The sequence below is a fragment of the Balaenoptera ricei genome, chromosome 8, assembly GCF_028023285.1.
Source record: "Balaenoptera ricei isolate mBalRic1 chromosome 8, mBalRic1.hap2, whole genome shotgun sequence".
Lineage (NCBI taxonomy): Eukaryota > Metazoa > Chordata > Mammalia > Artiodactyla > Balaenopteridae > Balaenoptera > Balaenoptera ricei.
Window position 1 is genome coordinate 113,222,253 of NC_082646.1, and position 118,845 is coordinate 113,341,097.

General features: G+C 56.5%; 3 protein-coding genes across 5 annotated transcripts; all 3 read left to right on the forward strand.

The window, feature by feature from the left end:
- The first annotated feature begins 33,631 nt into the window (after positions 1-33,631).
- On the forward strand, positions 33,632-48,383 carry DUSP8 (dual specificity phosphatase 8). Its single transcript, XM_059932346.1, has 7 exons — positions 33,632-33,722; positions 39,715-40,053; positions 41,491-41,629; positions 45,764-45,930; positions 46,494-46,653; positions 46,806-46,929; positions 47,178-48,383. Exons 2-7 carry the CDS (start codon positions 39,823-39,825, stop codon positions 48,220-48,222), a joined length of 1,866 nt encoding a protein of 621 aa, XP_059788329.1. The 5' UTR covers positions 33,632-33,722; positions 39,715-39,822; the 3' UTR covers positions 48,223-48,383.
- An 894-nt stretch (positions 48,384-49,277) lies between these two features.
- Positions 49,278-50,621, forward strand: LOC132370255 (uncharacterized). The gene is given in 4 exon segments (XM_059929980.1): positions 49,278-49,321; positions 49,450-49,656; positions 49,659-49,781; positions 49,783-50,621. Coding segments are annotated over 4 exon segments (801 nt in total). The 3' UTR covers positions 50,210-50,621.
- Positions 50,622-63,193: 12,572 nt separating this feature from the next.
- Positions 63,194-116,906, forward strand: MOB2 (MOB kinase activator 2). 3 transcript variants are annotated; one of them, XM_059932349.1, is made up of 5 exons: positions 63,194-63,300; positions 106,583-106,743; positions 107,486-107,579; positions 115,441-115,565; positions 116,043-116,906. In XM_059932349.1, exons 1-5 carry the CDS (start codon positions 63,284-63,286, stop codon positions 116,360-116,362), a joined length of 717 nt encoding a protein of 238 aa, XP_059788332.1. In that variant the 5' UTR covers positions 63,194-63,283; the 3' UTR covers positions 116,363-116,906. The 3 variants fall into 3 exon arrangements, with proteins under 3 accessions (XP_059788332.1, XP_059788331.1, XP_059788330.1); XM_059932348.1 differs by lacking the exon at positions 63,194-63,300 and adding an exon at positions 89,497-89,699; XM_059932347.1 differs by lacking the exon at positions 63,194-63,300 and adding an exon at positions 99,684-99,897.
- The last annotated feature ends 1,939 nt before the right edge of the window (positions 116,907-118,845 follow it).

A 118,845-nucleotide genomic window follows, 5' to 3' on the forward strand; every position in this document is an offset into this window, starting at 1 on the left:
TCAACAGGATCCAACAGTGTATCAAAATAAAACACACACTGTGACCAACCTGGGTTTATTCCAGGCATGCAAGGATGGTTCCATATCAGGAAATCTAGTCAGACCAGATGGATGTAGAGGTCACCACCTGACCATTTACTAGGAAGCCCTGAGGTAAGGGCACAACCAAACACGGGTGCTGCAGACTGGTTAGTGAACTTCACTGTGTAATCAAGTAAAAGGCTAACTTCATGAGGAGAAAGGTGCATCTCTACCAAGATCATCATGTAATTTGCAGGATCCCTTGTCAGGGCCAGAATCAGAGATAGAGACTGAAAGAAAAGGGAAGGAAAGGAGGGGAATTCTCATGCAAAAGGGAAGATGTCCAGCCAAGGGCAGCCGGGTTGGCGGCCCGAGGAGGAAGGTGGCCAGCAGGAGCTGGTGCCCGAGAGGATTCAGGAGCAGTGACGTCTGGGACTCAGGCTTAAGTCTTCCTTTTCAGTAAAGTAATCCTCTTATGCCCTCTTCAGGGCTTAGAACCATCCCTTCAACAAAGTAGCCTTGTATCAGCAACAACTTGGTGCTTAAAGCTTTTTTTTTTTTTTAAATTTTTATTTATTGATTGATTTATGGCTGCATTGGGTCTTCGTTGCTGTGCACAGGCTTTCTCTAGTTGCAGCGAGTGGAGGCTACTCTTCATTGCAGTGCTCAGGCTTCTCATTGTGGTGGCTTCTCTTGTTGCGGAGCACGGCTCTAGGCATGTGGGTTCAGTAGTTGCGGCACGTGGGCTCAGCAGTTGCGGCACACGGGCTCAGTAGTTGCGGTGTGCAGGCCTAGTTGCTCCACGGCATGTGGACCTTCCCGGACCAGGGTTCGAACCCGTGTCCCCTGAATTGGCAGGCGGATTCTCAATCACTGTGCCACCAGGGAAGCCCCCGCCTTGGTGTTTAGAGAGGAACCTTCTTTCTCTCACGGAGCAAGGCTGAGGAGGGAGACAGACCAGCAGCTGAAAGAAGTACCCTCAGGAGGGAATGGTCTGAGTGGAGAAAGGAAAGAACAGGAACCAGAGGCACTTGTGAGGTTCAGAAATACTCAAGGAGGGGAAGGGATTTTCTTCTAAATACCACGATGGGAACTAGACCATTCTTATTTGGATATTAAAGGAAAGGGTACCCTCAGAAAGCTGACAAAGTCTCGGGTAAAGTGAGGCAAAAATACCGACATACTTATTCATGCCTAGAAATCAACCAAAAAGTCATCTTCAGGTGACAGGATTATGGGCAATCTGTTTTCTTCTCTAGCTTTTATTGTTTCCAGTAAAGACCATGCATGACCTTTAAACTCCACCCATGTAAGATTAACACTGTCAGGGAGAAGCGAGCACAGCAAAGGTAAGAGCCCCTGGGCGGACCATGTCATTCGTAGGTCACCTGAGGTCAGCAGAGAGACCAGGTGACCAGTGCCCTGGGGCTCCTAGGGGAGCCCTGGCAGCCTAGAGCTGAGGTCCTAATTATAGGGGCCAAAACAAAGGGGAAGAGGACAGACAGGAGACAAAGAAAGTGGATGCTCACCTGAGCCAGGAGGAAGGCAAGAGCAAAGGGGAAAACAGGGCTTAGAAAAATAGCATCAACAGTCACAAGGAAGTGACCATGCACCCAGCACCTGCCCTGGCAGGTATATAGAGGCTCCTGGCCCAGGAGGCTCCACACCTGAGCACCTGCCCTCTCTCCCCACCTGCTCCTCTGACCTACTCCACCCTCCACCCACCGGAACCATGGGCTGCTGTGGCTCCAGCTGCTGTGTGCCCGTCTGCCGCTGCAAGCCCGTGCGCTGCTGTGTGCCGGCCTCTTCCTGCTCCAGCTGTGGCAAAAGGGGACCCTGGCTCGTGTGGGGGCTCCAAGGGGGGCTGTGGCTCATGTGGGGGCTCCCAGTCCAGCTGCTGTGTCCCCATTTCCTTCCAGTGCAAGATCTAAAGCTCGGAACCCAGACGTTGGGTGTCTCACTGTTTGGTGAAACCCGTCTTCTTGTGGTTTCCCTGAATCAGCTCCTTTGCACACACCCTCCCTGATACACCCACAACCTTCTACTTCTCACTCGTGTACGTATCTCGCTCCATGGCTCAGCTCTCCCTCTGGGACCTGTCTTCACCCTCCTCACTCAGGAGACGTGTATTTTCTAGTCACTGGAGATGCATCTCCTTAGAATAGGTGCCGCTGACCACCACGATTGGCCTTTCTGACTCATGTGTGTGTCAGTTTCTGCTCTTCCCGGGCCAGCTGAGATCTGCAAGGCCAGGTCCGTGTTCGGAGTGATGGCCAAGGACCCTGTGTCCCACTGGGCCGCGTCCTCTTTCCCTGGAACCCTCCTCTCCCTACAAGCGCTTCCTTCCTTCCTCTGCCTCCAACTTCATCTGTTTATAAAAATAACAACTGACTTTCCCTTGAATAAAACTTCTCCTGCCTCTTACGCCAACTGTGTACTTGGTTTGACTCCTTCCTTGCAGCCTCTTTCATGTGTGGTGATGATTAGCATCTTCCTCGTAAATGTGCTTTGGATCCGTCAACTGTGCTGGGAGATCCAGGCCGGAATGCCCAGCGTGTTCACAAACCGTCCACTGGCTTCTGTCTTTCCAGAGGCCACCAAATATCCTCACCCTCTCTGCTTCCAGGACGAGAGGCTCGGCCCCAGGGGGGTGGCAGTGGGTGCCCGCACAGGAGGTCCCGATGGGCAGACGGTCGTGAGTGCTGACAGCCGTCAGAGCAGGGACTTGGTGTGTGCACCCAGTTGAGTAAGAGATGCCTGGCCTCCTGCCTCCCTCTCCTCCCAGGTCCCAGTACAGGAATGGTGGTCCTTGGAAGGACCCCAGAGCCAGCCACATTCAGGAGGGCAGATGTAAAACACCAGGATCCCCTGCCCATCAAGTCACAGTCCACCTTTTTTTTTTTTATTGAATGAAAGATTCTTTAAATTCTATACAGTGCTTTACAATTTTCAAAAGTTTCACGCATAGGTCAACGGAACAGGATAGAGAGTCCAGAAATAAACCCACGCACCTATGGTCAATTAATCTATGACAAAGGAGGCAAAGATATACAATGGAGAAAAGACAGTCTCTTCAATAAGTGGTCTGGGAAAACTGGACAGCTACATGTAGAAGAATGAAATTAGACCATTCTTTAACATCATATACAAAAATAAACTCAAAATGGATTAAAGACCTACATGAGACTTGATACTATAGAACTCCTAGAGGAAAACATGGGCAGAACACTCTGACATAAATCGCAGCAATATTTTTTGGATCCATCCCCCAAAGTAAAGGAAATAAAAGCAAAAATAAACAAATGGGATCTAATTAAACTTAAAAGCTTTTGCACAGCAAAGGAAACCATTGACAAAATGAAAAGGCAACCTACTGAATGAGAGAAAATATTTGCAAATGATATGACTGATAAGGGGTTCCAAAATATATAAACATATCCAACATATATAACATATATATCCAACATATATAAACAGCTCACACAACTCAACATCAAAAAAACAAACAACGCAATTGAAAAATGGACAGAAGAACTGAATAGACATTTTTCCGAAAAGGAAATGCAGATGGCCAACAGGCACATGAAAAGATGCTCAACATCACTAATCATTAGGGAAATGCAAATAAAAACCACAATGAGATATCATCTCACACCTGTCAGAACGGCTATCATCAGAAAGAACACAAATAACAGATGCTGGTGAGGATGTGGAGAAAAGGGAAGCCTTGTACACTGTTGGTGGGAATGTAAATTGGTGCAGACACTATGGAAAACAGTATAGAGGTTCCTCAAAAAACTAAAAATAGAGCTACCATAAGATCCAGCAATTCTACACTTGGCATATAATCTGAAAGATACAAAAACACTAATTCAAATAGATACATAGCACCCCAATATTCATAGCAGCATTATTGACAATTGCCAAGGTATGGAAGCAACCTAAGTGTCCATCAACAGATGAATGGACAAAGAAGATGATATATTGGGCTGGCCAAAAAGTTCGTTTGAGTTTTTCCATAAGAAAAAGCCAGGGGGCTTCCCTAGTGGCGCAGTGGTTGAGAGTCTGCCTGCCGGTGCAGGGGACACGGGTTCGGGCCCTGGTCTGGGAAGATCCCACATGCCGCGGAGCTGCTGGGCCCGTGAGCCACGGCTGCTGAGCCTGAGCGTCTGGAGCCTGTGCTCTGCAACAAGAGAGGCCGCGATGGTGGGGGGCCCGCGCACCGTGATGAAGAGTGGCCCCCACTCGCCGCAGCTGGAGAAGGCCCTCGCGCAGAGGCGGGGACCCAACACAGCCAAAAATAAAAACATAATAAATGAATAATAAATAAAAAATTTTTAAAAATTAAAAAAATAAAAAAGAAAAAGCCAGTATACACAATGGAATACTACTCCCATCCTGGGGAGAGGGGGCAATATAGGGGTGCAGGAGTGGGAGGTACAAACTATTGGTTGCAAAATGGGTTCAAGGATGTACTGTACAACGTGGGGAATATAGTCAATATTTTGTAATAACTGTATATGGAAAGTAACCTTTAAAATTGTATAAAATATAATATTTAATTTACTTTAATTTTTAAAAAAAGAAAAAGAAAAAAAGTTTCACACAGATGATTTCACATAATCCCTTAATAACCCCTTTTTTTCTCCTACCCTTATCTTGCCTCTCTCCCCTCCCTCTCCCCACTGGTAACCACTAGTTTGTTCTCTATATCTGTGAGTCTGCCTTTTTTGTTTTAGTTACTAGTTTGTTATATTTTTTAGATTCCACATATAAGTGATGTCATATGGTATTTGTCTTTCTCTGACTTATTTCACTGAGCATAATGCCCTCCAAGTCCATCCATGTTGCCGCAAATGGCAAAATTTTGTTCTTTTTTATAACTAACATTCCATTGTATATATACACCATATCTTCTTTATCCATCTATCTGTTGATGGACACGGGTTGTCTCCATACCTTGGCAAGTGTAAATAATGTTGCTGTGGGGGACTTCCCTGGTGGTCCAGTGGCTAAGACTCTGAGCTCCCAATGCAGGGGGCCCAGGTTCAATCCCTGGTTGGGGAACTGGATCCCATATGCTGTAACTAAGAGTTCCCATGCCACAACTAAAGATCCCGCATGCCACAACTAAAAGACCCCCATGCCTCAACTAAAGATCCCACGTGCCGCAACCAAGACCCGGCGCAGCCAAATAATTAAATAAGTATTTTAAAAAAACAAACACAATTGTACACAGTAAACTTACGCAATGTCATATGTCAATTACATTCAATAAAAATAATTTAAAAATAACAATAACGCTGCTGTAAACATTGGGGTGGGTGCATCTTTTTGAATTAGTGTTTTTGCTTCTTTCAGATATATGTCCAGTAGAGGAATTGCTGGGTCGTGTGGTAGTTCTAGTTTTAGTTTTTAGAGGAGCCTCCACACTGTTGTCTCAGTGGCAGAGCCTTTGACTGCACAGTCCACCTTTGATTCAAATACAAAATTAAAATTTTAGAATTTAAACTGAAGAGTGACCAGAAAGTTATAGCACTACTGACAGCGCCACAAGAGACCCATCTCCCCACAGGAAAGACAAGTTCAGTGTGGCACATTTGGGGGAAAATCTGAAGAAAGTAAAATTGTTTTGTGTTGACATGCCATTCTCAGAACAGTTTACATGTTCAAGGTTTTAGAAATTACATCATTTCTGGGGAAGAGGGGACATGAGTTACTCAAGAAAGTTCTCCAATGAAATGAACACTGAATGAAAAGTGAGAGGAAAATACAATAGCCAGAAACATTGGTGAGCAATGAATTCCAGTAAAACATGCAGCAAAATCTAAATAACTGTTGATAATTAGGGGGAGAAATCTAATGTAATTTCGAAGAAAGGAATTCTGAGATAAAGGGGAGATGACGTGAGGGAGAAAAATAATCTAGAAATAAAATCTTAGAATTTTCAACTACATTGAGGAGGTGAGGGGAGGGAATAAAAGAATGCCAGAGGTCTCATCTCACTAGGGAACATGGTCGTTGTTTATCTGATGATGTTTAAAGAAAATGCTGTTTAACATATTTTGGTCAAGAATTCAAATTTGGGGAAAAATAGAATTCAAATAGGGGAATTCTAGAAAGGTGCCATCAGTAGTGGACACATAGTTTTTGTATATTCCTACATCCCCACGTAAAAAAACAGACAAAGCAACTAGACAGGAAAAACAAAAATTCATAGCTGAAATTTATAACACAGTGAGGTGAACCCCAAAGTACAAAATTCCAAGAGCCACAGGTCCTCACGGTATCAGTAGCCATGCAGGAGAAACAAAGGGACAGCTGACAGACCCAAAGACAGGAAACCATCAAAACAACCAACAGGTATTCATCAGAAAAGCACAGCACTGAGCACGTGAAACCACAAGGGTTTTCCTCACTCCAGCGGAGAATGGGAGCAAGGGCCCTCAGCAAGTCCTGACAGGCAAGGGACACAGAGCAGAGAGGCCATAAAACAGACAGAAATGCAGCCTGCTCATGAACAGTGGAAAGAAAGGACACAAGACATGGATGGATGACGTAAATCAGAAATAGAACACTTGAGAAATGAGGTGACAGCACTCAAGGGAAAATTAGAGACTGAAGAAAAAGCATTTTAGAAATAATGACTAAGGGACTTCCCTGGTGGAGCAGTGGTTGAGAATCTGCCTGCCAATGCAGGGGACACAGGTTCGATTCCTGGTCGGGGAACTAAGATCCCACATGCCACGGGGCAACTAAGTCTGCGTGCCACAACTACTGAGCCCATGCACCACAACTATGGAGACCACGCACTCTGGAGCCCACATGCCACAACGAGAGAGAAGCCTGTGCACTGCAACGAAAAGCCTGCACGCTGCAACTAAGACCCAACACAGCCAAAAATAAATAAACATTGAAAAAAAAAAAGAAATAAAGGCTAAAATGAAAGAGACACAAGAGCAAACGAGCACAACAAACTTTAAATGCCAAAAGGCAATGAAGAAAGATATAAAAAGGATTCAAGAGAGAGGGATCGAAAAGAGGAAAAGAAGATCCAACACATAAATAGTAGGGGTCGTTGGAGAAGAAAACCAAAGCTGAGTGTAAAAGTAACTACTATGGGGAGAAAAGAGAATAAGGGAAAAGCACTAATCAACCCAAGGAATGTAAGAGAAGTGAGAAGAATATAGATCAATTGACGCAATATTAAATACAAGATAAGAAGGTGGATTTAAGCCCAAATGTGACAGAAATTACATGAAAAGGAAATGAACAAAATGCACTAGTTTAAATATAAAGATTGCTAGACTTGATTTTTAAAAATCCAAACACATGCAATTTCAAAAGCGACATTTAACCATAAGGATATAGAAAGGTTAAAAATAAAAGGATTGAAAAAGAGATGACAGGCAAAGAAAGCTATATTAATACTCAGCAAAAATGAAATAAAAGCCAAAATGAATTACTAGGGAAAGTTCAATAAACTAAGAGTTCTAACTATTTAAAATCTATGTGTACATAATGACATAGTCTTTTTTTTAAAAGTAAAGCAAAATTTCACAAACTACAGGGTGAAAAAAGATAAAACCATAATCATAGTGGAAGATTTTAGCATTCCTATCTCAGTAATTTATACACAATAAGACAAAAAAATATCAGGCAGATCTGGAGTATCTGAACCTCAAAATTAACAACCTGACCCACCGACTTAGAACACACATGCTTTTTAAGCACACATAGAACATTTTCAAAATTTAACAGGGCTGGCCATAAAGTAAGTCCACAAAATCGCAAAGGGCTGAAGCTGTATGGGGCCCCATCTCCACCGTGGAAATAAACCAGAAGCCAGTGACAGAAAGGCAACTACGAGTTTTCCTAATGGTTAGAAATGAAGAAACAAGCACTTTGATTCAGCATCTTACCGTGGGAAGAGAATGAAAATGAGGTGAAAGCGTCACACGAAAATAGGCAAGTTACATGAGCTATGCAGTGTGGTCCCATTTCGGGGCAGGGCAGAGAAATATATACATCTTCAAACCATTAACCATGGTTACCTCTTCCATTTGGACAAGGTGAGAAGGGAGAAAGCAAGACGTTCGCGCTTTTCTCTGTATGGTTTTCACATTTTACACTGAGTACATGGTTTACCTCTGCAGCTGTAAAGGGCTTGTATCTTTTTTCTGTATGACCCAATTAAAACATGCACCTATAGAGCATCCAAATGCACACATACTTATGCATCGTCTGTGCCGAGAATCGTATGGATCCTAACGATCACTTAATGAATCTCCCTGTTTCCTTATTTAACTTTTTTCTCCTTCCTCATCATCCCATCACCCTCTCCACCAACAGCCACCCAAATTGCGCACGTCTTTTTAATCTGTCTTCCATAGGTTTATATATGTGCATACAGTCATGACAAGTACATAGTATTTTTTCAGCATGTATCTTTATAAAGCTTGTTCTGTTTCTCACTTTTTAAAAGCAAATCTGGGGAGTTCCCTGGGGGTCCAGCGGTTAGAACTCTGCCCTCTCACTGCTGGAGCCTGGGTTCAATCCTGGTCGGGGAACTAAGATCTCACAACTGAGTGGCGCAGCAAAAAAAAGGCAAACCTGGTGTTTTTGAGATTTATTTGTATTGGCACATGAAAACACAGGGTGTGGGGATTTCCCCAGTGGCGCAGTGGTTAAGAATCGCCTGCCAACGCAGGGGCCACGGGTTCAATCCCTGGTCTGGGAAGATCCCACATGCCGCAGAGCAACTAAGCCCGTGAGCCACAACTACTGAGCCCACACGCCACAACTACTGAAGCCTGAGCACCTAGAGCCCTTGCTTCACAAGAAGAGAAGCCACCACAATGAGAAGCCTGTGCACCACAACAAAGACCCAACACAGCCGGAAGGAAGGAAGAAAGAAAGAAAAAAGAAAACACAGGGTGTGATTTCTGGCCACTAAAGAGTGTTCCCCGTTGCATTGGTACCCACATTGCAGGCATCCATCACCCTTTGGGGGGCTCTTTGCAACCACAGAAAAAACCACGATTATCACCCTTGACCTTAGCGTCTGCCTGAGTGCTTCTCAGGGTGTGTACCCGGGAGGAACCCGCCTGTCAGGGGTACGTGAACACTCAGTCTCACTAAATCCCGGCAGGGTGCCCTTGATTGGCACCGTGAGAGTGTTCCCTCTCTCCAACACTAAAGTGGGGTTTTGTTTCAATTTGCTTCACTCTGATTAAAAATGAGGGCCGTATGGTAGTTCTAGTTTTAGTTTTTTAAGGAACCTCCATACTGTTCTCCATAGTGGCTGTATCAATTTACATTCCCACCAACAGTGCAAGAGGGTTCCCTTTTCTCCACACTCTCTCCAGCATTTATTGTTTGTAGATTTTTTGATGATGGCCATTCTGACCGGTGTGAGATGATACCTCATTGTAGTTTTGATTTGCATTTCTCTAATGATTAATGATGTTGAGCATTCTTTCATGTGTTTGTTGGCGATCTGTATATCTTCTTTGGAGAAATGTCTATTTGGGTCTTCTGCCCATTTTTGGATTGGGTTGTTTGTTTTTTTGATATTGAGCTGCATGAGCTGCTTGTATACTTTGGAGATTAATCCTTTGTCAGTTGCTTCATTTGCAAATATTTTCTCCCATTCTGAGGGCTGTCTTTTGGTCTTGTTTATGGTTTCCTTTGCTGTGCAAAAGCTTTTAAGTTTCATTAGGTCCCATTTGTTTATTTTTGTTTTTATTTCCATTTCTCTAGGAGGTGGGTCAAAAAGGATCTTGCTGTGATTTATGTCATAGAGTGTTCTGCCTATGTTTTCCTCTAAGAGTTTGATAGTGTCTGGCCTTACATTTAGGTCTTTAATCCATTTTGAGTTTATTTTTGTGTATGGTGTTAGGGAGTGTTCTAATTTCATACTTTTACATGTACCTGTCCAGTTTTCCCAGCACCACTTATATACAACCCAGCAATCCCACTACTGGGCATATACCCTGAGAAAACCAGAATTCAAAAAGAGTCATGTACCAAAATGTTCATTGCAGCTCTATTTACAATAGCCAGGACATGGAAGCAACCTAAGTGTCCATCAACAGATGAATGGATAAAGAAGATGTGGCACATATATACAATGGAATATTACTCAGCCATAAAAAGAAACAAAATTGAGTTATTTGTAGTGAGGTGGATGGACCTAGAGTCTGTCATGCAGAGTGAAGTAAGTCAGAAAGAGAAAAAGAAATACCGTATGCTAACACATATATATGGAATCTAAGAAAAAAAAAAGGTCATGAAGAACCTAGGGGCAAGACGGGAATAAAGACACAGACCTACGAGAGAATGGACTTGAGAATATGGGGAGGGGGAAGGGTAAGCTTTGACAAAGTGATAGAGTGGCATGGACATATATACACTACCAAACGTAAAATAGATAGCTAGTGGGAAGCAGCCGCATAGCACAGGGAGATCAGCTTGTTGCTTTGTGACCACCTAGAGGGGTGGGATAGGGAGGGTGGGAGGGAGGGAGACGCAAGAGGGAAGAGACATGGGAACATATGTATATGTATAACTGATTCACTTTGTTATAAAGCAGAAACTAACACATCATTGTAAAGCAATTATACTCCAATAAAGATGTTAAAAAAGAAAAAATGAGGGCAAAGATCTCTTCATGTCCTTGAGAGCCACATGTGGGTAGCCCCCCCCCCCGTTCTTTGGCCATTTCCCATTGGGTTTCCTGCTCTTTTCCTGTTGATTTGCAGGGGTTCCCACTACAGTCTAGACATTAACCCTTTAGTGGCTATAAACACAGCAAATATCTTCGCCCAGATATTTAACCATCCTTGGATGCTGTTCTGCGGTGACCTCCACTGAGCTGACATACATCTGTGGTTTTGATGTGGTTAAATCCAGCATTTTCCCAACTATTACTTACGCCCTGGGATCATGTTTAAGAATTCCTTTCCTACCCCGAAGAGGATAGACATGACCTCCGACTTTATCTTCTACTCCTTTTTATGTTTTCCCTTTCACTTTTACATATGCTTTTAGACCTTCAATCCATCTGGATTTAGGGGGTGTGAAGTAAGTATCTAATTTTAACTTCCTGTATGGAGTGAGCCATCGTCCATGTTCAATTTATTAAAAATTAAGGTTCCCAACGCACAGTCTTTTCTGGGCTCCTATTCTGTCCCTTTGTCTATTTATCTGTTTCAGTGCCAGTAGCAAACTATTAGTAACTGAGAGTTTATTGAGTGGCTTAATATCTGCAGAGGGTCCCCTGTTGCCCGTTATTCATAATTGCCTCAGTTATTCATGAACTTTACACATAAGTTTTACATCTATGGAGAAATTCCAAAATTAAATCCTTTTGGGATTTCTACTGGAATTGAACTGAATATATAGAGTAATATGGGGAAATTAACATTTTATAATGTTAACTCTTTCTACCCAAGAACATGGTCTATTTCTCCATTTATTCAGTTCTTCTAGGTTCTTTTAAAAAAAAAAAGATTTTTACAATTTCCCCTTAGAGGTCTCAGGCATTCTTTATAGATTAATTCTTAAGATACATAAGATTTGTTGGTATTTTAAATAATGGCTTACTTTCCATTAGATTCTCTAATTATTTATGGTGAAAAGGAATGCTTTGTTTTTGTTTCTTGATCTGGAAATCTTGAAAACATGAATTTGACTTTGCTACCTGTTGGTTCTTTGAGGTTTTGATATAAATTATCACATTCTCTTCAAGAATATAACGGGGCTTCCCTGGTGGCGCAGTGGTTGAGAATCTGCCTGCCAATGCAGGGGACACGGGTTCGAGCCCTGGTCTGGAAGGATCCCACATGCCGCGGAGCAACTAGGCCCGTGAGCCACAACTACTGAGCCTGCACGTCTGGAGCCTGTGCCCCGCAACAAGAGAGGCCGCAACAGTGAAAGGCCCGCGCACCGCGATGAAGAGTGGCCCCCGCTTGCCACAACTAGAGAAAGCCCTCGCACAGAAACGAAGACCCAACACAGCCAAAAATAAATTTAAAAAATAAATTAAAAAAATAACGATTTTCTCTCCTCCCCATCCTACCTCGACAGCAGCTAGCCCCTTCTTGCTACCAGCCTTCGGGAGAGGGTTTCCAGTTTCTGCCCTGAGTGTTATGTTTGCTGCAAGCTTTCGGTGGACAGGCTTTATCTGGCAACGGAGTCTTCTATTTTCTTAGTTTTCTAAGAGCAGTTATCACAGATATTCGCCTCTGGTCTTTCCAGCCCCCACAGGGACCAGAGTTGCCTTGAGGATCCGGACTCTGGGTTCCCAGCCCTGGTCCAGGCCCGGCAGGTGCCCAGAGTCCCCCGTCCCTTCACTCCCCTCATCTCTGAGACTCCACCGCTCGACCGTGGTCCCCAACATCCTGATCTGTGTGGCTGCTCCGAGCATCAGTGCCTTCAAAATCTGCTCTGGCCACCAGGCAACCAGCCTCCTGTTGGGGCGGGAGGGTCCCCAGGCCACTGCAGGGGACCGATCTGGACAACCTGCATCTCCTGCTCCCACTCCGCCCTCCACAGCCCCCCCTTGGGGAGTCCCCTTCTCCCTACAACCTGGGGTGGGTGGTGGGCAATTAGTAAACGACCCAACAACAAGTGCCCCTCCCCTGCCCCCACCCGGGAGCATCCTTCTCTTCCCGTCTCCTCTCTGCTCAGCTCCACTGGAGTAAGAGACATTCTCCAAGATCAAAATCAAGGAGGAAGTGAAAGCAGACAGGTGACTGAGGTGGCAGCTTCTGCTGAGAGAAGGGCGGTGGGCGGGGGAACAGGCCAAGGTGGCAGTAGCGTGGCCAAACTCAGACCCACCCCAGACGGGGCTGGGCGGGAATAGGGGCTGTTCCCCTGCACAAACCTGGACCTTCACTCGCGGGTGTTAAAAACCAGGCAACAGGCCAGAAATCAAGTTGCTGATGCTACCCCCACGTCACCAAACCGAGACAAGACTTAATTACAGTTTCAGCTTCTCCCAGAAATGGAATCTTAAACCAGTCCATCAGGAATGGGCTGGTCAGCTCTGGTGAGGTCATCTGCCTGACTGACCCCTGCCAGCCCCTAAAGGAAAGTGCCCTCGACACACCCAACCCACTCTTTGCTACTATAACTGCCTTGTCCCACAGCCTTCGGCCTAGAAAAGCCCTTCATTTTGTGCAGCTCCTTGGAGCCCCTATCCGTCTGCTGGAGGGGATACTGCCTGATTTATGAATTGCTGAATAAAGCAAACAAGATCGCTAAAATGTAGCAGAATTTTGTTTTTAATGCAGGGAAAAGGTAGGCCAGAAAAAACCCAAACACCAGCAAAGGCGGCTGACAAAGAAACCGATGTGACTCAGTCTGGCACTTGGGGGGAGCACGGGCCTGCCCTCACGTGGAGTGCACAGCAGTACCCCCTGTGGAGCCCCGGGGCCCCCAGAAGTGGCCCCATGTCGGGAAGTAAGAGAAGGTCTCTCGAGGAATCCACCCCCAGCTCCGGCTTCACAGGACAATTCCCACGGGTTAAGCACAGATGAACGTGCAGTCACAACCCAAAATTAGACACCATAGGAAAAATCAAACCACCTGGGACGGATGTTGTATCAGCCAAAACAACAAGCGGCAGATTTAGAACCCTGGAACCTCTAAGATAGGCGTTCTCAGTTGAAGAATAGAATGTGCTTGAAATATTTCAGCATTAAAAATTGGAAAGGTATCAGAGTAGTTCCAAAAAGACCTGGCATCTTTGGGAAAAGACAAAGTAGAACTTCTGACATTTAAAACTCAGAGTAGCCTTCCGTTAGCTACAGCTGAAGGGGAAGCTGAATCCAGAGAAAATACCCAGAATGTTGCCCCGGAAGCAAAAGATAGTGACTGAGAAAGTCACCTCGGACACACAGGACAGGTCGGCAGGCCCTTAAAGTTTCAACCATGCGACCAGCAATTCCACTCCCGGCATCTACCCAAGAGACATGAAAACACACGTCCACACAAAAACTTGAACGCAAATGTGTAGCGGTATTACCCAAAATAGCCAAAAGATGGAAACAACCCAAATATCCATCAACGGATGGATTCGTAAATATAAGGTGGTCTATCCACATGATGGAATAACATTCAGTGATAAGGAGTGACGTATTGATGAAGTACTGAAACACTGACATATGGAGGAGCCCTAAATACAACGTGCTGAGGGAAAGAAGTCAGTCACAAAAGACCTCATGGTATGTGATTTCATTTATGTGAAATATCCAGAATAGGCAAATCTAGAGACAGAAAGTAGCCTAGGATGGGGGGCTGGGGGCGTAGGGTTGGGGAGTAACAGGGAGTGACTATAATGGGCATGGGATTCTTTTGGGGGAAGATGAAAATGTTCTCAAATTGATTGCGGTGATGGTTGCACGCCATCACCATCGAATTGTGTGATTTTTTTTTTTTTTTTTTTGCCACGCAGCTGGAGGGATCTTAGTTCCCCGACCAGGGATCGAACCCGCACCCTCGGCAGTGAAAGCACAGAGTCCTAACCACTAGGCCACCAGGGAATTCCCTGAATTGTGTGTTTTAAACGGATGAACTGTATGATATGTGAATTTTATGTCATTAAAGCTGGGTTATTTTTTAAGTCACGTGGGGACAGAACAGCAGGTTTGACATTTGTCCAATTAGAGATTAGAGAGGCCAAGGAGAGGCCATTTCCAAAGAGAATCTCCCAAAATGGTGAAAAACAAGAATCCTCAGATTCGTGAAGCACACTGCACATAAAGCAGATTAAACAATCAAACCCTCAGCAAGCTCTTAGCAAAAGCGAACACAGAATGGCAGGTGCCTAGAGAGGAGGGGCAACCAGATGGACCCCAGCAACAGCTGGAAAAACAGTAGGTTGGCGGCTTTAAAGCACTGAGAAAAATAACTGCCAACCTGGAATTTTGTCCCCAGTGAAAACAGTATCCAAGAGTGAGGGGGAAAATCCAGCCACTTTCATGGAAAATGGAATCTGCTAAGAGATGCTCGGTGAGGGAGCTTGCGGAGGATGGCTTTCGGGAAGGAGGAAGGACTCAGGTGCACGAAAGAATGGTGAACAGAGCTGCTGGCAAACACGCGGGTGAGTTTCATCAAACACTGACTGTAAAAACAAACAAAAATGAGCCCAGAGGCAACAGGAAAACAGATGGCGCTCAGACACTGGACGCACACCCACGCAGGACGGGAGGGGGAGCAGGGGCGAAGTTTCCTGAGTTCCTGCACTGCTCTTGGAGGCTGGTAGAAGGCCAATCGCATTTAGACGACGTGTTGTTTAAAATACGTAGGGAGGGGCCTGCCCCAGTGCAGGGGGCGTGGGTTCGAGCCCTGGTCAGGGAGCTAAGATCCCATGGGCCTCGAGCCCCCAAAACCAAAGCATAAAACAGAAGCAATACTGTAACAAATTCAATACAGACTTTTTAAATGGTCCACATCAAAAAAAAATAATCTTTAAGAACCAAGTAGGTATGAAATGAATAGGGTTGTCAGTAACACAGGGAATACGGTAAACAACTTCTAAGTCAATTGAGGCAAAAAAAAAAAAAATCTTTAAAAACTAAGTAGGGGGCTTCCCTGGTGGCGCAGTGGTTAAGAATCCGCCTGCCAACGCAGGAGACACGGGTTTGAGCCCTGGTCTGGGAGGATCCCACATGCCGCGGAGCAGCTAAGCCCGTGCGCCACAACTACCAAGCCTGCGCTCTAGAGCCCGCGAGCCACAACTACTGAGCCCGCATGCCACAGCTACTGAAGCCCGTGCGCCTAGAGCCCGTGCTCTGCAACAAGAGAAGCCACTGCTGTGAGAGGCCTGCGCACCACAATGAAGAGTAGCCCCCGCTCAGCGCAACTAGAGAAAGCCTGCGTGCAGCAGCAAAGACCCAATGCAGCCAAAAATAAATAAATTTATATATAAAAAAAGTAGGTATGAAATGAATAGGGTTGTCAGTAACACAGGGAATACCGTAAACAACTTCTAAGTCAATCAAGGTAAAAAAAAAAAAAATCTTTAAAACCCCATACACACAAGGAGAAGTGAAAGAAAGCATAAAAATAGGACAGTTAAGTGCAAAGAATGTAGGAACAAATGTAAATATGTCAGAAATCACACCAATCCACATGGATTCAGCTCATGGGTTAAAGGACACAAGCCCCTGAATACGGGAGCTTTCCAAGTAGCTTTACACTAGTCACAAGAGACACGCTTAAAACGTAAGAACACAGAAAGGTGGAAAGAAACTGGATGGGAGAAGGTACGCCAGCCAGAATCAGCAGAACTCTAACTTCGTGGGTACCTACTAACAGGGCCTCCAATTCTACCAGGGGGAAAACTGGGAGAATCACAAGCAGAAATTTAAAACTCCAGAATCAAGTGGGAGGTTTTCAACACACTTTTTTTAGTCATTGATAATCAAGCAAGCAAAGAGTTACTTAAGGATGCAGAATATTTACAACACCATAGGTTGATGTAAAGGATTTATTGAGCCTGGAGAACACAGCGGGTTCTTAAACACGTTTGGGCCTTTTAGGAAACATTCCCACGTGCCCGCCGAGGGCATTCCCACAAAGACCAGATGGCCGGGACCCTGCGCTCTGGCCACCTCACATATTCAGCAGAAATCAGCCTGTGGCATCAGCCACAAAACCCTGGTCATTAGGAACATTTCGACCATTTCTAGATAATGCATGGGCCAAAGAGAAAATCAAAAGAGAAATTAAAAAATAGTTAGAACTGACTAATAATGAAAATAGTATGTATCAAAACTCGGGTTATGTAACTAAAACTTTATTTTAAAATAATGGGGGCTTCCCTGGTGGCACAGTGGTTAAGAATCTGCCTGCCAATGCAGGGGACACGGGTTTGAGCCCTGGTCCGGGAAGATCCCACATGCCGCGGGGCAACTAAGCCCGTGCACCACAACTACTGAGCCTGTGCTCTAGAGCCCGTGCTCCACAACAAGAGAAACCACTGCAATGAGAAGCCCACGCACCGCAATGAAGAGTAGCCCCTACTCGCCGCAACTAGAGAAAAAAATAAGAAATGGCACAACTACAGACCAAGCAGTTATCAAACATAGGAGGCATCTATGAAAAAGTGCATGCCAATAAATTTCAAAAACTTGGATTAAGTGACAATTTCATCTTAAGAAGAAATAGACATGGGCCGGGGATGTCCCAGTCACATAAATCACATGAGTGAAACTTCGCCCTCCGTATGCTCACACGAGACCTACATTACTTCACAAACAGTTTCTACCAAATGACCAAGGGATGAATAATGCCTAACGTAACAAACTTTTCCAGCAAGTAGAAGATGTGGGACGTGCCCATCCCCTGAGGCCAGTGTGAGCCCGACACCAAAAGAGGGCAGGGGCGTGGGGAGAAATGAAAACCACTCAGCAGGCTTATTTATGAACTAGACATAAAACTATGTTAGCAGAGCCAATCCAATAATAACAGACTGTGAAAGTTGTAATAATGCTCAGGAACACAAGGACTATTTACATTTTAAATCAATGATAAAATTCACCATATTAACCAAAGGAGAAACCTATCTAATGATTTCAACGGCTACAGAAAGATTCAGTAACATTCACCGAAGATAAAGGGAAAATCATTGGACTAAAAGGAACCTCCCTTAATCTGACAAAATTTTCTCCAAAAGTTCACAACAAACATTTCATCTAATGGTGAAATATTAGAAGCATTACCCTGAATTTATGTGAGCCAGATGACATTGCAGCCCAGGGGGAAGACCTGTGATATTGGGCAGGGCAGTTACCCACTTGGAAAAAATAAGAAAATGGAATCCCTACTTCAAAAAACATCCAAAATTTAATTCCAGGTAGATTTTTAAAACTCCAATCTTTCAAACATATATATATATATTTATGGAATTACTATTATTAACGATCTTGGGGAAGGATTTTCTGAATAAGAAACAAAAATATAAACCCTAAAGAAAGAGACAAATACATTTTACTACATTCAAATTTTAAAACTTCAGGGACTACCCTGTTGGTCCTGTGGTTAAGACTCCGCACTCCTAATGCAGGAGAACTGGGTTTGATCCCTGGTCAGGGAACTAGATCCCACGTGCATGCCACAACTAAGGACCCCACGAGCTACAACTAAGGAGACGGGTCAATCAAATAAATTAATTAATTAAAAAAAATTTTTTTTTAAACTTGGTACACCAGAAATCGCCAGAAGGGGGAAAAGAGTAAAAAGAAAAGCCACAGGCTAGAAAAAGATCATTGCAAAGCATGTTATTGATTGGAATTCAGAAAATGCAAAGAACTTCAGGTATCAATCAAAATAATAAGCAGCCCGGGCTTCCCTGGTGGCGCAGTGGTTGAGAATCTGCCTGCCAATGCAGGGGACACGGGTTTGAGCCCTGGTCTGGGAGGATCCCACATGCCGCAGAGCAGATGGGCCCGTGAGCCACAGTTACTGAGCCTGCGCGTCTGGAGCCTGTGCTCCGCAATAAGAGGCTGTGACAGTGAGAGGCCCGCGCACCGCTATGAAGAGTGGCCCCCGCTTGCCACAGCTGGAGAAAACCCTCGCACAGAAATGAAGACCCAGCACAGCCATAAATAAATAAATAAATAAATAAATAAATAAATAAATAAATAAATAATAAGCAGCCCAATTATAAGTGGGCGAAGGCTATGAGGAGGAAATTAACAGAAGAGATTCTGTGCAGCCTCGCAAGTAACCAGGACAACGCGAGATTAAACCACAATAACACACCGTTTCATCAGCGGAGCATGTATTTAAGTTGACAACGACAAGTCTGGGTGAGGGTGTGGAGAACCAGACTCTCATACAGAGTTGGCTGGGACCGGGCTTTGGAGGACCGCCTGGCAATACCTGCTTAGGGTCCAGGCAGCTGCAGGATCTCACTCCTACCTGCAGGGAAGCTTTGGGCAAGAAAAGGGCAGCACTGTTTGGAATAGCGACAAAAATAACAAAATGTCCATCAACAGGTAAAAGGGATTAAGTCAATGGTTGTAACTCTAGCAATGGATAAATAGACCTGTGTGCATCACCTATATTATTATCTATACCCTTTGTAGAGCTAAAATACATCATTTTTTAATCAGTGAGTCTCAGACCCTCGGGGGGGTCTCCCTCAAGTCTGGACACAGGTTCCACAAGGGGGCTGGGTCCCAATGAGTGACCAGTAACAGCTAATGACACATGGACCTTATCTCAGGAGCTGATATCCAGAGGAAAACAAGAAGAAAGTCCTAAACACGGCACAAACAGGAACCAGGAAGTGAGCAGGTGCCCAGATCTCACCTGGCCCTGACCAGGTGAGATAGATAGATAGATAGATAGATATAAAGGCTCCTAACCCAGGAGGCTCCACACCCAAGCACCTGCCCTCTCTCTCTCCCCACCTGCTCCTCTGACCTACTCCACCCTCCACCCACCAGAACCATGGGCTGCTGTGGCTCCAGCTGCGGCGTGCCCGTCTGCTGCTGCAAGCCCGTGCGCTGCTGTGTGCCAGCCTCTTCCTGCTCCAGCAAAGGGGGCTGTGGCTCCTGCGGGGGCTCCCAATCCAGCTGCTGTGTCCCCGTTTGCTGCCAATGCAAGATCTGACTTTCAGTGTTCACAGGCCACAGCCAGCGCCATCCCTGGTCAGGAGTCATGGGTTCCAGCGCAGCCATCATCTGCCTTTTCCCGACACCCCCTGAGCCAGACTCTCCTTCCCCACCCTGCTTCCCTGTTTCCCATCCTCCTCCCTTACCAAGTGTGAACATTTCTCTTTGACCTCCTGCCAAGAAATGCTATGGGCATGCGTGTCCGAGAATGACTTCCAGAGCCCCCCTCCCAGCATCTGGAGACTTTCCCCGGACACCTGCAGCAACGGTTCGTCCCAAGCCCCGCCCAGCTGCACCTGCTCCGGTGAGGACATCTGAGCGGATGGCACAGGCTTTCCTCAGCTCTGCTCGTTCTGGGTCACTAGTTGCTCAAATCTCTCTGTCCTTTAAGCATCTAATAAAGCCACTAGCCCCAGGACCCCATTGCTGTGTTGGTCTATTTGTCGGCTTATAGCCCTCCCGTGGGGTGGGAGGTGGTACGCATCCGAATTACACCTGTGGCCACACTCATTCTTGGACCAGCTAAGAGCCCACCTGTCCAAGCTTCCCAGAGTGTCCTTGGCAGCTGCCGATCTGCTCTCCATCTCCCAAACACCTTGTGTGTGTTTTCTGCAGCCAACTAGCTGAGCAGCCTTGAGCAAGTCATGGTCCCTCCCAGAGCCTCAGTGTCCGCACCTGTAAAATGGGCTGCTAACAGCACCTTCCTTGTAGGAAATGCTCTGTGAATGGTAAAGCGGCCACGTGAGGTGGGACTCGCTGTGATGGTCGGCGAGCACGTTCCACACACACCCCTGGCTCAGTGCTGAGCTGAGTATTGTCTTCACTGAAGCAGCCAGACCAAAATGAAACCGTCTCTAAGTGCTTCCTACGTGGATGTGGCACTGGGCTAAGCACTTTACATATGCACCTCATGAATGCTCACAGCAGCCCCAACTTGCTGATGTGAGATGACCCATCCCCTAATCCTGATGAAAACCAAAGCACACCCACTCCCTCCACTCAAGCCATTCCAGACCAGCTGGGCACCTGCCCCGCTCACCCAGACCCTCATGATGTGAGTAATAAACCCCATCCCTGCCTTCCTGGTGTCACCAGTCCTGATAGCTGAGCCGATTTGGGGCAGAGGGTTGATCCCACCCTCTACGGGACAACCGCAGACAGTAACACCTTCTCTGTGTTCCCCACTTGCAGAGCTGTGGAGCCAGGATCGAAAACCACGCAGTCTGGTGCTGAACCCACACTCTTAGCCTCTGAAATGTGACGGTTTGTGATGGGGTATTAAAAACCAGGAGAGCAAAGTTTCTGCTTCCAAAGGGGATGTAACATTTATGGAAGGTCAACAATCCCTGATGGTCCAGTGGTTAAGAAGCTGCCTTCCAATGTAGGGGACTCGGCTTTGATCCCTGGTTGGGAAACTAAGATCCTACGTGCTGCTGGGCAACTAAGCCTGTGCGCCACAACTACTGAGCCTGCACACTCTGAATCCTGCACACCACAACTAGAGAGAAGCCCAGGCACCACAGCGAAGATCCCATGTGCCACAACTAAGACCTGACACAGCCAAATAAATAAATAAACAAACAATCCCATTGTGGCAACTAGAAAAGGCCAATTACAAACCCATAGGTTAAAAGACATTAGTAAATTTTATACAGCCACTGTGGAGTACAATACGGAGGTTCCTTAAAAAACTAAAAATAGAGTTACCATATGATCCAGCAATCCCACTCCTGGGCATATATCCGGAAGAAACCACAATTCAAAAAGATACATGCACCCCGGTGTTCACAGCAGCACTATTTACAATAGCCAGGACATGGAAGCAACCTAAATGTCCATTGACAGAGGAATGGATAAAGAAGATGTGGTATATATACAATGGAATATTACTCAGCCATACAAAAGAATGAAATTATGCCATTTGCAGCAACATGGATGGACCTAGTTATCATACTAAGTGAAGTAAGTCAGGCAGAGAAAGACAAATATCATATGATATCACCTACATGTGGAACCTAAAAAAAAAAGCGATACAAGTGAACTTATTTACAAAACAGAAACAGACTCAGAGACTTTGAAAACAAACTCATGGTTACCAAAGGGTAAAGGGTGGGGGAGGGATAAATTAGGAGTTTGGGATTGACATATACACACTACTATATATAAAATAGATAATCAACAAGGACATACTGTATAGCACAGGGAACTCTACTCAGTATTCTGTAATAACCTATATGGGAAAAGAATCTGAAAAAGAATAGATATATGTATATGTATAACAGAATCACTTTTCTGTACACCTGAAACTAACACAACACTGTAAAGCAACTGTACTCTAATATAAAATAATTAAGTTTTAAAAATTTTCAAAGATATTAGTAAATTTTATGTGTGTTTTACCACCATTTATTTATTTATTTACTCATTTACTTATATTTTTAAAGTGTGTGTAAATAAATATACAGGGGTGTGTGTGTGTGTGTATATATATATATATATATATATATATATATATATATATATACACATGACATCAGAGAATTGTGGAAGCAATGAGGTCCAGATGAAAAAAAATCTAGAAAGGGAAAGCTCTTCCGAGATAAACTGAGCATCGACTGCTGTGTTTTCTTCCTTTGGGGAATTAGCCAGTTCTGGCTGTGGGCTGGTCATTAGGCATGACCCAGAAGGAGGGACTCTACCGGGAGAAAGAAAAACCAGCAGAGCTGTTGGCAATCACAAAAGCTGGTGAAGCAAAATGAGACATTTGCTAATTTCTAGGGCTGCAAGAGAAGCTACAAAGCTAAATCTGAGGCTTCTACAGGCAAAGTGAAATCTCTATAGCTTCTTGGCACAATGTCCTTGTAGGGGAAAGGTGTCCACCTCACACAAGGCATATCTGCCCCTTAAGACATTTTCCAAAGTTCAAAACTGCATGAACAGAAAATTAAGAGCTAGGCTTAAAATATTTGAGGAGAACTGAATTCCCCACAGCCTTGCAGCACTGAGGAGACAGAGACTAGCCAGGCTCTTAACCAAAACCCCAGGAGCGCCACACCTCCTGCACCTTAGTGCAATAATTCCAAATCCAGCCCAACCTCTAACTGGATTGAAGTGTCCAGCTTCTCGTCCTACCTGCATAGAAGAGAAAAGGTCAAGTGCCCCCTGTTAGAAGACATCAGCTAGACTTTCTGTAGCCCTCTTATACAAATATCTGGAGTACGATAAAAAAAGTACTAGATATGGCAAGTACCAGGAAAAGGTGATCAATAACAACAAAGAGGAAAACTAACAATAGAAGCAGATCCATAGATAATCTATACACTGCAGTTAGCAAACAGGACTTTAAAAAAGAGCTATTAATATGTTAGAAGAAATAAAGGAAAAAATAAGCCAAAGGGATGAAAAGATGGACTTTTTCAACAGAGTTAGACTATACTTTTAAATGTTTAATGGACAGACATTCTAATAGTGAAAAATGCAGTATCTGAAATACCTAAAATTTATGACTCATTGGACAAGTTTAACAACAGAAAACAAGTTTAGAGAACACAAAGAAATATACATAGAAAATACGGTAATTGAAACACAGGAAGAAAAAATGTTGAAAATAAAAATAGAATGGAACATGAGAAATGCACAACATAGTTTAAAACATATTTCTGGACTCCCAGAAAGAGAAGCGAGGAATAATGGAACAAGGGCTATGTTGAAGAGATAATAGTATAATATATTTCCATACTTAGTGAAAACCATGAGCCTACATATTCAAGAGGCTCAGCAAACTCATAGCAGAGTAAATAAATAGAAAATCACATAGAGGCATACCACAGGAAAACTTTCAAACACCAAAGATGAAGAGAAAATTATAAATGTAACAGGAGAAAAAGGACACATTACCTTTGAAGGAATAATCATAAAAATGATAACTGACTTTTAAACAGAAATGATGGCATCCAGGGGACTTCCCTGGTGGTCCAGTGGTTAGGACTCCGCGTTTCCACTGCAGGGGGCACAGGTTCGATCCCTGGTCAGGAAACTAAGATTCCACATGCAATGTGGCGTGGCCAAAAAAAAAAAAAAAATGAAACTACCAACTTGGAACTTTATACCTAATGAAAGTAACCTTCAAAATGTAAGTGGAGGGCTTCCCTGGTGGCGCAGTGGTTGAGAATCCGCCTGCCAATGCAGGGGACATGGGTTCGAGCCCTGGTCTGGGAAGATCCCACATGCCGCGGAGCAACTAGGCCCGTGAGCCACAATTACTGAGCCTGCGCGTCTGGAGCCTGTGCTCCGCAACAAGAGAGGCCGCGATAGTGAGAGGCCCGCGCACCGCGATGAAGAGTGGCCCCTGCTCGCCGCAACTAGAGAAAGCCCTCGCACAGAAACGAAGACCCAACACAGTCAAAAATAAATAAATAAATAAATACTTTTAAAAAAAATGTAAGTGGAATACAGTTGTTTTCAGCTGAAACGTTATCACCAAAAGACCTACACGACAAGAAACACTAAAGTTCTTTGGACTGAAGGAAAATAACTCCGTGTGGGAATATGGAGCATCAGGGATGAGTAAAGAACACTGGAAAGGGTAAATATGTTGGTAAGTACAAAAGAAAATTAACTGTTTTAAACAATACATTAATGTCCTGTAAGATTTTTAACATTTGCAGAAGTAAAATATAGGAGGATAAATGGAATTAAAGAGTTGTGAGGTCATTGCCTTGTTCAGGAAGTTATGAGACTTCAAGAATGTAAAATTTAATCTCTAGGATAACCATTAAAGAATAATACATGAACATATAACTCAAAAGCTAATAGAAGAGATAAAGTTAATGAAAAATATTTGATGAATCCAAAAGAAGGCAAGAAAGAAGAAATAAAGGAACAGAGAAGAAATGAAAGAAATAAAAACAGCAATTTAGGGCTTCCCTGATGGTGCAGTGTTTAAGAATGTGCCTGCCAATGCAGGGGACACTGGTTTGAGCCCTGGTCCGGGAAGATCCCACACGCCGCGGGGCAACTAAGCCCATGTGCCACAACTACTGAGCCTGCACTCTAGAGCCCATGAGCCACAACTACTGAGCCCATGTGCCACAGCTACGGAAGCCCACACGCCTGGAACCCGTGCTCCACAACAAGAGAAGCCACCGCAATGAGAAGCCCACACACCACAGTGAAGAGTAGCCCCTGCTCACCACAACTAGAGGAAGCCCACGCACAGAAACAACACGCACAGAAACAAAGACCCAACACAGCCAAAAATAAATAAATTTTTTTAAAAACAGCAACTTAAGTCCAACAATATCAGCAATTACAGCAAACACAAATAATCTAAACACTCCAATAAAAGTCAAATGTCAGATTGGAAAATTAAAAGAAAACTCAACTACATGCTATTTACAAAAGGCACACTTTAAATATTGGGACCCAGAAAGGTAGAAAGTGAAAAGATGGGAAAAGGATATACCATGTAAACACTAATTTTATAGAAAGCTAATGTAGCTATATTAATACCAAACAAGGTAGACCTTAAGATAAAACTATTACCAGAGATAACAAAGAACATTTCATGAGGCTACAAGAGTCAATGAGACCAAAAAGAAAACAATCCTAAATGTCTATGAACCAAATAACAGAGCTTCAAAATATATGAAGCAAATGTCGACAAAACTAAAAGAAGAAATATACAAATCCACAAATAGGATTGAGAATTTTAATTTTTATATCTCAGTAATTTTAATTTTTATATCTCAGTAAAATTAAAATTTTTAATTTTTATATTTCAGATACAATAAGGAGATAAAGCAAATCAGTAAGGATATAGGCGATCTGAACAATGTGATTAGCCAACTTGACCTAATTGACATCTACTGAAATGTTACAGAGTATGTTCTTTGACAGAGGGGAATCAAACACGTACTCAATAAGAGAAAGATATCTTTTTTCAATCCCCAAATGTTTGAAAATTAAATCACAGACTTCAAAATAACCCATAAGCATAAGAAATCACAGTGGAAATTAGAAGATATTTTGGACAGCAGTGCTTAAGTGCTTAAACAGTGCTTAAGGAAAAATCTGTAGCTCAAAACACATGTTTTACAAAAGAAGAGGAGGTGAAAATCAACTATATAAACTTCCATCTCAAGAAGCTGGAAAAAGAAAAGCAGACTGAATGTGAAATAAAGTAGAAGAAAGGAGATAATAAAAGTAGGAGCATAAATCAATGAAATTGAAATCAGATGTAAAATAGAGAAAATTAACATAGTCAAATGTTTGCTCTTCATAAAGATGAACAAAATGTACAGGGAATTCCCTGGCGGTCCAGTGATTAGGACTCCACGCTTTCACTGCTGAGGGCCTGGGTGCAATCCCTGCTCAGGGAACTAAGATCCCACAAGCCATGGGGCACAGCCAAAAAAAAAAAAAAAACACAACAAACAAACTAAAAAACCAACAACAACAAAAAACAAAATTTACACACCACCAGCAATACTGATCAAAAAAATAGAGAAAAAGATAAATTACAAATAACAGAAATAAAAAGGTGACATCACTACATATCCTACACCCAATAAAAACATAATAACTAGGTATGAGAACAAATTTACATGAATAATTTCAAAATTTAGATGAAATAGGCAAATTCCTTGAAAAACACAATTTTATCACAACTGACATGAGAAGAAATAGAAAGTGTGAATAGTCCTATATCTGTTAAAGAAAATGAATCTGTAACTGAAAATCTTCCCATGAAGAAAGCAGAAGGCCAACGTCTTCAACAGTGAATACTTCCAGATACTTAAGGAAGATATCATGCCAACTGTGGTAGACAGAATAATGGACACCCAAAGATGTTCACATTCTACTCCTCAGAGCCAGTGAATATATTACCTTACATGGCAAAAGAAACTTTGCAGATATGACTTAGTTCAGGACCTTGAAATGAGGAGATTGCCCTGGGTTATCAAGGTGGGCCCACTGTGTTTATCAGGGTCCTAGTGAGCACAAGGGAGAGTCTTAGGAGAACTGGTCTGTATCCTGACTATGATGATGGTACACGAACCTACACATGTGTTAAAATTCAAGAGTCAATTTTGTCGAGGATGTTGAGAAATTGGAACCCTCATGAACTGCTGTTGGGAATATAAAATGGTGCACCGGGACTTCCCTGGTGGTCCAGTGGTAAAGAATCTGCTTTACAATGCGGGGGATGGAGGTTCGGTCCCTGGTCCAGGGAGCTAAGATCCCACATGCCACGGGGCAACTAAGCCCTCACACCACAACACTGAGCCCACATGCCTCAACTAGAGAGCCCGCGTGCCACAAACTATAGAGCCCACGCACCCTGGAGCCTGCATGCCACAACCAGAGAGAAGCCCACGCGCCACAACGAAAGATCCTGCATGCTGCAACGAAGATCCCACAAGCCACAACTAAGACCCAACGCAGCCAAAAATTAAATAAATAAATAAATAAATAAATAAATAAATAAATAAAACAAAATGGTGCACCTGCTGTGAAAAACAGTTTATTGGTTCCTCAAAAGTTAAACACAGAATTGTCATATGATCCAGCAATCCCACTTCTGGGTATATCCCCCAAATAATTCAAAGCAGGATCTCAAATAAATACTTACACACCCATGTCGATAGAAGCATTATTCACAGTAGCCAAAAGGTAGAAACAACCCAAGTGTCCATCGACGGATGAATGGATACACAATGTGGTCCATCCATACAATGGAATATTAGTCAGTCATAAGAAGGAAGGAGGGACGTCCCTGGTGGTCCAGTGGTAAAGAATCCGCCTTCCAATGCAGGGGACTCGGGTTCAATCCCTGGTCCGGGAACTAAGATCCCACATGCCACGGAACAACTAAGCCCGTGTGCCACAACTAGAGAGCCCGTGTGCCGCAAAGTACAGAGCCCATGCACCCTGGAGCCCACATGCCACAACCAGAGAGAAGCCCACGCACCGCAACAAAAGATCCCACATGCTGTAACAAAGATCCCGTGAGCCACAACTAAGACCCAACAGAGCCAAAAATTAAAATTAATTAATTAATTAATTTAATTAAATTTAAAAAAGAAGGAATGAAATTCTGACACATGTTACCACAGGGTAATCTTGAAAACATTATTTTAAGGGAAATAAGCCAGTCATAAAAGTACAAATCTGTGGTATAGCACAGGGGACTACATTCAATATCTTGTAATAACCTATAATGGAAAATAATCTGAATAATTATATATATATATATATATATATACACATATATATAACTGAATCACTTTGCTGTACACCTGAAACTAACACAATATTGTAAATCAACTATAGTTCAATTTAAAAATAAATAGTTTCTTAAAGGACAAATCCGTACAATCCCACTTACATGAGGTCCCTAGAGGAGTCAAATCCATAGAGAGAGAAAGCAGGATGGTGGGGGCCAGGGGCTGGGGGAGGGCAGGGGAGTGAGTGTTTAATGGGGACAGAGTGTCAGTTTGGGAGGATGAACAAGTTCTGGGGATGATGGTGGTGATGGTTGCACAACAATGTGAACGTGCTTCATGCCATCAAATTGTGCATTTAGACATGGTCAAGATGGTAAGTTTTACGTTACGTGTATTTTACCACAATAAAAAGTCAACAAAAAAGTCAATTTTATGGCACAATGATTGTAACCATTAACTAAAATGATGCAAAAAAGAAAAGCAAAAAATCAAATGTGAGGGCTTCCGTGGTGGCGCAGTGGTTAAGAATCTGCCTGCCAATGCAGGGGACACGGGTTCGAGCCCTGGTCCAGGAAGATCCCACATGCTGCGGAGCAACTAAGCCCGTGTGCCACAACTACTGAGCCTGCGCTCTAGAGCCTGCCAGCCACCACTACTGAGCCCGCCTGCCACAACTACTGAGGCTGTGCGCCTATAGCCTGTGTTCCGCAACAAGAGAAGCCACTGCAACGAGAAGCCCGTGCACTGCAACGAAGAGCAGCCCCCGCTCGCCACAACTAGAGAAAGCCCGCGCGCAGCAACGAAGACCTAACGCAGCCAAAAATAAATAAATAAAATTTTTTACAAAATCAAATGTGCCTATGAATCTCCCAGAGTTGTTAAAACACAGATTCTGGCTCAGCAGGCTTGGGGTGGGCGCTGAGAGTCTGCGCTTCAACAGGCTCACAGGTGATGCTGACACAGCTGGTCCGGGATGACTATGAGTTACGAGTTAGGTGGCGCTAGGAGATATCTACTAGAATGTTCCTCGCAGCACTGCTCCATGTAGGAAAACAAGCCAAACATTGACAGAGGAAATCTATTCATCAACGGAAACCTGCACAACAGCTACAATGGATGGACGAGGCTCATCTGCATCAACAAAGATGAACAGACTGCAACATGAAAAAAAGCAAACTGAAAGAGAACAGTTACTATGATTCTTATATGTAAATATTTTAAAGCACACAAGATAATACCATGTGGTGTACATGGGACTTAAACATGCAGCAAAATGATACTTATATGTAAATATTTTAAGGCACACAAGATAATACCATATGGTGTACATGGGACTTAAACATGAAGCAAAATGATAAAGACAGAGCCAGGAAGACACTTGCCATCATGAGTGGAGGCCGTCTCTGGACAGAGGGGCAGGAGAGGTCCAGGGAGCCCACGGGGGTCTGCACTGTTGCTTTCTAATCTGAAGCAAAATGGGAAAATGCTGACATGTTTGGGTCTCGGAGTTAGGTGTTTGTTATATCATTCTCTGTATTTATTTGTACATTCTAAAAATGTCATAAGACACTAGAAAAGAAAATAATCTGAAATGTGTTAGTAAAAGCATAAGAAGGAGGACTTCCCTGGTGGTCCAGTGGTTAAGACTCCTCACTTCCGCTGCAGGGTCACCGGTTGGATCCGTGGTCAGGGAACTAAGATCCTGAAGACCCTGAGGAGCGGCGAGAAAAAAAAAAAAAAAAAAGCATATAGAAGGATGCTGCTTCACTGCACTGCTTTTAATAGCCAAGGTATGGAAAGAATCTAATGCATAAAAATGGAGAATTGGTTCAGGTATCACCGCACACCTACAAAATACAATACCACAGACATTTACAATCAGGTTGTGGGAAGCGGGAACGTGGATGAGCCTCAAAAGTATTGCCTTGAGTGAAAAAAGCCAGACACAAAAGAATACACAGCTCCTGTCTCCGTGTCTATGAAGTTCAAGAACAGGCAGCATTAACTGATGGGGATCTTCAGGAGGTCAGGGGAGAACGGGCTGGGAAGGGTCGCGAGGGAACTTTCTATGACTTGTTACGCCACGGATACAGGTATACTTATTTGCTGAAACACTGAGTTGGGAGTCAGCAGGAAAAAAGGAACCCCGCTTTTCCTTTGCCCGGAAAGAAACTTTAAGAAATGCCCGGGAGGGCGCGGTCCCGCGGCGAGGCGGGCGCAGGCGGCCGGCAGGGGGCGCGCACGGACCGCGCGGACGGCCGCGCTCGCACCTGCCGGCCGGGGGCGCGGGTCCCTCGGGGGCTGCGGGCTGCGAGCGCGCAGGGCAGGCCCAGCCGGACCCGAGCCCTCGCGGCCGCGGCTCCTCCCCGGCCCCGTGCGGGGCCCTGCTCCACCCTGGGGACCCTGAGGCGGCGGCCGCGATCACCTGCCCGGCTTGGACTTTGAGCCGCCTGGCGCGGCGGCCCCAGCCGGAGGCCGGGCCCCGCTGGGGAGACGTAACCCCCGCGAGGCGTTCCTGCCCCTCCACAGCCGCGCCCCGCGGAGATGCTGGCGTCCCCGCGCTGACCTGGGCGGGTCTGGGGGCGTGAGTGGCAGGGACCACCGCCCAGGCAAGGCGCCTAGACCGCTGGCCCTCCGCCTGGGTGGAGTGGGGGAGTGGGGGGGTGGGGGGGTGGCGAAGGGGGAAGGGATAGAGTCTAGCCCCGGCCTGCAGAGAACCCAGGGCCAGAGCTGGTGGCCTTGGAAGTCACTGTCTTCTCCAGAGTGGGTACCACTGCCCCATCGTTTTGCACGAGAAATGACCCTTAGGATTATAAAATAATCCTGGCCTGGGAATTCCCTGGGGTCCAGTGGTTAGGACTCCGTGCTTTCACTGCCGAGGATGCAGGTTCAATCCCTGGTCGGGGGAACTAAGATCCCGCAAGACTCGAGGTGAAGCCAAAAAAATGAAATGAAATGAAATGAAATAATCCTGGCCCAAACACACTCCCCTGGCCAAGCACAGGAGGGGGAAGCTGCAGGCCACCGCCACCCTCCCAGAAGGGGCACTAGGACACCATCCCCTTCCCTCAATTTACTGCTGCCTGCTCAGGCCTAGAGCCAGAAGCTGCCCCCGGGGCCACGTGCAGGTGCTAACCGCATCTGGGCCGGGAAGAATAGCAGCCCACCTGGGCGGTCCTCCTTTCTCCTCTCCCCTGTGCTCATCCTGGGCCTGTCCCGGGAGCAAGCCGAGTGGGGCACCCTCCCACCCCAGGCAACAGTGCCTCTATTCTCCCACTCCTGCGGGCCCCAGGGCCTTTGGGGGTCTGTCCATGCTTCCCCAAGGGCCTCAGTTACCGGCTCAGGCCACCAGGCCAGCTGGGGAGCTGAGCCTGAATCCTCCTACCCCCTCCCAGGACCCAGCCTCCTCCACTTTTCAGACATGGAGTGAGCCCAAAGGTAGCAAGGCCACCGCCACACCCCACACTCCATCGCGGACCTGACCTGGCTGTGCATGGGGGCTGGGCATCTCCCTGAGCTCAGGTTCCACCTCCAGCCAGGGCTTCTCCCCTAGGCAGCACCTTCCTCCTTTGGGGCCTACCTGGGGCAGGGAGAGAGGAAGGACCTGATCCCAGCCCCAGCCCCAAAGAGCCCCGGAGTTACCAGTGCTTCCTTCCGGGACAGCCCCACCCCCACCTCCACCCCCCCCTCCACCCCCCACGGATGTTTGTTATTCCTAAGTGCTGGCTCTGAGCCAGGAAAACACTCTTTCCGCCCCCCACACACACCCCATGTACTCAGAGCTACCTGGGCACTCCTCAGGCTTGCAAGGGAGGGGCCCCAAGCACTTACTAAGCACCTACTGTGTGCAAAGCTCTGAGGCCGGATATCCGGAGAACTGAGCATGGGAAAGCCGAGAGGCCCTCCAGAGCCCGACCCATCCCCCTCCTGCTGCCCTCCCCCAGTCCCACTCAGAGCTCTGGGGTCCTGAGTGCCCACCTGTCCCGGGAGGGTGCAGGAAGCAGTCCCCTGCAACGTTTTTTGTGAACCTTCATTCAAACAGCCTCTCAGATCCCTCCCTCCATGGGAAGGGGCTGCACTCCCCGGGGGCCAAAGCCTCTCTTGGAGCCCTGGGGTGGCCCCCCGGGGACCTGCCATGGCTGGGGGTTCCAGGCTGGAGGAGGAACTGCCCTCAGTCTCCACCCGGCAGCCCTGGGGGAGGAGTTTTAGGAATGCTTAGGCCGTCCGGTCACATCTTCCCCCCAAAATAATTACCTTCAAAGACTCCCAGGGCTCCTTGGCTCCCTGGGCAGGGGTCTTTTCCCCTTTCCCAGAGCTAAGCCCCCAGTGCCCGACACAGGAGCTCAGTACACATTTGGCCCATCATAGATGCATGACAGCACGACCCTTCTGCCTCACCCCCTCCCCCTCAGCTGCTCTGGCACCCGGTGGAGAGAAAAGGCCTTTCCAGCCTGGGGTGGTCCCTGCTGCACCAGGGCACGTACTTGGCCTCCAGTCACTGCTGGCATGTCCCATCTTGGGGTGACCTCCCGGACGCCCACCGGCTCCAGGGTGTTTCCGCTCGACACTTGCCCAAGGTGTAATTACCTATGTTTGTTCCCGCTCTGGACAACCAGCGTCCAAGCGTCCAGTGGTTGTGTTCCAACCGCGGTCGGCTAGGGGCGGACCCTCAACTGCCTTTACGGAGCGGTGGGGGGCACACGGTCAGGGCGGGTCCCCTAGAGCGCTGCTTAGGGGCCACTTTTCACTGGAAGCGACAAAGGCTGGAGGTCATCGGTGGGTCTGGGGGAACAGCGCTGCACTGGGGACCGCCCCCCACGCACACCACAGTTCATGAGACGTGTGACCTGAGGCAAACCTTCTCGCCTCTGAGCTTCTCATTTCCTCCCAAGTAAAATGCAGACCCAGGTTCCCACCTCCAGGGGTCGTGGGGAGGGGAAGCGCGGATGCCGCAGGTAAAGCGCCGCGCAGGGCCGGGCTCGCAGTGCGCGCTCGTGCCGGGCCCCGGGCTAGCGAAGGCTCTCCCCGCGGCAGGCCCCGCACGAACAAAGGCTGCGGGGAGAGGAGGGGGCGCCAGCTCCGGCCAGGCCGGCGGGGAGAGGACCCTTGTTCTCGGGACCCGGACAACTGGACCCTCCGCGGGTGTGTGTGCGACGAGTCTGAGGGTCTCCGGGTGGGGCCGAGGGCTGGGACTGGGAGGGCTTCCTGGAGGTGGGGTCCCGGCGCGGGATCGGACACCGCGCGGCCCCTTTAAGAGCCGGTGCCGGGGTGAAGGGTGAGGGCAGAGGGCGCCGGGCGGCGGCGGTGAGCCTGGCCCCCCGCCCCCTGCCGCCGCCGCCGCCGCCTTTAATCTGCACCCGAAGCCCGGGCTCCGGCTGACGTCACCTGCCCCCGAGCCGTGCACGCTGATTGGCTGCAGGTGACGTCAGGGGCTTTTTTCGCTCGGCATGACCTCATCCCCGCCGGCGGCCCCGCCCTCCGCCCCGGGCCTGTCACTCGCATCTGAGCGCGGCGGCCGAGCCGGCTCCGCGGCCCCCCCCGCCGGACGCCGGAGCCCGAGCCCGAGCCCGAGCCCGAGCCGCACCGGCCGCGCCCGCCGAGCCGCGGGGTGGGATGCGCGCCGCGAGCGCGCGTGCCCGCCCGCAGTGCGCGCGCCCGGGCCCGTGCGAGCGCTCCCCGCGGCGGCGGCGGCGACGGCGGCGGCGGCGACGCGGCCCGCGCGCTCCCCCGGCCCCTGCCCCGGCTGCGCGGGCCCCCGCCGGGCCCATGGGCTGCGCGGCCGAGCGGGCGCTCTGAGCGCGGCGCGGGTCCCCGGGGCGGCCCGGAGGCGAGCGTGAACGAGGTGAGCGGGGGCGCCGGGCGGGGGGCGCGGGGACGCGCGAGGCGCCGGCGGGGTGGGGGTTAACCGGCGCGCGGCCGAAGCGCCCGGCCCGGCCGGGTGGGCGCCGCGTAGGGAGCGCTCGGGGGGCTGCGCCGGGCGGGCACCCGGGTGGAGAAGACGGCCTGGAGGTGAGCGGCGCCGGCCCGCGGGGCGCTGGCCCCCAACCCGGCTTGCGGGGACACCGCTGACCGGGCCGATAAGTCCTTCCCCCGCCTACTGCGGCGCCCAGCGGACCCCGGCCCGGCCCACACCCGGCCACTGCTTCGCCACCTTTCTCCGCGCAATTCCTTCTTTTTTTGGTGGGGGAGGGGCATGAATTAAGGACGAGGAGGACCATTGCGATCCAGCGTGGATCTGTCCGAGCCTCTGCGCAAGCCCCAAACGCCCCCGGACGGCCCCCTACTGGGGCCAGACTTGGAGAAGATCGTCCTTTCCCGGGCCGGGCTGGAAGATGCGGAGGGCTGGGCCATAGGAGCGGAGGGTCTTGGGCCGGTGGGAGCCTCAGGACAGGGCTCGTTCCGCGTCCGGCAGGGAGGGACTAAAGATCCATCTCCCCGGTCTGGCCAAGCTACCATGGGCTCCCCCACCTCGGGGTGCTCAGCTGGCCTCTGCGGAATAAAGGCCATCCGCCAGCCTGCTGCAGACGCGGCGGGTGCTGGGGGAGGGGCTGGCACTGCCAGGCTGAGTGCAGCCATTCTCGTTCAGCCTATGCGCCCACCTTGGGGTGGGGGGTATGTAGTAGTCTGGCCTGCAGGGGAGGGGGCAACAGTGGGCCCAGCCCCCACCAGGTCATCCCTTCTGGGAGAATTTGCCTTCTAATTTGCTGCTACAAAAATGCACTGGCTTCTGCAAAGTGGAGCGCTGGGGCCTGGGCTCCGCAGTAATGGGGGGGCGGTGGGGCGGTTCCATAGGATGGAGGAGAGAGGTGACAGGATCTAGTGTGGCGTCTGCAGTTTTCTTGTGCAGCTTGTTGCGGGGGGGGTGCTGGAGGCCAGGGGAGCGGTGTTCTTCCTGCCCTGTGCCCCTGCTCCTGGGGGTCTGTGGAGGTCTGAGGGTCTGTGCACTCCCCGTCATCTCCCTGAGACCTTCTTGCTCCCAGGGCAGCCCCGGGAGTGAGTGTAGCATCCAGCGCCCCGTCCTGCTCAGGGAGGACAGATGTCCCATGTGTTCGCTCCTCAGATGGTTGATAAGCACCTGCCAAAGATGGCCAGATCATGTGACCAGGAGCTGGGAGTTCATCTTGAAGTCTGACTGGAACACCTCCTGCTGTAGTCAGCCTAGGGCCCCGGGAGGAGTTGCTGGGCAGGTTCTGGTCCCCTGCTGCCCGCAGCCCTCGGGAAGGCTCCTGGGCCCCAGAGGCTGCCTTGGGGAAGAGCAGGTTCCATGCACAAAGATGCAGAAAGATGCCTAAAGTCACCTTCTGCTCCAGGACCCTTCCCAGCATCACCTCTCTTCTCAGGCTGAGACTGACCTTGGGGCCCAGAAGTTTCAACCAGGCAGAGAGCTCAAGGGACCATGGGCCGGGGGTGGAGGAAGCCAGAGGGTGTCTGCACATCTCCTAGATGTGCAGCTCGTAGGGAAAGGAGAGGAAGGGGCCAAACCCACAGCAAGAGTGACGTGGGTCAGACTCTGACCATCGGGACTGTATAGGCTGAGGCCGCCTCTGCCTGAAGCCCTCGGGACGATGAGCGGTAGATGCTGGCCCAGGTATTTAACATGGCGGGGGGGTGGGAAAGGTGACCAGCAGAAGTTTTGCAGATCAGTGGGGCTAAAACAAGCCAGGCAGGAACAGAGGAAACCTAGATTCGTAGGGTCCCGAGCCTGCCTTTCCAAGGACCCACATGCCATGCGAAGCCCTCCTATCCCAGTTCAGCCCCGATCCCCGGGAACTGAGCGGGTAGGGCCTCCACCCCACTGTCTCCCAAGTGCATAGCCTCCCCAGGCCAGGCTGGCTCTGCTTGGCCTTGCCAAGCCCAACCGGGACAGGTGAAGGCCAGCTTGGGTCCTGTGCCACTCACCCCAGAGAGCTGAGGGGGAGCAGAGAGCAGGGGCGAGAACATCTGGTAACATAAAGGGTCAAGCGAGCTGACCTGGTGTGTGCACGTGGGCCCCCTGCCGCCGGGAGGTCACCCCCTACCAGTCTCTCTCCTGGCCTTCTGAGTGTAGCAGTTTCTGCCTCCAAACCTTCCCCTGGGTCAGAGTGAGCTGGACACCCAGCATCTCGGGTCCGTCCACCGTCAGCTCCTCCTGACGCCTGCCTATGTGACCAGGCTCTGCACGGGTTGGAGATACACTGTGAGCGAGAGCTGCAGTCTCTGTTCGCCCGTCTCGGGGGTCGTGGATCCCTAGAGGCTGAGCGCAAAGTGCTCTGGTGAAGGTGCCCTTAATTGGGAGCTTCCTGGTCACGCGTGTGCTCAGGGACATGGATGTGGCGCGTGGAGGATGTGGGAGCCCGTGTGAGGACATGCTCTAGCTGCACCTGGGGTTCGGGCACCCTGGGATCTCGGGGCATTCAGCACACAGAATGTGAGGACGCACGCGTCCAGTGACCACATGAATGTGCACACGCATTGTCGTGTGAGTAATTGCACACAGAGCTGGGGTGGACTGGGGGAATGGGGTAAGTACCAGGCCCTGAGCTCAGCCAGGGTGCCGAGGGGCGTCTCCAGCCTGTATGCAGCACAGGGGCCAGGCAGCGCTGTGTCTATGTACCTGGCCTCAGGGAGCCCGGGTACTGCCTGTGACCTCCTAGGCCATGCCCAGCCAGGGCAGGGAGGGGAGGGACCTCCTTCTGCTGTTGGACTAGGAACTGCTGTCTCCTTGGCCCTGGGCCCTCTGATAGGGGTGTGTGGGGCTGTGCCTCCCTCCCACCTGACCCAGGCTCTGGGCACCTGACCCAGGCTCTGGGTGCTCTCCCCCCAGCGAAGGGGTCTCAGCTGAGCCTGGGGTGGTTCTTAAAAGCGGGGAGGCCCAAGCCCCTACCATGTCTGTTGCCTCTGTGCCCACCTGGCCTATTCTCGCCCCACTGCTCTGATCAAGGCTGCCCTGAGCATCTCCACCTCTCCCGCCCTGCTGCCCAGCTCTGGGCCCTGACCCGTGTGTTGCACCTCGGGAGGTGAGGTGAAGGGTCTACCCCCCAGGAGCTCCAGGTCCAAGGAGGCCCTGTGGGTGCGGGTGCCCACCCAGGATGCCAGCTTGGTGTAGGTCTCTCGAAGGAGGGGTGCTCTGGCCAGACCTTGGTCTTTCAGAGAAGGCCTCCCAGGGGTGGGAGGGAGTGAGCCTGTGCATGTGGCTGCTGGAAGGTGAGGAAGGTTAGGACCGGGTGGAGCAGGATGGAGAGGGGCTGGCCTGGCTGGGGGTGGTCCAGGCCCAGCTACTGGGCACCTGCAGGGTGGAGAGGGGGTGGGAGCTTGCGAACAAGGAGGGGACCTGGCTCTGCAGAGCGAGCTGCTCCGTGCTGCTGCCGCAGGAGCAGCGGTTGCCTGGCACCTCTGCTGTTGCCATGGCGACGACGGAGGTGCCAACTTGCTAATGAGTCCCCCTCGGCTGCAAATAACAATACTACACTGGTTAATAGGGCCGAGCCGGAGGGTTCCTTGGGAGGCGGCTGCCGGGCGGGGACCAGGTACCGGGCCTGGGATCAAGCTGCCCACCCCTCCAGCCCTGCCCCCACCCTCCTCCCTGGGTCTCCAACCTCTCCTCCCTGGGTCTCCTCCAGCCTCCTTTCCCATCTGTGGGGTGGGCAACTCTCCACGTCCCTCCAGTCATTTAAGGACCAGAGGGCAGGAGGCGCGCAGGCTGGCCACGGGGAGAGCGAAGTCCTCTCCCCCTCCCTCCCCCTCCCTTGTCCCTGCACCAAAGTTCCATTTGGCTTCTGCTGTTTTCGGTGGGAGGTAGCCCACCCCCACCTAACCCATGAGGATAGGACTCTCTGGCCCACGGTGTCCCCAGCCCACTGCATCCCTGTCAGGGTCCTGGGCCTCTGAACTGGGCTCTGGTCCCACATCAAAGGGCGGGAAGCTCTGCCCAGGCCTGCCGGAGCAGCGTGTAAAAGGGGACCTGGTGGCCATGGCCTGTCACGCCCTTGATAAGATTCAGGTTAGAACTCAGGAAAAGCGTCTCGGAACAGCTCAGACAGGAATCGAATGGAGGACCCCTTGGCACACAGGCAGGGACCCCCTTAATATGCAGGCCCTTTGGCTGTTGAACTTGCTTGGCGTGGCCTTCAGGAGGGCAGCAGCCCCAGCTGCACCCCCAGGCCTTGCCCCGCAGTTGAGGAGCTGGAGCGCCTGAGGAATGGGGTGTCTGTGAACGGGATCCCAAGGTCCCGGCACTGTCCAGGGCCATCCTGGCAACCCCCTTGTCAGCAGCTCCGGTGGCCCAGCCTGGGGCTGCCCACACCAGGTGGGCCCGGTCCCCACCTGCCTTGCACCTCTGTGACCTCCGCCATCCCCCTCCCCAGCCTGGGAGCTCGCCCGAGGGGGTGGTCCAGAGATGGTGGCAGCTGTCCCCAGTGTCATCAGCGCTGTTTGAAAGGTGACGAGTGTCCTCAGGTGCCGCACCCCAACGCTCTCTGCAGCTGCAGGCTGGGGGCTTGCCGAGGGGGTTCCCTCTCTGTGGCCCCTGGAGGGAGCATCTGTCTCCCGGCCTCCCCCACCCCCAAGCTGGCTGGGGCTGTGGCAGAGGGAAGACCCTGAGTGAATGGCAGCCGTGGAGGCCCCGGGTTCTGTCCAGTCTCATTAATCGGGTTGATCCCACCCCTTCCCTGAGCCTCAGTTTCCGCAGTTTTAAAGCAAACTCATCGTCCTGAGGCTGCATGCCTCCGGGGGGCGCTCTGAGGCTTGGGGGTGCCTAGAGAAAGGCCAGTCCTGGCAGGTGACAGGGAAGATGGGTCTGGCAGGTAGGACGGGGGTGGCAGAGGCTTGGCACCAAATTGTAGGAGGGGCCTTCCGCCCAGGCTCTGGAGCCCCCATGTGCCCACCCACCTCCTACTCCCTCTGGGCACCCCTGAGCCGAGAGTCCTACATGTGGGTCACCCACACTGACCTTTGTCCTCGGGTGCCCCCCACCACACCCCATCCTTGGACCTACTGGTCCCCAAAAGGGGCCCCCTAGACCCCCGGCCACTGCTGTGCCTGGGGTGTCCTGCTGTACTGTCACCCCTGCAGGAGAAGGACGCTGGCCCACGGCATGCCTAAACCTTGGCCTGCAGAACTGGGGTGCAGAACTCCACTCCTGAGGCCCCTCCAGCGCCCCGCCCGGCCTCTGCCTCCATCAGCTTGTGGAGGCAGCCCCTCCCCCACCCACCCATCCAGATTATCAGCTTATGGAGCGATTGGGCTGTGCGGGGTGGAGACGGAGGGTGTGCCAGGGATGGGAGGGCTTGGCAGTGGGGGAGGGTGGGGGCATGTTCTGGACCCTGCCTTGCCAGGGGTGCTGGGAATTGGGAAGATGTGGAGGCCGGACTGGGGAGAGGTCTGCATCCCAGGGGTGGGATGACAGGAGATGCAGGGGCAGAATGAGGTGTTCTGGAATGAGTGAGGGTCCGTGGACCCAAGGGCCCAGGGGAGGGACTCTCAGGCATCGTCCTGCCTTTCCAGCCCAGCCTGAGCCCCGAGGCCCTTCCCTCTGTGAGCCCCCACTTGCCTTGCCGTGTCCCGCTGAGAGGCTGGCACCGTGACCCGGAGGGTGCAGGACTGGACGGGCCACTCCCGATCACCCTTCCATGGGTCACAGACTCCCAAGTCGAGACCAGAGGGGTCAGGGAGCTCAACCTGCACAGAGGAGCCAGAGGGAGGGAGGGCCCCATGGGCACACGTCAGGCCCAAACGCTCCGGTGCCCTTGGATCAGTGCCACCAGCAGCCCCTTGAGGCCGGCCCCGTCGACGCCCACCCCCGCTGACGCCCACCCCCGGGGCCTGCAGCGCCGCTCACCGTCCGCCTGTCCCCGCAGGTCTGGCGCCATGCCCGGGCACTCGGAGCCCTAGGCCACACCCGGGCAGTGGGAGCAGCCCCCGCTCACTCCCGGGCTCACCCCCTCCCCACTGCCCACTGCCACGCCATGGCCGGGGACCGGCTCCCTCGGAAGGTGATGGATGCCAAGAAACTGGCCAGCCTGCTGCGGGGTGGGCCCGGGGGCCCCCTGGTCATTGACAGCCGCTCCTTCGTGGAGTACAACAGCTGGCACGTGCTCAGCTCTGTCAACATCTGCTGCTCCAAGCTGGTGAAGCGGCGCCTGCAGCAGGGCAAGGTGACCATCGCCGAGCTGATCCAGCCCACCTCGCGCAGCCAGGTACCGCCGCGCGCCCACCCGTCCTCTCCAGGGCCCTCCGGGGGCCTGCGCTGGGGCAGCTCCCCTTCCTCTGCCTTCCAACCTAAACTGGGCTCCTAAGGGTTGGAACGTGAGCCGTCTAGAGCAGTTCCCGGCTCCCTCTTAGGGCTACAAGAAGGCCCCTCCCCCCAGGGAGGCCCTCCGGCCGACAGGTTCAACACCCGTCCCCCCTTCCTTCCCTCCCAGAGCCACTGACCCCGCCTGGGTCCCCACTCGGCCTGCACTCTGATGGCTGTGAGGACTCGGAAGAGGACAGGACTGGTGGCCGAGGGTCTCACGCAGACAGCTCATGTCCCCAGCCCCCGTTCTTTCCCCTCTGGAGTCTTGAGGACCAGGAATTCTCTCTGTGGCCCCCAAGAATGTCTCAGGTCACCTGCAGAGAACAATCCTGTCTCTATTCCCAAGGAGTGTTGAGTCCGCACTGGGGAGGGACCGGGACCGCTGGGCCGTGACCTGGGAAGGCAGTGGCACCTCCAGTGGGGGAGGGGTGGCCCACCAGGCAGCCCAGAGCCTGAGGGAGGGGTCTTGGTCTCAGGCCCTGCCCCGTGCAGAGCTGGGATGTGAGAGGACCCAGATGGGAGTCCCCCCACCCCAAGGGCAGAACCGGCTCCCTGTGGCTCCAGTGAGGGGAATCCAGTGATTAATAACCCCTAGCGAGGACTCCCGGCCAGAACGCTCTCCCATTGGCTGCCGGTGACATCATCTGGCCCAGTGTTGGCAGCTCAGCTGGCTTAAGGGCTGAGTGTGCTTGGGGGGCGGGGGCATCAGCTGCCATCTGAGCAAGAGCTGCTCCACATCTGGGCCCCGGTGGCACCCGAGGGGCGGGGGCAGGTGGAACCCCCGCTTCCTGCTGCTGCTGCCTGGATCACTGGGGGGAGGGGTCTTGCTGCAGCCCTCAGTTTCCCCATCACGGGCTGGGGAGGGGAGGAGAGCCCAGACCCAAAAGCCCCCTCCCCCTTAAGAACCCCCGAAGTGTGCCTCCCGGATCCCTGAGGAAGAGTTGATTTCCCTCAGCCTCCCTGTGCTCCTGCCATCTGGCCACCTGTGTGCACCTCCCGGGAGCCCCACTGCCTTCCCCTTGTCTCCTCCACACGGGCCTGGCCCACAGTGTCTGTTACCTTCACTCGCGTGAGTGCGCGCACCGGGCTCGGCCGCGTCGGGGATGCGTGTCCCCCTGGCCCTCCCTGCTCCGAGGGTCTGCCCGTGTGGCTGTGGGCATTTAGGCATTTACACCTGTCCAGGTGTGAACTGTGGCTGGGTGCCTGCCCCCACTCCCCTTGAGGCACCCAAGCGGCCGCCCCTCCCTTCCATCGCCTGACCAGCAGCAGCAGTGGCAGCAGGGGATGGGGCAGCTGGCAGGTGCCCGGCCACCCTGACCTCTGCCCTCTCGGCCCCCAGGTGGAGGCCACGGAGCCGCAGGACGTGGTGGTCTATGACCAGAGCACAAGGGACGCCAGCGTGCTGGCCGCAGACAGCTTCCTCTCCATCCTGCTCAGCAAGCTGGACGGCTGCTTCGACAGCGTGGCCATCCTCACAGGTGCGTCTGGAGGCCTTTCTTCCCCCGCTGGCAGCTTGGCGGGGGCGGGGGTGGGGGGGGTGTGTCTCAGGAGTCATGTTCTGGGTCTGCCTCTGCTCTCCTCTCTAAGCCCCGAGACCAGCATGTGCTGGGGCAGTGGGGGCCCAGTGGGGACGAATCTCCGTAGCTCTGGAGTTCTCGGGGGCTCCAGGGACCCCTCCTCTGGGCCGCCACACTTCAGAGCCCCCTCCAGCACAGGCCCATCCCCACCACCAGCAGGTGAAGAGGTGGACAGGAGGGAACCCCCGACACAGGCCTGGGGCAGGGGAGATGGGGGAGCAGTCTAGGCAAAGACCTGGTCTGCCTTGGAAACCACCCCCACCCTGCCCCCCCCCACACACACACACGGCACTGAGCCAGAACTTGTCCCACACAGGGGGGTCCCCTGAACACTCCAGCTGGCACAGGTGGCCTCGCAACAGCCTACTTGATCGTGACTGCTGTCTGGTGGGTGAGTGGAAGTCCCCACAGGGCTTCCCATTCCCCAGAAGCAGCCTGGCCAGCCCCGCATACACACACGCACACACACGCACGCACGCACGCAGGCTGCACTGTGGTTCTTACCGACTCCTTCCTCCTGTAGGCAGTGGCTAACATCTGCAGAATCCACCCTCTGCCCACGTGGCCCAGGGCCTGTCCCAGGGGCATGTGGCCTCACTGCCTGGGTGCCCCTGGCCTCTGGTTGCCCAGGGCCATAGCAGACGGGGGGGGGGGACCCACGCTGGCGTCACCCCCACCCCCACACAGCTGGTGGGATGCTTCTGTTCATTCGGCACACCTGCCCTGAGCATCTACTGAGCACAGACGGGGGTGGTGGTCGGTGAGCACCAGGCTGGCCCTCATGTGCGGGGAGAGGGGCTGCAGGCGGGCTCCATCAGCTGCAGGAGCCGGGCAGCTCTGGGCAGACCTCTCAGAGGAGGAGCTGCACGCCTGCGTGCTGCCGTCTACGCATGCGTCGTGTCTGGGACGGAGGGCTCTGCGTGCCCGGCTCTGCGAGGTCAGAGGGTGTCTGCATCTGGCTGTGTGTGTGTGTGTGTGTGTGAGCTCTGGGAACCAGAAGCCACAGAACTGCAGACCCTCTGATTTAGCCACTGCCACTGGGCTCAGTTTGGGGACCAAGCAGTGGGGGAGTTTTACAGGGGTCCTGGGCAGAACGGGAACCCTCCCAGGGCCCAGATGGGAGCCCCTCTGTGTGTGTATGTGTGTGTGGACGCACGTGTGCCCTAGCCAGAAGTGACAACCAGAGGCCCTTCTGGGAGTCTGAGAAGAGGGTCCTGGAGCAGCGCCCTCCCTTTCCCCTGGGCTGTCCAGGGAAAGCCCAGAGCCTCTCATGGTCTGTCTCCCTGGGGGGCTGGGGGGTCACCTGGGACCCAGCTGTGCCCCGCCTGGCTCACTCAGCCTCAGCAAGCACTGCCTCACCCTGCAGGGTTAGAGTATTCGCTCCCATTTCTCTGAGGGCCAAGCCAGGAAGCAGCCATGACCCCCCACCATATGAGGAAGGCTCATAGTGACACCAAATCAGGACCCAGACTTGGGGACAGCCTCCTGGCCTGGCCCACAGTGCCCACCTGAACCAGTGAGAACGGCAGGGCAAGGCTGAGGGGGTTAGAGGGATGCTGCCCGCCCACAAAGGGGAAGTGAGTCTCTTCCCGGGGGTCACCAGCACAGGCGGTGGGGCTCCGCAGAGGCCGGAAGGGAGGACCAGACCCCCTCCGTGGGTGGGGCACAGCCAGAGAGAAGGCATCTCCAGGACATCGAGGTTTGCTGGAGAGGGCGGTGGGGGCGGGCCGTGCCGGGGTCCAGAACCAGCTGCCGTGACCGCTGCCGCGCCCCTCCCCCCACAGCTGCTCCGCTGGTGACGTCCGGTGGGGGCGGGCATGGGAAAGGGAGCCTGGCCCTTTAAGCGGCGGGCGGTCCTGCCCAAGCCGGCTGCGCCCCGGTGTCCGTCCCTGCGGAATGCGGGCTGGTGATGTCGCCGCAGGCAGCTCAGCCCGCGCGCGCCGCCCTCGGACCCTGGCCGGAGACGGCGGCGGGAGCGGCCCCTGCGCGGAGGGTGGGTGCGGCCCCAGCCCGGGACCGCGGCGGGGCGGTGGGGGCTCCCGGGCGCGCCACCCCGGTCCGAGCGGGAGCGAGTGGTGGGAGAGGCGGGTGGGGCCGGGAGTCCTCCCAGGACGTGCGCTTTTGTGCGGGTTCGGGGTTTCATTGTGCAGCCTGGGAGCTGCGTGTGGCTTCCCCTGACCTGCGAGGCAGAGAGAGCAGGGGGTTAGGGGGGGATCCCTCCGGAAGGAAGGTGCCCTGGAGGGCCCTCGGCGAGGCCCTGAGAGTGCGGGCTGGGGTGGGGATGGGGGACCTGCAGAGGGTCCAGGGCTGCTGGCAGCCTCCCTTGTCACCCATCCCCAGAACCTGGGGTGGCCCTGGAATCGCGGAAGGACTGGAGTCTCAGGCGCTGCCAGACCTGGTGTCTACAGGGGCTTTGTAGGGGGCACCCCAAGCTGCCTGGCTCTGCCTGGAGGGGGTTCCTGGGAGCTCCAGGAATTGCAGCGAAGGCTGGCAGGTCTCTGCACCTGCCCTGAGACTCTCTTTAGGTGGGAGGTTCCTGATAGAATTCCCCCAACCCCATACTTGTCTGTCTTCGCCGCTGAGAGCGCAGAGAGTAGGGGAACCGCGGCAGAGAAGAGTCTTCGGAGAGACGGTGCAGACCCTGCCCGTCCCCGGTGGGCGCTGTCCTCCAGCAGGAGTATCCCAGGGGCCCCTGGCTCTGGACTGTGCGGTGGGGCCCACCCCGGCACCCAGCTCAGCCCAGCCTCCCCCGCTGGGGACCTGAGAGCCACGGCGTTGTCCCGCCGACAGTCACCTGCTTCTCCCTGTCCAGCCAGCAGGTTTCTGAGGAAGGGGCCCCTTTCCCTCCAAGGCTGATACCTCCACGCCCCTAGCCTGGAGGTCCCCCACCTCTGTGGCCCCCCAAGGTCTAGCCTTTGTTGGGGGCACAGGGAGCGCACACGGCGGGCATTCTGGTTGGGCACCGAGCTGGACCGGGGCGAAGGCTGAGGCCACCAGGCATCTCTGTCCTCCGGAATCAGCCAGGTCTCTGGGACCAGCTGCGTCTGTGGGGCAGGGCAGGAAAGCACAGGGCCCCCACCTGGCTCCCCTGCCTCCTCCGCGGGATGGGGTAGGCCTTGGCCCAGTTGTTTCTTGGTCATCTTCCCTGAGCCTCACAACAGTGCCTGAGGCGCGCAGGACCAGGACGCTGAGGCCCGCGGTCACTCGCAGAGTCAGACGTGTGCCCGTTGGTCCCCCTCAGCCCTTTCTGGCCAGCGGAGGGTCTCCCTCCACCAATCTGTGGCCCAGCGCACACGTGCGGGAAAGGCGGCAGGACACATGCCAGCCACGTGTATAGCGCGTGGCCTGCGCGCGCTCCAGGTCCCCAGGGTTCCCAGCTCTCAGCCCAGCCTCTGCTCCTCCGTAGTCCCCTGCTGGGTGGAATGGAGCCGTAACCTGAGCGCAAATGCCCCTGCTGGCTGTGCCAGCTCCAGTGGGTGATGTCATGCCCAGTGTGGGGGGGCGGGGTGGCCCTCAGAAACCCTTGCCTCCCGGTCCTGGCATCCAAGCCTGGCCCGGGGCTCCCGGCCAATTGGAGGCAGGGAGGGATTGCATCAGCCCAGGGGGAGAGGCAGGAAGGCCCAGCCTGGCCCAGGCCACGGTGTGAAGGGGCTGGTGATACCCCCGCAGGAAGACCCCCGTGGCCTGTGAGCCCGCCCCTCTGTGGGCCCTGCGTGTGCAGGGCCCATCATTTCTACGGGCCCCGACTTTTATGGGCATCACAGCGGCGTCCTCAGCGAGGCCAGCCCCTGATTAGCGTGAGGAGGAATTAGCGCAGGGGCAGGTGATGTAAATGTGCCGGCCCACGCCCCCGAGACTGGCCTTCCAGTACCAGCACCGAGACCAGGTGCTCAGGCCAGAGGCTCGCCGGCCAGCACCAGCTCGGGCTGGGCGTCCGGGTGGGTGCGGCTGAGCCGCGCTGGTGGGTGGGTGGCCTGGCTCTCCTGCCCCAGCCGGCCCAACCCCCAACACGTGTCTCCTCTGCTCCTCCTGCAGGGGGCTTTGCCACCTTCTCCTCCTGCTTCCCCGGCCTCTGTGAGGGCAAGCCTGCTGCCCTGCTGCCCATGAGCCTCTCCCAGCCCTGCCTGCCCGTGCCCAGCGTGGGCCTGACCCGCATCCTGCCTCACCTCTACCTGGGCTCCCAGAAGGATGTCCTGAACAAGGTGCGTGCACAGCCGGAGCCCGAAGCAGCTCCTAGGCTGGTCTGGCGGAGTGACGGATGCACACAGGTGTGGGGGAAGCACGGGTTGGGGGCGCGGGAGGACCCAAGGGGGCCTGGCAGGACCAGAGAAGGGCTCGGGCAGGGCCTGGCCAGGCTGGGTGGAGAGGCAACTCCCTGCCCCTTTGGCAGTGCAGCCCACATGCCAAACTGCTGATGTCACTGGGCCCCTGGCCAGCCCTGAAAGAACCCCGTGTTTTAAAAATGGTGACGAGGGAAGAGGGTAAAGCCACCGCCCAGGCAGCCCAGCCGTAAAATTCCTGGGAGCCTACGGCAGGCGGCAGCCCGTAGGTGGGGCTCTCAGGGGCCGCCAGCCTCCTCATCCCCCCGCCCCGTTCCCCGACTCTCCCCTCCTCCCCGCGTGGGGCCTGCAGGCTCCTCAGTGGGAACAGGGGCGGCTCCTGAGCCCAGGGCTCCAGAAGCCAGGCTCCCACCACGAGAGCATCCCAGCTTTCGGGCCTCCTGCCCGGCTGCACCCCCTTCCAACCTGTTCTCCCGCCCTCCCAGGATCTGATGACCCAAAACGGAATAAGCTACGTCCTCAACGCCAGCAACTCCTGCCCCAAACCTGACTTCATCTGTGAGAGCCGCTTCCTGCGCATTCCCATCAACGACAACTACTGTGAAAAGCTGCTGCCCTGGCTGGACAAGTCCATCGAGTTCATCGGTGAGGTGGACAGCACCCTCCTGCCCAGTCCCGGGGGGAGGGCCGGAAGCAGGGGGCCAGGAGGGCAGAAGTGCTGTGTCCCAGGGGTCCTGAACCTGGGGTCAGGGAAGGACTGTGCAGCCCCAGCCCTCACCTGGTCCCCCTGCCCCCAGATAAAGCCAAGCTGTCCAGCTGCCAAGTCATCGTCCACTGTCTGGCCGGCATCTCCCGCTCCGCTACCATCGCCATCGCTTACATCATGAAGACCATGGGCATGTCCTCCGATGACGCCTACAGGTAGCCCCTCCTTCCCTCCTGGGCCTGGTCCCTCCCCTCTCTACCACTAGCCACTGGATGGGCCCAGCAGTGAAGGGCACCCACCTTTGGCTGCCCCAGCTGCGGAGGGGGACCTGAGCCTAGCCCTGGCACACTTGGGTCTGCACATCAGCTGTGTGCCCCAGAGTGGGCAGTGGGGGCAGGGGAGAGTCAGGTGGGCAGCCTGGCCTGGCAGGAGCCCCGGCCCCATTGAGCGGCTCTCACCCCAGGTTCGTGAAGGACCGTCGCCCGTCCATTTCGCCCAACTTCAATTTCCTGGGCCAGCTGCTGGAGTACGAACGCAGCCTGAAGCTGCTGGCCGCCCTGCAGGGCGACGGGGCGTCCCACCCTGGGACCCCGGAGCCCCTCCCGGGCCCTGCCGCCCCACTGCCGCCGCTGCCACCACCTACCTCAGAGAGTGCTGCCACCGGGAGCGCAGCGGCCACCGCCACCAGGGAGGGCGCACAGATGGGGGGTGGGGAGACCCTCACCCCCGCCCCCGCCCCGGCCACCAGCGCGCTGCAGCAGGGCCTGCGTGGCCTGCACCTCTCCTCTGACCGCCTCCAGGACACCAACCGCCTCAAGCGCTCCTTCTCGCTGGACATCAAGGCGGCCTACGCGCCGAGCCGGCAGCCCGACGACCCCGGGCCCCCCGACCCCGGGGAGGCCTCCAAACTCTGCAAACTGGACAGCCCATCGGGGGGCGTGCTGAGCCTGCCCTCCCCCAGCCCCGACAGCCCGGACGCGGCGCCCGAGCCACGCCCCCGGCTCCGCCGGCGGCCCCGGCCCCTCGCCGGCTCCCCGGCGCCCGGCCTCGGCCTGAACTTCGGTGACGCCGCCCGGCAGACTCCGCGGCTCGGCCTCTCGGCCCTGTCGGCGCCCGGGCTGCCCGGCCCTAGCCAGCCGGCCGGCCCTGGCGGCTGGGCGCCACCGCTCGACTCCCCGGGCACGCCGTCCCCCGACGGGCCCTGGTGCTGCAGCCCCGAGGGCGCGCAAGGCGCAGGCGGCGCGCGGTTCGCACCCTTCGGCCGGGCCAGCGGGCCGGGCGCGGGAGGCGGCGACCTGCGGCGGCGGGAGACGGCGAGGCCCGAGGCCCGGGACGCGAGGACCGGCTGGCCCGACGAGCCGGCCCCGGAGACGCAGTTCAAGCGCCGCAGCTGCCAGATGGAGTTTGAGGAGGGCATGGTGGAGGGGCGCGCGCGCGGCGAGGAGCGGGCCGCCCTGGGCAAGCAGGCCAGCTTCTCGGGCAGCGCGGAGGTCATCGAGGTGTCCTGACCGCAGCCGGGAGCGGCCCCTCCGCGGGGACCCGGCGCCCCCAGCCCTTCCGCTGCCCTCGGCTGGGCCCGCTATAAATACATATTATATATAATGCAATGAAAGGTAAATGGTTTTACTGCGATTTTTATCGAGAAGTAAATATTTCAATTTTTTATTTATTTAAGCTGTTCATTCTGGCAATGATTTGGCAACAGTGCGGGCGGTCCTCGGAGCTCTATTTTTACTGTCTGGTATTTAAACTGAAACCCACGTTTCTAAGCAATATGAGGCCACCTTCAGTTGCAAGCTGGGGTGCCAGGCCTGGGGTTCCCTCCTCCCCCCTCCCCCAGGAAACACTGCTGACCGTTGCAAAGAGGCTGCTGAGCTTTCGTGCACTTTTTACATAAGGGGTAAAAAAGATAAAAAAAACCTTTGCCACAAACTGAGCCGCAGAACCTCCCTGCCCCTCCCCCCCACCATGACCTCCTCTCCTGCCTCTTCCTTCTCCACTGCTCCTTTCTGGGCCCTTCACCAAAGCCATAGGTGGGAGGAGGTGTCCCGGGAGCTGAGGAGGCACCGCCAGCCCCCTGCCAGCTCAAGGCGCCAGGTCTCGGTGCCATAGCGGGCACCCCCACCGCCCGTGCCCCCGGGCCTGTTGCCTGGCAGGTGTCGGGGGCCCAGGGTGTTCAGAGGACTGGGGTCTGGAAGAGGGGAGGAGCACGGTGAAGGGGGCTCCCGGGTGTCAGGTGACATGGGTCCACAGGGCAGGGACTGGAGGTGGAACGCCCCCACCCCTGCCCGAGCCTGGGTCCAGTTTCACGGGGTCAGGGGAGGCTGCTGCCCTCTCCTCCGCTTTGGGGGTGCCCCCTAGCACCAGCTGCCAGTGGGAGGGCCAGCAGGAGGGGGAGCTTGGCCCCTGGGGGTGGCAGGCAGGAGGAGCTGGGCCGCCAGTGCTGGCTCCACTGATCAGAGGGGGCAGACAGATTTAGGGGCTTGTTCTGCAGGTGGAGGTCCCTCCGGGAGGAGTGGCTGGCTCGCAGAGGGAGGGGGCAGTCAGCGCCTGGCAGACCCTTATGCCTCCGGGGGCAGGGCCTCAGCTTGGGAGGGCCGCCTCCACGTAAAGATCCCTGATGTGAGCAGATGCAGGTGTCCCCCACGTCTGCCCAACCTCCACAGGGACCTCGGAGGAGAGAGACCCCTGTACCCCCCTCTCCTCTCCTCTGAAGCCTCCCCGGTATCTTCAAGGTGACATGCCAGTCCCTACTCCCAGGTGGCTTTTTGGCCCAGGTGGGCCAGCCTGGGGGTGAGGGCAGGAGAAAAGCCCCAGCTACCCCTCCTCGGTCAGTGGGACCCAAGGCTTTTGGAGGCAGGAGTGGGTGTCCCCCAACCTTCAGATGTCCTAGAGTGTCCAGGAGTGGGGGCTGGTCACCTTGAGGAGAGGCCAGGGGCTTGGCAGAAGGGGTGGCCTGGGCAGGACTGAGTCCTCAGGCTGGTATTGGTGGGGGGGGGGGGTGCGTGCCTGCCCCCAGCTGCCCTCTGGCTGTTTCTTCTATTTGTTCTTCTTTTGACCCCCGCCTTATGTCCCGTCATCCCACCTTTGAACAAAAGTTCTGTTCCTCTTCCCTCCGTCCCCACCCCGTCCCCCAAGAACATAAGCTATCATTGTTGTATTTGCAATCTATGGACTAGAGGTTTAACTATTTATTACTATTGGTTAATTATTATTATTATTATTGATTATGTAAATTTGCCTCCTGTCTGTCTATCGCGTTGTGTTTCTGAGGTGACCCCGGGCGTGGAAGATGCACTGGTCCCCCCTCCGCGCCCTACCCCTAAGCTGTCCAGGAGACAGTGCTCAGGGCCACTGGTTGGGCCCCACCACCCTGGGGGCAGGTCCCACGGCCCGTTCTCCCCTCCCTCCGTCCTTGTCCAGGGCTGCAGAGCCCTGTGGCTTCTGTCCTGGGGCGCGTGGAGGGTGTTGCTCTTGAGACACTGGTCGAAGTGAGCAGCTGTGATGAGAGAAGGTCCTGTCTCGGCCGCCCCTGCCCCCCGTGCTGGCGGCACTGGGCAGCGGGCAAGAGCCCCTCCCTGGTCACTTCCACCCACTGTCCCAGGCGGGGAGCGGGCAGGGCCCCAGCCCTCTCCAAGTCTCTCTTGGCCCTCCCACCCCTCCTGCCGGCCCAGCGCCCTGGCATCAGGGGTCCCCCAGAATGGACCCGGCCCCCTCCTATTATTTGCTGGAAAGTCCAGCGGAGGAGAGGTGGCAGGTCCCCCCGCATGGCTCCCGGTCCCTCTGGACTGGGCCGCCCCACCTCAGAGCCCCTTCCCCAGCGCGGACACTCTCTGATTCCTGTCCTGTCCCCTTCTTTTGTATTTGGAAACGACGTGTTGTAATAAATCCTGAGATGGATGTTTTCTCCACGCCTCTGGCTGCCTCCTTCTTTGGGCTGGTGGGCGGTGGTGTAGAGGGGCTTCCTGGGGCCAGGAGGCTGGGGTTTGGGGCCTGGAGAGTCAGACTGCCCCCGACTCACTGCTCAGAGCCCCGAACCCAGAACCCAGTGGGCCTGCTGTGGGGAAGGGGCAGGTGTAGGATGTAGAACAGCTTTTTCTGCTGTTTCAGGCTACTGACAATTTAAATAACTTAGAGCTGTATAAAATGGAAACTCAGTTTTGCCCCTCAGCTGCCCCCACCCCACTCTCCAAAAATAACCACCGGGAATAGTTGCACACCTCCCTGCAGACCTCCGTGTGTGTGCATGCGTGAGCAGCGTGTGGGTACACGCATGTACGTACCGCACAACAGCTTGTCCTTCCCAACAGAAATGGGGGTCTAGCTCTACAGAGTGTCTGCAACTGGCTTTTACGCTATCGTTTAAATTACTTATTGAAGGTTCAAGGCCCAAAGGCACACAAGGGTAGCTGGTGGGAAGTACTGATGTGTGTCCCCAGCCACCGGGTTCCTCTCCCTGGCGCCAGCGCCCCCCTGCAGGCCTCCCCACCTCACTGCCGGGGCCGCAGAGACTGCAGTGTGGCACTGCGGCGGGGCTGAGGTTCCCCGGCCCACGCGTGTTTACAGCTGCAGCCCTGAGCATCCGTGCGGTGCTCTCATGGGACACATTTTAGACCTGACTCCTCTGGGCCACTCCAAAGTTTGCCCGGCCGTTACCATAACAACGGCTCTGCCGTGCTGAGCGCTTGCTCTGTGCCAGGCACCACTCTCAGAATCGCCTGGGACCCTCACCTCCCAAGTCTCTGGGCAGCCTCCCCAGCAGGTCTGTGCCCTGGGCCCCAGGGTCCTCTGGCTAATGCAGTGCAAGCTCCCCGCAGGGGGTCTGACCCTTCTCGGAGGTTTGGGCTGCTTATCCTGGGGACCCTCCCCCTTTGCAAGCAGGCAGGAAGCCCAAACCAGTGACACCAGCCAGACCTGTGTCTGTGCATATGTGTGTGACCACACACACGTGTTATATGAGCACACGTGCATGTGTGTGAGCACACACACGCGTGTGCGGTAAATGTGTGTTTCAAGAAGCAAGAGAAAGTGAAAGGGCCAGGCCGGGAGGGCCAGGGCTGCGGAGGAGGGAGGGTCCTTGAAGCCTGCATCCGCAGACCTCAAAGAGGCCGAAAGCTCGAAACATTGACTGCCTCTCGGGCAACGCTATTTTTAGCTCGAGAACATCTATTTATAACTCTGGCAGCCCCCTGGAGTCAATGAAAGGAGGACTGGAAAAAGCTGACGGCCGTTTGGAGCAGCACCTAACTCTGAGGGAGGTGGGGTACCCAGCAGGGGCCCTGGGGCCAGTGGAAGACTCCGAATCCCCCAGGCTCCCAGGGGTCAACTTGCCCAAGCGCTGAACAAGGCAGGTAGTGAGGCTAGATCTGGACCCTGGGGGCCGGCCTCCCCCCCTGCTCTCGACCACCACAGTCTGGTCCCCACCACACCAGGTCTCCTAGATGCTAGGCACCCCTGCTTCTGCCTCTGTGTCTCCCCCCTAGGCCAAGAGCTTTAGGCACTTGATGGGTTTGGGATGGGGCGGGTAGATGGGTGGCATGGGATTGTCTGCGGTTGGTCTCAGCCTACTGACAGCGATGCCATGCGCTAGGGATGCCCGCGGCCCCTGCTTGGGCCTGTCCTACCTGTAGACGCCCCCACAAGTAGGACACACATTTGATGGCACACATCACAGCAACGACCATCAGGGAACTTTGAATAAACAAGGTTAACTACCGGGCCTGAAGGTACACAGTACGCCCGGGGTCACACAGAGAGGTCACCGGTAGAGAGAGATAGAGTGTGGGCCTGGGGTTCTGCTTGTATTGGGGTCGAGTGGGGGGTGCCTAGGGTTTCGTGGGTTCACTCTTTACTGCTGAATTAAGACATGAGTGGGAATTAAGGGAAGGGAAACACGGGGTCACACAAGGGGTCAGTTATCTAGGTCACCCAGGGCTTTCTGCATGGGGACCCTCATGGGTGAGGCGGCCTGGCTCTTTAGCTGTGTAGTTGGCATTGTGTTTATTCCACATGGGTGTCTTTGAAATGAATGCCTCAACAATCAAACGCTTAGTGTCAGGCACTAACTTTACAATCAAAAAAGCTAATTATCAGGCATTTACACTACAGGCGTGGGTGGATGGGTGAGTGGGTAGATAAATGAGTGGGTAGGTGAGTGGATGGGAGGGAGAGTGGATGGATGGATGGATGGATGGATGGATGGGTGATTAAGGAGTGGATGGGTGAATAGGGGTATATGAATGGGTGGGTAGGGGGTAGAGGGATGGGTAAATGGGAGGAAGGCAGGGAGGGAGGGAAAGAAGGTGGGTGAGTAGTAACCTCCTATCACACACCTAGTGCGCCTCTACTAGTCGGCCATGTATTAAAGCTGTGTGCTTACCTCCATCCTCCCACTGGACCACAGACATCCTGTCCTTGCTAAAGAAGGTGCCCAGTGAACGTTCAATGAATAAACCATAAACTACCAGTCTCGGAGCTGCACACCACTGTAGAGACTCAGTCAACCCTCTTCAAGGCCCAAGGAGGGGAACCAACTTCTCCAATGTCCCCCAGAGGGTCAGGGTCAGCCTCAGTGGCCCCTCAGGCCCCTTCTAGCTCAGACCCTGCTTCTGTGGGTGGACCTGTCGAGGCACTCCTGAGGCTCAGAACTGATGGGGCTCAGAGCAGGGCAAGAGCGAATAGGGCCGGTTCTCAGGAAGGCTGTGGGTGGTGGTTTGGCCTCCGGAGGCCAAGCTGTATGTGGAGAGGCTGGGGCATGTGTAGGGAGAGGGCAGAGGTGGGACTGTGCCCTGCTGGGAAGCTGACCACCTCTGGCCAAGGGATGGGAAGGGAGGCACGGCTCTGCGTGGCTCTGGACGGCAGGTAGGCTGGGGGTGGGGTTCATCTCTTCTGCAGAAAAGTGGTCCATCCTGAGCAGGGGAGAGGCCCTCTGCCATCCAGGAGAAGCCATGGAGCCTTCGAGGTCTGAAGAATGGAAATGGGGAGTTGGTGTCCCGTTCTCCCAGAAAGGGAGGGGGCTGGGGGCTGGGCAGACAATTGGGGGTGGGGCTGACTCCCAGCAGGGCTTCTTGTGGGTGCCTAGCCCACCCAGTCAGTGGGGGCTCATCAGGCTGAGCCCCCGGAGAAACCTCATCATTTTTGGCAGGGGCAGGGGTGTCGAGACTAGTAAAAGGCAGTCCCAGGACCTGCTTCTGGCCCAGGGGTTGGGGGTCTCCAGACATGGGGTCTTTTTGAAGGAGTGGTGGGGCCCTGATTATGTGATGATGGCTTTAGAAAGGGAGAAGGGGTCGGGGGCAAGAAGGAAGTGGCTCCCCCTGAGGACGGGACCAAAGCTGGTCTTGGGCAGAAGGGAGGGAAAGAGGCTGCCAGAGGCGGCCAGTTCCCAGAGCAAGAGCTGGGGAGGGGGGCGGGAAGGACAAATGAACCCCCACCCCCACCCCAAAGACAGAAAAGCTGCGGGTCAGGGTAACGCCAGGGCCAGGCTTGGCCAATTCTAGGCAGGTCCCTGGGGGAGCTCCCTCCAGCCTTTCAAATCCGAGCCAGCTTTCAAACTTCCCGGCCTGGGGAACTGTGGGGGGGAAGGGCTGGGGAGGGGGAGGCCTCCGGGAGGCTGCGGCAGGTGGACCTCGGTTTCTCAGTCTCTGTGCAAACACCACGTGTGAGACCAGAGCTGCGAAGGCCTTTCCTCAGGGCAGCCCAGCAGGGCAACTCTGGGAACAGAGGGAAAGCTGCCCCTTTCCCCGTCCCTGCCTTGAATTAAGCGGGGTACCCCGCCCACCCGCCGCAGCACGTGCGCTCCCGGGACTCCTCGCCGGCGCCCCAGCCCCAACCAGGGCGCTCTCCCAGCTTGCACACCTGGGGCCTCCGCGGGGGCCCAGCAGGGCAGGTGACTGTCCGGGATGGCGGTGTTGGCACCATGGGCATCCGGGCGGGCGGAAGCCAGACTCAGCCTGACGCAATTGGCGGACGTAGCTATAAATAGCCAAGGAGAGCTTGAAATAGAAGTGGGGGGAAGGGAGAGGGTGGGTGGTGAGGGGCCGGAGTCCTGGAGAGCGGCGGGAGGAGAAAGGGCCTGAGCGCCAGACACCAAGGGAGGAAACAAAGCCCCATTTTAGAGCGCGCCCGTCCAGTGGGTGTTCACACCCGGAAACATTTGGGGAAGCAGGGTGAAGTCCAGTCAGACCAATGCCCACGTTGGCGGGGGAGGGCGGGGTGGGGGGTCTGGGACAGGATGGCGACCAGTGCCGGCCACAGCTCACAGCCTGGCTCTCGGCCTTCGGCTCCCAGGTGACCTGAGGGCAGAGCCGCCCCTCCTCCCGATGTCTCCCAGGACCGGCAGAAATGAGATTTCGCTCCTTTGCTCCTTCCCCAGTCAAGCCCCTGGCGCTGGAGACCCCTCAAATACCCCCCCACACACACTCCACAGGGACCCGGCATCAAGGGAAACTAGGCCTGGCAGGAAGGAGGCTCCGCCCCCTGCACCTTTACCTGCACCGTCTACCAGAAGCTCCCTGGCTCACCTGCCCCAGGACACGCTGCAGCTTACGGGGGTCCCACGTATCTCGGGCTCTGGACATCTAGGCCAATACTGGGCAACCACAGGCCTGCAGGACTAAGACCCCACGTGGGCCCAGAGGTGAAAGAGAGAACCCCAGGGCTCCCTCCCTGAGTATCTACCCTCCAACCCCCGCCCCTGCAAGTGATTTGAGACGTAGTTTCAGACCTCACTCTCTCTGCGGTTCCCCCACCCAGGCGCCAATCCCCCTGCTCCTGGCCTCTGCTGGTGGTCTGCCGTGGGGAGCTGGGCGGCAGGCGTTAGGGCAGATCAAGAACAAGGGGATGGCGCGGGAGCAGATAAGGCCCTTCCCCGTGAGTCAACCCTAACAGGAAACTCCAGGAAGGGCAGGATTTGGGGTCGAAGGACGGGGTGGGGGAGGGTACGGTCGGGGGCCTCACCTCACCCAGCCAGTGGCTGGCTGCCCTGCTCCTCCCCGAGGGGAAGGATGCGGCTGCACCGCCAGTGGGGGGACCGTGGGCGCGGTCCCACCGGCAAGGGCGGGGCTGTCCCGCTGGGCGGTGACGTCAGCCCAGGTGTAGGGGCGCCCAGAGCCTCTTGGCTGGGGCGGGAGCAGCCGGCCTCTGGGCCCTCCGGAAGCGCCCCCATCACACTCCGGCCCCTGGGGTCCCCCTCCTGGGAGCCCAGACCCCACCCTACCGGCGCGCACAGCCGGGCCAGCCCCGGGCTCCAGGACCGGGAGGCTGGGTGTGGTGGGTGCGCCGCGGGCTCGCGCTGAGCTCACGCCGGGAAGGCCGCGCCCACTCCCGGACGCCGCCAGCCGGGCCCGCCACAGCGTCCTTCATCCTCAAAGCGCCGGGGCCCCTGGGCTCCCACCCCTCCGCGCGGCCCGGGCCGCGAGTGGAGGGGGGCGCGGTGAGCACCTGCTTCGCGCCAAGCCCGAGGGCATCGCGCCCCCGCCCCCGGTCCGGCCCCAGGTGGGCAAACACCTGCCGGGCGGGGACGAGGCGAGCGCCCTTCCCGGCGTCCCGGGCCGAGCCACACGAGAGTAGGCCTGCCCGCTCAGGGGGCGCGCCGTGAGCTCCTCTCCGGCCTCGGGCTCCCACCCCGCGCTCCCGGAGCCGGGAGAGCAGCCCGGCAGCGCCACCTGCTGCCCGCGGCCGGTTCGCGGGCCGGGACCCCCAGCCTCCGCACATCCCGGGGGCCCTGCAGGCTGGGAGGAAAGCGTGGCTTGGGAGTTCGGGTCTTCAGCGGTCTCCAGCGCCACGGCACCCTGCCCCACCCTCCTTCTGAGGCCTTGCCCTTGGCCCATCTGCAGCCTCAACTGCCCACAGCCTCCACCTGCTCCGGGCCTCCCAGCCCCACCGCCACACCCTCAGAGACACATCTGCAGTCAACAGCCACAGCTGTGTCTCCAGCCAGATTTCATCCTTGGCCTTCAGACCCGGAAAGGCCCAGATGCTGGGTGCCACCTACAGTCTAGCTGGCATCTCGGCTCCCTCCACCGCCCCTTGCCCACACCCCCTCACCTCCCTTCCCCGCCCTCACCCCACGGCCCTCCAGTAAGCAGCACTGGCTGTGGCTCTCGACTCTCTCACTGCAGCCCCACTCGCTGCACCCCTCATCTGGATGGTGACGCCCGCGTCCAGGCCTCCAGTCTCCGGTCTCCTCCATCGGCCCCACGCGCACTCGCCTCCACTGAGCGGCCTACAAAGCACCCTCCTTCTGCCCGTCCTTCTCTCTCCCTGGAAGGTGCCCCTGCCCTGGTCTGCAAATGAGCTCCATGCTCGTCCATGGCTCCCCCAGTCTTAGGTGCAGGGCCTCACTCAAATCCCCCCCATTGCTGAGCAGATATACACACTTGTCCCCCTCCGTTGGGGGTCTGCCTCTGCCCCCACTGCCCATCAGGGCCTGGCACTGAGAGTCCCTGGTCTCTGCCTTCATCTTCACGTGACATTCTCCCGTGTGTGTGTCTGTGTCCAAATATCCCGCTTATAAGGACACCAGTCATATTGGACTAGGGCCCACCCTCATGACCTTATCTTAACTAATTTCATTTGGGAAGACCCTATTTCCAAGTAAGGTCACACTCCGGGGCACTGGGGGTCAGGACTTTGACGTATCATTTTGGGCGGGACACAGTGCAGCCCATGGCGCGGGCGTCAGCAGGTAGACGCGCACACTTCAGGACGACCAGGAAGCCCCTCAGACCTTGCTCACGGCACTGCTCAGCAACTGCTCTGGGAACAAGGCTTTATGGCCGCAGAGCCGGCCTCCCCTGCTGACTAACTGGGGTCTTCACAGACCAGGGCAGGCACCAGGTTGATCAGGAAAAGCCACTAGGGGCCGTCTGGTCCAGGGCTCCTCATCCGGCTTGCCATTCAGGATCCCCTTCGAATACAGATCCCTGGGCCCCACCCAGACCTACAGAGTCAGACCCTAAGGAGGGGACAGGGCCCAGGCATCTGTATTCCCGAAGTTTCTCCAGGGAGCCTGCGGCGCCTGCAGACTAGGAGATCTAGCATTTGGAGACCCCCGATCTTGTAGCCCCCTCCCATTGGATGGAGAAGGGTGAGCCAAAGCTGGCTCACAGCAGGGCCGGGAGGAGGGCCCAGTCTCCTGGCTCTTTCCTGGGCCTGGTCCTTTCACTGCTACCAGCCAGGGGCCATGGCTTAGGGGTCCTTAGCCTGTCCTGCCCCAGCCAACCCAGGGACTCGAGCTGGGGAAGGCTGGATGGAACAGGGCAGAGGCTGGGGGGGAGGGGAGAGGCCAGGGGTCGCTGGCATTAAGCATTAGCACGGCCCCTGGCCAGTGGTAAGTGCCCGGGAAGTAATCCCAGGTGACAGTGATTCCTGGTGTCTCTGTGGATACCTGGCCCTGAGCACCAGTGCCCACCCCCTCAGGGCCTAAGCCAAATGCCCCACAGAGGGGGCAGGGGGAGGGGCACTGGAGCCTGAAGCTCTCCCAAGGCAGCTCGGCCCTCCTGCCACTGCCAGACAGAAGGGCCGCTGAGCGGGCTGCTCCCACGGGTGACCTCCTCCGCCGTTCTCAAGTCCCAGGGAGGAGAGCCCCTCTGTGAGGCAGAATGTAGTGGGAAGACGGTGGGCTTAGGAACAGATGGTTCTGGAATCCCAGCTCTCCACTTGCTCACTGGGGGACCTTGGACAAGTTCCTGTCCCTCTAGGAGCCCTGGTCTCCTTCCTGCAATCACTGCCCAGGAGGGCGTGAGGCTGAAGTGAAGAAGCGTGAGTAGGGCAGCCAGCCTGGCAGCGCGGGTCTGCAGGAGGGCATTCTCTGCAGCATTGGCTGAAGGCTTGGAAGGGCCGATGCCTTGGGAGGGGAGCGAGGAGACTGGGAGCCACCGACCTGGCAGCTCCCAGGGGATTGGCTTTCTGAGGTGCCTTCCCCAAAGCAGACCCCCCAGGCTTCTCTGAGACAAGCAATGCTGACCGTCTGCACCATGAGGCTGGCCCTCTCTGCTGCCCTGGTGCTGCTGTCGCTCACCCGCAGCCTCACTGGGGACAGTCCCACACACGAGAACCAGCTCAGGAGGCGAGAGGGAGCCACTGTTCTCCAGCCCCCGAGGTGTAGGAGGAAGGGTATCCTTCTGGCCAGGCAGCCCGGCACCGGGAAGGATGCTCTGAACCTCCGACTGGCCACGTCCCCCACTGGCTGTCGGACACAAGGGAAGGCAGCCGGAGGCGGGCCCTCTGCCCACAGTATGGGCGGTGAGTGGGCCATGGGATGGACAGACAGTGTCAGGCCAGAGACAGTGAAAGAGAAGGAGGACCCAGCAGGGCTCGGCTTGTGCCCGGGGTCACTGTTGAGAGTCAGCTTTCTCCGCGAAGACTTGTCATGTGGTCACTGTTACCCTGGAAGCCTCATCCTCTGCCCCACAATGGAGGACAACTGCCTCTGGAGGATTCCTGCAGGTCCTGCCTTCAGGGGGTCCCCAGTCTACAGCAAAGCATAATTGGGAAAACCAAGCCCCTCGTTTCCCTGCCCAGGAACTCCCTGCTGGCACACAGCTCCAGGCGCCCCTCTGGGCAGAATCTGGGCAGAAGGCAAGCGGCTGGTGGAAAGGACAAGGTTGAGGGTTGGCGTCTGCATCAGTGTCCTGTGGCTGCTCTAACAAAGGACCACAAACTGAGTGGCCTACGACAACAGAAGTTTGTTGTCTCACCGTTCTGGAGGCCGGAAACCAAAATCTTTGGAGTCAGTGGGGCTGGTTCCTTCTGAGGGCTTTGAGGGAAGGCTCTGGCCCACGCCTCTCCTTGGCCTGTGTCTCTTCACACCATCTTCCCTCTGTGATCAAATCGCCCCTTTTTATAAGGACACTGTTGGACTAGGTGCCCACGCTATTCCATTACGACCTTATCTTAACTAATTCAATCTGCAATTTCTCCATTTCCAAATAAGGTCCCATTCTGAGGTACTGGGGGGTTATGACTTCAACATACCTCTTTTGAGGGGTTAGGGGGGCACAATTCAACCTGTAACACCCAGAACTCCTTGTCCCCATCGTTGGCGTCATCATTCTCCAGAGTGCTTACCAATGCCTAAAGTATTATACGTCTTGATTTTTTTCATTGACTGTGTCCTCCCACTGGTCTGTAAGCTCTAAGGGGGTTACTTCTTGTCCGTCTTGTCTGCCGTTGCATTCCGAGCACCTACGGAGGGCCTGGCACATGTTTGGCACGCAATACTTATTTGCCAAGTGGATGGATGAATGGAAAGAAGGGCTAAGTGGAAAACCCTGCAGTTCCACCTCCCTGCCAAAGTAGTAGACCACAAGCAGAACTGAATCTCCAGAGAAGTCACAGAGGTTGGTGCCACCACCAGAGAACTGCAAGGTGCAGAGGTCCTGTCACGTTCCAGTTTCACTCACACGTGTTGTCTGTGCAGGAGATGGAGGCCTGTCGGTGACTGACAGTGGGTTATTGCAAGTTTAAGGCCATGATGATTCCAGCTACAGCTGTCCTTCCAGATGTGCTATCCTTCCTGGAGCCAGTCAGTACAACAGTCCCCACCCTACCCCCACACACCAAGAGTACCAGGGGCAGTGAGCTGTCCTCTGCCAGGGTTAGGGGTGCACCTCCACCATCGCACTGCAGGGTCACATCAGCGCTTACGCCCTCCACCATGGTTTTGTCCACGCAGAGTCTGATTATGTCAGGATGCCACACCGTTCCATCATATGGACGATGTCCCGTTGATAGGCTGCAGAGCCCAGGACTTAGTGACATTCTAGACACTAAAATAACACACATGGTTGCCAAAGGGATAGATACCATGAAAATGTAGGAACTTGCCACACCTAGGTGAAAATTTGGAGGTTCAGTAATCTGGGAATGTCAAGACATCCCCTCCAAAGTGAAGGACACCTTGAGCACCTCAACAATAGGAAGAACACACACATTTTGATGGATATATCAATCAGACAATTGTCTTTATCTTCAAGTAACAGAAACTGGAAAGAACAGCGACTTGAGATTTTTTCAATTAAAGAAGTCCAGAGGTAGGAAGTTCAGGACTGCTGTGGAGGTTCCAGAGTTTCAGCAGGAACTCAAATTCTTTCCATATTTCTGCTCTGCCATCATTAGCGTGCCTCATGGCCCCAGGTGGCTGCAGAAGCTCTAGCCGTCATTTTCCTATTATTGGCAGGAACTAGGAGACTGGGCCAGGTTGGGGTGGGGAGGAAAGACAAAAAGGATTTCCTGGAAGCCACCCAACAACTTCCACTTCCATCTCATTGGCCACCCTGTCTACATGGGAAGCCGGGAAAAAGAAGGAGGAGGAGGAAGAGAAGGAAGGGAGAAGAAAAGGATATGAACATTGGGCAGATAACTTATCATCTCTGATCAGTGCCCATTGAGTGTGCTATTCTTATCTAGTTGGCAAGAGACCTGAGGGTTTGCCAGTTTTGAATGTGCTCCAAACTGAGGAGAAGATTTAGCTGAGGCTGCAGTACAAGCAGTTCTACCAGTTGGCACTTATGACTCAATGGATCCAGTGGTGCTTGGTGGGGATTGTGGAGCTCTAGTGGGTGAACGAGATAGGAGGGCCCCAGGGTCTTGGAGCAAAGCCACATCCTCTTACGAAATAAATCATGCTTCTTTGAGATGCGAGTTTTGACTTGCCACTGGGCTCCACTTCAGACCGTACATAAGACCACGGGACATCTCATGACTATGTGATCTGAATGGCCCATTATGGACTGGGTGACACAAAGCCATAAAGTGGGGTGTACCCAGCAGTAAACCACCATCGGGGGAAGGGGGATGGACCTTCAGCACAGGTAAGTAGCCTGAGCAGGGGGGTTCACACTCCCAATACGCTGAGTCATAGCTCCCTGCTTCCCCATCTTCAGCCTACACCTGTGACCTTATGAAGTTTCTTAGGGCACTATTATTCCCATTCCACTAATAAAGAACCTGAGTCACAGGGACATTAAACAACTTCTCCAAGTCACCCAGCCAGTAAGTGGAAGAGCAGGGACCCGAAGCCCAGACTACCGCGGGGACGTGGGATGGGGGGGTGGGAGGGCGGGTAGCGGGGCAAGAAGATGGATGCAACCTGGGGGGTGGCCCGAAGCTCGGGTAACAGTTTAGGAAAGATTACAGCAGCCGGATGCAGGCAGGGTCCCCAGGGGCTCATATTCCTCGGGAAGGATGGTCTGGGTCACTGTCCTAGGTAGAGATGCAACCTGCAGAGTGGCCGGCCACAGGCAAAGTCCTAACTATCTACCCTGGCCACTTGTGCAGCTGTGGAGACGAAGGCCCTGGCCCGTATCTGCGGGCTTTTCCTCCCTGAGATGGGACATGCGACAGGACTTCCCCTCGTCCCTCTGTCTTTCCTCATTATTCCATCTCAGGTGGCTGGTGGTCAAGTGTGCAATTTTCCCCCACAAGCTTCATGATCAGCAAGGCACCAGAGGGAGAGAGGCAACCTCCGCCCAGCTGGCAGCAGCTGATGAGACTCAGGTGGGGCCGTAGGGTGGGGCGGGACCAGGGCCAAGGGCAGCGGCACTGGGCGAGGGGGGGGTGGACGCAGCGTGTCATCCGTCCCAAGCGTCCCATGTGTCCCAAGCACCGTCTCCTCCATTCTTGATCTCAGCCAGCGGCTTCCACCACCGATGTGGTCCCTGGACAGGCGCCCGTCCCTCCGGGCATCTGCCCTGTAGGGCAGTCAAAGCCCAGCGCCTGCCCCAGGCTCTCTCCTTCCTTGGGGAAGGAGCCGCCCCACAGACCTCTGTTTGTCTCGTTGACTGTCCCCGCGTCCAGGGCCCCATGGCTGCCAGGAGGCTGGATGGAGGGGTGTCACCTGCTGGTCTCCGCCGCCGGGACGGGCAGAGAGTGGGGCTCAGGTCACGGGAGAGGCCGCTGGGATGCGAGGGCGCGGGGCTCAGAGGGTCTCGCTCCCCTGGCCGAGCCGGGAGCGCCCAACACCGTGCAGGTCCTGTCCCCGAAAACTTCCCCTGCTGCCAGCTGACGGCTCAGCCTGACGTGAGAAGCTTCCTGAGCCTGGAGAGAAGCCAGTGGCCGAGGGGACCCGAGGAGGGGGGAGGGGCTGCGGCGTTCTGGCGACATGGGGCGGCCAGGGCGTAGGGGGCAGTATGGGGAGCAGGGGGACAGCGAGATGGGAGGGGACATCCCGGACGTGGGGAGACATCCCGGGTGTGAGGGGACATCCCGGGGTGTGAGGGGACAGTGAGGTGTGAGGGGACAGCGGGGTGTGAGGGGACATCCCGGGGTGTGAGGGGACAGCGGCGTGTGGGGGGACATCCCGGGGTGTCAGGGGACATCCCGGGGTGTCAGGGGACATCCCCGCGCAGGCTCCAGGCGGTGGTGGGGGTGGGGGACGGGCAGGGCTGTAGGGGCGGTAGGGGCGGCCCGGACTACATTTCCCAGCAGGCGGCGCGCTGCGCATCACTTCCGGCGGCGCCCGCGGCGCGCGTGTGGGAGTGAGCGAGCGAGTGTTTACTTCCGGCCGCCGCCGCCGCAAGCTAAGGGCCGAGAGAGTCGGGCGGCGGGCGCGGCGGTCCCCGCGTAGCCATGGACTGGCTCATGGGGTGAGTCGGGCGGCGGGGTGGCGGGGCTGGCGGGCCGGGCCGCGGGAGGGGCTGCGGGGCGCGCCGCGGGCGGCACCGGTCAAGGGCGTCGGGCCGGGCGGCGCGGGCCGGGCCGGCGAGGGGCGTCCCCGGGTTGGGCGCGGGACCGGGGCTCCCCGGAGCGGGGTCGGGGCCGGGCCGGGAGTGGGGCCGCGTCCGGCCTGCAGTCGGCGCCCGCGCGGAGCGTCGCGTCCCGGGAGCCGGCCCCGGGCAGGCGGCCACACCTCGCCGCTGGGTGTCGGGCGGCGAGGGAGGTCGGACGGAGGCTGCTCTCGCCGGTCGCCGCGGCGAACTTGCTTCGGGAAGAGATAACTTTGACGCCGGCAGAGAACAGCCCCTTAAAAAACGAGGGAAAGGAAGCAAAACAACCCAACTCTGCCAACGTCCGCCGGGGCGAGGTCGGCGGGGCCGGGGTGCGATCGGCGTCTCCGCGGGCGGCCGCCGCAGGGCGGGGTAGGAAGGAAGCATCAGCACCGGAGCCTGGGCTGGGCTCTCCCTCTCGTCGGCGTGTGTGTTGGGCTTGCTGGAAGTTAGATAAACGTATAAAACGTCACGTCGTCTTCAACAAGTTATTCTACCTAAAGCCATCGCTTTTTTCTTTTCTTTTTTTCTTTCTTTCTTTTTTTTTTTTTTTACTTTTTGAGGATCGAAAAGGGCTGGCACTTTTCACCCAGTAGCGTGGTCCTCCATCCGATCTGTGCCCAGGTCTGGTTTGTATAGCACCCTTCTGGAGTTAGGTTAGTTACTCCGGGAGCTTGGGGTGGGAGTGAGGGAGTGGTTGCTGTGTCCTTGGCCTCGACCGGTGGAAGGGCTTGTCTACACACTGAAGTCCGGGAAGGGAGGTGAAAGGTCCGATGTACGTTTCGTGTCAGTGTCTGTCAGGCCCTTTCGCGGTGTAGGCAGAGTGGAGGGTGCTGCCGGCATAATCAGGGACATGAATGAGACCCGTCCTTCCCGGCAGGTTGGGTGGAGTTTAGTGAAGGGGGAGACCAGGGGGAGACCAGACAGCGTGAAGGATGAATAAAGAGGCCAAAGAGTTGCTGAGTGTGACGGGGTAGACCTGGAGCCAGAGCGCAGGGTTCAGGGCGGCATGTGGGTGATGCAGGCGGCCAGCCGCGGGGCAGGGCCGCTCACTTGGCTTCTTGCCGTCCCAGCCCCACTGCTTGTTAGCTGTGTGACTCTAGGTGGTTACTTCTTCTCCAGACCTGCTTTTAAAAAGTCATCTGTAAAGTGGAAATCATGGTCCTTGGAGCGTGGTGTTGTGGAGGGGTCCACTAAAGCGTTTACCACAGTGCCTGGCATTGGGGGATGTTGGTTACTGTTAGTAAGGAGAGATGTTTGTAGGAGGCCTTCGTAACCCACGGGCACCAAGAGTTGAGGGCAGACAGCTGTGTTTGCTTTATTTTGAACCATAGATGCTTGCTTTCTGTGTTTATCAGGAGGGATAGCTTTGGCGGCTACCTGGCCTCCCGTGAGTCGGTTTCGGGGGAGTAGGCTATTGATTGGCTGAGTTGAATTAACAGGGTCGGAGGGACCAGCCCGATCAGCTGGGTTGCCGAGGGGGCAGCTGATTGTATTTTGTCTGTGTGTGGTTATTATGTGCTCATGTCTATAAGAAGCAGGTACTCTGTGCCTGGAAACTGACCAGCAGTCAGTTTTTTTAACTGCCTGAGGTCTGTGCTTTATGGACTTTATTGTCATCATTGTGAACAACCAGAAATTTACCACAGCTAGGCTTAGAAGGGTCTGATTCTCGAGGCGCTTGTCAGGACTGTCTGGGTAAGATCAGCGGAGCACTTACCTCCCCGTGGCGGGGAGGCTGGGCGCAGTGTTGGAGGAAGACAGCTTTGAACGGGACGGGCTCGGAGCTGCTGCTTCTGTGGTCTCTGGGGAGGGAAGGAGCATTCGCTGCCGACTGGCTGTAAGGTAGGCCGTTCTGAAAGGGAACTAGAGATCTCCAAAGAAGGGTTAGGATGGAGTTTGCTTATCTTCGTGCATGTGTTTTTAAACTTGGTGGATTGCATATCAGACTTGGTGAAGCATGAATTCTTTAACATTTCCTTAACTATGAACACCCCCCCCTTAAAAAAAAAAAAGTGGAATAATCTCAGTAGTCAAGTTCTGATCTTCTCGAGAGCGTGTTTCCAGGGTGGTGTCTGAGGATGCTAGAGCTGGGAGGGCCCGGGTGTCCCTCTGTCCCTCCCACAAGTTTACTGAGCATCTGCTGTGAAGTATGAGGATGCAGAGGCCTGGACTTCACAGCTGCAGAGGGAGTGAGCAGCAGAGACCCCAGCTCTCCCCCTCTGGTCCACCTGCCACTCCACCGGGCCCCTCGTGTGAGGAGAGCCCGCCGGCGGCGCGTGAAGGGCCTGGCTCCTGCCAGACGCCCTTTACATGCTTAGTGCTGGGACTTCAGTTAATCCTTTAGCCAGGTTTCAGCCTGGAAGAACTGAGGAAATGTGTGATTTTTTTACTGTTTCTTGATATTTTTATTAATTCCCATCATTCAGTGTCAACCGGTTTGTCTGGAATAGAGTTCTCATGTTTTTATTGTTTTTTGTTCTTTTTAAAAGAAGTTTCTTTGCATTTGTTCATCACGGGGGACAAAGTATGGACTCAGCTGTAGTGGCAAACGGTGCGCCCTCCTCCTCCTCTTCTCACCACTGTCATGACCAGAAGAGCGGTTTACAGATGTTCGAGTGAAACCACACCTTCCCTGTCACTGAAAGGGCCTTGCTGAGTAATGCTGGCAGCCTTATCTTCAGCTCTCCCTGCCGTGTGTGAGGAAAGGGAGGCCTGCAGGAAACCTGCTTGGGGAAGCTAGAAAGAAAGCCAGCACGTTACAGCTTGTTGCTGGACTTTGCTGGGGCTCATTTGCAGGAGAGTTTTGCGATGGGCAGCTCGTATCCGTCTTACTGTACGTTTCCTCTGCTTGGCATTGAGCACCAAGGTGCGTGGTAATTTTTTTCCTCTCTTTTTACAAACGTAACTTCTAACTTGAAAAGGGCTGTGCTTCTTGTGTAGGTCACCTCTGGGGTCCTTGGCTCTACCCATTCTGGACAGCAGCTGACAGGGTGGCACCCTTGCCCAGAGCAGAAGCTGCATGAGCTGGGGCAGCGAGGGAGCCAGCCGCAGAGCGTGGTAGTTTGGGGAGAACTTTTGTCCTGTCCTCAACTGGCAGTGGCAGGCATCTGTGAGCGGACGATAGGCGTGCGGTTTACATTTTACCCGACAAAGCTGGGTCCAGAAGCTTCCCAGCGAGCATCTGGGAATATAGAAGAGGAAACGCACTTCCTCCGCTTCTGACTGGTGGGGGCCTACGGGGTGAAGTTTGCAGGGACCTGCCCGCCCGCGCCCTCTAGCCCAGCCCGCACCCTGCGAGCCCTTTGCTGGGGCCGCTGGGGCCTTGATGTCAGCACCTCCTTTCCTCCCTGGGGGCAGATTGAGGTGGGGTGAGGCGCAGGGTAGGGCTTCCTGGCTCTGGCCAGAGGAGACAGGCCTCCTGGCCTGGCGATTCACTCCGCAGGGCGGTGGAGTTGGCGCTCTTGGGCAGTGCCCAGGGTGTGCTACGCGGTCGGGGGTTTTCGGGCCTGATGGGTCTGCCGGCAGGAATCTTGCGCTCAGGTGAAGGGGATCCAGCCCCGTGGATGCCACCTCTGCGGGCATTTGAACCGGGTGTTGATGACTTTCCCTTGGCACTTGGCCTCTGGGGAGGGCATCGCAGTGGCTGGCAGTCAAATCCCATATGAGGGCACCCAGGCTGAGCTTGCTCGATTCTCTAGGGTTTTGGGGTTTTTTTTAACAGCTTCGTTGAGGTATAATTTACCTACCATAAAGTTTACTTGCTTTAAGTGTACAATTAAGTAATTTTTAGCAAAACTACAGAGTTGTGTGACCATCACCACAGTTTAGTTTGAGAATGTTGCCCTCACCCCCGAAAGAAACCTCGTGTTCAGTGGCTCCCCGTTCCCTCCCTGACCCTAGGCAGTCACTGATTTACTTTCCATCTCTACAGATTTGCCTATTCTGGGCATTTCGTATGGAAATGGAATGGAGTCACAACACGTGGTCTTCTGTGACCAGTTCACTTAGCTTAATGTCGTGAAAGTTCATCGGTGGTGTTGCTGGTGTCAGCTGTCCTTTCTGTTGCCAAATGATATTCCACGGTGTGGAGATACGCATGTGTTGCCTCTCCACTGACACCTGGATTGTTCCTGCGTTTTGCTGATCCTGAAAGATGCTGCTGTGACCCAGCCTCTTCTAGCCGTGAGCCGGACCACTTCCTGCCGGGGGGCCTCCAGTCCCGACTGCGTCCACCGTCTGTCCTGGGCCAGACCCCGAGCTCAGGATCAGAGTGTCCCCGACGGAGAAGACACTCTGTGCTCTGTCAGGCTGGTGCAGGAGGAGCAAATGATGCGGGGCGGCAGAGGACAGGCCAGGAGGGCGGCTTGGGAGGGTGCATAGGAGTTTTCCAAGTAGAAAGGAGGAAAGGTCACAGCCCAGGAAGGAGGAACGGCATGTGCAAAGGCATAGAGGCACGAGCAGAAAAACTGCGGCCAGTGGGCCCTGGAACCTGTGGTTGCAGGGGCACGTGCAGGAGCAGCTGCTTTCCAGGCAGGCGGTCACTGTGGCCTGGGTGTGTGGCAGTGCTTGCCTGGGGCTAGGGTGCGTTCAGATCCCTTTAAAGAGGGCCACGGTCACACGCAGCCCTTGCAGAACGAGCCCCACTTGCCTGGACGCTCTTGGCAACGTGTCATTTCTCATTTGTCCTCCTGCTTGGGGTGTCTGCAGGGAACCCTTGCGCAGGTGTCCCCGGGGACCCGCCGGAGCACCGCAGGGAGGCTCTGCGGGGTGGGCAGGGCCTGGGGCAGCCGCAGTGCCCTGTTCCAGCCTCTGTCCTGGCTTCTCAGCCCCAGGCGTCACTGTCTGCTGGGCTCACCGAGGCCTCTCCTCAGGATGCTGGGAAAGCCGGGCGGCGCTGGGGCGCTGGCTGCCGGACTTGTTGTCCAGAGCTCATGGTGGCCTGGGAGGGGTTCGCCCGAGTGGGTGCTGCAGGCTGCCTCTGTGGGGATGCCTGTGTCGATGTTCTCGCTGTCCCAGCCTCTCCCACATTGTCCTTGCTGTGGTCCTGGAAACTTAGACGCACCCAAGTGCACGTCCTTGATTTTGTCGGGGGCGGGTCTGCATGGCCTGGGAGGGAAGCCGAGCCCAGGTATAGGTGTGCTCGGCGGGGCACCCTCTGTGCCTGTGTTGGGCGTGTCGGCCCCACAGGCTGGTCTGGGAGCTGGTCTCAGTGCCCAACGGTGACTTCTGCGCGTGTCCCTTGCCAGCAGTGGCCGTGTCCGGAAGAGGCGGTGGCGCGGGCTGTTCCCAGCTGACTTGGCTGGAGGGCCTGCCGCTCTTTGTCTTCCTCGTGTTTGTTTTTCTTTCTGCACAGGATTTCTGCCGGCCCGGGTACCCCCGGCGGTGTGCAGGGCTGTTCTGTGGGACGGAGCCTGGGGACAGGGGACTAGGAACAGTTGGAACCGGAGGAGAGAATGCGGATGCTTACGGAGAAGACGAGGAGGTCGTTGGTGGGTGACTGGGCCACGTGTGACTCGTGGTCCTGTTTGAGCAGAGCCGTGTGGCTTTGGGCCGTGGTCACGTTCTCCTCGTCGCCTGGTTTTCTCCTCTTTGAAGAAGTTTCCTTTGCCGGTGGGAAAGAGCTGCTGTGCACGGTCACCTGCGGTGGAATGTGCGTGTGTCCTCCCTGCAGCGGTTTGCACGTGTGTCCCGGGGATGCTGCCGCACGGAGGCGCGGAGCTCCCACGGAGGGATCCAGGCCACGCTGGGAAGCAGGGTGGAATCCGGCGGGTGGGTGCTCGAGAGCCGTTTTAGCAGGGCTTCTGGAGCGTCTTTGAAAAGGTGCCATTTGAGCTAAGACCTGGGGAGGTGAGAGATGGGAACGGGGCTCGGGGGCTGGATGGTTTGGGGTTTGAATCCCGACTACAGCTTCACGAGTCATCCTGTTTTACCTCCCCAAGCCTCAGTTTCATTGTCTGTGAAATGGGCGTAGTAGTATCCTTCCCAGCTGGTGGTGGTGGGATTTTGTGAGGTGTCCACCGTGGAGAAGGCCCTCTGTCCCCTCAGAGTGAGGTGGGGCTTACCTGGCAAGGTGGCGCCTGCATGAAAAGTGAGTGCAAGGGCTCCGCACCTTGCGGCCCCCAGGCCACCTTGTCACTAGGGGCCACCTTGTCACTATCACCTCTGCCCTGCCCCTTGGAGTGCTGCTTTGGTGAGGACCCAGCCCTGTGTCCCGATGCACGGCTGTCCTCAGCCCCGCAGCCCAGGCTTCTGCAGTAGGTCTGGCTCTCGGGGTGACTCGGGCGGAAGGCGAGGGGTCAGGGGCTTGGCGCCCTGGAGGCCGCTTGATCCCATTCCCTGCCGATGGCGCCTTCCATCTGTGACCTGCCCGCTCCCGGTCCCCTGGTCGTGCCACACCCACCTTCCCCTGCCAGATGCCAGGGCTGAGTGCCGCTCTGGCACTGATCCCGGGGTGGCGGGAAGGGCGCGGCCTGAGCTGGCTCACCCGGTCCGCTCTCCCGCCCCCCAGGTGCTGCGGGAGCTCCCCGGCCACCCCTCGCGCCTCCCCTCCTGCCGGGATGGCGGAGCTCGATATGGAAGGTGCTGTGGCGGCCTGCTGTCGGTCCACGCCTTCCGCACTGAGAGTCTGTCCTGGGCTGCCAGAGGGCCATGTGCAGAGGGCGCGGGCCTGGCCTGCCAGGCTGGCCCTCCAGCAGCTCTGTCCTCCTCAGATCCCGCACTCGGATCCCCGCGTTGGTGCGGTCCAGCTCTGGTCGTGACAGGCCCCTTTGGCCTGTTCTCCGGGTTCCTCAGGACTGAGGGTTGCACAGGGGGCATAGAGGAAGCGGTTATCACCTGTCCCAGCTGCTCATTAGTGAGACGCTTCCAAAACAAATAGGCCTCTGGGCGGTGGCAGTTTTTATTCCACGGGGTGGGGCTGCCTCCCTCTTCCTGCCAGACTGCAGGCTGATGGGAGCCTCAGACCCCCGGGCAGAGCCTCTTCCTGCAGGCTTCTCAGAAGTGATGCTGGGCCCTATCTCCCACGGGGAGGGCGTTCTCGGGGCGCACCTGGGGCTGCAGAGGAGGCCTCCGCGCTGGGTTCTCCAGCTGAGTGTGGGCTCCTGCTTCCCTACTTCCAGGCTGGCTCAGCAGGTGTCACGGCCCGAGCAGGTCCTCAGCGTGGCCCGGGGGACACCCTCGGGGAGGAAGAGTGTCTGGAGGTGTGGGGCTGCGCCCGCTCTGACCCTCACCGCCTCAGCCAAGGCTTCTGAGTGGAAGGAAAATGTGGAAACCTTACGACAGGGGCTTCGGAGTGGCCGGCTGCTCCCACAGGATGGGGCTCGCCGCGCCTCCAGAGCGCTCACCGCCCGCTCAGAGACCTTCGTGCTTTTCGGTGGTTTGGGTCAGGCCTCTGCTCCGGGCAGCTCTCCCGTCGGGCCCTTTCTCTGCACCCCTGTGGGCTGCTTAACCCGGCTTGGCTTCCCTGGCTGCTCATCAAAACAGACCCGTGACTTGTTTACAAGGACTCTTCTGATTCAACGTTGGAGACGCCGGCCCAGGGGCCCCCGGGCAGGGAGGGGGGCGGAGGTGCCGGGAGGTGATGTTTACTGAGTGGGGTCCCCCCAGCCCAGCAGGCAGACGGGAGACAGCCGGGCGCCCCCACCGCTGCAGCTTTATCTCGGCGGGGCCTTCCTAACAGCTGCTGGGGGCTGGGAGCGGAGGCGTGGGGAGTGGGGTGGGCAGGAGGACCCAGCTCGTGGCCTTCATGAGGTCCCTCACCCCGCCACCCGAGCCCCGTAGGAGTGGGAGGGAGCCAGTTCCCTTGCTGTGGCGAGTGGAGGGCATTGTTGCACACGATGCAGAGGCCCCTGACACAGGCTGGGGGGCCGCCAGTGAGGACAGGTGAGGTTGGCGTCTTTGTATGTCCCCGTGTGCATTAGTGCTGGTTGGGACCAGGAGGAGAGGTGGGCGTAGGTGAGCACTCAGCCCCTGCCCTCTGCTGGCCTCGGCGGGCGCGGAGAAGACGGCGCTCTCGGGGTGTCGTCAGCCCGCTGGAAACCGAGTCTCTGGCTGCTCAGAGAGGGGGACCTGAGGCGTTGAGTTCTCTTCTCAGACTGTTTCCTGTGGCCCCGCGTTGATGCCGCGAAGGGACCCAGAGACACTGAGCCTGGCGGCACCGAGTTGCTTTCCTCGCCTACCGGGCCGCGCCTGTGAAGGGCCAGTGCCGACTCGTGCCCACTTTTGGCTCCAGGGCCTGGCGTGTTGGCAGCTCGGGACCCCCCGTTGCCCTCCCCGCGAGCGGGCTGCCTGCCAGTGGGTCTCCGCCTGGAGCGGTCTCGCCTTCCAGGGGCGCTGGGCAAGGCCTGGAGGTGCGGTGGGGCGTTGCTGCCGGCCCCTGGTGGGTGGGGGCCAGGGACGCCCTCGGCATCCTGCAGTGCGGGTGCGGAAGGCTGCTGGTTGGTCTGCGTCTCCTCGCGGGAGGGCCGGAGCGGGAGCCGCGCGTGTGCGCGGGCCGGGCGTGCTTCCATAGTGCATCCTCGGCCCGCTCTTGGCCCAGTGGTCTAGCTTCTCGTGACTGGGGTGAGTTCTTTCTACTTTAACGGTGTTAAATCCCAGGTATTAAGATGACAGAACTTGTTCTTAAGGAGACAGCTAAGAGCAGAGAGAGGAACTGGGAGGTGCTAGAACCCAGTCGGGGGGCTGTCTCACCGCCCCTCCCGGCTAGCTGTGCTTCCCTTGGGCGTGCGTTCTGCTGGCAGATGAGGGGACAGTGGTTGCGGCTGTGCTGGGAACCCGACCAGGGAACCCAGACGGGTCAGGGCTGTCTGTGCACCAGGAGGCCCAAGGGAGCGGTGGGACAGCGAGTTGCATGTGCGTGTGTCTGGGCCAAGAGAGCCCTGGGACCTGTGTGTGCGCCTCTGGGCTGCGGCCTGGGCAGGGCCGTAGGGACAGACCAGAGCTTGTGCACCCTGCCCTTTTCCTTCCTGGCTGCGTGTGAGCCCACACACGTGCGCACACACACACAAGCATGGGGACTGTGCGCGCCATTTAGTTGATTCTGTCGGGAAAGAAATTCCATCCGTGCTGCCATCACGAAGTGTTCAGGAGGCCCTTGCTGGTCGGGGCCGCGTGTGGTTCCGAGGCCGTGGAGGAGATGGCAGGCGGGGGGCGCAGGGGTGACGCGGAGAGCCTGGACCAGTGTCGTCCTCCAGGGAGCCCAGGCGAGCTTGGGACGCCCCCAGGCCCCTCTTGGGAGCTCCGCACGGCAGGAGGTCAGGGCTGAGCCGTCCCGAGTGAGTGAGCAGCCTCAGCCTGGCCTCCGCCGACCCTGCAGAACACTCACCCTCACCGCTCTCTTCCCGTCCCACTGCCCTTGTTCTCCCTTAGCTGTTGAAGGTGATGAATGAACAGAAAAGGAGTCAAAAGAAGAAAATCCAGGCCTTGGATCACCCCCTGGGCTGCCCTGCCTTTCACTGCTCCCCGGAGGGCTGGCGTCCTCTCAGAGGAACTTCTTGCTGAGCGTGTGGGGCGGGTCATGCTTGGTGACTTTCCTTCCGTGTCCTGGGTGAGCTGCGTGGCATCCGGGGCCGGAGGGGCTTCAGCGGGTGGGCAGGGCTGAGCCTACCCATCTTCCTGAGAATCACCGACACGGGGTGTGCCCCGGGGACCGCTGGGGCCACGGCTTTTTCGCAGGACAGGGCTCGCTCCCTGCCACGAGAGGAGTGCTTTCTGTTGGCCGAGGGTCCTGTGCCCTGCTCGCCCGACGAAACGTGGGGCAGGTGCTTCCCTTTTGGGGTGTTCATCTTCTCTCCCAGACCCACAGGTAGCCTCGCTCCCTTGGCACGGGAGCAGGCAGGCAGGCACCAGGCACCCCGAGCCCGCCTGTGGGCAGCTGGCCGTGGGGCATCAGCCCTGCAGGGTCCGGTCCCAGGAGGGGGCGCCGGCGAGGAGGGCTGAACGCCCGCTCCGCGTGCCGTCTGCAGGTCAGGTGATCTTGGGGTCACGATTGCTTTCCGAGCCCGGGCACCCGGATCAGGGGAGGGGGCTCCCACCCCTGCCCTGCAGACTGGTTTTGGCTGGGGCGAGTTTTCTGGGAGGCGCCTCCTGTGTGGCAGGTGTCCTTGTGACCACGGTCAGGTTTACTAGCTTCAGGGACGCAGACGTGCTCACGCCCCACAGAGCGTTAAAAGCACCGAGGGCACGCGCTGGTGGTCTCGCGGGTCGCACCCGTCGTCACGCAGGCTGTCCCTGCTGCCTCCCTGCCCAGCGTGCCTCTGAAGCAGGGCGTCGGATTGGGTCCGGGTTGCCACCTGCAGCGGACCCTGGGTCTCGGGGTGCTGTTTGCAGAGCGCTGCACCGCCCCACATCCGCTCTGCGCTGTCCGAGTGAGACCCAGGCGCTTCTCTGGACGTGGGCACTGCAGCAGGGACTGAGAAATGTCTTGTGATAAAAACCCTTGTTTTCTAGTACATTCTCGTGTTCCTGCTGGAATGCTTCCTACCTTTTTGGCTGGAGAAGTGCTGGGCTCAGCTGAGTTCTGTCAAGAGCTGCCGGCGTTTATAATTCATGTAAAAATAAATGTGTCCTCTTGTCATGACCTTGCTGGCTTTTGTGCAGTTCCTCCCAGGCCAGTCTAGTGTAGCCGGGTTTTAAGGATGCGTGATTGTCAGCCCCACGAGGCAGGAACGATCCGTACATCCTTGCTTGTGTGAAGCCGTGGTGGGGTTGGTGGGAGCTGTGCTTCCTCTTGGGGTGCTTTGTGCTCCGTATCGTTTTTTCTTGTGTGTCACCTCCTCATGGGACTTGTGGTTGTAGGTGGGAGCGTTGGTGGTTTGCCGGCCCCTAAGTCTGAACTGTCACCAGGATGGCAGTGGGGCCTGTTGTTCATGGCAGATGTCCCCTCTCTCCTGAGATGCCTCCATGCCAGGGTGCAGCGCCGCCACCCTGATGGTGGACCCTGTGCCCCTGGGGGCGTCAGTGGAGCTCATGTCCCACTCACGCAAGATCCAGGGCCTGCCCAGACACCAAGCTGGAGTCCCTCCCTGCCTCGCCCCACTGGGGCCCTGCGTGACCGTCCACACAGCACGGGGTTGGGGGGACGTGCACAGGGCCGACCTGGAGGCAGGTCTGTGCCCCCCGGAAGCCCTCCCTTCTCTGCTCTGCTCGGGGGCCGGGGCGATTCCAGTTTACCTCCCAGCTGGAGCCCTCCCCGGGCTGCACGTGTGCTCCGTGGGACCTGCGTGGTCTTTTTCTGGATGGAGCAGCTCCGCTGTGTGCCGGGGGCGTGGGGTTGGAGTGGCAGGGGCCTGAGGGGTCTGCTCTCGGCATCCGCCCTGCCTCGGGTCCACCTCCTCCTGCATCAGCACAGGCAAGACCCGTGGGGACAGGGCTGGCCGAGGGCCGGTGTTGGTGGCGGTGCACGTGGTGGTCAGAGACACTGCCTCTGCCATCTCACAGACTGGCCTCCGGTCCCCCGTCCACCACCAGCTGTGTGACCTCGGCTGCTGTGTCAGGTCTCCAAGCCTCAGGTGCTCCCCATGTGTGGGGGCCTTGGCACCTCGCTGGCGGGCGGCGGTGTCCTGGTGTCTGTTCCTGTCGTGCCTGCCGCGGTGACTGGGTGGTGGGAACAGGCAGCACTGTGAGGGACGTGGTGGCCGCGTCTCCACGGTGCCCTTGCCCTGCGTCTGTCCACGGTGGGGGTATGTCAGGGCTGGGCACACAGCTGTGCTTGCGCGGCGTCCGTGGACCTTCAGGAATCAGCGCCTGTGGTGCTACAGGGGGGCGATGACGGTGCTGGGCTTGGGCTGGCTGTCCCCAGGGGAGGGAGGGAGGCCACGGGACTGGACGGTGGGGAGGGGGTGTAGTGAGGGAGCTGCCCCGCCCTGTGACTCTTCCCAGAGCCGGGAAACTGGGGGACCACAGGTCTGGTCTTTGAGTCGGCTCTGATAGTTCAGGTGTAGGATCAGGGCACTGCACCTGCAGATGTCCCCAGCTTTCTGCTGATTCGCTGTAATTGGGGTCACAGGATCCTCCTGGTCACACAGCAGATGGGAGAGCACTGGTAATCGCGGGCCCCTGCTGGCCTCCGGGAGCGGGGTGTACCTGCCAGGAGCAGTTCACAGGCAGCACCGCACTGCGCTTTTCCACCTCTTATCTCTTTCCCAGAAGTCCGGGTCACTTGGTTTCTAACAAAAACAATAAAATGTCCCCTAAAATGACGTTTGGAGGGTCTGGGGTGGAGACTGCACTCTTTGGCCTGTGTGCCTGGGCCTAGAGCTTGACTGCTCACACCCCCCACGGTCCTAGTCGCAGGGCCTGATTCAGAAGCCAGTTGTGGGTGGTGTGACCACATCAGGGTCACGACTTCACTGGGCTCCCTCCAGGCAGGCCCATGGTTCCCTGGGCTGACCCAGCTCCAGAGCCACAGGCTCTTATAGACCCGGGCACCCGTGGGTGGAGTTGGGGAGCGTGTCTTTGTCTTTGGCTCAGATCTTCCGCAAACCACCAGAGTACTGACCATGTTGTACTCCTGCTTAAAAGACCCTCTGGACCTCCTTGCCTAAGGGATGAAGTCCCCATTTCCTTCCATCCCTGACCCCCAACCCATGGGTGCCCGTGGCACTGCAGCCTGGTCAGGCCTCTGATGTATCCTCTTCAGCCAAGACCCCTGGCCTGTGCTCACACTGTCTCCTTGGCCTGGAGAGCCTCCCGTCTGCCTGTCTGACTCCTGTGTGGCTTTCTGGCCATGGGCTCCTAGAACATTTGACCTCGAGCTTCAGGGCCCGGTCACAAATGGGGGCAAGGATGGAGCTTCCCAGCTATCTTCTTAAAGATACTTGCCCTCTCTGTTAGAAAGAGAAATTAAGAAAATGATCCCATTTGCAATAACATCAAAAAGAATAAAATATTTATGAATAAACTAAGCAGGTGAAAGATCTGTATGCTGAAAACTATAAGACATTGATGAAAGAAATTGAAGAAGACATAAAAGATACTCTATGTTCATGGATTGGAAGAATTAATATTGTTGAAATGTCCATACTACTCAAAGCAGTCTACAGGTTCGGTGTAATCACCATCAAAATTCCAATGGCATTTTTCACAGAAATATAAAAAATAATTCTAAAATTTGTATGGAACTGCAAAGGACCCCAAAGCAATCTTGAGAGAGAAGAACAAAATTGGAGGAATCACTGTCAGTTATTTCAAACTATATTATAAAGCTACAGTAATCAAAACAGTATGGTATTGGCATAAAAACAGACATAAAGATCAATGGAACAGAAGGCAGAGCCCAGAAATGAACCCATGTGTATATGGTCAACTAATTTACAACAAAGGAGCCAAGAATATACAGTGGGGAGAGGACAGTGTCTTTAATAAACGGTACCGGGAAAACTTGACATCCACATTGAAAAGAATTAAACTGGACCACTTTCTTATGCCACACACAAAAATGAACTCAAAATGGATTAAAGATTTGAACATAAGACCTGAAACCATAAAACTTATAGAACAAAACATAGGCATTATGTTGACATTGGTCTTGGTGATGATTTTTTTTGCATCTGACACCAAAAGTAAAGGCAACGAAAGCAAAAATAAACAAGTGGGACTACATTAAACTAAAACCATCTGCACGGCAAAGGAGACCATCAACAAATGAAAAGACAGCCTAGGGAATAGGAGAAAATATTGGCAAATCACACATGTGATAAGAAGTTAATATCCAAAATATGCAAGGAGCTAAAATGTAAAAAAGACCTAAATAGACATTTCTCCAAAGAAGATACACCGATGGCCAAGAGGTATATGAAAAGATGCTCAACATCACCAGTCACCAGGAAAATGCAAATCAAAACCACAAAGCGATACCACCTCACAGCTGTCAGAATGGCCATCATCAGAAAGAGTTGGCGTGGATGTAGAGAGAGGGGAAGCCTCGTGCACTGCTGGTGGGAGTGTAAATTGGTGCAGCCACTGTGGAAAACAGCATGGAGGCTCCTCAAGAAACTAAAAATGGAATTACTGTATGATGCATCAGTCTCATTTCTGGGAATATATCTGAAGGAAATCATTACCTTGAAGAGATTTCTGTACTTTCACATGCCTTGCAGCACTATTCACAATTGCCAAGGTATGGAAATAACCTAAGTGTCCATCGATGGATGAATGGATAAAGAAAACATGGTACGTGTGTATGTATATATAGATCCCTCAAGAGGAAAAAGGCCGGCCGCCCGGGGACGCGTAGCGCACAAGTCACTGACAGAAGGCACATCCAGACCCTGTCAGATCACAGAGAAACGGGCAAGAGGCTCCGCGAACGGACACCTCACAGGAGAGGACACGCTCTTGCCTTGATCAGAGGAAGGAGCCCGGCCACGCTGCTCAGCGCCATGGGCGAGGGCCTCCCCAGGGCTCAGGGTCGCCTGTCTGCTGACTTCACGTAAGTGGACAACCAGACCTACGTAAACAGTCTTTCCTTTTAACCCTTTTACACTTAGTGTGCACACGTTTAGGTTCCACCCTTTCCGAGCTGTGGGCCGAAGCCCCACTCACGTTGAGGCACACGTGCACCTTCAGCTCCTGAGGCGCCGGGCGGTGTGGACAGAAGGGGGAGAACACGGTGCCAGGAGAAGCCCGGCCACTGCCTCTGGGGCCAGAGGCAGAGAAGCTGCAAAACAAGAGGGGCCCCAGATAAACGTCGGCTGAGTGACTGGCATGGCCCACGTCTCTTACTGAAGGATTTTGAAAGCAGCCTTTGTTAATGAAAATCAGTAAGATCCTTCCTTTTCATCTCTGCTGATTCTGGAGTATTTAGGTTGAAGTTGTTTAAAAAAGAATGCCCACTCTCCCTGCTCCTGTCTGCAGGCTCTGGCCTTGCTCCGTGTCGCTGGTCGGTCATATCAGAGCCCCTTTGCCTGATTGTGAGGTCGGGGATGCCAGCATCCACTGGGATTTCTGGACAGGCTTTGCTCCAGTGAGTGTCCTTTTCCATCAGACCTCATGTGAACACCTGGGCTCTGGTGGCCCTCCCGATAGAAATCTGCTCTGAGTCATGGTGGGGCCCACACTAGTGCCCGTGGCGTCCCCCTCACAGATTTCCAGAATGTGCTGGGCCCCACTTGTAGCTTCTCCCTCTGTTCCGTGTCCAGTGTCTTCTTGGTTCCGTGTCCAGTGTCTTCTCCACTCCTCCACCGGGGTGGCTGGAGGCCGCCCAGAAAGGCCCCCTGTCCCCGGTCTCCTGTGCTACCGCAGTGTTCTGGCCTCCCTCCAGCCTCTGTTCCTTCTGTCGGCTCCCCTTGCTGGCCATCCCTTTGGAGGCAGGGCAGTGAGGTCTTGGGTCTGTGAACCAGGGTCTCCTGTGGCTGGCCTGGGGGGGGCGTGCCCGGTGCCACATGCATCTTGGCCCCCTCTGCTGGCGTCTCCTAGCCTCTTGCTAGCATCCCAGAGAGGCGGCGGGGCCCTTCCTGCGTGCCAGCCTGCCCATGGCTAGAGTGCCCGGCAAGACAGGTCTGCCTGGCCGTCTGCCCTGGAGGCGCCCCCGCGAGGCGCCTTGGGGGGCGGGTAGCTGGACGCCCAGCACGAGGTTCCTGGGTCACGTGTTAGAGGGGATCCCGCGGCTGCCTTCTTTGTGTATCCTGTGTGGCTGTGAGGACCCAGCACTGCAGAGCTTCTTGTGAGCCACTGGGGTCTGAGGGCATGAAAGCAGCCACCTTGTAAAGGGGACCGTGGCATGTAGTGGGCACCATGGCAGCTCAGGACACTGCGACCTTGCCCCCTCTCACTCGCTCGTCCACCCTGGGTAACTGGGGATTCTGGGGAGAGGGAAACAAACCCTTAGCCCCATCAGAGCTGACGGACAGATGAGCAAGGCCCCATGGGACAGCTGACCACTTCCTCTTGCACTCCAAGCATCCTCTGGGCCCGCAGAGGGCCCATTCTCACACGTGGCCCATTGTCTGCCCACAGAGGTGATGGGAGAGAGGCGATGCCAGGCTCTCACAGTGGCCACAGGCAGGCCGGGAGCTTGGTCTAGAAGACATCTGACACAGACCTCTCTGTGCTGGCCAGGAAACCTCCCTTCTCAGAGCTCACAGTCTTTGTGTGGTCCCCACTCGCCTCCAAGGTCAGAGCTGGGCACTCACTTTTGTTTACTTTGTGTCTCATTTTCTCCTCATTGGGTGAGACGAAGAGAACAGGTGTGAGCCTTCACCTTTCTGAGGTGTAGACGCACTGATGAAGGCTGCGTGCCAGCGTTGGGCGGCCTGGAGTACAGGGCTCTGGCCACAGACTTTTTTTTTTTTTTTAATTATTTATTAATTTTGGCTGCGTTGGGTCTTCGTTGCTGTGTGCAGGCTTTCTCTAGTTGCGGCGAGCGGGGGCTACTCTTCATTGTGGTGCACGGGCTTCTCATTGCGGTGGCTTCTCTTGTTGCGGAGCACGGGCTCTAGGCGCGTGGGCTTCCGTAGTTGCAGCACGTGGGCTCAGCAGCTACGGCGCAAGGGCTCAGTAGTTGTGGTGCACGGGCTTAGTTGCTCTGTGGCATGTGGGATCTTCCCGGACCAGGGCTCGAACCCGTGTCCCCTGCATTGGCAGGAGGATTCTTAACCACTGCGCCACCAGGGAAGTCCCTAGCCACAGACTTCTACAAAGAGACACTTTCTCCTGGCAGCTGTTTGGTTACCCCTCGTTAATATGTGAAAATCAGGATAAATGCTTGATTCTTCCCCTCTACTTACCAGCTTTCAAAATTAAAGAGTTGATTCCTTAGCGTCTTCAAAGTGACCAAGAGGGTTTAAAGTATATCTTTTAAAAAGAATTCATGGATTAAAACAGTCTTGGTCTTTGAGTCCATTGCAGCTCTGATCCTCGCTGATGGTTACTTTGCCCTGTCTGTGGCCCCTGGGAGCTTATTCAAGCTGGTTCCAAGTCTTGTGACAGTGACCCTAATGGCCTCGGGCAGTGTCGCTGCTCTCTGCTGTGACAGCGAGGCCCAGACCTGGAATCCACCTTTTTCTCCAAGGAGCCCTGGTTTCTTGTAGTGGGAAATGGTTTTTAGAGACCACATTCCAGGTGTCGGGGTGCCCACTGCTTTGGGATGGCCATTGTTTCTAGGACCTTTCGGTGAACAGACCACGTGCAGAGAGACTGAAGGCACTTTGGAGTCACGCCAGCCCTCCTCATTCCACTGCAGGGCCCGGGGCTTCAGGAAATCTGGCCCGTTCTGTAGCCGTCTCTCCCCATGCCGAGGGTCCAGGTGCTCAGTCACCGACGCAACTTCCCACTTGATTCATCCACGTCCGTGCGGGGGACTCTCCTACCGACACCAGCACCGCCCCCAACAGTGTGGTGCTGAAAGCAGGTGTGGGGAGGCAGGTTTGCGTGCCCCTCGGTTGTGCCCCTTGCTTGTGTCTGGGTGTCCACGGTCGCTAGGGTGGGTTTCTCTCCAGGAGGTACTACTAACCGATTATACCATTACACAGTTAGGTTCCTCTGCTGTCACTCTGAGACTTTGTAATTCTGATTTATGATCATGGTGGTTCTCTCCTGGCTTTTTAAATTTTCCTCATTTTTTAAACAATTTTGGAATTGTAGGTGACAGTTTCTATCTTCAGGAGTAGATCTTTCTGGCATGCTTTCCTGGTATAGAGGCTGTTCTTTTAATTCTTATGTATTCATTCCCTGTGTCCTCTTTTAATAACTTTGAATCAGATTCACCCATCACCCTTCTCTGTTGATCTCTTTTTAAGTTGAATGAGTTTTCATGTGTGTGTGTGTGTGTGTGTGTGTGTGTGTGTGTGTGTGTGTGTGTTGGTGGGGGGCCTACACTAGCTTTTTTAGTTTTGTGCTCTAGAGGTCCCACTTCTGTTGTCTTCAGGAGTGACAAAGTTTGGCTGGGCTTGCCTCTGGGGAGTGAGGGGCGGACTCGGAGTGACTGTCCTTTGTGGGGTCACCACTGGTCATAACACCCTCGGCCAGTCATCTGTTACTCTGTACACTGAGATGTGAGGAAGCAAACATGGTGTGTTTGCCCCGCAATTTCCTCTGTACTCGTGTTTCAGCGTCAGCTCTTCGAGGACGTCAGCAGGAGGCGGTGCCTTCTCTGCCCATGAAGGAAGGCGCAGCGGGGGGACCGGCCTCTCGGAGCCGGAGCCGCACAGGTGTCCCCTGCTGCCCCCTCACTTCTCAGCCTCCTCCTTGCTCCTCATGAACAGCAGTCTCGTTTCCCGCCTGCTTGCTCTGCTCGGGGCAGCCGTGGTAGCAAAGCTTCCTGACCTGATGGGGGGCCCTGGGTCTGGGGCATCAGGATTTTGATCACCTGTGTGGGAAGGGCCTGCCGGGTTTGGTTATCAGGAGGGATTCAGATCCAGGGAAACCAGGAGTGGGGAACCTGGCTTGGAGCAGAAAGAGCAGCTGCCCGAGGCGCCCATGTCCAGGTGCAGAGCGCAGAGCTGCCAACCCCAGGCTCGAAGCTGAGCCGAGGCTCCTGAAGGAAAGGACGGGAAGGAACCGGGACGAGGCAGCAGGGTCCTGGGCCTCGGACGGGCCCACTCCCTGAGCTCATGGCGCTGGAGCCCCACGGTTTCTCTCATCAACCTGTCTTGATCGTCTTGACTCTTAATTGCCAAAACCCACTGGATCCGGAGAATTGCAAGCATGAGACACGCTATCACAACGTCGCGCTGGAGGCTTGCAACAGACACAGGAAGGGAGCCCTCGGGTGCCCCGACGGCAAGGCGGCTAGGAGTCGGGGGTGTTGGAGTGTCAGTTCTGTAACAGGTGTTTGGGGAGGGCTTTTACTCGTCAAGTGAAGCTTCGAATAACTGTCTGCAGCAGAACCTGAAAAGCAGCTCTAAAAATAGCAGCCTTCATTTAAAGTTCACGGCCAGCCTGTAAAATCACTGATTCATTGAACATACTTAAGTGCTTCGCGTTGGCGGGCATTTTCCGTCGGCTGTTTTCAGGCCCAGTTCTGCTTTTCTTGCAGCGGTCTGTCTCCTCAGCACTGCTGCACACCTGGTACCTGCAGCACTTTCCTGGACCTGGACCAGACTCTCAAGCAGAGATGTTTCAGTTGTTTCCAAACTGTGTAACGTGTGCTCCTGTGGGTGTGTAGGAAGGACCCTCCGGCAGACACCTCAGCAGGCAGGCTTGCCCAGGCCCTGTGCCTCATATGGACCGGAGGGCCAGAGACAGCCACTGTCTGTTCCAGAACAGTCTTTTGTCCAATTGTGATCATGGCCCAGAGTAAGAAATTCATTTTGCAACATGACCTAGAATGCACTGTGTGCGTGTGCACGGGGTGTGCGCGGGGTGTGCGCGGGGTGTGCGCGGGGTGTGCGCGGGGTGTGTGGGCTGTGCCCCTGCCGTGTACGCTGGGCACCTCCTCTTGGGAGGGGTGCCAGGTTAGCGCTCTGTGCCACGCGACTGCTCCGGGCGGAGCTGAGACGCAGCCCGACCTGGCCTTGGAGCCAGTGTGGTTGGGAGGGGCGTGAGCCAAGCGCAGCCCTACCCGGGCTTGGGGTCCCTGGGGGCCTGGGCCCCTTGAGGCGCTGGGACCTGGGCCTTCCTCCGCAGTCCCTGGTTGCTGCTGTGGGGAGTGAAGGGGCTGGGGCCGGGGCACCTGCTGCTCCAGGGTAGCCCCTCCCACCGGCCTCAGCTCCGTGTGGGCCCCACGTCCCCCTGCTCTCTCTCTCTGCCCCTCCCGGGCCTGGCTCCGGCTTCCCAAACCCCCTTCAGAGCTTACCGTGGAGCTCAGGCGGGCCCGGTGCTCTTGCCTGTCCCTCCCTCTGCTCTGGGAGACCCAGAGTGATGAGGATTTGGTGACGCATCAGAATCAAGACCCCTTGAGAGAACGAGGTTCCCAGGTCATTTGTGCAGGTGTGATTCTCTGTCAGGAACATCAAGTCTCAATGAATGAAAAAAGGCTTTTTCCAAATAGGAAGAGTCCCGTCTCACATCCCTCCTCAGGTCCGAGCCTTCCCGAGCGTTTGTGGCTTCTGTTGGGGAGCTGAGGGGTCTCAGGGGGGCTTCTGTGCAGGTCCTCCCTGCCCCGGTGCTGCCATCTGCGTGGATGTCTGGCCCGCAGGTCCTGGCGGCCCCAGTGGCTGCGGTGCCAGGGCAGCCCTTCTTCCCCCCAGCCCTGCCGAGGACGCAGTGGTGTGGAGAGGGGTGGGCGAGAGGGCGGATTGAGCAGCAGGAGGGGTGAATCTATATTCTGGCTCTTAAACCTGCTGTGGGTCCCGTGCACCACCACCCCCTGCCCGAGTCCCGTGTCACACGTGTGAGTGTCACATAGTTTACCTGAGGTGGTTGTTTCCTGTGTGCTGGTTATAAACAGTGTTGTGGGCCCATCTCTCTTTGCTACTTGTTTTGTAGGAAGCCCGTTGGGGGCCCTCCCTTGATGCTACATCTTGTCGCACACTTTGTTACCGGCTGCCTGCTGGGTGGCCCAGGCCCTGCCCTGGCTGGCGCGGTCTGTCGTTTATGGTCCTCCATTCGATGGGTGAAGTGTCAGTCCACTCTCGCCGTGTTTCTTCTTAGTGGGGCGGAGCCTATTCTGATGTCTTTTATTGCCTTGTATGAGCTTCCCTCTGTGAACTGCTCGGCACAGTCTCGGGATGCTGTTCGGGTTCGCGTGCTGTGCTCGCTGCTGGGAAAGGGATTTCTTCTTGCCCTTGCTTCCCACGCAGAGGGACTTCCCTCCGGTGCCAGGAGCTGGGGCCACGCTCAGATGGAGTAAGACCTCGGAAGCAGCTGGGCTTGGCGCCTTCTCTTTGCACAGCAGGGAGATTTCACTTTTCTACCCGCAGACATGCTTGCCGGGGCTCTTCTTTCTCTCACCCCGTCAGTTCCGTTCATTCGGAAAATGCTCCCTCCCATCGTGTGCCCGAGGCTCCCGTGCTCTCCTGGCCAGGCCCGGGGTGTCCAGGAGCCAGTCGGCCTCCGGCCCGAGCCCCGCGCTCTGCGAGTGGGGACGCGCTGGACTGGTGGGCAGCTGCCATTTCACAGACGGAAGGAGGCACAGAGTCGGGCAGCTGCCCCGTCCCGAGGCCGGGAAGTGACGGCCCCCTCTCTGCTCGGAGCCCACCGAGCCTGCCCTCGAGGCCTCTGGGCTGTGTCTAGGGGCCCCCAGGAGGCGGACCGACCCACCTCGCGGCCCTGGGCTCTCTCTCCAACACAGGCTCTGGGCCGGGGGTGGGGGTGGGGGGCGGGGGGGGGCGCGTGGAGCGCTTTGCGGGACTTGCAGCAGGAGAGAGGGAGGCTCCGCAGGTTGAAAGCGCCGCTTTTTCTCCTCGCGTGTGGCTCCTGCGTCCACCAGGGGGCGCGCTGGGCGCGCCGGAGGCCACCAGCGGGGCCTGGGGCCCGGGGCGGGGCTTGCGGCCACCGGCCACCGGGAGAGAGGAGAGGCGCGAGCTGGAGCGCGCGGGCGCTGAGTGGTCCCTCCTGCTGCGGGCCGCCCCTCACGTCCGCGCGGGCTGCTGGCTGCTGCCGGTCCGCCGGGTGGCCCGTATCATACGGTGGACCGGCAGCGGCCGGTGGGCTTGGCTGGAACAGCCCAATCGTCTGGGAAGGTGGGAGCCGTGGGCGGACGCCGGGCCTGCACGTGATTCCCACTCCCACCTGCGCGGGGGCAGGGGGCGCCCGGTCTCATCCCCTCCGACGCTGGGCGGCCTCAGTGTCTCAATCTCTGAGTGTCTGGAAGGTGAAACAGGTGATTTGTTGTCTCAGGCGGTCCACTGCCGGCCTGTTCATTTTACCCTGCTTCCCGCTTCCCCGCCCCATGCTGGGATTTTGTCTGAGGGATTCTAGGCAGCCTGTGACCGCTCCGTCTGGTGGCACCCGTCAGGGTGACGGACCTCAGGGGAATGTGTCCAGTTTGTGCCCGTGTTTGGTTCCCTGCTTAGCTCTGAGCTCTGGGGAGGCCCAGCTCCGGGCCCACCACCACTGTCTGGCCGTAATAGGTGCCAGTGTTTGAGCACCTTTCTAAGGGGCCGCCAAGAGGAGGGTCTGCATTTTGCGGCTCGCTGACCTTGAGTGAAGTGTTTACTTCTCAGGGTCCTCATGGAAACAGCAACCCCACGCAGAGCCTACTGTCCACTTGGCCGTTCTGCCATGACGGCCTGAGGCCTGGGACAGGGGCCCTGCCAGGATCAGGGACTCTGTGTGTGGCCCCAGCAGCGGGTGGGACCTCTCTGAGACACACAGGCCTTCTCCAAGGGGTGTCAGAATCTCGAGAGAGGATAGGGTGTGGCTGGTGGCAGTGCGGTCCCACAAACGCGAGGTGCCGTGTGCACCGGGGCTCGCCAGGGGCCCCCCTTTCTGAGCAGGCCTCCCACGTGCCGCGCCCTCTCTGTGCAGGCAGGAGCCTGGGTTAGCAGCCTTGGCCGGGCTCCGGGTGGAGAGTCCAGTGGGTGACAGATGTGACCTTTGTCCTTGATCTCTGGGCACATTTCCACGGAGACAGTGGTGTCTGTTTGGAAGCCTTGGGCTGGGACTTGGGTTATATCCCATGGCCTTGGACAGGGTGCAACTCACCCTCAGGGTTGGGTCAAGGGGTTTTCTGACTCCCTGGCATTGGAAGGTGGGGGATGAAGGGAGGGGGTATCCTGAGGTGCTGCCTGGGGCAGGGGGTTGGGCAGGGGCTGAGCTGTACCGGGAGGCTGTCTAGACGAGGCCAGCCAGCCCCGCAGGCAGGGCAGGGCCTGCCTCTGTGAATCTGGCTGAGCTGGGTGGGAAGCCCTGTCCACACACGGGCACAGGAGGTGTGGGCATCAATTGGTAGCCGAGTGTGGGGGCCGTCAGGAAGGGGAGAGCCCTGGGGGCCCTTGACGGAAGGGGAGCCAGGGGCCCCCCGCCAGTATCCTGTGTCGCACTTGGCCCTGATGCCTAAGTAGACTGGACTGGACTTGTGTGTGGAACCTACCCCCCGCCCAGGCCCACTGGAATGAGAGCTGAGGGTTCTGGAAAGGCAGAGACCCACGAGAGCAAAGGTGGGAGACAGACGGCAGACAGAGGAGGAAGTTGGAAAGCTGGTGAGCAAGTGGAACGCAGGCTTGAGGAAGCTGAAACCTGAGCGAGCTGGGAAGTTTCTCCTGAGGAACCTCAGGATGGCTTCCGGATTTGTGGGACCTCGGCGCCTCCGAAGGAGCCGGTTGGAGGTCTGGAGGTGTGCAGGAGAAGCAGCTAGACACCCTGCTCCCTCCCAGATACCTTGAATCTGAGGATTACTGTCTGGAGAACATGAGTCCCAGGACTGCACCAGGGCCGCCATCATGCAGATTAAGCCTCGAGGACATCCCGCAGCCGCGATGGTGAGGTTCCCCAACCCAATCTTGGACCCCAGGACCTGGCAACTGCAGTCCACTCTCCAGGCAGAAGAATGCCTGGAGTCTGACCCTCCCAAGAGAAAAGACCTCCAGACACTGACAGTGGAGGGGCCGACGGACATCCCCCGTGCTGCCTGCTGTAGGGAGGCACATGGTCCCCCAGTGACATGCCCTGAGTGCCGCCCGCGCACTCAGAAATGTCAGGGAACTCTTCTGTGCCACCTTCACGTATGAGTGGGTGGCCAGGGCCACCAGGTGTTTTGTGGAACGTGTGAACAGGAACGGCAGAGACCAAAACCAAAAGAGAAAGAGGGAGCAGACTCTGAACAACCAAGTAAAATGGGGCTGTCATTAGTTTCCTCAGAGACTTACAGACCATGGAGAACCCCGGCAGGTAAGAACTGACTGGTACAAAGAAGGAACATCCAGAGAATTAAAAAGAACGCTTGCAGGTCAGAGGTGCGATAGCAAATTAAAAACCTGATAAAGGGATAGGAGATAAAATTTGGGTGTATTTCACAGCAAGTAGAACAAAAAGTCAGGTATGGACACCAGGAGTGCAAGAGTAAAGACATCAGAGCATCAGTGCAGCGGGCTCTGCGGCCACAAGGGAATTCCAGAAAGAGCAGGAAGCAGAAAGAGGGAATTTTAAGCAACTCAAAAATTTTCCAGAATCACAGGAAGTGAGTTCACCCCGTGCCCCACACAGTGAATGCTCCCTGTTCCCACAGCAGGGAACACGGTTGTGACATTTCAGAGCACAAGGGATAAAGAAAGGATTTCAGAAGCTTCCAGAGAGAGGAACAAAACAAAACAAACCAGGAATCTGAACAAAATTCCAACCCGGAAACTAAAAAATAATCTTCAAGAGACTGTCAGAAAAGGACTTGCAACATGGACTTCATTTCACATCAGCCAAACCATTAATCCTGTGTGAGGATAGTATAAAACTTGCATGTAAATTCTGAAAAAAATATTGCATCTCATCAGCCCCCTTTCAGGAAACTTCTGAGGAGACCCAGTGCCGAAGGGAGAGGAAGGGAGTCTTCGGCCGTGGTGGGGGCAGCAGCCCTGCAGAGGGCTGGGGGGCCGCCTGGTTAGAGCTGGGCACCTCCGGGGGTGCAGGGAGGGGCTGCAGCTGAAGACCCCCGGCTGAGACTTTCATTCTGGGCTCCCCGTCAGGAAACCACTCAGAAAGTACTGAGGGTGGTTCATGTTACTTCTGAGGCGTTGCATCCAATCGTATGTCTTGTTTGGGGCCTCTCCTTATACAGATCTCCCTCAACTTACCATGGGAATTACATCCTGACAAACCCATCCTAAGTTGAAAATATTGAAAGTTGAAAATGCATTCACTACGCCTAACCTCCTCGCCTACCTTAAATGTGCTCAGGACACACAAATTAGCTTATAGTTGGGCCAAATCATCTCACACAAAGCCTGTCGTATAATAAAGTGTTGAATGTCTCTTGTAATTGATTGAATACTGTACTGAAAGTGAAAAACAGATGGTTGTGTGGGTCCAGAATGGTTGCGGGTCAGGTTCACCCTTGTGATTGCGGGCTGACTGGGGGCTGCACTACTGCCCCGTGTCACTGCCGGGAAAAGGTCAAAATGCCAAATTCCAAGTACGGTTTCTACTGAACGTGTTTTGCCTTTGCACTGTCATAAAGTCAAAAAAATCACAACTCGAACCATAAGTCAGGGATGCCTGTATTCTTAATTTTCCTAATTAATAATTCCTGGCTTCAGTTTTGAGACACGCCACATTAAACCTAACGCTGTGCGGTTGGCGTGTCGTGCCCGGGGCGGCTGTCAGCTCTCAGACACGCGTGTCCACGTTGCTCCCCCAGCATCTTTCCATCCTTCCTCATTCTACGTGCAGTGCTTACTTTTTAAAGACGTTTTTTGGGAAAAGGCATGACCAGTGGAGGGAAGTTCACCCATAATCCTGTATTTCATCGTGAAGTGAGTTCTGATAACGTCAGTCACCTGGACCCTGGGCGCAGGCAACCACCTTTGTGTTCACCTGGCGGGCGCAGGTCACAGGCTGGACATCCTCTAGGCCTGTCTTGGTAGCGATCAGCCCCGCCCTTGTCTCCAAAGTTACGGGATTGCATTGGAAAAGCGTGTGTGTGTGTGTGTGTGAGTGATATGAGTGGTGTTGAGGTGTAATTTACGTTCCACAGCGTCCTCCGAGTTGAAGTGCGCCCCTCGATGAGGATGGATTCTCGTGAGCAATGGCGTTCCCTTCGAGGCACCGCCTCCCCATGCCCTCCTGCCGCTCCCCTGCTTTCTGGACTAGTTCTGCCTCTGGTCTGTGGTTACCGGCAGCCGTGCAGCAGTTCCTTCTCTTGATTGCAGAGCAGAGTCTGTTGTGTGGCGGGGCCAGCTTGCAGTGGTGGGCGCTGCCGTCTGGACCCCTGTCCCGCGAGCGCCTCTTCCCTGCGGCTCCTCTGGCCTGAGCGCTGCCCTCCTGCCAGCCGGGCCTCCCCTGGAGGAATCTGAAGCCTGGGCTGCCGCATATCTCGCTCTGGGTTTCCTCTGACTTTCTGACACTCCCACGTCGTCGGATGCCTTCCCTCTAATTTAAAGAAAACAGATCTCCAGTCGGAGGCGAATATGCCATGGGGGCTGCTTGACTGCCGGCCGCCCTTTGACCTTGTTGAGCCGGGTGTCCAGAGGAAGAGTCTCCGCCTTCTCCTGCGTGACCGGCTGCATCCCCTTGTGTCTCCCATATAAAGCCCCCAGGGACAGGCCCTCCCCAGGCCTGATGGCCACAGTGGGAAGTGGACAACGCAGGACACCAGCCCGGCAGGGTGGCCGGAGCTCTTCGGTGATCGTTGACCCTCACGGCCTTGAGTGCCGTGCCCCAGGCGCGGCGAGGTTTGTAGGTGCCGCGAAGCTGCTCGGCTGGCTCAGCGCATCTTACACGCACGTGGGGCGTGTGGACACCTTCAGGTCCGCAGCTCTGACAGTTGCCGCGAGTTCTTCCTGGACCCCTGACGGGTGGCGTTCCTGGCGGTGGTGAGGGGACAGCCTGGGGCCCGCGGGTGGGGGGCCGTGGGCAGGAACTCATTCTCCGCCCCCACTGGGCTCCTTGGCCTGACCTCTCTTGGGGTCTTTCCCTCTCTGGAAACTTCCCTACCGCCCTTCCCTGTGCAGTGGACCTCTTCCATTTCTCTCTGACGTTTTTCTCAGGAAAGGCTGTTTCTTGATTGGATTTTAGTGTTTTGGGTGGGGGGAGGTTCCCAGTGTTGGTGCTGGAGTGCCCGCGGGGACAGGCCTGTGCGGGGACAGGCGCAGGCGGCTCCCGTCTGTGTGCGCTCCGAGCCTCCTTCCTGTGGACTGAGCCTGGGCTAAATCTTGCCTCCGAGCCTTTTATACCAGCGGGGAGGGCGGGGCGACTTGGCAGGACCCACCTCCCCCTTTATCACCCTTTTCTTAGGCGGCCTGGGCTCCGTGCCCGCTTGGCTTGTGGAGACTGGGTGGCGGGGGGCAGCAGTGTCCGAGTCCCTGGCCACGAGCTGGCCTCTCTGTGGGCGTGGAGCGCACTGGGGAGCGCTGCTCCTGGTGCCCCCAGGCCCTCGCTGGTCACCACCTGGCTCGGCATCTGCTCGTCTGGCAGCCAGCGCTGCAGGGGTCAGACGTGGCTACTGCGTGGTCTGGGCGCCCCTGTGGTCGGTGGTGGCCAGGGGCCCAGCAGACCCACTAGGCTCCACCAGCCACTCCCACTGGGTGGCATTTGGCTGGACTTGAACCTGAAATGCCACCATGACGTGTGGGGCATTTCTCCGCCTTGTAACTTTGTGCTGCTCTCCTGGCCCTGAGCCCGGCAGGGGTGCAGCCTGCCTCCCCCACTCCCTTTCCAGGCGCTCTTCCTGCCTGGCCTCCGCCCTGCTCCAGCTTCTGGGCGTTTCCACGCTCACCCTGGCAGCCGGGCTCCAGGCGGCACTTGACCGCCACCCTGACCCCACAGGGTGCTGTGCAGGGGTGTTGGACAGGGGTGTGAGGGATGTAGGGTGAGCCCTGGAGGGCGATGGGCCGGAGCCCGGCCCTGTTCTCCCCCAGCCCCAGCAGCCCTGGCCGCGCTCAGGCTTGGAAGCAGCGAGCCCGGCAGGGGCTTTCTCACACCAAAGCACCCCTTTCTCCTCTCTGGTGTGAGGTGTGTTGGCAGCTTCCTGGGAGCGGTGGTGGATTCGGGGCTTCCTCCTCCAGCTGCCTCCTCTGCTGAGAGGGCTGGGAGAGAGGCGGGGGTCCGGCCCTTGCAAGTCGGACTCACCCACCTGCCTCCTGAGCAGCTGCCTGGGCTGCTTGTGACGAGCCGCCGAGGGCCCTGCGTGCTGCCGGGGCAGCTGAGCTTTAGCCAAGCATAGAAATAAGCTTCCTTCCCTTCCAGAGGTGCCTGTCCCCTCGGGGCAGGGGGGTGGTGTTAAGAGCAGAGGGTCTGGAGCAGGTAGCCTGTGTCAGATCTGGACTTTGTCTCGGCTGTGCCTCCGTTTCCTCCACTGCAAGACGTCAGGGGACGTCAGGGTTCAAGTGAGTGAACACTGGGAGGTCATCGGAGCACTCGGGGAGGCCACAGGAGTGGAGTTGGGGCACCGAGGCCCAGGAGTTGGGATTCCAAGCGGTCAGTTCCTGTCTGTCGTCGCCGGCGCACGTGCACGGGGCCCCCGGGCCAGCGCGGTCTCGGGAAGCAGAGCGAGGCTCTTGGCACCCGGCTCGGGATGGAGCAGGTCCTCTCGCGAGCGGGGGGGAGGCGGGGAGAGGGCCTCAGCCCGCTGTGGGAGGGGCTTCTCCTTCCTCCTCTGTCCCCTGGGTGGTGTGGGGTGGGGACCTCTGGCCTCAGGAGGCAGTTTCTGTCCCTGCACCAGAGGCTGTCACTGCAGAACCCCCCCCCACCCCAGGCCCACCTTCCACTCCTGCCTCTCCCACCACTGCCGCGTGTATCCTGAGTGCTCTTCCCTTGGTCTCAAGCTGGTTTCTTTGAGTGGAACTCTAGTTTTTCTCTCTGAGATCCAGCGTGGTTACCCCATGGAGTGGTGACCCCGCGGAGTGGCGACGCCATGGGGTAGCATTGGCTGCGACATTGGCAAGGCGTCCCAGCACTTCTGACTGAAGTCACAGAAGCACCTTTATCAGTCACTCCCGGGACCTTTCCATTCATGAGAATAGTGACTTTACCCCAGCAGTTTTCCCATACTCCAGGGCACGAGCTGGCCCGGCTGTTTGGGGCATCTGGATGTGGCCCCAGTGTGGGTGGGTGGCAGTGGGGGATGGGCTCAGGAGCCTGCAGGGGGAGGGGCGGATGCTGTCGGTGGGCCGGTGCGCTCCTGGTGCTGAGGAGAGAGACGGGGTAGGCCCGTGAGAAGGTAGCCTCTGTGTGGCCATTTCAGTCCCCTAAAACCTTTGCCTACTTTTTCATTTTTGAAAACATAGACGAAGCTATTTGTTACCGTGAAATGGATCAGTCCTACGAAAAGGAGTTGAGAAAGTGGTAGTCAACCTTGTAAGTGCCATCCAGTGTAGAAATAAGACATCCCATCACAGTTGTCTTCTTTTTCTTTCCTATATTTTTAAAGTGAATCGTTCATTGCAACATAACACATGCAGAGAAAGCACGACTCCAAGTGCACGTGTGTGCGCGGGTTTCAGGTTAGCGCACCACGCCCTGCCCATGTCACAGGACCGGAAAGGAGGCGGCACACAGAGGCCCTGCGACCCTCCTGTCCCCTCCTGACGTCTGGCACCTGGTTGCCCTTGGGTGTTCTGTGAGTGGAATCCCGTGCCAGTGACCCTGTGGGCAGTGGCTTCTCTCACTCTCCGCAGGCCTGCGGGACTCACCGCTGGTGCGCCAGCAGGAGTTCCTGCTCTCTTGTTGGTGTGTGGTGTGTTTGCCTCTGGTCAGCTTTTACGGAGGTGTAATTTACATTCCACTGCATCTAAAGCGTAAGCTTTGTTGAATTTCAACAGAAGTGCGTAGCCTATGACCACCCGCAGGGACAGTATAGAACACTGGACGTCCCCTCAACACACCCTTGGGCCTTGGCAACCACTGACCTGCCGCCTGCCTTCTGTTCCAGCTAAAATCTATCTAGAGGGATCCCCGAGTGTCTGGCGTGTGGGGTCCCCCCTTCTGAGCCTGCTGCCTTGAGGCTCTCCCAGGTTCCTGTGTGTAGCTGCACCTTCTTCCTTTTGTGGCTGAGAATTGGTCTCTTTCGCAGATAAGACGGTTGGCTCAGCCGGCACCAGCGGAGGCCATTTCTGCTGTTTCCCACGTGTTTGCAGATCATGAATTGCACTGCTGTGGACACTGACGGTGTCTTCGCGTGCCCGACGCCTTCGTCCTTCCTGCAGAAAGGAGAGTTGCTGGGTCGCTGGGGAAGGGCGTGTGTGGCTCTGGAAGACGTTCGCCCTGTCCTCTCCATCCCCTCCAGCGGCTCCGGTTTCTCCACATCCAGCTCAGCCCTTTTTAGCCTCCATGGTCTGACTTCGGCTGTCCTGGTGGGTGTGGGGTGTAGCTTCTCTGGGGAAATGTCTATTACAGTCTCTTGCCCATTTTTCAGTTGTTGCGTTTTCAGAGTGCTTTGTCTGTTGGGGACAGAAGTCCTGTATCAGTGCGTGATTTGCAGACCTCCTCTCCCAGTCTGGCTTGTCTTTTCATTTCCTTACTAGTGTCTCTTGGGGCACAAACATTGTTACTGTTGACGATTGTTACTGTCCCCATCACCTTCCGTGGACTGTGCCCTTGGCGACTTGCTCTGTTACGTGCAAGGACTGAGCTTTAGTTCCCGCCGCTTCCGAACAGAATTCCCAGTTTGGCACGTGGCCCTTTCTGCATGTCTGGGGCTGGCTTCCTGGAAGGGTCAAGGGCAGGCAGGCAGGGTGCCTGGGTGGACGTGAGCACCTGAGTCTGTGTCTGCGTCCTTTACAGGAGCTCATGCGTGTAAAAGAGGTGCAGCTGGGAGGGCGAGGAGAGACGCATTCTGACACCAGCCACGTACCTGTGAAGGAGTGGGAGGGCCGTGGCCCCCGGCGGCATGAGCTTGTTCACAGTGCCGTCAGAGGCCGGCGGGGCAAGCCTGGGGTGGTGGGGAGGGGCACTGGGAGGGCCAGGGGAGGAAGGGTGGGAAGAAAGGGCACCATTGCCCGGCAGCTGTACTCACACACAACTCACACGTGTGCTCATAAACACGCACATACACTCACAACACAGACTTACCCACATAGATGCACATACCTCACACATACGCTTGTACGTACGCGCACACACTCAGAGCACACACTCGCATAGACAGTTCACACATTCATACACATTCGTGAACATTCGCATATACACACATATATACACGACTCACACACATACAAATACTCACATACATACACACACACCACTTTTTTTTGTTTTTAAAAATCCTAGTTCTTCCCCCAATTTTTTTTTTTAAATAAATCTATTTATTTATTTATTTTTGGCTGCACTGGGTCTTCGTTGCTGTGCGCGGGCTTTCTCTAGTTGCGGCGAGCGGGGGCTACTCTTCATTGCGGTGTGCGGGCTTCTCATTGCCGGGACTTCTCTTGTTGCGGAGCACGAGCTCTAGGTGCGTGGGCTTCAGTAGTTGTGGCACACAGGCTTAGTTGCTCCACGGCCTGTGGGATTTCCCGGACCAGGGCTCGAACCTGTGTCCCCTGCATTGGCAGGCGGATTCTTAACCACAGCACCACCAGGGACGTCCCCAGGGTACCTTTTGTCTCAGATATTTTAGTTTCCATATCTACAAGTTCAATTTAGATATTCAAAAAAAAAAAAAAACTTTTTTAAAAAAAAATCTCCTTATAACATGTCCAGTGTTTCTCTAGTCTCTGAAACAGATGGGATACAGTCACAGTGACTTTTTAACACCATTGTCTTCTAACTGTGTCACTGAGCCATCTTGGAGTCGTTTTTGATCCATTGATTTGATTCCTAGTAATGGACTGTTTTCCTCCTTTCCTGAGGTTGGTGACTTCTGTTTGGATGCAAGGCCTTGTGAGCTTTGCCTTGTTTGGTGCTGGATATTTTTGTGTGTCTGTGTTCCTTGGACTCAGTTGGAAACGATTGAGTCTTTTCAGTTCTTGTGTTTGTTCTGTGTTGGTGGGATTATGGCGATGTTTCATTTCAGGCCGGTTTTTCTCACCACTGACACAGAACCTCTGGAGGTCTCCACCTGGTGCCACTCTGGCTGGTGGGGAAGGAACTCTTCTTGGGCCCGTGCGAACCTTGAGGAGGGTCCTGCAGATCCTTCTGGGTGGCTTGTCCCTCCCGCAGCAGTTCCTTGTACATGTGCCCTGTCCGGAGCTCAGCCGGGGACCCCACGGGGCCCCTCAGCACGTCTGCCGAGTTCTCTATGCAGCTCTTTCCGCTTACTGTCCTGTCCCCCTGGCGCGCTGCCCCCTGACCTCTGGCTGGCCTCTCAGACTCCCCGCTGAGATGCCTCAACTGGGATCCCTCGGGGCCCTCCTGGGTCCCCTCTCCACCGTGCCGATCCATCCAGCCGGCCACTGCAGCGTCCCCTCGCCGGTTCCCGTCTTGCAGGGATCACCACGCTCTGTTGCCTGACGTCCAGTGTCTTGAAAACTGTCATACATTTGTCCAGTGTCCTGTTGTTTGAAGCAGGAGGTAAAAGCCGGTCCTCATTACTCCCTCTCGACCGGGAGTAGACGTCCCAACTGGCAGTTTGAAGGGCTTTCTGGTTTAAAAGGTGAACTTGCTGACAGTCACCGCGCAGGCTACAACGTGGATGAACCTTGGGGACATTATGCTCAGTGAGATAAGCCAGAAACAAAAGGACAAATCCTGTCTGATTCCACTCACGTGAGGTCCCTAGAGAGGTCGCATCCATAGAGACAGGAAGTAGACGGTGGGTGCCCAGGGCTGGGGGAGGGGAGGGGAGTGAATATTTAATGGGGACAGAGTGTCCGTTTGGGAAGCTGGAGAAGTTCTGGAGGTGGATGGGGGTGATAGTTGCACAGCAGTGAATATACTTTCTGCCCCTGAACCGTGCCCCTAAAAATGGTTGCGATAGTAAATTTTATGTCGTGTGTTTTGCTACGATAAAAAGAGTATTTAGAAATGTTTGTTTTTTCAAGCAGCTGCCTTTGTGAAGCCCTCAGTCCCGCCGTCTTTTGGCTGTTGTCTCTTGGTTCCCTCACAGGAGCAGTGTTGAAATTAGCTGGAAACCCCTGCCGCTCCCCTTCCTCTTGCATCTTCTGAGTTACGTCGTGTCTGGTGCGCCCGTCATGCAGTGTTGGCTCTCCAGGTAGGATGTGCTTGGTGCTCACACCGCCCTCAGCACGTGTCCTTAGAGCGTCGCGCGTGTCGGGTCCGCCTGGAGAGCTTCTTCACCCGCATCCCGGCTTTTCTGCAGAGTTTCCGGTCAGCCGGGCTGGTGAGCCTGAGAACTGGCATTTCTGACAGGCTCCCAGGTGCTGCTGGTGCTGCTGGACCAGGAGCAGGTTGAGAAGCAGCCGTGTAGCTGTGTGGAGGCGTCGTGGGCGCGGGAGCTGCACACTCCTCGCCGAGTGTCTGCCGCCTGCACGGCACCGGGGATGCTGGGGCAGGACGGTTCTTTGTGTGGGGCCTCCGCCCACAAGACCCCAGGAGCACCCCTCACTGGGAGGACTTCAGACATTCTTACACATGCTTTTTCAGAACACAGAGGAGGAAATACTACCTAACTAATTCAGTGAGGCTGAAACGAGACAAGAACCTAACAAGGAAAAGGACAGTTGCCGAGCACTGTCCTCCGCGAGCACAGATGTCGAACTCCCTAAGAAAGTATCAGCAAAACGAACCCGGCAATATATAAAAAGAATAACAGCTCATAACCCAGAGGGGGTCTTCTCCCAGCAATCTAAGCTTAGCTGACCTTTGAAAATCAGTCAGTATAATTCACCACATTCACAGAATAAAGGAGAAAAAAAATCTCAATTAGATGTAGAAACCGTGCATGGCAAAATATTCACGTAAACAATCAGCAAACCAGGAATAGAAGGGAATGTTCTCAAGTGGTAAAGGGCACCCGGAAAAAATCTAGAGCTCATATCAAATGTTCAGTTGAAAGACTAGATGAACATCCTGCCCTGCGATCAGGAGCCAGGCAAGGATGCTGTCTCACTACTTCTGTTCAGCACCGCGCTGCTGGTCTCAGCTGCGCCACGAGGCAGAGAAAAGAGAGAGAGAGAGAGAAGAAGAAAAAGAAATAAAAGGTATAGATATTGGAAAGGAAGAGGTAGTCTTTTGGGAAATAACAGGGCCATATGTACTTATAAAATTACAGGAAACTGCGAAAAGCCTGCTAGAGCTAAAGAAAAAAGGTAAATTTAGCAACATCTCAGGATACGGGATACAAGCTGCTTGGGCTCACAGCTCCTGTAACTGTACTCCAACCTGTGGCCCTCAGCTCAGTGGTTGGCCAAAGGCTTCATGGCCCTCTGTCTACATTTCTAGAGCCCCTCCTCTGGGAAGCCCCGTCCCTCTGCTTCCCTGCCCTGCGCACGTCAGCAGCCCCAGCTTCTGTTCTTGCATCCGCAGCGGCTGAGACTTTGGGGTTTGCGCAGGCTTTGCCCTCCTGCACCACGGTTTCCAGCGGGCACCATCCTGCGCATTGTCCAGCGTCTGAAACCAGTTGCTTGTATGTTGTACCCAGTTTGAGGTTGTTGATTGTGGAAGTCAAGTCTAGCATCGGTTATTCCATCGGGGAAATGGAAAGCTTTTCATTTCTTTTTCATTAAAAAAATCCCCCTTCCCATCTTCTGTTTCCCATGGCACTGCCTTGCTGTTTCTTCTAGTCTAGACTTCATTTCAGGAACTTTCATTTGTGGTTCTTACTCTGAGTTCTTTAGTCTCTCTTTTCAAATCTTTCTTTAGATCACTTTATTTCTGAGGTTTTCAAATTCTAATTTATTGAGGTACAGTTTTCATCTGTTTTGTGTGTGTCTTTTTGGAGTGTTTTAGTTATTACTCTTCCTTATTCTTCTCTCTTTTCATTGGACTCAACCTTATAGCTTTTCCCACTTGCTCTGAAGTGCACCAAATTTTCCTGCACCTTCAACCAGGGTTCTGGGCCTGATGGCTTTGCTGCCCTTCACAGCACGGGAGCCTCCTCTTCTGTGGTTTCACAAAGCCACTCAGAACCTGCAGGTGTATCACCATCAGTGGGGGAGGTCGGATCAGAGGTGGAGGCGTCAGGATGAACTCGTGTCTGGCTTAATGCGGTTGCAGTGTACACCTGAGTGGGGGTGTAAACGTACAGACTGGCACGTACACCCGTCTCCTTGCTCTGTCAGCTGAGAGGGTCTAGGAAAGTGACATCCCAGCAGCAGTGGGACGACCAGGTCAGTTCTCGGTCTTTATTTTTATTTATTCATTTTATTTTTTATTTTTATTTTTTAAAATTCATTTATTTTTGGCTGTGTTGGGTCTTCATTGCTGTGCATGGGCTTTTTGTAGTTGCGGCGAGCGGGGGCTACTCTTCGTTGCGGTGCATGGGCTTCTCATTGCAGTGGCTTCTCTTTGTTGCAGAGCATGGGCTCTAGGCGCGCGGGCTTCAGTAGTTGTGGCGAGCGGGCTCAGTAGTTGTGGCTTGTGGGCTCTAGCGTGCAGGCTCAGTAGTTGTGGCGCATGGGCTTAGTTGCTCCGCGGCACGTAGGATCTTCCTGGACCAGGGCTCGAACCCATGGTCCCCTGCATTGGCAGATGGATTCTTAACCACTGCACCACCAGGGAAGTCCCAGGTCTCGGTCTTTAATTTTCTCCAATAGAGGGGCCCAGGGCTCCTTGAAGAAGTGGCGGGTGTGGGCCCGGGGCTCCTTGAAGAAGTGGCGGGTGTGGGCCCGGGGCTCCTTGAAGAAGTGGCGGGTGTGGGCCCGGGGCTCCTTGAAGAAGTGGCGGGTGTGGGCCCGGGGCAGGGGATATAACACGATGAGCCTAGAGGCACCTTGTGCTCAGTTACTCCAACTGCCCGGAGGCTGTGTCCTCCCAACCCAGGGCCTCCCAGCCTCACTCGCTCACTGGGTGAGCGCGGTGCCCGGGTTCCTGCCCTGGTCCTCAGTGCAGCCGGGGCTCTGTCGGCGTCCCCAGCTTTGCCCGGGCGGTCAGCCTGCCCCACTGCACGTCAGGTAGTCCTCTTGGTGGCTTTGGAGTTGCCACCGCACAGAGCTGGCCTGAGCCTGGACGGATGGTTGGCCGGGCCCTCTATGGGACACGGCCTCGGGGACAGAGGGCCGGGCTGAGGCCGGGGTGCTGTGCTGCCGCTGGACGGGGCCTCTGGACGAGCGTGGCCGTGCTGCCGCCATCGGCAGCAAGCTGTCCCCGTGGTCAGCCGGAGATGAGGGCTGCGCAGAGCGTCGTCCTCTTTCACGCGTTTGCTTCTTCAGTCCCTGGTGGTCTCCTGTGTGTGGCCCGGCTGTAAAGAAGGCCTCGGCCACGCAGCTTCCTGTGCCCCCTCGGGAGGCCTCTGGCGTGTCCGCTGGGGTCTACCGCCCACTGCCTTCTGCCAGCTCGGCTCCTGCTCCGGGCGCCCCGGCCTTGTCTTCCCAAGGCTGTGGATGCAGACGCCACGCGCCCGCGTCTGCGCTCTGCAGGTGCACGGCCAGCGTCTCCCTGCAGCCCGGCCGGGGCGCCCGCCCAGCCCGCCTGCTCAGAGAGCTTTCCCGGCCACATCGCAAGGGCGCTCGTGCCACGGCGGGGCCTCACTGACGGGTCCTCTCTGTGGGCTATGCCTGTCCCCTCGGCAGCGGCCTCGCCCCACGCTGCGCCCGCACGGCGCCACTTTGAAAAGGCGACTGAGACACTCCCTCGTGTAACCAGACTTGGCCGGCCTCCGCCTGTAAAAGGAGCAGCTGTTTGTCCCTGCCCGGCCAGAGCCCGTCTTCCTCCCCCGCTGTCCTCATTGGCTGGCGTGGCTGGCTCCGAGTCAGGGCTGCTCAGGGCGGCTCGGAGGGCAGGGCGGCGGGGAACAGCGCCGGTGCCGGGGCTCCCACTTCCCCAGCCTGCTTCCGCGCGGCCCACCATGCTGGGAGACCACAGCGGCGTCCCCACAGACCGGGCTCTGCTCAGCCAGCCCCCGAAGACCGGGCTCAGCTGCAAGATGGTGCTTCAAGCAGTCGGCAAAGTGCTCAGGTGAACGTGGCAGGGGCGGCGGGGCTGTGTGACTGTCCCTAGTCCCTGCCCCAGGGCTCAGTCTGGGGAGGAGTGGCCGTAGTTGTCCTCTGGGTCAAGTTGCCGTGGTGTGCAGACCCCTCCGGTGGGACTGGGGGGCTGATGGGCCCGGGGCAGACACGGCCCCACCTGTGGATGCCTGGGAAGCAGCTGGACACGGTCAGAACTTTGTTTGGAGTGAGGTTCTCCCTAGAGTCCTGCGCTTCCTGCTGTTTGAAGGGGGGGTGGCGGTGTGCCCTGAAAGGGGAGTGTTTGGCCCAGAGGGTCTGGGCAAGAACAGGGGGCGCCCATGACTGGTGTCCGTCTTTCTGATGAACCACGTCTCAGACCGCAGCAGGCCTGCCTCCTGCCCTCCCGCGCCTGCTGGACAGAGCCTTTGCCGCCCCCGGTGTCTGGCCTCTGGTCCCCGGGCAGGATGACCAGTCTGTCCACCAGTGGCCTTATCTAGAGAACTTCCCTGGGCCTTGTCTGCTGTAGGGGCGTTACCAGAAAAGCAGGTTCTGACCTCTTTTCTCACCTTTTTTTCTGACCTGCTGCAGCAGAGCCTCCGGTGTCCCACATGAGGGGTTTGGAGAGACTCCAGCGCCTCTTCTGTCTCAGGGTGGAAGCGTCTGTTTCAGGCATTCGGGAGAGCATGGGGGCCGGGGAGCAGGCCTTCACAGTGGTCAGGTCTGTTCTGTGCTGCGGGCCTGGGGGGCCCGGCTCAGCCCAGCGGGGAGGGGAGGGGAGGGGGCCCAGGATAGGCTCCTGGCTGCCCCTCCTCACCCAGGATAGGCTCCTGGCTGCCCCTCCTCACCCAGGATGTGTCACAGTTCAGACTGAAATCACGTTTCCTGCAATGTAATAATCTTGTATTTGCCTGTAATTTGGGTGGGTCGGAACTTTTAAGTGAAAGTATCTTTTGCTTTTCTAATCCTGTCTTTAATTGCAACCAAGCTAAGCAGGCCGCTTGGTCAGGGTCTGGGGTGAGGGCCAAGTGTGGCTGGTGGTGGGACCAGCAGTGAGCTCTATGACCTGTGTCTCCGGCTTCCTATGGTCTGCACCCTCCTCTCCCACAGGGGCCGCCCCCTGCCACCCAGGGAGGACTAACGGGGAGTCTGCCCTGCGATGTAAAGGTGTGGGGCAAGGTGGCAGTGCCCCGACCAGGTCGTTGGTTCAGATCAGGAACGGTGACGTCCCCACAGCGAGTGGGGGCCGGCGCGTGCCTGTGTGCACATGGCGTGGTGGGAGGGGCCCGGACGCCGAGACGGGCTCCACCGAGGACAGGAAGGCAGGGCCAGCCCTCTGAGCTGTCTGCGAGAAGGAGGCCAAGGCCGCCCCCCTGGGGGATCCGAGAAGACTTCCAGTGAAGGTGGCGGTCCAGCCAGGTGTTAGAAGAGGAGCAGCTTATTAGCGCATGGGTAGAGGAGGATGCGGGCTCTGAGCAGAGTGGCCGCCTCGTGGCTGCAGTTCTGGATGCAGCAGTGCCCCGAGCACCTGATGTGCGTGGACGGTGGGTCTCGGGTGTCTGCAGCCCTCGCTCTGTCTGCCCCGGTGGCTTCCCTCTCAATGGGTCTCTTATTTTGTAGGGGACACACGGCTTGTGAAAGTGTGCTTTGTTTGGGTGCTGACTGCCAGGCTGTTAAACCGAGAAATGACCTGCGCGTCTCTCTCCACAGCCTCGTGCAGCCCGTGGGGATTTGACAGGGGTTCCGTGGGGGTCTTCCCAGCCCTCGGCCTCCGAGTTTGTGCTCTGGGAAGGGGCCGGTCACCAGGGCCAGTGAGGACCGGTGAGAACATGGTCCAGGTCGGGGGGGTGGTCTCTAAGTGTCAGAGTGCAGTTTTCCCAGTCCCACTGCATAGAACTTGGGGTCTTGGGAAGATGGGCATCCCTGTCTGTGGGCTCCTCCTTTCTAAGACCACCTACGGCACCGCCCAGTGTTCCATGGGGCCTTCCTGTGGGACCTGCCCAGCATCTGTGTTTTACGCTGAGTCCACGTTCACGCGTCTGCAGGAGCCTCATAACCCCGCTCCCCACCCCAGACCTTCGACCCCCTCTGTCCCGCAAGGCTGACTCCAGGCCGCCCCACCTCCAGGCTTGCCCACCCTCCTTCAGGCCTCCAGGCTCCCTTGACTTCCTGCAGGTGCCCCCTGCCGAATCTGCCCTGCATTCCCCTCCTGGTGAGAACCTTGGCCGCTCTGGCATCTGTGCCAGCATCTGGGGAGCACTGTGGGCCAGGCGCTGGCTGGGGGCGCTGGGGGGAGGACAGCAGGGTGGGCGGGGCTGAGGAGAGAGGGAAGCCGCCCCCACCTGCCCGTCTCATCCCCCGATCCAGTGCCACCTCACTGGGTGCAGCCAAGCTGGCTCTGTGCCTGGAGACCACCAGCCCCTTGCCCAGCACCAATGATGCCTGGAGGATTCATTTGTCTGTAAAACCTGGAAGCTGCTTGCTGCTCCCTGGAGGGCAGGACTGTGCCAGCCAAGGCGTCCTTGTGGTGGCCCCCAGGGGTGGCCGTGCCTGGGGTCTGGGGTCTGGGCCAGCCGAGTTGCCTTTGGATGGAGACAGTGAACTGAGCTCGTGGCGGGGGCCTTCGGCGTTCGGTGGGTTCCCTCGGCCGCCGCCCACCCCAGCACTCGGGGCTGTGTGCAGGCGGGGCCCGCGGCACATCCACGTTCCTCGGGCTGGACCCCTCCCACACGCTCCAGCCGTCTCACCCGGCGGGCTGGGCTGCACGGCCGTCTGTGTCTGTGCCCGAGTCACACCGAGCAGCCACCGCGGGGCCATCCCAGGGGACTGAGTGACCTTGGGCGGGGTCTTGTAGACAGGAATGTGCCAGGCCAGGCACATTGGCAGAGGGACCCAGTTGGGTCCATGCCTCGGGTGTGGGGACCCTGCCCCCCTGCAGTAAAGGCCTCAGGAGCAGGGGAGGCTGAGGGGTGAGGCTGGGTGGGCGTCCACTGGGGAGACCGTCAGAAGGTGTTTCCTGCGGAGCCGCAGCCCCTCCCAGGTGTTTGGCGTCGGCTGGGTGGGACTCGGCCTCGGATCCCACAGTAAGACGGGGTGTTCTCCGCGTGTGCCCACAGCCGCGTTCTTTCTCCCAGGAGGGCGCGGCGGACCCTGGGTGGGCTGAGGCCTGGCGTCCACTCTCCTGCCCGCGGCCCAGGGGTTCCACAGTTGTCCCTCCGCACCAGGGCCATGCCCAGCCTTCCCTTCCGCGGATTTGTGGGAGCCCCAGCTGGAAAGGGGGTGCCTGGGCCTAGGCTGGACAGGGCCCGTTTAGGAGCCTGGTGCCTCTGGGCGGAGAGTCCCGTCCTCTCTGCCGACGCGGCCTCAGGGACCGAGGATGGGTGCCGCCGCTATGTCACGCAGCAGCCTGTCCCACTTCCAAGGTCACCATGTGTCGTCTGAAACCCTGTGCTCTAAGGGGCCGAGCGTCTTGGCTAGGAGCCTTCACCTCTCTAAAAAGGACAGGACTTGGGGTGGTGGCACTCAGGTGTGGCAGGCCCTTCCACGTCCCCAGACTCGCCCCAGGCCGGCTTGTCCTTCAGTCCTGCCACCACCTGGTCAGTGGCCGTCGTCTCCTGGTGGAGGGTGTGAAGGGAGACTCGAGGACGGTGCAGAGAGGTCCGGGCCGGCCGACCTGGCAGGAGAGCCGTTCCCAGCCGTGCTGGGTCTGGGGACCCCAGGCCGGCGCTGGGTGATGAGGCAGGGCCTGGGGGCCCCGGGGTGCTCCTGCCTGTTGGTTGTAGGAGGGCAGGTGCGGACGGAGAATTGAGGGGGGGCGAGGAGGTGGAGGCCTCTGACCACACAGATCACGGCCCAGAGCCCCCGACGCCTGTCTCACGGAGCAGAAACCCGGGTCCTCCTGGGGCTGCCTCCCCCGCCGCTCTGAGAACCAAACACGGAGGGTGCCCTCAGCCAGAGGGGCTCTCGGTCTCCCTGGAAGTGACGTGTGGGCACGAGGACACCACACCCTCAGCACAGCGGCACCCCCGCGCAGCCCTGTGCCCGAGGCCCCGTGACACCCCTCCGTGACGGCCGCTTCCTGCTGCCGCTCTGCCCGTGGTCGCTCGTGTAAAGGCCGCCCGGCCACTGTTGCTGCCGTGTGTGCCCTGAGCACGGGGCGAGGAGGCGGGTCGGGCAGTGGCTTCACAGCCCAGGCCCCCGCTCATCCCACCCTCGCGTGTGGTGGCGGCAGCCTCCACGCCCAGACACTGAGGCTCCGAGTGGGGGCTGGCCTGGGCCAGGTGTGCACTGCGGCGGGGGACGGGCAGGTACACGCTTGCAGCACAGGCGAGGGGGTCGGTTAAGCCTGGCCGGGCTCATAGCTGGGAATGTGCCCAGCAGATGGACACTGAGGGGTGACCGGAGCAGAAGTTGGCTTGGGGTTGGAGGTGCATCCCGTGTGCTTGGGGCTGTGGACATGGGGACCTTCCAGGCGAGCGCGGGCTTTCTGACGGCTGGCGCCTGACTCAGCAGCACAGGCCCAGGGTCAGGAAAGCACCCCACCCACCCCTCTCCGGGGAGCCCAGGGCGCCCTCCGCCCCTCTCGGGCCCTGTCCCCCTCTGTGTACACTGGGGGAGGCTGCAGAGGCCCGTGCCCACACTCGTCCCCAGTGAACAGCCCCACCTGCCCCCCGTGGGGACCCTCGGAGTGCCCCCTGCTTGTGGTTGTGTTCGTGCAGTGTTCACACCCGCACTCCAGCTCCAGCCCACCCGGGCCCGTCCGCAGGACACTGTGGCCCTTGCCCAGCACTAGCCACTGCCGGCGCTGCACCCGGAGGCCAAGCACACATTGCCTTTTAAGGCAAAGATCTGCTGTGAGAAGCTGAAGGGAAAACATTTCCCTGGCATTCAGGGAGCATTTTTCCTTCCTGTTTCTCTTAAATAAACCACTAGCAACTTTTCAAAACAGAAGGGAAAAAAACGGCAAGGTCAGGAGCTGCAGACCTTTCATCCTGTGTGACACCCCCCGCGCCGCCAAATGTGGGCCTCAGCGGGGCTGGCGGGGGCGGGAGGGACACAGAGCCCTTGGGACGGAGGACGGCAGTGTCTAGTTCGCGCCCCGTGCGGGGCCCGCGGTGTGTTTTCACCCAGGCCCCGGAGGCAGCGACGGGAGCGCCTCTCTTTCTGCGGGCGCTGGAGACCACGGGGGTATGAGCTGGTAGGACCCAGCCGCGAGCCGCAGCCCCCGGGCCCAGATCCTCGGCCCGCCCACCCTCCCCTGCAAGGCACCGTCCCTCCGGCCTGTGGCTGCCCCTTGGGGTGGGAGGCCGCACTGGGCTGTGTGCCTGCCCTCGGTCTCCCTCGATCATCCTCTGTCCCAGGGGATCCCTCCTTGAGAGTCTACAGCCGAAAGTGGCCTCTTCTGGTCAGTGAGACTCAGGACGGTTTGACTGATTTGCAGTTTGTTTTCTGGAAGTCGTGATGTCTGCCACTAAAGATTTCAGTCATTCAAGTAAAAGAAGCAAGAGACTAATCCGTGCTCTTAGGGGTTTTTTCCTTCAGTTTTTCAACCCACGCCAGCCCAAGAACCCAGTCTTAACCTTGAAACGTCGTGGGCCTACAGGTGCAGGAGAGGGCAGCTTGCTCCGCACTGGCCGACGTGGGGCGGCGGCGCCCGGAAGGCAGCCCCTCGGCACACCACTCACTTCACCCAGCTCGGGCTCCGGCCTGTGGCAGATGCGGTGACTCGGGCTAACGTCCCGGCTGCAGGCTCTGGGCCACTCTGTTGGGCAGTTTTCCTCCTTAGGGGATGTGCCATCTCCTTGGCCTGCCTGGGCCGCACACACCATGGCCCCGGCTCCGGCCGTGGGGGCAGCTGGAGGGAGGCTGGTTCTGGGGCCGCCGCCTTCTCTGCCGAGGTGGGGCCGGGGCTCCCTCAGCCCCAAAGAGCTTTGGTTCACGGGTTAGGTACTGACGCTCCCTGTAGGAGAACAAAGACGTTGCAAAAATACGTATTCGTGCATGTAAAAATAGCCATAACAGGCCCATTCTGTGTTATATAACAGCATATTTTTAATGGAAAAGAACTATTTTCCTGACCAAGAAAAATTTTAGTGAAAAGTGGCCATTTCGTGACATCTCTAACATCTGCTCACGCCTACTCCCGTCTCTGCCTGGAACCTGCACCGTGCACTTGGGAGAGAGCGCGGGCCAGCGGGCAGGTGTCAGGCGGGTGAGCCGTGACCTCGTGATGACAGGAGGCCTCAGTGGGGTGGCCTGGGGCGTCGGCATGCAGTGGGTGCTCAGTAAGGGCGGGCTGCTGGGTCACCTGCGCAGCAGGGCGCACGGCGGGACTCTGCGCGGAGGCTCAGGGCCCGGCCGAGTGGTGCGCAGCCCTGTGTCCCTGCAGCGGGACCCCAGGCCCAGGTGGGGGCCAGGAGGGCTGCAGGGCCGCGGTGTCACATGTGGCGGCTGAGCCGGCTGGTGTGGCCGCCACCCCACCCTTCGGTGGTCCCGGAGCTCCCTGCCCGCCCTGGGTTCCAGGTTTGGGCCCCTGACGGCGGCAGGGGAGGGCACGGGCGCAGGACAGCTTCCTCCCACGCCTGGGCCCATGGGAGCTGAAACCCCCGAGGCGTCCCCCGGCACTGCTCGTCTCCCGGGCCGGCCCACGGCCTCCACGCCTGCACCTGCCGTGACCCCGCGCTCCCTTCTCTCCGCAGGAAGTCCAAAGCCAAGCCCAACGGGAAGAAGCCCGTCGCCGAGGAGAAGAAGGTGTACCTGGAGCCGGAGTACACCAAGTCCAGGATCACCGACTTCGGGTTCAAGGAGCTGGTGGTGCTGCCCCGGGAGATCGACCTCAATGAGTGGCTGGCCAGCAACAGTGCGTGGGGGCGGGCCGGCAGGGCCGGGAGGGCAGCCCCCCTCCTTTCCCCCAGGACCCCCCAGAGCTGGTGCTCAGCGCCCCCCCCCACCTGCGTCGGCTGGAAGCCGAGGCCCGGGGTGGCCAGCCCTCCCGGGCACTCAGGGTCCCCTCAGATGCGGGGACTCAGTGCGGGTCCTGGTCGCACCGGGGGACAGGACACCAGGGCCAGGGGGCACCGTGGGACGGGAGCGTGGCTGCAAGGCCGGCGGTGCTGTGGTGGCGGGAAGGCCATGGCCTGTGGGAGGGGTGGCGGACTCACCCCCGCCTGCCGGACAGGCTCCGGGTTCGTGGGATGCCCCACGCAGGGCACGGCGCCAGCTCTCCTCCCGAGAGCGGTAGGCTTTGTGGCCGTGAGCTGGTGCTGCCGCCTGCCTTAGCGGTGTCCCTGATCAGCTGGTGACCGTAGAGCAGGGTGTGAGCAAGGGGCCGGGGTGGGAGGGTTGCTGCCCCGCCCCTCGTGGAGGGGACTCCGTCTCAGGCCTCGGGCGCCCTGCCCAGCTCAGCACCGTCTGGTCCGTGCCGCCCGCTCCCGAGGACGGTGCTGCGCTGGGGCCACGGTCTTTGGTCTGAGAGAAGCACCAGCCCCCCCAGGAGGGTCCCGAGGAGAGAGGCTCTGGTCCGCCTGGGCCTGCAGGACGCTGGAGACGCAGAGTGGCTCCACGGTGTGGTCCTCACGCCCGGCCTTTCTCTTCCCTTCCAGCCACGACGTTCTTCCACCACGTCAACCTCCAGTACAGCACCATCTCAGAGTTCTGCACGGGGGAGGCGTGCCAGACGATGGCCGTGTGCAACACGTGAGTCGCTGCCTGGTGCGGCCCTGCCCCGGGGGCTCGGGCAGGCTGTGGCCGTGGCCCCGGCCGCTGCACTCCTGTCTTCTCAGACCCCACGCTCGCGGCCTCCGCTCGAGGTCTCCCAGTGGCTCAGGGCCTCCCTCAGCAGGGTCCTCGCCAGGCTGCACCTCCTGTGCTCACGGGCCCAGGGCCTGGCAGGGCGACGGGAAGCAGAGCCCTGCGGAGGTTGGGACCCCGGCGGCGTGGGTCCCTCCGGGGCACAGGTGCTGGGAGCCGGCCAGGGGCTGACAGGACGCGTTCCTGGGGGCAAGGACGTTTCCGCAGGACGTGCCCGCTGGGCTTCCTGAGACAGCATGGTGTGTGTTTCTCTGCTGTGGCTCCCGGCCCCACCGGCTGATGGCTCTAACTCAGAGCTCCTGCTCTGCGTGGAGGCCCTACTGCACCCCACCCGCTGCCGGTCCGTGGGGCTGGGACGCCTTGGCGCCTTCCCGTGAGGTGACGTCCTGCAGGCCTGGTGCAGGCTGCTCTCTTCTGGAAGCACGTGCCGTTCGTTTCCTCAGTAAGCAGGCATCCCTGAGGGGCTCCAGGGTACCCCACTGCCTCTGTGGCAGCTCTTGGAGGCCACGTGGATAGGAGAGCCACCACGTGGCCCTGGGCTTGCCACCGGCCCAAGTAGCAGAAGCCACAGAAGAGGCCACAGGCAGGAGGCCAGGTCTGCAGGGGCTCAGCCCGGGCAGGGTGTGGCACGGGGGCACAGAAGCTCCTTTCTGACATCTCCTCTGCAGGCCGGGGGCTGATAGGAGCACATGTGAGCAGCGGGCCTCCACTAGTGGACACGTCAGTGCTGCCGTCCTGAGTTCACCCTGCCCGTAGGCTGTGGGCAGACCCAGCTCAGGCCGAGACACGTGGGCCCTCCTCTTGCTGAGAGGCCACCCAAAGCCTCAGCACAGGCAGAGGGTAGAGTTCCCCCGCCCTTCAGAGGGCACAAGTGCAGAAGACAGCTGCTCTTCACTCCCTACTCACCCAGCGAGAGCCACTGATGGTATGCTCAGGTGTCACGTGTGTCCCCAGATAGCCACAGCCAGGCGTGGCCCAGGGAGGATGGGGCAGTGTTGGGTGGGCAGTGCTGGGAGCAGGCTTGAGGTGAGCTTGGGGCAGGAGAACATGAGCATGGGACATCAGCGCTGTAGAGCAGACATGGCCACAGCAGCTGCAAGTGGGCAAGGGCAGCACTGCAGAGCCATGTGTGTGGCATGCTTGGAGGACGTTTGCCAGCTGTGTGCCTGACCAGGCGGCGTCACAGGTGGCCTATGGGCTGGCGAGTGGGAAAGCCGGGGCCCCTCCATGGCGCCACATGCCCTTCCAGTATCGATGTGTTTGAGAAGAGGCTCCTTGAAAGAGCATAGGATTTGGTGTCAGGCAGACGTGTGTCTAGATGCTGGCTCTGCCATGTAAAACTTGGAGATCTGGGGATTTTGAGAATTCTACTGTTCATTCTTCTCACCTGTAACCTACTTTGTAGAGTTTTTGTAAATTTATATGAATTGATATGCATATAAATGCCTTCGTAGGAATCATTTGAGATCAAGGAATGGAAACACATGAATTAGTTTAATAGAAAAAGGGAGTCTGTCAGGGTCCACAGAGCCACTGCTCTCCCGGGACCATCCAGTCCTCCCAGAGCCGGGAGTGGGGCCAAGGCCCAGGCTGGAGGCCCTTCTCCGCCCTGCTGGTGCCTGAAGGACAGAAACCTAAGGGTAATGTTGGCATCCCAAAAGAAGAGGAGAAAGGGCCATGCCGAAAACATATTTGAAGAAATATGGCCGAAAACATATTTGAAGAAACATGGCTGAAAACTTACCAAATTTGGTCAAGACACAAACCTACAGATTCAGGAAGCTTAATGAACTCCGAGCAGGCTAAACCCGATGAATCCACCACAAACACGTAACCAAACAGCTGAAGAGAACACACACCTTAAGAGCATCAGAGCCAGCAGCACTGCACCCATGGGGATGTGGTGCCGGTGGCTGTGGCTCTCCTTCCCCCCGGGGGCCAGGAGGAGGTTCCATAACATCGTTCAGGTGCTGAAAGGAAAGAGCGGTCCCCCCGGGAGTTCCGCGTCATGCTCCTCAAGAGTGAGGGCAAAATAGAGACATTTCTCAGAGGAAGGGAGACTACAAGGGTTCACTCGCAGCCAGCAGAGCTGCGCAGGGAGCTCTTCACACAGGAAGGAAGTGGTGCTAGAAGGGACCGCGGGACAGCAGGATTCGGGGAGAGCAAGAGACGGGAGATGTGATAGGCCGCTCCACTCTTCTTCAGCTCTTTAAAGCGTGTCTGGTGGGTGAGCAAAACCCATCACCCTGTCTGATGGGTCTTCAGCGTGTGTGGATGGAACACTGAGACAGTAGTAGTGTCCTGGGGCAGGCAGAGAGCCCTGTGTGCTGGTCGGCTCTGTGATTCCGCTTGTGGAGGTGATACTTGGCTCCAGGTACAGCACGGAAAGGTCATATGCATTTTATAATCCTTTGAGCAATCTCTTAAAAAAGTTACATAAGTGGCATAGTCAAAATCATAATAGATAAACTAAAAGGAAATACTAAAAATAACACAAAAGAAGGCAGGAAATATAAGGAGTGAAAAACAAAGGGAACAAATAGTAAATGATGGTAAACTTAAATTCAGACAGATCAGTAATTACAGTGAATGTCAATGGTGTGAACATGCCAGTGACAAGACAGATCATAAGAATGGATTTCAGTGTATACAAGAAATTCACTTTTTTTTTTTTGCCATGCCACGTGGCATGTGGGGTCTTAGTTCCCCGACCAGGGGTTCAAACCTGCGCCCTCTGCAGTGGAAGCGTGGAGTCTTAACCACTGGACTGCCAGGGAAGTCCCAAGAAATTCACTTTAAATGCAATGACATTGGTAGGTTAAAAGTGAAAGAATGGGAAAAGATATACCAACAAAGATATACCAAATCAGAAGAAAACTAAAGTGGCTATGTTAATACCAAAGTAAACTTCAGAGCAAAAAATAACTAGGGATAAAGAAGAAGATTGCGTTATTTACAAAAGAGTCAATTCATCAAGAAGTACTGACCTTGAATGTGTATGTACCAAACAACAGAGCTTTTACACAAAGCAAATGGACAGAACCAAAGGGAGAAACAGACAAAATCACATTATGGTTGGAGATTTCAACATTCCTCTCTTGGTAATAGACGGACCTAGTAGGCAGAAAGTCAGCAAGAATCTGGAACTAAATAACACCATCAGCCAACTGGACTGAATTGATATTTACACAACACTCCACCCTCGGCAGTAAAATGCACATCCCTTTCAAGTGCACTGGGATTATTCTTCAAAATAGTGTAGATCATATCCTGGCTCACAAAACAGACCTTAGCGAACTTTAAAGAATCAGAGTCATACAGAGCAAGTTTTCTGACCATAATTACATTAGAAATCAATAACAGGAAAATGTCCAAACATTTAGAAATTAACATACTTTTAATTTTTTTTTTATTTATTATTTTTGGCTGTGTTGTGTCTTCGTTTCTGTGCGAGGGCTTTCTCTAGTTGCGGCGAGTGGGGGCCACTCTTCATCGCGGTGCGCAGGCCTCTCACTGTCACGGCCTCTCTTGTTGCGGAGCACAGTCTCCAGATGTGCAGGCTCAGTAGTTGTGGCTCATGGGTCTAGTTGCATGTGGGATCTTCCCAGACCAGGGCTCGAACCCGTGTCCCCTGCATTGGCAGGCAGATTCTCAACCACTGCGCCACCAGGGAAGCCCCCAGAAATTAACATACTTTTAAATAATCCATGGGTCAGAGAGGAAGTCTCAAGGAAATTAGAAAATGTTTTAAACTGAACACAAACGAGAATGCAACATACCTGAACTTGTGGGGTGCAGCTAAAGCAAGGCTTAGAGGAATGTTTATAGGATTAAACCACTTGTTTTAGAAGAAGAAAGATCTCAATACAATCTAAGCTTCCATATTAAGAACCTAGAAAAAAGAAGAGCAAAAAAAAATAAACCCCTAAATTGAGCAGAAGGAAAGAAATGGTAAAATAAGAACAGAAATCACCGACATTGATTTCTGAAAACAGTTGGGAAAAATTAATGAAACCAGAAGCTGACTCCTTGAAAGGATTGGTAAAATTGAGAAACCTTTAGTAAAACTAACAAAGATAAAGAGAGAAAAGGTACAGATTATCAATATAAGGAATGAAAGGGGAAATAATGATAAACCCAGGAGATAATAAAAGGATAATAAAGAAACATCACAAATATCTCTGCATACATTAAATTTGACAGTTTAGATTAAATGGACCAATTCCTTGGAAAGCACAAAATATCACAATTTACCCAAGATGGGTAATGAAGTAAGGCAAGAAAAAGAAATAACAGTCTTTCAAATTGGAGAAGAAGAAAATAAAACTGTATTTGCATACAACATGATTGTCTATGTAGGAAAAAAAAAAAAAACCCAAGGATTCTAGCAAAAAGTCGAATGAATAAATTTAGCAAGGTCAGCACACAAAGATCAATCATAGTTTGTATACTGGCAGTGTACAATTGAAACACGAAATTGATAAAATTATATCACTTACAGTAGCTCCAAACACAATGAAATACTTAGGTACAGATCTAAGGAAACATGCACAGGATCTTTATGCTGGAAACTACAAAACGCTGATGAATGGAATCAAAGACTGTCGTGAATGGAGAGACGTACTGTGTTCATGGATGGGAAGACTCAACACACCAGAAGTGTAAATTCACTTATTGCAATTTCAGTTAACATCCTAGCAGAGTTTTTATTGATATAAACAAGCTGATTCTAAAATTTATATGGAATAGCAAAGTCACTGGAATAGCTACAATGATTTTGAAAAAAGAACAGTCAAGTTGGAAGAGTCCCACAGCCTATTTTTAAGATTTACTGTAAAACTGTGGTAATCAGGACAGCATGGTGGTGGTGAAGGAAGAGACACAGAGATCAGTGCAACAGAATAGAGTCCAGAAATGGACCCCCACAAATGTGGCCCCTTGATGTTTGACAGAGATGCAAAAGGAATTCAATGGAGAAAGGACAGACTTTTCAACCAGAGCTGTTGGAAAAACCAGTCATCTGCATGTCCTCTTCTGCCAGAATTAACTTGAAGTGAATTCTAAATCTAAATATAAAACATGAAACTTTTAGAAGAAAACGCAGGAGGAAACCTTCATGATAGTGTTAGGCGAAGAGTTCTTGGTCGTGACACGAGCCGCAGTCCATAGGCGAGAAAGAATCCGTAAACTCGGCTTCATGAAAATTTAGAACTTTTGCTCTGAGAAAGACACTGTTAGGAGAAAGGGAAGACAGACTAAAGAATAATCCCATGTCCGAGAAAGGACTAGTGGGCGGAATGGATAAAGAGCCCTCACAGATGATCAGTAAGAAAATCTGGTCACGAGTGGAGAAAGGACTTGGACAGATCATGGAAGAGGACCCAAGCAGGGCAGATGAGCACCTGCGAGGCTCTGCCTCATGAGCTGGTGGAGAAATATGAATTCAGACCACGCTGCAGGAGCGCCTGATAAAACGCACCGGGTGCCGGCGAGGATGGAGGGGGTCCCGGCGGGATGGCCGCTCCGAGAACGTGTTGATGGTTTCTCAGGACACAAGGCGTTCACCTACCGTGGGCCCAGCTGTCCCACTCCTGGGCGTCCACCCTAGAGAAACGAGAACTAGTGCTCATACAAACACCTGCCCGGGAGGGTTTTAACAGCCTGACCCATAATTGCCCCAAACAGGAGGCCACACAGGTGTCCTTCGGCAGGTGAATGTCTGGACAGACTGGCGCGTCCACAAGGTGTCCATCTCAGTGGCATGGATCGCAGAGCCCAGCTCAGGACATCGCGTGGCGTTCCTGAGGACATGTCACTAGTGTGCTGGGGACTGACCAGCAGGCCAGGGGCCAGGGTGGGAGCTGTGCCCCGTTGTGGGTCCTCTATTTGGGTTAAAATACATAAGACTGCACGCCAAAACCAGTCAGCTTTACTGTGTGACAGTTCAAAAATAAAATGAAAACGAAAAAGAGGAACGTTGAAAGCAGAGTGTTCCAGCTGTCACGCAGGCGGGGCAACTACAGTGCCCCTAAGGAGCTGGTCTCTCCGGGCCTGACATCATGAAAACGTTTCCCATTTTCTAGCTCCGGCGGTTTTTTCTGACTGTGGCACGCGTGGCCAGGCGCATCCAGCACCAAGCAGGGGTGGGGAATCGCTGGGGCAGGTGTCTGACCTCTGTCTGGGGCCCCTCCCGAGCTGGTCCTGGGACCCCAGGGGCTGTTGTGAGGAGAGGGACGATTCATTTGTCTTTTCACTGAGCACGTCCTCGGATGGTGCCGATGTCCGGGCAGGGGAAGGGCGGCCAGCAGGGCCACCCTGTGGTGGGGAGGGCTCTGGATCCTTGCTGGGGGCCGGCAGGGAGCTCAAAGCTGGGGCTTTGTCTGACCAGCTCGGGGGCCTTGTGGGGCAGCCTGGGAGCAGGCGTGGCAGGGAGGGCTCTGCTGAGGTGGCACTGCAGGTGTAGGGCGGGGCCTGATACCCAGGGGCAGTCAGGGCTGTGTCCCCTTGTCCACTGAAGGCTGGCCTTTTTCCTGGTGGCCTGTCCATCTGTGTGTGGGCTGTTTTCCCTGTCCTGCAGCCTGACCCCCACCCAGCCCTGCCAGGGGCGCAGATACGCTAACCGGTCCTGGGGGCGGGGAGGAGCCTTGGTTCCTGCCAGAGGGAGTGGGGGGCGGGGCTCGGCGGGCGGCGGAGCTGCCTTGAGGTCACGTGGGCGGGGCGTGCCTTTTTATTTCGGCTGGAGTCAGGCTGGCCACGAGAGATGGGGACCCTGCTGTCCCGACGACAGGCCTGGCAAGGTGGTGGGGGTGGGTGAGCCCACGTGGCTGTCACCCAGGGGTGCTTGGTGAGCTCAGGAAATCAGGGCAGGGTGCTCAGAGCCAGCCTGGGGTGCTGGCCTGGGATAAGGTGGGATGGTGAGGTGTTGGGGGAACTGGTCTAAGCCAGTTCTGAAGCCAAGTCAAGTCAGCTAAATGGGGGCGGGGATGCCGGGCGGAGGTCTCCGGGAAGCCGTCTGGCTGGGGCAGGGGTGTGGCCGGGGTGGCGGCTAGGCCACGGAAGGGGGTGCTCTGGTCACTCGCTCGCTCACTGACAGATGCAGCCTGTGTCCCCCCAGCCCCGCTATGGGCTCCGAGGGTGCAGCTCTTGGCGAGCCAGCCTGCAGGTACGGGGCCTGCTGCTGGGAAGACTGCAGCCCTTGGTAGGAGGGCTGCTGGTGGCTGCAGGGGGAGCCCACCAGGGGTTTGTGTTTGTGCTGCTGGAGGATAGGCCATGTTTTCATGAGCTAGGAGACGCGCTTGGTTTCACGGCTGGGCTTACGCGGTGAGAAGAAAACCCAGGTGTCCACACCCCGAACACCCTGGCCCACTCCAGCCTGAGGACTGTCTGCCCCACACCCACCCCCGTGTCCGGGGCAGCTTGGGGTCTTTGGGGGGCGTCCAGGGGCCAGATTCCCGTGTCCTGAGGCCTCCTCACCCCGCCCGGCCGCGGGCAGAGGTTTGGCCTCTGCTAGTGGCAGCAGGGATACTACTGAGGGTCGAGGCCCGGCTGACCAGTCACGGCAGGGCCTCCGGGACGGGCTGGGCACAGCGCGGATACCTCCAAAATCATGTGTAAAACAACACGCGTTCCTTTGAGAGAATGAAGCCTGAGGCCACGTGCAGAGCGGAAGGTGCGCGTTGGTTTCCTGATGCTGTGCGCAGCCAGCTCTCCTGGCCGCGGGCGTCACCGCCCCCCTCTGTCCCCACAGACAGTACTACTGGTATGATGAGCGGGGCAAGAAGGTGAAGTGCACGGCCCCCCAGTACGTCGACTTCGTCATGAGCTCCGTGCAGAAGCTGGTGACCGACGAGGACGTGTTCCCCACAAAATACGGTGCGTGGCCCCTCCCACCCCAGGCTCTGGGACCTGTGGCCTCCACTACCCCCCCCACCCCCCATGGCCGGGCCCTCGAGGTCCCCCTGCCGGGGAGGGGGCGGCTTGCAGCCGTCGAGCAGCACCCACAGCTGTGTACAGCCCTGAGCGGGCCCAGCGGGGTCCCAGACCCATCCTGAGCTGCCGAGGGCAGCACCTGGCCGACAGGAGGTGCCCGTCTCCCGGGTCCCCCCTCCTCTGCGGCCCAGGCCACAGAGAGCGCCCTGGGCGCCTGTCCCGGCTTTAGGCCATGCGCGGCGGGTTCGCGGGCCCCGCACAGAGGCGCCCAGTACAGCTCGCCAGCAGCCACCCTCGCGGCCCCGCCCCGGGTGCCGGCTCACTCAGGTGTTGCGGTGGGCGGCTCCGTGAGGGCTGCGGGGTCGGGGGGGGGGGGCGCGGTGGGGCCAGGGCGGGCTGACCGCGGCCCCCTCCCCGCAGGCCGCGAGTTCCCCAGCTCCTTCGAGTCCCTGGTGAAGAAGATCTGCAAGTACCTGTTCCACGTGCTGGCGCACATCTACTCGTCGCACTTCAAGGAGACCCTGGCGCTCGAGCTGCACGGACACTTGAACACGCTATACGTGCACTTCATCCTCTTCGCCCGCGAGTTCAACCTGCTCGACCCCAAAGAGACGGCGGTCATGGACGACCTGACGGAGGTGCTGTGCGGCGGCGGCGGCGGCGGCGGCGGCGGGGGCCGCGGGGGCGGGGACGGCGCGGGCGGGGCGGCGGGCGCACAGAACCACGTGAAGGAGAGGTGAGCCCGGCCGCCCGCGTGGGAGAGGCGGCGCGGCCGCGGGGGAGGCGGCGCCCGGCGGCGCGCGGAGTGTGGGCGCGGGCACTCTGCGCCGCCGGCACCGAGAACTTTGGGACTCCGCTCGTCTGCTCAGCAGGCACTTAGGGACCGCCCCCGTCCAAGTCCCCTTCTGTGGGTGCGTCTCTCCCGGTCTTCCGCGCCCGCCCCGCCGCCGGCTCGGCCTCCGGGGAGACACGCGACAGGCGGGGCTCCTTCCCCCGAGGCGGGGACCGCAGGCTTCGCTTCCACCGTGTTTCGTCTTGGTTCGGGCTGGGGGTGGCTTTCTCCTGCTCTCTCCCGCTTGGTCTGGACCTCGGCTGTTGGTGGCTCAGGGCGGGTGGGGAGGGGCCTGTCTCCCTCCGCTGCCCCCGCTGCCCAGGAGGGGCCCCCGGGCTGGCCGGCTCGGATCCCGGTGCCCTGGCGGGCGGCCTGTGCGGAGACGCGGCCGGGGGCAGGGGGAGAGCCTGGCTTCCCTGTGCGGGTGTAATAAACAGACTTCTCTCAGGTCAGCGCCTGCGTGTGTCCTCAGCGTCTTGGTGCCCTGCGTGGAGGGCGGTCTGGCCACACCCCCCTCTCCTCTGCCCTCCCCTGCCTCTCTGCGCCCCTGGGGCAGCGCCCTCCCCTGCAGCCCGGGCGGTGGAGCCCTCTCACTGACCAAGGCTGTGCTGGCCAAGGACAGGTGCCACCCTTCCTGCAGGGGCCGACCACAGGCTCCCCTGCTGGACGTGTCTGCGGGGGGCGGGGGCCGTGCTCTGCGTCTCGAGTCTCCAGGGGCCCTTGACCACTCACTCCCTGTGCTGTGCCCTCTCCACGCAGGCGGCGGGGACCCTAGAGTGTGGGCTGGAGTCGGCGGGGCTGCTTCCCAGCCAGCAGGCCCGTCCCAGGGGCTCTGCTGCAGGGACCACCTCTGGGCAGGGCAGCACTGCCTGGGGGGTGGGCATAGGGAGAGCTCGCGAGAGGGCTGTGTGCCTGCGGTGCCGGCTGGGCAGGATGGCCGTGGCGTGAACAACCCTGGAGCTTGTCCAGCCCCCTGTGGGCAGAGGTGAGGGGCTGCCGTAGGGCCCCGTCCCCTGACCCTGACATCGCGCCTGGTGACGCAGGGACAGCCTTCTCTGGTTGGTAATTTCTGTTGTGCTAAGCACCCCCCAACCCCGCCAGCCCTTACATGGCAATGGTGGGATCCTGGGCCCTGGTCTCTGTCTCCCAGCTCACTGGGGCTCCTGCGCCTTCCCTGCCGGGTCCCGGATTTCCTGCCCTCTTGACACTCACCTGGTCCTCAAGCTCAGCTGTGGCCAACAGACCCTTTCTCTGCTTTCCCGGCACGTCACCAGCCCCTGGGGCCTGGCGGGACCACCTGCTACCTCTGTCTCCCGGAGTGGTGGCTCCCGGCTGACCACCGTGCCGTGTCCCCACACCCTGCTGCCAGGAGCCCTGCGCCTCTGGGGAGCCCGCAGCCCCTCCCGGGCCATCCACCCCGTCCGCCGTGCCTTCCTCCCCTCTGCCTTCAGGCCTTGCTGTGAACCCTTGGCCCACAGGCCACGTGGGCCCCTCCTCCAGGTGTGTCCCCCTCCTCCTCTTAAGTAGAGGCCTCAAGACACCCGTGGAACTTGACCATGGGCCGGGCCTGGGGCCCAGGGAGGGCCCTCTGGGGGAAGCAAAAGGAAGGGCAGAGTGGGGCCGGGCTGCTGGGTCCTCCAGCTATACGTACAGCCCGACTTGTAAGCAGTCAACTTGGATATTTAGCCGAGGAAACCTCCAACCAAAGTGTTGAAGGTACAGCCTGCGTTCTTCTTGCTGTGTGTAGTGAAAGAGGAGATGAAAGAGAAATTGAGGGAAGAACTGTTAACAAAAGGGAGGGAAACACTTGATGATTGGAGAAATTCTCAGCCAAGCCAGACTGCAAAAGACGCTAAAATTAGGAGATTCACTATCGGGAAAATGTGCCCTAAAAAGAGAAAAAGTCAAGGGTAGCTGGACAGCCTTTTGTTAATACCTCAGAAAGATGAACAAGGTCAGAGTATTCAGTCCCACAGAGGGTTCTTTGAAAAGACCTCAGTCCTCTCAGCAAAAGCCAGAAACAGAGGAAAGATTATCTTGGAAGGATCTGGAGGAGCCTCTTGTCTTATGGAGTGAATCCCCATGACATACACAAGGGACCCACATGGTTCTTGAGAATTTAATTCCATCAGAAACCCTGCCAGCTTGGACTGAAAGGGACAGAGGATCCGGTGAAAGGCTGTTGGACTCAGAATTCTCCGGGCAGGAAACAGACTGATGAAACCTCAGCTGAGGACACTTGCTACCTTTCTTAAAAAGAAAGGATGAAGGTGGAGCTGTGAGTCCTCAGGGCAGAGCCTTTGAGCCACAGAGGACGATTCCCAGGCCTTGATGGGCACCTAATGGGGTTTGCCCAGCTGGATTCTGAAATTGTCCACCTCCTTCCATTTT

Excerpts from the sequence above, each read along its gene's own strand:
- MOB2 (XM_059932348.1), top strand. The coding sequence starts at position 89,512 with ATGGCCACAGTGGGAAGTGGACAACGCAGGACACCAGCCCGGCAGGGT. Across the intron at positions 106,744-107,485 it reads TGAGTGGCTGGCCAGCAACA|CCACGACGTTCTTCCACCAC; the intron begins GTGCGTGGGGGC and ends CTTCCCTTCCAG. Across the intron at positions 107,580-115,440 it reads ACGATGGCCGTGTGCAACAC|ACAGTACTACTGGTATGATG; the intron begins GTGAGTCGCTGC and ends CTGTCCCCACAG.
- DUSP8 (XM_059932346.1), top strand. The coding sequence starts at position 39,823 with ATGGCCGGGGACCGGCTCCCTCGGAAGGTGATGGATGCCAAGAAACTG. Across the intron at positions 41,630-45,763 it reads CAGCGTGGCCATCCTCACAG|GGGGCTTTGCCACCTTCTCC; the intron begins GTGCGTCTGGAG and ends CTCCTCCTGCAG. Across the intron at positions 46,654-46,805 it reads CAAGTCCATCGAGTTCATCG|ATAAAGCCAAGCTGTCCAGC; the intron begins GTGAGGTGGACA and ends CCCTGCCCCCAG.